At 41.7% G+C, this 140,893-nt stretch overlaps 1 protein-coding gene and 1 long non-coding RNA gene across 2 annotated transcripts; one reads left to right on the forward strand and one right to left on the reverse strand.

Moving 5' to 3' along the window:
- The first annotated feature begins 51,804 nt into the window (after positions 1-51,804).
- CUNH1orf87 (chromosome unknown C1orf87 homolog) lies at positions 51,805-121,509 on the forward strand. The gene is made up of 12 exons (XM_036257434.1): positions 51,805-51,911; positions 70,168-70,402; positions 78,388-78,396; positions 79,712-79,843; positions 80,393-80,656; positions 82,694-82,815; positions 86,748-86,913; positions 93,720-93,817; positions 106,739-106,803; positions 111,749-111,828; positions 114,850-115,057; positions 121,349-121,509. The coding sequence occupies exons 1-12, from the start codon at positions 51,805-51,807 to the stop codon at positions 121,507-121,509; spliced, it is 1,647 nt and encodes a 548-aa protein (XP_036113327.1).
- LOC118627199 lies at positions 98,832-118,880 on the reverse strand. The gene is made up of 3 exons (XR_004959021.1): positions 118,846-118,880; positions 101,368-101,478; positions 98,832-98,940 (listed from the first exon to the last, which is right to left on the reverse strand). It is a non-coding gene; the product is annotated as an uncharacterized LOC118627199 (long non-coding RNA).
- Positions 121,510-140,893: the final 19,384 nt, after the last annotated feature.

Raw genomic sequence — 140,893 nt, forward strand, 5'->3', positions numbered from 1 at the left:
TAAACTCATAATCGTAAGCCAATTGTCACACTTCCTTTGCTGTAAAATGGGTCCCTTGATCAGAGGCAATGTTGTGTTGGATCCACATCAATGGATAAGACTTTGTATAAGCTTTCAGATGGTGCTGATGGGATAGTCTCTATAAGAAGGGAAACCAAACCCGTATCTGGAGTGTCAATTCCACTAAAGATAAATCCTCCTCCAAAGTAGAAGGATTTTGATGTTGTTATCTACTACTAGGTGGCTGCCTGGTATCCCTGAGAAATTGCTCCTTGGTTTTGCTGCTGGCAGATTTGGATTTAGCAGTGGCGATTGTTAGATCAGCCTTGATGATGGGAAGCTTATGTTTTTGAACTCTTGCATAACCTATATATCTGCCACTGTGGCCTATCTATTAATTGCACAAGCACTGGGAAATTGCAGAAAGAATATGGCTGGCATTCTAAGCATTTTGTCCTCCTGCATTGGGTCTCTCTGGTGGCAGTGAATGTACAACATAGAAATCTGCACATTCTGACAACTATCCCCCCTGTTCTTCCTGATACACATTAAACAAATCCTGGACTTGCTTTGGCTTAAGGTTTTTGTTTTTTTGGTTTTTCCCCCAGAGATAGGCTTGTACTTTTCTGTCATGGCTGCTATACTGAGACCTAACTCTGATTAGCATCTAAGAGGAAATGAGGGATGGCAGGGGTGAGACTTGGGATAAAGGGAGTCATCTTATGAGGCACCTGCTTCAGGTGAAATGATAGCATGGTCTCCAGGGAAGAGGGAGTTATTTCCTCTGGAAAAGATGAAGATGCTGCTCTTACTGGTGAGAAAGATTCAAGATAATTGGGAGTTCAAGATTCTTGTTTACTCAAATATTACCATCCAAGTTCTCATGGTTCTACTCTTTTTCTATCTATCAGAGTCCTAACTTTGGCATAGCAGACTTACTGAGATTATGCATGCATCCCCTTTATAACTCAGACACCATCATATTCAGTTCCTGTGCCTGATTTTCATCACAGTTGTGTCCTAAGGTTTCAGGAGAAAAAAGTGACATTTAATGCTCTGATAGAAGCCTTCTGGTTTTCATCTTCTTCCTTAAGTTAAAATGGACTCTCCCTTGTATTTCTTTCTTTTTTTAACTAGATCTCCAGTGCTATCAAAAGCAGCCACCTCACTTTACAGTTGTTATAAATAAACAAAAAGCAAAACAAACAAACAAAAAATCTTGTTCCCATACCAACTAAACGCTACAACTTCTTGGTCTCCCAATGCCTTGCTTTCCAACTGAACTATCCCTTTATCCACAGGCAGGCAAAAACAAACAAAATAAATTCCAGTAATTGCAATGTATAGCATCTTACGACAATGCATAGCAATGCTTTAGACACATGGACAATTCCACCTTAAAATCTTGTTTTCTAGATTACTTCTGGTTTTAACCAAGTCTCTATAAAACAGAGCCTGAGGCAAGGACTGAAGTGATGATATTTATTAGAAGAAGAAAGCCTAGAGATATGAAGGTGAGAAAGAAAAGGAGAAATGAGGCAAGGAAATATGAGAAGCAATACAATGTATTTTGTCACACCGGTCACTTTTCTCGATAAGTCAAGAAGACTTACAGTGTCTTGTTGTCAGATGTGTTTGCTTGACCTGCAGGACTTCTTTGGAAGATTTACAGATCATTTCTTTTTTTTTTTTTTACCTTGGAGCAATCCCCAAAAAGATAAGTGAGGTGGAATTACCTGACTAGTTCCTTCTATCCCTCATCTGTCATTGCTCTTGGTTTGCTCCATTGCTCTAGGTCAACTTCTACAGCAAATATGAGCCGCGGGATCCTGTTTACAAAAATAGCCAACCTTGAGAATAACCATATTTGGAATCCATATAAATCAGTAAGAAATTATGAAATAAAACAGACAGATAAAGCTGACTCTTAACTACGGTATTCTAGGTTAATTACTATTAGATAGAGAGGATTGAGAAAGAAAGAGCCATGGGACCAGAAATCCACAGAGAATTCTTAGGAACTTTCTTCTGATTGACATAAAAGTTATGTTTAGATATTCATGATTATTTTTAAATCAATCAATAAAAAGTATAATGTATTTTATATAATTCTACTCCAAAAATAAATTTCTTCTTCTACCACAAATAGTTGGTATGCTTCAAGCCATAGAAAATTAAGCCTGAACTTTTACACTCATCATGGCCTAGAGTCCAGAGCATGGACCCATGGATGGTTCTCTGTGTTATGGCACAGTACTAGAAACAAACAAATAACTGGTGTGGGCTCAAAATAATTTTTAAAAGTACTAAAAAGGGAATTATTTTTCTTCCTCAAAATGTAGAACTGTCATTCTGTATGATAGATATTTGAGAAACTTTCAGATTATCCCCAAATACTTTCATAGGTTACTGATATTCAAGCCAAATTAGAAAGAGGATAACAACCTGCAGTAGAAGGGAGCTCACCAATTCCTGCAGAAGTATTCTTGTCACATTTAATCTATGTCAAGATGAAATATTTTTAGTATAAGTTGATTTTGTCAACACCAACCAACTGAAAATACATTCAGAGTGTTGACTGTTGAAACAATAAGGGGTCAGGGAAATTCTTAGAGAACTTCATGGGAAAGAAAATAACTCTGGCCAAAAAACAACAATAGAATAAACAAGATATTAACCATCAATGAAAGGAATTAAGTGCTTGAAACTCATCAACTTTTCCAAGTTTACTTTGGATACTTTGAGGAACTCTGGAAGAACTTATTTGCATATCTAATCTCGGTTGCCTGAGTGATTTGAAACATGTCTCTTAGGTGGACATATCAACTTAGTTTCATAAATGGGTTGGTCACTGTTAGCTCTCTTTGGGAATAGCCTTTCTGCTTTAGAATATTTCAAGAAGAAATAGGAACTATTCAATGCCTTGTGTCTTTCACACTCTGCCCCCTAGGTCCAATGGACCTTTAGCAAGTGCCCAATCTGAGATACAATCAAGGGGTTACTAAGGCACTTGTAAAAGAGTATCCATTTAGATTCAGTAATTAGTGCTTCTTAATCTTTTATTATCCTCACTATGGCTGACTGAATATGAATTTTTCACATATACAGTTACCCAGTGGTTTTTCTTTTTTTTCCCACAGACACTAATATATAAAACATAGACATGAAGGAGTCCCTCAGGAAGTTTAACTCTTCCTATATTGGTGGAAAATGCTTCCAAGTTGATGAAAGACCAACTTCTAGAGCCCTTTAGAACATTGTTTGAAGGAGAGAGCCTATGTAATATCAGATGTTGCAAATTCTCAGCTTATGTCTACAACAGAGTATGCTTTCAGTAAATGTTTTATCTTGCTGCTATTATCATCATCATCATCATCATCATCATCATCATCATCTTCAATAGCACTATTACTACTAGAGAACTGGCATTCTACTTGTTATAGTGCTTTTCCCCAGACTGCATCCTCACCAAAGTTCTACGGATTGAACTGAACACATATAATGTGTTACATATATCATCTGTTTCTCCTCCAGATCTACACTCCACCCTTCTGATCCAGGAGGCTGATCTGTATCAATATATAAATGGGTTAAACTTCTCTCTAACTTCCAATTGGGTTTAATCAGTGGGGAAAACCAATAGGATGTCAGAGGACAAGAGCAAAGTAAGGCTGAGTGGATATTGCCCCATTCCCTCGCCATAACCAAAGGTCTCATCTCCTAAGAGGCACTCCTTTTTAATCAGCTATCTCAGTCTTCAGATTAGTAACCACTGCCTCCCTTTGCCCATCAAGCTAGTGCTTTCCTGTTACTAACCAGAAAATACTACTCATCTTTGTGGTTTACCTGCACCCAGCCATAACTTGGCAAACAGTCCATTTATTAAACTTTCTTCAAATTATCCAGTTTAAGTATGGCATGCCTTTCCTGCCAGTATTCTGCCAATGTACATGGTCTCTAGACTATTAGCTCCATGAGGACAGGGATCTCTGTTTAGGGTTGTTCGGTGCTGTCTCCCGAGCCCCTAGTACATATCTGGCATGTATTAAGCACTTAAGAAATGTTTGTTGAATGAATGACTATTCTCTAAACAGGGTATTAGCACAGGGTATGAAGCCAAAGGCTTTTACAACTTTGGGGGCTCTTTTTAAGAAAAAGAATGTACAAAAATCTCAGGGTTGCAAAAATATGGGTCTCTATTGCTAAGATCCCTCCCAAGACCTTGAAGGAGTCCCATGCAAATATAGGGACCTGAAACTTAAGCTTCTCCAGCTTCAACCTGTCACTTCTTGAGTCCTAATTCAGAGTTTTAAGGAATCTGCTAGTTGCCTTCACAGAAAGGAGAAGAGAGCACCATGGTGTAATGCCAAATGCACAGACTTGGGAATCACATGCTTGGGGGTTCCAACTCCTCTGCTAATTGGTTATAAACTTGGATTGGGTACTTGGTGTACTTCATCTATTACAGAGACAATTACCAGAATTGACTATGTAAAGGTCCTGGCATATATTAGGTGCTTAGTAATTGTTCTGTTTTGGCATGGCAGCCTCCCTCCAGGCATTCCCTAGACCTGCTTCCTCCCTGTTATGATCAAATTGGATTTTCACCTGAGTCATCTGAGAGCCAGTCCAAGCAGTGACAACCTCAGGATGGGACCATGGCCCTATATACATCAAGTTCTAGAGTCAATATTTGCACAGCAAAAAGTTCAGCATGTAGCACAATTCGTCTGCAGCCAAGCATCCAGCCAAGCATCCAGCCCTATTTGCCAGAGATTCCTTTATGTCACCAGCCATAACTCAGCCAGACCTCTGAGGAGCCATTTAGATGCTCTAAGCAAATCTTTTCATTGCTTTCTCTGAGAAAAAAATGTCTCCCCATATTTCATTTTCTAAGTGATCCTTAAAGGCATGTCAGTGGCCTTCTACATAAACATTTTATTATAGAGTTGAGCGAGCCACATTTCAGAGTCTAGGTTATCTTTTTTCTAAATTCTATGTGCTCTGTTATTAATACTTTCCTCTTCCAGTTACTTGAATATGAATTACACCCATGCCTTTACTGAAACAATACCGAGTTTATGAAGATATGAATGATACTTGCTTTCTTCATCGTAGTTCTTTCAGAATAGAGCATAGTGCCTGGCATGTAATAGATATTCAATAAATATTTTTGAATTAGCAAATGAATGATTGAGTATACCATGCAGAATGGAATATCAGAGGATAACCTAGGAAATAGGAGTTATAAACTAAGAAATCAAATATGAGCAATATTTTTTACTATATATGTACAAGGGTTAAATACAATGTGAGGGACTGAGTTCTTCATGACAGGAGGTACTAAATTAGAAACTGGTGAACACCTGTTAAAAATCCTGTAGGGAAAAATATTGCATCAAATTGAAGATAGTAGTTGGTTACCTCTAATTTAATTCCAACTCTGGGAATATTTGATATAAATTAATACTGCCTCAGTGTTATATATTGGTTTCTGGCAATTTGGGAACCAAATTGACCTTGGAGATCATTCCAGTTCCAATACACTAGCTTTGGTATCTTGACTAAGTTAGCTTTTCTCATTTTCTGCATCTGTGGAGTGAGCATAATACTGACTTCCCAGGATTATTGTGGATTAAATAAGATATTCAATGTAAGAGCACTCAAGCTCCACTCTATGAATTGATTAACTGTTTAACAAATAGATTCCTCGTCTCTCCCACCCCTCAAATTTACGTTCTTAATAAAGGTAGAAGAGTTAAGAAATTCCTCATAAATGCAATGTTAGAAAGAATGGTAATGCAATTCAGAAGACCTGGTCTGTCAGTCTGTCACTGGCCTTAAACACCTCTGTGACTTTCAGCTAATTTATATACCACCTTTAGCCCCTGGTTCTTCAGTTATAACATGCAGGCCCTCGATTAGCTACTTCTTCCGATTCAAGTCCTGAAGTCTTTCTTCAGAAAGCTCGGGTTCATCTGCATTTTGAAACTTAGAACAATATTAGACAGGAAAACCCTCACTTCCTTGTTGATTTTTCTGACCATTACAGGTAGGACCCTAGCATGTGGCTAAATCTGACTCAGTTTCATAAGCATATTATTACTGCGCTTTGTGGAATAAAGCTTTGTTCCACAAATAAAGCTTTTGGGCTTTGTGAAATACAATAAACCATAACCAGCCCAGCGTGACTAGGTGCAGGCACCCCCTCCGAGGCACACCTCTTCCACAATAACTTCATTTCTCCCTAGAATGAGACTGAAGAATTAATATACTGCAGCTATTAGGATAATATTTCAATTTTTCAAAAGGAAATGTTCTTAACATAGGCCTGGTATCCCTCCTGCAGTTACAGAATAGGGTCTGTACCTTCTTCTATGAGCCCTCCCGGCGAAGCCCGGAATACTTATTCTCTGCTAGACGTGTTGTTTCATAACCATAGAGGGAAACATCATCTTAGCTTCCTGCCCAGAAACCAGACAGCGCCCTGGTGTGTCTTCCTGAAATCTGATTAGATCTTCAAATACAAAAAGTCTGATACCTTCCCATTATATTCTTCCTCCTCTGGGAATAATTTTCAAAAAATAATAATATGAATAATAAACCCTAACATTAAAGTGGGGTGAGCGATTCAGTGGCTATGAAGAGCTAGGGGTCAAGAAAAGACTCGTTTGCCTCTCACGGGGAAATTAAACCGCCCTCTCAGATTTTATTATAAAGGGAAGTCAAAGATTTCACTCAACTGTGAAGCCAAAAGATTGGATTGATAGGGCTGTTATCCTTGGTTACTTTTATAATGACTCAGTTTGGATGGGTTGATTTTAAGAAAAATTGATTTCAAAAATATGCCTCTGCCTCCATGTCTGTAGTTAAGTCACGGCCACCCTTCCTCCACCCCCACCCCCACCCTTCCTCCACCCCCACCCCCACCCTTCCTCCACCCCCAGCCCCACCCTTCCTCCACCCCCACCGCGCTAATGAGTAGCGTCCAGGTTCCAGATGATTTCAGGCTTCCATCGCAGATGCTCTGGCAGATTCTGGCTGTAAGCTTTGAAATGTTCATATCCAAAGGTTTCAATAAGAAGCACATGTTTCTACTACTTGCTCTAATTCCAGTAACTCAGAAGGTCTGCTTCACTGAGACTTTGCAAGAACTCACTATAGACTCAAGTTGCCCCAGCTCGAAAGATCCATTTGGATAGGACTGGAGCTTGAGTCCAGAAGGCACAGGAACACCGTGGACTAAGAGAAAGAGCAGAGGGAGGGCGTCCATAGATCCCACCCTCCAGAGAAGACTGCGGGAAACGGCTCCGTTGTCCAAGTCAGTGCTTGCGTGCACGCTGCGGCTGTTGCACACTGCTTCAACATCAGACCTGTATTTTAAGGCAGTCATTGCTAACTTTATTTTATAAGGAGGGCACTGAACCTTGGAAAGGTTACCTGACTTTCTTACGGTCAAAAACTTTCTTCAGAGTTGAAATTTGAACTCCTATGTCCTGCCTCACATTTCTGTTCTTTTCATCATTCCACAGTGGCTCCTTAATGCGGTTGAAATCCTGCTTCTGCTCTTTGGTAGCGGTCAAGCCATTTTACTCTCTCTCAGCCTTTCCTTTTCTATAAAATTTTGAGGGTGGACCAGAGCACCAAAGAGGAAGAATTCTCTGACTATCTGGCATGAAGAGAACTATTACTGAATCAAAGGAACAGCATTAAAAACCTTCTTTGACCAACATTATAACCACTAATTATTAAACTAGACTTGTAATCACTAAAATCTCATTTTCCAATGATTATGGCTGCCCATAGCTTTCAGGATAAAGTTCAAAGTTCTAACCTTAACCCACGGGCCCTTCCTTCATCACAGTTCGTTCTCTCTCCTTCATCCCCAGAAGCATGTCTGGCTCCGCAGCCTCCGCTCCAGCCCGTGATTACAATTTCCCCGACAGCTCGCACTCCTCCCCTGGGCTGCTTTCTTCCCTTTGTTCATTCTCAAATTCAAACATGTCTTCAAACTCCACGGTCTCCTCTTCTGGGAAGCCTCCCTTGACTCCAGATGAATTTAGAAGCCTCTCCTCCGTGTCCCCACACACACACCTTAACTACAGCAAATCTCCACAACAGCCAAGTGACTTACTTTCCTCCTTTACCAGATTCAGAACTTCCTAAGGACAGAGCTAGGTTGAATTTGTCTTATATCCTCATCATCTGTCACAGCAACTGAGGCATAAAAAAGTGATTAATAAATGATTTGGAATGAGTAAATGATTAAAACAAGAGCGATCAGAAGATGGCTAAAAAGACAAATAGAAAAATGATCTCCATTACTGAGAAGCCAAATTCTTTCAGCCAGAGTAGGATTTTATCTACCTGTACAACTTCACCTCTCTTTCCCTGCTGCCCCCCTCCACCTTCTCCCATCTTGTTATAGATTAAACCCGCTCATGAGTTAACATGTTCAAGTCTAGCCTACGCTCTCAGCTTTTACTGACAATTGCTATAAAATCTCATCCTAAAAACTTATTACTACTTCTTATGAATTGGGAAGTTCTTACAGAGTTTAGCCCTAGGGAAGCTTAATATGTGGGTATCCTTTCTCCTCTTTGACAATATAAACTATATAACCAAGTATAATTTCATTTTTACTTTAGATTCTAGGAACTTCAGAGTCAAATATCTTGTCCAACTATAGCAACTATAGAAATTCTCTAGTTTGCATATTTACTTTTTATTGTATTTTTTAGCCTCTACTATAATTCAACAACATTTATTGAGAGCTTATTGTATGTAGGAACGGTTCTGGGAGCTTGGTGTCTATCAATTAACAATATAAAATTAAAATTCTATCCTCATGAAACTTACCCCATTTAGGGGTATATAATTTTTATGTACATTATACAAATCAATTTAAAAATTAATGCAATACACATGATCTACAGTTGATGCTTATATTCATTAAATATCTGGCTGCTGCTTCTTTTATAATGCATTTTATTTAAATATATCTCTCATCTAAATTCTGTAAATGCTGACATTCACAGATTTGAAACCTATAAGAAAAACATAAAATGCTGATGGAATTAGCATCAACTCATTTCAGACATTCTTAAATAATGGTAATAGAAAGTTTATAGGCAGCCTCAGTAATCCCTAATCAGCATTTTCTAACACATTAGCAGTTGGTGTCTGGAGTCTGACATTTGCTGTGAATGAGGGTCTGACAGCTTTTGTTGTAAGTTTGGGCTTCTTTTGCCTAGTCATTTGCTCCCTGCTGTCTGGGGGGAAGAAACTTTACTTTCCAAGATGCCCTGCAAAGCGTCAATGTCAATCTCCCAACCCACCCCGAGAGCTCCCCGCTCCCCACCAACACCGACCTCCCTGACCTAGGGTGTCCTAGCTATGGCTGCGATGTGACTTGTGCTGTGGTTGTAAGGGCTTCTGAGAGGCACCGGTCAGTCTTCAGGGGTTTTTTTGCTTTACTTTGTTCTGTTTGTTTTACTCAGGACCTTATAAAGATAGTTGAAGGATCAGTTGAAAACTGACCCTACTTTATGGACTAAGCACATTATACAGTTTGTAATACGGCTAACAAAAGCTTAATTTACATTGTGTTGTACATACAATACAATGGGAACCTGATACTTATGTCCTAGTCAACTTCCGTAAAGGGTTAGGGAAAACCTTTAGGGCGGAATGTCTGCGGGAATGAGATCTACTGTGTCTATTCTTTCTCCCTGTCATTGAATAAACTTTTCTTCGGGACTTCACACCACTCTTCTCCCACACTACCTGCTCTGTCAGAGTATATACCCAGCGGAGTCCTGAGCTGAAAATGTATTTCTTACTGGGGAGAAAAACAGAAATCTATCAGAGTCCAACCCCACCTACCCCATCTCTGTTTAACTAGTTCACTCTCAATGCCACGTAGACTACACACAGAGCAATGCTATCTAATCGGCTTAATTCACCGAGAGACAATTTAATGAATTACTACTGGATATGCAAAATAGACAAAAAGTGACTATAAAATGTGGATAGCAACAATAATAAGGACTTGCACCTGATACAAGGTTGCCCCTGATTCTGTGATGGGAGGATACCCTGACTTGTCAACTCAAAGAGTTCACAGTTTGCTTTGTTTTTCACATATTAAAAAAAATGTGACTTTTGCACTACAGCGAAGCAAATAATAGCCTCTCTACTTCACCACCTATGTATCTGGCTCCATTTTCTTTTGATAAATATACCACATTCCTAACAACATTTTTTTTCCTTTCCTTTTAAGGAGTTTGTACGAAAATGTAGTCTCAAGCTACTGATACATGAAACATCAACAAATCTTAAATTCATTTTACTAGATAAAAGAAGCTGCTCCCCAAAGACTGTGTGAATCTATGAAAACAGGTGAAACTATAGGAATGTAGAACAAATCACTGGTTACCAAGATTATGGGGGGTAGGGGTGCTGGGCTTGCCTAGAAAGAAATTACATGAAAGAATTTTGGTGGAAAGAGAGAGATAATCTGTATGATGATATTAGGAGTATTTACATGACTTTATGTGTTTATAAAAACCCACAGGTTTAGTGCAGTCAGGAAATTATTTTCTTTTATGTAAAATAAAAAATAAATGTTAAAGTCTATGTAATTTGTTTGCATGATGGGATGAGAACTTCAGCTACATATTTAATAATCATGGATTTGCTACGCTACTTAAGATATATATTTATACCATCATTAGTATTAGCCTTTAGATTCATGATGTCCAAAGCAATACTAGAATTTAAATAACCTATAATCAAAGAAACATAGACTCTAAAGGTTGTAAAGGATTATGAATGTAATTCATCATTAGATGAACAGATTAACAAGAAAAAAAATAATCATTTCAATAGGTTTAGAAAAATTATTTGACGGTATCTGACATCCAATCCATCCAAGGGGAGAAAACCTTTCAGCACACAGGACATAGAAGGGACCTCCTCAATTTGATGATCCACATCTACAAAAAAATAGAAATAAAAATAAGGTTAAAATTATACTTAATAGTATAAGATAGAATGTTTTCTTGTTGTCAGTGTTTTCAAAAGATTGACTTGAGAAACAAGTCAAGGGACCAACCGCTTTGAGCCACTTCTCTTCAGTGTTTTACTGGGCATCCTCCCCAGGGGCACGAGGAAACCTAAGGGCATTATGCAGTGACGGATTATTTCATTATCTTGATTGTTGTAATATATATAAAAAATCTTTTCATGGATATTTGCCAAATTATACACTTCAAATATATGTGGGTTTTTGTATATCGGCTATACCTCAACGAAGTTTTTAGAAAGCGTGCAACTTCAGCACAGCGATTTGACCCACTGGTAACCAAAGCCTCCTCAGGGTCTCGGGCTCTCCGCTATCAGTCTGACAATGTTTTGCTTTAGAAGTAAACAGGATTCCAGAGAGTCAGTGGGTAGAGACAGGCCTGACATTGGAGAGGTGGCTAAATATTTTCTCCTGACAAAATATAGTTTAAAAAAACAGAAAACTTGGTCCCTGGGAGTCCAGACAAACTATGCATTCCTGTATCACTGAGAAGGGGGAAAGAAAAATATAAAAGACGATGGTTTTAGAATCATACAGATTTTGAATCAAATTCTGAATTCACCAATTCTTGGTTGGTTGATTTTGAAACCTTTATTACACTTTCTGAGCTTTGGGTCCTGTTCTGTCAAATGAGCACAGTGTTTTGTTTTGTTTTTTCTAAAGGGTGTTGTGAGGGCCGCTTCAGTGATTCTGTGTTAGGTAACAATTCTGTTGGGCATTCAATACACACTGGTCAAGTTCCCCTTCTTTTCTCCAAGGTTTTTTAAGTCTTCTCTGCTTTTTTTCCCTGAAGTGTCACAAATCATTATTTATTCAATTATTTATTAAGTACTTTCTCTAAATCACAGACAAATCAAGCATGATCTTTATCTAGAAAGAACTCACAGTGTGGTAGAGAAGACCAATGCTATATGGCCCTCCTACAACCAAAATAATTGCTATGAAGGATAGAACTGCACCAAGTAAAGTGACTAATTTTGCTTAGATGACTCAGGTAAGATTATTCAGAGAGGGGGCAAAACATAGACCTTAACAGATGGGTGAGAGTTACAAGGTTTATGTGGTTTTAAATGCGAAGGGAAAAGCACTTCAAATGGAGAAAACAAAAATCTATGCATTACATTTATAGGCATTACTAACAAAGTGTTTTTGTAGCTCGTACTTAATAATGTAATTCTAATCCACACACATGGAGGACAATGGCAGAGACTCCTACAGTCAGTGTTCCTCCTGCACAGCCGTCTGCCCGGAAATCCCACGGCCCACTCAGTGGGGCCTGACCACTGTATGTAGCCTTCATGTCCTCGATCTGCCCACGCTCTGGGAAAGTAACTACAAGAGGACCAGACTCACAGAAATCTAATCTTAGAAAAAGAGGCTGTCCCCCTCTGAAGAGAAGCTTCATGCCAAGTGTGTGTTTATCACAACATTAATACCATGTAAAGGCCTCTCCCTTCGTTGGCTGTAAGAAGCAGAGAAATTACAAGCCACTTGGGCATGTCATATGTGGAAATGAATACTGAATGTTATTTTTCCTGAACTATTTTTAGAGGAAATGAAACAAATTATTTGCCTCTAAGGAAATTGCCAAACACCTTAGAGAACTGTACCAAATAATCATACCACAAGCAGCAAATCCCAAACATCTAGAATCAGATATTTTGGAGTATACTGTAGAAACTATGAATTGAATAGATCAATGAAATACCCTTCTCCTAAGCTAGACAAGTTAATCTGACTTACAGTCACAGACAGCAGACTATTCCATTTGCTTTGCCATCCCTTTCATGAAGAGTGTTCTAATATGCTGACTTGACTTGAAGTTACCTAGATAGGAGAGGCATTCATGAAAATCTGCTAGTACCAACTTCTTGATTCCAAGACTTGTGCTCATTCCACTGCAATACGCTGCTTTTTGAAAGAATAAGCCCACCATTCTCCCCAACCCCCATCAAGCCTTTTAGAAGGGCTTTGAGTAAACAGAACCCAGGATGGTTAATTTTTGGTGGAAAAAAAGTGGGATTAGGAACAAGAGTCCGAGGATATCCAAGGATGGAAGGTCCTACCAAGAAGAAACTATAACTAGAAAGAGCTAAAAAGAAACAAAAAGAAAAGAAAACAATGTGCTTGGCACTGTGCTGAGTACTTAATCAAAGCCAAGGACAACCACTGATATCTCTATTATAAAGATAAATAAACTAGGGCTTTGCTTAGTAAAGTGTCTGGTCAAAGGATACTATTCATAAAGGGCAGAGTAGAGATTGGGATTTAAATAACTCTGATTCCAAAGCAAGTGCTCTTGACCACTCTACTATAAAAATGTAGGTCACTAAACTGTTTGTATAGTGTACTTTACAGAGTATACAGTGTGCACTACACAATGTACGGAGACTAGCCAAGATTGAGCTTTTAACCAGAGACCCCTCTTGTCCCCAAAGCCACAAAATCACTCTAACTTGCTCCACTCACCACTTGGACACCATCTTGAACGTGGAGTAGAGGAGGCATTTGGAACCCCTGAGCACTTAAACTGGGAGCAGCTATACAAGGCCAGGTGTTTCACCCCTGCAGCAACTGATACATTGTGATCAGTCAATTAAAGCTGAGTATTCTGCCTAAGCCCCCAGGGTTGCCACTTCTTGGAAGGATCAGGTCCATTATAGCAAATAAAGTAGCTACATTTTCTTTTATATCTGAACGCACTCATTAATACAAACCTCACTGTAATAAATATAGTGAAGTAAATGTAAAGGGAGCCATGTAATCCATGACCGAGAAACTTCAATTTATTTGCGGGATCAGGTAAAGCCAGGCGATGTTTGTGCTGAGATCAGAAGTAAGAGTGAACCAGGCAGCAGAGTTAAGGGAATATCCTAAACAAACTAGCAGCCCATGGAAAAGCCACCAGGGGTAGAATGAAGCAAAGGGAAATGTCTGAACAAGACCTTGTCACTATATTACAGCCACCTGTCACAGCCAAAGTGCTCTCTAGAAATTTGTTGCACTGCCCGGTCCGTGTAGCTCAGTGGTTGAGCATCGAGGTCACCGGTTCTATTCTGGGTCAGGGCACATGCCCAGGTTGTGGGCCCGATCCCCAGTGGGGGGCATGCAGGAGGTGGCTGATCGATGTTTCTATCTTTATTTCCCTCTCCCTTCTTCTCTCTCTAAAATCAATATAGAAAAAAATAATAAATAAAAGAAAGAAATGTGTTGCCTAAAAAGAAAAAGAAAACAGAATTGTCTCAACCTTTAGTCAGCCGATTGGTTAAAAGCATTCTCTGCCCAGTGTTCTTGCAGTCTTACAAAGTGACCTGATTTCTCTTCCCAATGCCAGCCAGCTCACTGTCCAGTACAGTCTGCTTGGCTGACTTTCCATCAGACCCTCATTCTGGTTATTTTAATGTCTCCACATAGCTGGGAGTCGCAAAGTTTCATTCGCGTCATGTCACTATGTCCTTCATTACTGCCGACATTAAAAGGCCATTTGGTGGGGATATTGCATATTGAAAAGGCCACGGTGCTATAGGAACATATTACTAAGACACGTGACTAATTAAAATCCTACACAAGCATTTACAAAGAATTTAACCTGTTCACGCTCTTCGTGGGTTGCAGTCTTTGTAACTCCCTTGAAAGAAGGCTTGAAGATTTTCATAAAGCCATCAGTATTGTATAATCATAATAAAAACCTTATTTAAACAGCACTTGGTAGTTTACAATATATTGTTAATTCATTCTTTTACTTGTCCCTCCCACCTTTATAAAGAGGACAGGACAGACTACCCTAAATTCTATTTTATACATGATCACACTGGGCCCAGCATTTTAAGTTCTGTGTCTATTTATTGCTAAAGAAAATCCACTACCAAAGCTTAAAACAAAAATGATGTAATTGTCTCTCACGATTCTGCAGTTAAGTATTTAAGCAGGGCGTCATTGTATGATTTTTTCTGTCCACACAGCACTGAGATCTCTCAGTGGTATTCACCTGGTAGATGGCTGGTTTAGAAAATAATGATGGCTTCCTCAGGTGTCTGGTACCTTGGCAGGTATAGTTGAAAGGCTGAACTCAGCTGGGAGTACTGTTTAACTTTATTGAGGAGTTGCTGACAAATACAATGATATATATGTAAAGGGTAAAATGGGATGATTTGATACACATATACATTGTGGAATGATTATCAAGATCAAGAGGACTTTTGACCATGGTGCCTACACACCATGCTTCTCTCATGCGATGGTCTCAGGTTAGTTCCAAAAGAGAATGAACAAGGCAGAAATGTCATGACATTTATAACCACGCTTTGAAAGTCACATAGTTACTTTCCCCAGATTCTCTTGGCAAAGCAATCAAGAGCTCACACAAACTCAAGGGGAGAAAGCACAGACTCCATCTCCAGTTGGGGAGAAAATGTCAAAGGGCCTGTGATGATGTTTCAAGGCTGCCATACGCTCACAGAAAATATTGAAACTGCAATTTACACCCACGACTTTGACTCCAAATCCTACTCCCTTGACTCACTGTCTAAGAAGCCACCAACACGCACACGCCTGCAGAGCTGGGCAGGTACATGAGGAGAGCGGCAGGCAGGGAACTGGGGCGGAAGGAAAGCAGGGACTCAGGGCTGGACCAAGAGCCCATTGCCAACTCTGTCCTGTAAATCTATCCTGAAAATCTAGACCTTTTTTTTTCTTATATGAAATGTCCCAATTTGTATTTATTAGTAAATAATTCAAAATTTGAATATACAGTCTGCAATCTCAACCCTATATCACACAAATTTGAATGTTTCTCTTTTATTTTTGTGTCTTGAGGTAATTACTTGTTTCCTTCAAAACAAGACTAGGTTACAAATTCAGGTTAGGAGTCAGTCAGCCTCAGTTTTCAATCCCAGCTTTGCCACTTGTTAACTCTGTGCCTGATGCTGAGTCGCTTGTGTTCTGTGAGCCTGTCCTTGTCCGTCATCGGAGGATAATAATAGTAGGACTTCTGGGAGAAACAACAATCAGAAAATGACACATAGTAGGTACTCAGTCAGTCTTTCTTACCATTATAGGGGGAAAACATCCTTCCACACTCTGACAGGGAACTGTGTGGAGAACTTTCACCAGGAGTCAAAAGAACGATGTTTTCTCCTGGGCTCCATTTCTGGAATAGTAACATCAGCCCCACCCACCTCAGTGCTCTGGGAGGAATCAACACAGCTCCATGTGGAAGAACTTCATAAACTGCTTCCAGTATTTAAGGCACAATTACAAAACCACCATGGGTCACCGGACATGCTCACCCTCAACTGGTCGTCAGAATCAGAAAAGCCCAGTGTGTATTCAGTCTAACAAATGTCACTTGTTAGAAGTGAATACACACTGTGGGTGAGCAATCAGGTAGGCTAGATGAAAGAGGCCCTACAAGTCTAGGTCCATGTCGGGCTGTGAATCAGAGTCCATGGAAACAGCCATGGTCTACACTGAAGTGGAAGGAACAGGAAGTACCATGGTGAGCACTGGGCTTAGAGTCAGGCCATGACTTAAACCACTGCGGGAATATTACTGAAATTCCCATGGATGCAATGAATAATAAATATAACCTCTCCTTGAAAGGGTTGATGTGAAGATGAACTGGACAGGCTCATGTGAATTATCTGAAAAATGTCTCATACATACGCTTATGTTCATTGAATCTGACTCTGAGCCATTTTAAAGTCAGGCAGAAGAATGAAGTTGTTTCCTCTTTAAAACTCAGAAAATACTCCCACCACAGGCACATGAATGCATCTAAAATTGGTGAAACCTGAGAAAGTTTAGTGGATTGTACTGTCAACGTCCTGGTTTGAATAGTGTACAAATTTATGCGAGATGTAACCACTGGAGAAAACTAGCTGAAAGGTACACAGTGGAACTCTCTGTGCATTTTCTGGTAAATTCCTGTGAAATTATCATCGTTTCAAAGTAAAAATAATAATAATAATAATAATAATCAGGGAAAACGGAAATGTAAATGAGAGAAAGAGAGATCGATCACTAGTAGAAAACAGGGCAAAGACTAGGAAGTTAGAGAAGAGAGGGGGCAGGAAATCCAGAGGTATGGGAAAAGGTTGGATGAAGCCTGGAGAGAAACAAACAGCTGTGGACCACTCGTCCTAAAGCCTCAAATCCGAGGCTGTTTTCTCTTTCAGCCTGCACACTTTTTGCCTGTTTAGTGTTCTGTTAAGAAAACTATCTCAAGGCTCGCCAGAGCAATGGCTGCAGATAGAAATAAGTAGATAGGAACAGGTGACTAGAAAGAGAGGGTGCACTGTGGAATGGAGGAGGAAACGAGGAAAAATAGTGGCCCCCAGAAAACATACCAAACGTGGATCACTTGCCATGCTGTGTGTGGGTTTACGTGTGTCCCAGAGCTTGTGAGGCAAAATTTTGAATGGCGCATTTGGCTTTCATGCAGATTGGTGATCGTGTTCTTGTTTATCCTCTCCACGGAAAGGTTAATTGTGTTAGTGACTGTGGTTGGGAAACAATTCTTGGAAAACGCTTTGGTAACAACAGGTTGGCAGTGTATGGAAACCATCTGCTTCCCACAAATGTTAAGGTAAACTCTCAAACTTGTGGGGTTAGCAATTACAGATTGTATAGTAGCTTAGTGGCGGGAAGTACATGCTGTGTTGACGTAGACTTTCTGGATCTTCTGACACCCCGCTGAAAAGGAACACCGTGTTATAAGAAGGATGGTCTTGGGCATATCAAAACTTAGAGTAAGTCATCTTTGTTTGCACGTATGAAGGCTAACAGAACGAGAACATCACACAAGGGAATATAGTATTTATACTGAATGTCTCCTAAGTAAATTAAGCCTCTCTGGTTTGCTCTTGCCTTGACCCTCTAATGGGAATAGGATCATAGATGGAAGATTTGTTTCTTATAAAAATATTCAGTTTATTCTACAAAGGAACATAAAATGCTGCTCCTCTGACCCCGTGGCGTGAGCTGCTCTCGAGGGCTGCAATTGTGGTTGCTCCAGCTGCTTTGTCACGAAGCAGTCTGTCCCCCAACTCTTCTGACAACAGAGCATCTGGGCTCCCACCTCCACTCTGGAGGAGAGAAATAGAAATGGCTAATGTGCTCCCAACTTAACAAACACTGTCAGGGCTGTTAATCCATCACTCTACGGGTACTTCTCAAAGGGACAGATTCTTGTGAAAATCATTCAGCTGAAGCTGGGAGAGAACATTTTAAGTAGAGTGGAATTCAAAATTATGAATGGCAGTGGGGAGTGGACACAAATCATATTTGCTAATGGAAGTGAAAAATCTAATTGGTCCCTAGTGGTTTCAGCTTGAATAGCAACACCTTATAATGCTGAGGCCCTAGGTGGCTTATGTCCATTCCTTATTGAGGAATGGCCACATAAATGTACCAACTAAAGTTGTAGGTTATCGTGGGTCAATAGGTGATTAACACTCTGCACACAGCATTCTCATCCTGACTGGCCATTTGTGATGCTTCAGCTAAGGTTTGGAAAAGCAAGGAGAAATAGTGTTATCTACCTCAGTTTGTATATGTGAACAACTTATAGGGATAGTTACAAAAAAAAGAAATTTACAAGCCAGGCAGAAGACTTCGGGGCATTTAAAGGGCACAGACTCTGAGAGAAGGTGGTGGTGGGGATTAACCAAAGAACTTATGTATGTGTATACATAACCCATGGGCACAGACAATGGTGCGGCGAAGGCAGGGCATGGCGGGGTGGGAGCAGGATTGAGGGGGTGAATGGGAGAAAAAAGGGGGACATCAAAATACTTTCAACAATAAAGATACATTTTAAAAGAAACTAGAAAAATAAAAATAAAAGGGCACAGCCCTGGCCTGTTTGACTCAGAGGTTGGAGCATTGGCCCACGGATCAAAGAATCACGGGTTCGATTCCAGTCAAGGGGGCCTACCTTGGCTGCGGTTCGTCCCCGGCCCTAGTCAGGGTCTTGTGGGAGGCGACCAGTCCATGTGTCTCTCTCACATCGATGCTTCTCTCTCTCTCTCTCTCTCTCTCTCTCTCTCTCTCTCTCTGTCTTCATCTCCCTCTCCCTCTCCCTTTCCCTCTCTGTCTGAAAATAAATGGAAAAATATCCTTGGGTAAGGATTTAAATAAAAGGGCACAGAATATGGAATCAAAAATATTTGTTTGAATAGAGACTCTGCCACTAAATATTTGACCTTGTGCTGCAGATTCTGCCACTAAATATTTGACCTTGTGCTGGGTATTTAAACTTTCTAAGTCACAGAATTCTCATAATCAAAACTGATTGGGTAACTGAGATATGCCTCTCATAGGATCGCTGGATGTGACGGACAGCTGTCTCTCCCTGTGACAGATAGCTATTATTCCCTTCTTTCTTGTTAATCAGGTCCCTATCTGCTTAGGCATTTATGCTCAGGGAAAGGACCACTCCCCAAGCCTCAGTGGTTTATCTTGACCAGTATAAGTCACATGTGGCTCTTCCATTGCCGCTGACATAATCTGGTTTAGGTATAGACATGTGACAAAATTCTGGCCAAAGGGACCTAGGAGGAGAAGAAGGCCTGGAGGAAATGAATTATTTAACCAACCCCATCAAGACAAACTTCACTCTCCTACCTGAGGATAGTGTTAGCTACACGAGACACCTGCGGCTGCCGCAGCCATGTGAGGACCGTGAGAACAAAGCCAAGAGTATTTCAGAGATCGGTGACAGAGCGAGTTCATGAATCACCAGCCAAACAACCACCTTATCTCTGGAGCTTCTCATTACGTAAAATGATAAACTTACTGTGTTTCAGCTACTTTTTTTACTTGCAGAAGCCAAAGGAATCCTGCCTAGTACAATAAAAGAATCAAACAAGTGCTGCCTCTGAAGGGTTACACTCTGATAGGGGATGAACCAGAGGCAAATGGAACTTACAAAGTTGCAACCCAGCTTCAAGTCATGTGTCTCAGATGGTATTAACATGACTGATCCTCTAGTTACCATCTTCAACATAAACTCACTCTGGAGGAAATGACCTCACTGAGAGCTTCTATAAGTTCCTATGTCTGGCATTCAATTAAACAGGCCAGGACTAAGATCAAAACACAGACGATAGAAACAGAACCAGAGGTGATCTACTTTGGGGAGTTATCAGGCATGAACTCTAAAAAAACCGTTAGTAACAGGTTTAGAAAAATAGATGACAAGATGAAGAACGTACTCAGAAAACTGGAACCTATGAAAAAATGAAATTAAATTCTAGAACTAAAAAATATAATAATCCGAATTAAGAATTTAACATGGGTATAATGGTGAACCAGGAGTTAGGTCGATAGAAACTAAGTTAACACAAGGAGAGCTAAAGTAGACAGGCATTTTAGAAAACATCATGAGACATATGAGAGATGATTAAAAATCTAACGTATATATCATTGGAATCACATAAAGGGAGAATACAGAGAAATAGTCCAAGGCAATACAGGTTTGCCCCACTGTCTGAAAGTAGAGCATTCCTATAAAACATTTGTAAGCTGCAATGGTGTAAATTGAAAAAAATTACCATTAATTTATGTGGAAAATTTTTTAGTGTTTCCAGACCCAAAAGAAACCTACTAAATCATACCAAATAACATATAAAACCTGAAATAGCACTAACATATGGTAAAAGCAGGAATGCACAAAATAAATCAAGATAAAACATAGATGTTCACAGACACAGTTCAAAGCTCTGACGGCCTGATGCTGAGATGCTCACTGTAGCTCCCTGGGAAGAGCTTGGCAGGCCATGCTCACTGCGCGGGGTAGGGCTGCCTCTGCAATAGCTCACAGCAAAAAGAACGCTGGAAGGCTGTGTTCACTGTCTGCCTGTTTGTGGTGAGAGAAAAAATATTCTTGGGGTTTCTTTCTGTTAGCGAAAACAGGTACTAATTCATTTTGTAAAAATGAACTGATTCAACACAAAATTTCAAAAAGTGGGGGATACTTGTATTTGAAAGCTGATGGCTGAAAATGATCACAAATCAACAGAAGACATGAAGTCACAGATAAAAGCAGAATATATACCAAGAAAACCACACAATATCATCATAAAACTGCAAAACAAAAAACAAAAACAAACCTTTTTTAAAAGCAGCCAGAGGAAACATTTACCTTCAAAGGAGCAATAGTAAGATTTAATGGCTGACTTTTCAGAAGAAACTTTAGAAGCTATAAAACTATAAAAATGTGATTTAGAGGGCTTAAAGGAAATACCTATCAATTTCTAAAACTAAAACCAATGAAAATATATCTAATTGAAATGTGTTTAAGTCCTACAAAAAGAAAACATATATGTTTATTACAGTTTTGTTATTAATAGCCAATAATGAAAAACAACCCAATATATAAAATTAAATGAACATTAAGTAAAAGGCAAAATAAATCTATAGTCATTGCTGGAAATATTAACATGCCTCTCTCAATAACTGATATATACACTAACAAAGCTATCAGTAAGATAAAAGATCTAAAAAACACAAATGAAACTCTAGAACTAATTGATAGATATAGAATTATAGGTGAAAGCAATAGTAACAGAACACACATTGTTTTCGAGTATACGCAGAACATTTATCAAAATTGACCATATGCTAGACCATAAAGCAAGTCTCAACAACTTGCAAATAATTAAAGTCATATAGAATATGCCCTATGAACACAGTGCTTTACAGCTATAAATCAATAACGAAAAAATAAATAGGAAATCCCTAAATCTAAAGATTATGCAAATTATTGCCAAATGGCCCTTAAATCAAAAACTAAATGCCAGTGGAAATCAGAAAATATTTTTACTAAATTATAATGAAAACATAACATATCAAAACCTTCAGAATGCTACTGATGAAATGGCTTAGAAGATCATGTGTAGCCTTAAATACATATATTAGAAAAGAAATTTTTAAAGGCCAAAATCCAAGATTTTAAATTATCTACTCAAAAAAGTAAAGAGAAGAAAATTTTAAAAATAAATACATAGAGAACATGAATGAAGGAAAAGTGATTATTTGAACAGCAAAATGAATAAATGCCTAGCAAGCCTTGTGGGGGAGGGGAGAAAGAAAGGGGGGAGGGGAAGAGACAGAGAGAGAATGAGAATGAATCTGAGATATATATATACACACACATACACACACACACACAAACACACACACACACGCATATACACACAAAACATATTACAACATATTCTACATATTTTTTAAAAACAAAAAAAATTATGCCCTGGTCAGTTTGGCTCAGCAGATAGGACATCGGCCCGCAGACCAATGAGCTGCAGGTTCAACTCTGGTCGAGAGCAAGTACCTCGGTTCCAGTTCATCCTGGGCCTTGGTCAGGTTGTGTGGGAGGCAACCAGTCGATGTGGCTCTATCACATCAATGTTTCTCTCTGCCTCTCTCTCTCTCTCTCTCTCTCTCTCTCTCCTTCCCTCCCACTCTATCTGATGATAAATAGAAAAATATCCTCGGGTGAGGAATAAAAGAAAAATGAGATAATACTATATGACTAATTTCATGACCATAATTTTAAATTTTAAATGAAATTGCCAAATTTCCAAAATAAAATAAAACTTGGCTAACCTGACATAAGAATAAGTAGAAAACCTGAAAGATCTATTGCTATTCAAAAACTTAAGTCTTCAATTAAAAAACATTCCACCAAATGTAGAAGTCTCCTCTAAGCTCAGACAGCCTTACTGGTTAATTCTTCCATTATTTAAGGAGAAAATATCCTCAATCATGTGCAAATTTTTCCAAATAACAGGAAAGTAGAACTACCGTTAGGAGACAAGCATAACATTGACTCAACAACCTGGCAAGGATTTTACAAAAAAAGGAAAATGTCAGAGAAATCTTTCTCAAGAACCTGCAAAAATCCTAGACATATTATTAACACCGCCAATCCAGTATTATATAAAAATAATAGTAGCCAAGGCCAAATAAGGTTGATTGCAAATATAAAAATGTCTTGTTTGTTTAGCTTTCAAAATTCAAAACATGTAATTTAGCACAAATGGAATAAACAACAAAGTAATATAATAATCTCAATAGATGAAAGTATTTGATAAAATCTAATACCCTTTTCTCTAAAAATTCCTAGCCAACTTGAAATAGAGTAAACTTGGTAATTGAATAAATACTATCTTTTAAAAAATTACATCAAATATTATACTTAATGAAATATTGAATACTTTCTCCTAGAAATTGGGAATGACACAATAATGTCTGCTACTAGCATTTCTTTTCAACACTTGTGCTGAGTACTTGGCTGGTATAGCAAAGGAAGAAAAAAATTAAAAGTAATGATAACTGGAATGGAAAAAGCTAAAATGCCTTTATTCAATGAAGATATGACTATATGCAATTTAATCTAAAAAAATATAACTAGGATTAATAAGTACAATTGGAAAAGTTAAGATAAAAGTTGTATTTTTATAAAACAATTATATAGAATATAATATTTTAAAAATAGTAACATTCACAATAGCATCAAAGATATAAAATACTTAGGGAAAATTAACAAAAGATATACAAAACACAACTTTGAGACATTACTAGGAAAAATGAAAGAAAACCAAAATTAATGGAGGTATATAGTGTGTTCATATATTGGAAAACTCATACTGGAAAAATGTCAATTTCCTCCAAAATGATTTCGTGGGATAGTATTGATTTAATACTATCATATTCAGTGTCTCTAGTAGGATTAGTTAGTATTGTTTTTGTAAAAACTGACCAGTTGTTTATAAAATTCATGTGAAAACGTAAAAGGCTAGGAATAGCCAAGACAATAGTGAAAGGTTTACCTATAAGCTATCAAGAACTGTTTAAATCTAGAATAAGATATTATAGTACTGGTTCACAGGTAGACAAATCTATCAATAGAAGACGAGAAAGGGCCTAAAAATAAACACATACATACATGGTTACTTGAATTTGACAGATTTTTTCAGCAGTACAATCAGGAAATAATGGACTTTGTAATAAATTATACTGGGTCAACTGAAAATTATTATGGAAAAAATGAATCTTGGTCCCTTCCTAACAACAAACATAAACTAATCCCTAATGAAATGTAGATGGAAATGTGAAAAGTAGAACATTAAAGCTCCTAGAAAAAAAAAGAAAAGAAAATATCTCTATGACCTTAGGGTAAGCAAATATTTATTAAACAGAGTACAAAATCACCAATATAAAAAAAAATGTTATAAATCAGACTATATAAAAATTAAGAACTTTTATATGCCGAAGATAGCATTTAGAGAGTGAAAAGTCAAATCACAGAATAGGAGAATATATCTGCCATACATATACACAGCAGAAAATTCATATCCAGAATTTAAAAAAACAAAAACAAAAAACCTTACAAATCAAGAAGAAAAAGAAAAACTGAACAGGCATTTCACAATAGAAGATATCCAAATGGCCAATAGCATATGAAAAGGTATTCAGCATTATTAGGCATTAGAGAAATGCCAATTGAAATATAAATAATATCACTACATACCCAATAGGATGGGTTTATCAACAAAAGTCCACTGTCATGAATTCAATACCAACAGGAGTCCTGTTATGGGATATAATAAAAGAGGAGAGTATTCTAGTGAACAGTTTGCAAACTGAGGACAAACAACCTTCAGAGGAAACCAAAAGTACACTCCTCCAAGACAAAGGGAAGGCCTGCTTATACAGACAAAGTGCCTGCCCTGTCCCTGATTGGTCCATTTCTATACAAATGAAGAATACAAATTTGCACAGTTTGATTGGTCCACATAGCACTGTCCTGATTGGTTGGAATCACACATCCTAATTGGTCATTATTGAGCTACCCTACTTGGTCAGTGAAGAGGCAAATGAGGATAGAGCTCCACAACTCCTACTGGACACAGATGGTCCCGGCCCATGGGTTGAAATGTAAATCCAGGAACTCCTCTGTAAGGCTCAGCTCAGACGGCAGGGATGCAGCGCAGGAGGCCTGGCAGCCCATCTGGGGCTTTTCCCTGTAATGCAGGATGATAAAAGGTCTCTGTAAAGCAATAGTTGCTAGATTCTGATTATAAATTCGGGCCTAGTTAACCACAATTAGTCCTTTTTCACAAGTATATTCCTTCCCAGGGACAACAGTATAAATAAAATGTCTGACAATACCAATTGCTGGTGAGTATGTGGAGCTACCGGCATGCTCATTCTCTGCTGGTGGGAGAACAAACTGAACTATTCTGGAAAACCTGTAGTCAATATCTAATAAAGCTAAAGATTCACACTCTATGAACTAGCAATTTGGTTCCTAGGTATATAGCCAACAGAAATATAGCATCCCCAAACTGGAAACTCAAGTGTCTATTAATAGGAGAATGAATAAAAACAAATACCATACAGCAACAAGAAAACTAACTTGTTACATTCAACAATGTGGATGAATCTCACACACATAACTGAGAGAAATAACCCATACATAAAAGAGAATATAATAAATGATTCGATTTCATAAAGTTCAAAAACAGGCAAAACTAATCTCAGATGTTGGAAATCAGAACAGTAGTTACCTTTGATTAAGAAGAGAAACCAGAGGATATTTGGGGTACAGGAAGTGTTCTTTACCTTGATCTCAGTGTTGACTACATGGGAGCATGTACTTGGCAAAAATTAATTGATCACTTGTGATTTATGCATTTTTCTGAATGTATTAGGTAAATAAAATGAAATAAATACACATGGATATTGATATATTTTATAAAAGGAAAAATTTGTAAAAGCAAAATGAATGCACATGAGAGCTCTATACAAATAAGTTCTGATTACCCAGTTGTAGAAACATGGTCAATGATCAAGAGATGTTTGATAGCCCTGGCTGGTTTGGCTCAGCAGGTAAAGCATAGGCCTGCCAACCAAAGGGTCATGGGTTTGATACCCAGTCAAAGGCATGTAGCTGGGTTGCAAGTTAAATCCCCAGCCCTGGTCGGGGAGCTGTGCTGGAGGCAGCCAATGAGAGGTTGGCCTCTCTCTCTCACACACATACACATTAATGTTTCTCTCTCTCTCTCTCTCCTTCCATCCCTTCCACTCTATCTAAAAAAAAAAATCAATGGAAAATATTCTTAGGTGAGGATCAAAAAAAAAAAGAGAGATGTTTGATAAAGACCAATAGAAAGTAAGAAAGAAATATACAAGTGCTCTGGAAGCCAACTGTATCCCTTCCATCACGCAGAATGCCCTCCATATGCTCACCCTGGACTCGGACTGATCTGACACGGAGAGCATTAAGACCACGCTGAAAATCCTCCTACGTCACATCTTCATGCTTTAGGCACCTCTTTCGTGGAGGTGGTGCTCAGACTTGCACTTGCCTCATTAACTCTTTGTCATTTCATTTCCTACCCTTCTGAAAATCTCATTAATGCCATGTTTGTTTTTCACCTACTGAGTGACTTCAAGGCCTCATCTCAATTAATCCTCATTGCGCACCTTTGGGGTAGCTTATGGGATTCCCATTTTGCAGAGGAGGAGAGTGAAGGTCAGAACTATGAAGGAGTGTATTCAAGGTCATACAAATATTAAGGAACAAAACCAGGATCTATCAGATACTAGGGACCTGTCTTTCCTTTCTACGTACTGCCTATGTAAGGCCCACACAGTCATAGCTGGTATGGACAGCAAAAAGCTTTGAAAAAGAGGAAGGAATGGGAAAAACTAAATAGCAGACAGAAACACAAAACCTTTAATGATGTGGGGCTAAGTGAAGGGCCAATCCTGCGGATTTCAGTCGCCTCTAAAACATTAGTAATTGAATTGCATTTAGTTACTCTGGTTCGTTTTACAATTACTCAAGTAGACTTAATATGCATTCATTCGTCAGACCTTTAGATAACATTGGATGCCAGGTGCTGGGCTAAGAACTGGAAACTCAGATGGGATGATTATTACTATGACAGCATGCTTCCTCCCCTTGTGGACCTTACCCTGTAACTGGAAAGATAAACAATTAAATTAGCAATATGGTAAAGTATCTGTTAGGACAGGGGAAACTATAACCAAGGCCATCAAGCAGAAAGTAAAATCATGACTAGAGTTCTGTTGTCAAGAAGGCATGAAAGTATAAAAATTTTATATTTAAGTCAAGATATTAATATTAAGAGCCCCAAGTAAGTTTGGGGCTCTTATATGTATGTTCCTTGATAACTAGAAAAAATATTTATCATTTTTGGAAGATGCAAAATAAAGAAAAGATTATTGAATATGATTATCTGACTTTGTTCTATAGTAAAAATCAGCTCATTAGCATGTCTGGTTCCACCTTCTGTATCTAGCAGGGAATTGGGGAAAGAGCGAGGTCCTTGGAAACTCAAACACTGAGTATAAATATCAAATATGTCACTAATTTTCCTAGTTCTTTATTTTATTTCTATTAGAAAAAGCCACTCAAGAATACTGAGCACAAGGTTGTGAGAACCAAGGAAGACAACATATGAATATAAACACACTTTGTTACGTGTTATTAATCAGACCCTTTTGGTTGCAAGTGGCAAAAATATAATTTAATTTATCTTTAAAATTCTATTTCTTGAAAAGTGGATCTATAGAAAACCTGCACACAGATGTTTATAGCAGCTTCATTTATAATTGCTAAAACCTAGAAGCAACCAAGATGTCCTTCAGTAGGTGAATGGATTACTAAACCATAGTACATCCAGGCAATAAAATATTATTCAGCTCTAAAAAGAAAGAAGCTATTAAGCCATGAAAACCATGGAGGAAACTTAAATGCATATTGCTAAGTGAAGGAAGCCAATCTGAAAAGGCCACATACTATATGATTCTAACTATATGACATTCTGGAAAAGGCAAAACTACAAAGACAGAAAAAGTTCAGGGGTTGCCATAGATGGGGGAGAGGCGCAGGTGAATAGTTGGAGCACAGAGGACTTATGTGGCTGTGAAAACACTCTCAAAGGTACCACAATGGTGGATGCATGTTTTTATTCATTTGTCCAAACCCACCGAACATACAATGCTGAGAGTAACTGTGATGTGAACTATGGACTTTGGGTGATTATGATGTGTCAGTGTAGATGGTATCAGTTGTAACCAAAGTGCCAATCTGGTGGGTGATTCTGGGGGAGGCTGTGCATATGTGAGAACAGGAGGATATGAGAAATCTCTGTACTTTCCTCAACTTTTTTTGTGGATTTAAAACTGCTCTTTTAAAATATGACCTTTTTTTTTTTTTTTTTTTAAATGATATTTACTGACTCCAGTGACTAGAAAGGATGGGGTGAATCTCACCTCACACTGCCGGACCCTGGGGCTTAAATGATACAGTCGGAATACTTTCCATTTCCTGCCTTTGGTACTCTGTTGGTTTCATTATTTTTAACTGTAAAACAGTCTTCTTTAGCCTTTTTACCTTATCCTTATTGACAACCCTACAAAAGTCTCTCTGTCCACTTTTGTATATACAAATCCCAGGGATTCTGATTTGCAAGACTTTCATCCCTTGAGTTGATTAATGGGACTAAAGAAAGAAAATTATTGTGATTGACGAGTCCTGGTCACACTTTTACCCTGTGATGACATGGAAGGGTACATAGGATTAGCAACCTTATCAGATGTTCTGGGGGAGGGGCAATTCTCCAAAGAAGAAAGATAGAAGAAAGCATGCCGGAGAGTCCAGCCTACACAATCCACTACGCAGTGTACCTAAGACCTGTGGATTTCTACAGACACCTCACAGTACTCTAGCCGTGCGATCTAAGCCTAGATACGTCACTTTTTCAATTTCCACATCTACAAAGTAAGGTACCCAATAGGGTTATTTGTAAGCAGTAAATGAAATAATAAACACAAGATGCTTTGTACCCTGAACATAGAATTGCTCTGCAGATGGTGACCATCAGTAATAACATTAATCCCCATCTCAAAGGCATGATAACAAAGGCCCAGAAAGGTTGTGACTTGCCCTTGGCCACATTGGTTGAACATTCCGGTGACAAGATCACAAGTACAAGAGCCTGGAGCCCTGCAGTCATCCTTTGCACGCTGGGAATTATACAAATGCTCTATCAAGGATGACATCTGGTCCTGGGGGAGAAAAGCCTCACTTTCAGCTGTGCTTAAGGCCAGTCGTATAATAATCGTAATGTCTTGTGCTGCATGGTGCTTTTAGTTTTCAAAGTGTTTCCCATCAATTACATCATTTTACTTTTAAATATCCCTGTGAGTCAGGGAAGACATTATCACCATTAGTTGTTGTTCTTATTGATTTTTTTTTAATGCTCTGCTTGTTATAGAGCAAATACAGCCATTCCATTTTTAAACTGTTTGTGATATATTTTTTCATGAATCCCAGTGCTTCGCTTTCTCTGACTTAATTGTTGTCTCCAAATTGAAAATGGGCAATTTCCTTGACAAATGCACAGTAGGAAGAGAATTGCTGAGGAGGGGGGAGAGCTGGAAAAGCATTTTCCTACACACAAATGGATCGCAGAATCCGTGATTCCCAGTCCTCAACTTCTGCAGAAGTTCCAGTCAGGAGGACCAAGGGATCTGTGAACTAGTTACCACCACAAGTTAGCAGCTGTTCACGCGGGTCCCGGGCAGTTGCCAAATGAGTGCATTTCTCAATGTAAATAAAACCAGTGGGAAGTCTGGGCCTCATAAAATCTTAAAATCTGCCAAATTACTCCAGCTACATGAAAACGAGTCCTTATCTTTTTCCTTATTATACAGAGCAGATAGTCTAATACAGAAAAGAGAGTTCTCATGTAAATAAAGGTCAGGAGTCCCAGATTCTGCCACTCAGATCTGCCACTGAATAGCGGCCTGATGTTAGGAAATTGACCAAGGGTTGCTCCTTCTGGGGAAAATACCTAGTGAAAGTTCCTGGGACACTCATCAAAGGGCCACACACTCCTCCTCAACAGAATGTAGCCAGGTGAAAACAGTCAGAAGTTTCTAGACAGAACCAAGAGCATGTATGCATTAGCTTTGAGAAAGATGCTGAAAGACCTTCCTTAGGGCAGAGTCTGTAGGGACTGATTGGCCAGAGACAAGATCCTTATCAAACAATCTAAGATAAGCAGATACCATATGAGAGAGGTTGATCTTTCCAGGGAATTTCACTCTTTTTCCTAAAATCATCAGTGTGCACATCTGCAAAAACAAAGCACGAAGAGGCTTAGCTGCTCAATCTGTTTTGGTAGCCAAAAATTCTTGAATGGGTCTCTCAAGGTAAAAATTCACAGCCCATCCAATGCCTTATGGGAAATCTGATGTCACAGTCCGGCTAAATCACTCACTAGTCACATGTCTTTGAGCAAATCAGTCAACACTTAGGCCTCAGTTTCCCCACGGTTAAATGTTGACAGTCACATACCAACTCAGTCTTCTTTTCAACATGCCACATACGACCAACACTTTCATGAAAGGAGAGTTTTGATGTCACCTCCTGCCCTAATTTTATGCATTTATCATAAAGCCTGATCTTATTATCAGCCAGTTACCACTTATAGAAAAAAAATGGAAACATCCCTGCATAGTAAGACTCTTATGGGAATGGGAAGGGAATTGTAACTCACATAATAATCAAGTAGCAAAATCATTTAGCTGCTGGTTCACTCCAGCCTGGGCTGTGCTTTGCATGAGAAATGAGCTCATCTTCGAATGTAGCAGATTCTGCTTGTTTGGGTAGTGCTTCTAATCGAGGCATATATATTTTCCCTCAATCACAGGAAAACAAATTGTCAGTGGCATATTGCTTTGATATTTCAACCATTTGCTGAATTTCCAGCCCTCCAAAATGTCTTAAATACAAGCATGAAGCATGAATAGGCCAAACTAGAGAACCCAGTATTTATGAGCCTATTCGAACCTTGTAAAGATTTGATCAGCAAATATGCCAATTGATACATCATAATGTTTTACAACTGCAGTTGTCTTGGTCTATAAAACGTCCTATAATTCTGAAGGGATTTCTGCTTTCCCTGCCGACATTTCTGTTTTACTGCCACCTAGTGATGTACGTTAGAACTGGCAGTTTTTCTTCTGGAGTTGGGGAGGGGGGCAGAAGAAATATTTTAAAGTGTAAGGCACAAACTAATGATTCTGATAGGCATCTTTCTCTCCTGCCTCACTCATCTCACCTTCCCCATCCATATAACCCCCTCTACACACACACACACACACAAACACACACACACACACACACACGCATACACACACACACACACACACACATCCAGCCAGAATCTAGTATGGATGATGCCCCATGGGTCCCAGATCGTTTTATGCTCAAGAGCCTTGATATTTAGTATCTACCAGAATATTAACAACGTTGATACTTTTACCCCCATTTTGATTCCTCTTTCAAAAATCACTCGCAGTTGGAATGCAATACAGAGAAGCGTCTATTCTTCTGACAACAGAGATCCAGAAATTGGTGATGCCGAGGAGCCAGGATTGGTTCCTCGGGATAATACTGAGCTGACCTCGGCAGACTCGTTGCCCTGGACAAGTGCACTTGGGCGTCAAGTGGAGCTCCTTTCTAGGACAGTCCTAGGTGCACGGAGTGAAGGAGCATGAGGAAGTCCCAGTTACAGTGCACTGAGCGCGTGAAGAGGAAGTTTCCATTCTACAGAGGCTCTCTGGACTCCCACAGAAATACTGGTTCTAAGGCTGAACAGTAATTTTGAGTCCCACTATATCAATGCTTTTCAACATAAGGAAGTAGCATCCCCAGAATAAGCATTTGAAATAGATGAGGGATGTATATTTTGAGTGCCACAGTAAGTGGAATGCACTCCTGGAATCCAGTGCTCAGGGGTTAGGGTGCTACATGTCCTCCAATCATCTGGAGTGTCTTGCACAATGAAAAATGCTCCCTCCAGAATGCCAATAGGGTCCACACAGAAAAACATAGCATTCACTTAAGCAGTGGGATAATTTTGCATTCCTTCTTGTATTCTTGATATTTTCTAAACTTCATGTCAGACCCCAGATTAGAATTTATGGATCTGATAATAAAGTCACAGACTCCCATAAATTTCAAAGGATCCCAGTGGGTATTCCATGCATTCTCACCAACATACCAACGCAGTACTTTGGTTGGTTTTCTTTTCTCTTTCCCTTGAGGATATGGTAACTGGCCAGGAAGCCACTTAAAGATAACACAGTCTTGCCACAGTCACAGATGAGGGTGCCCTCCAGGAGGATGCTGATTGCTGGCCAAGGATGCTGTGGTCCAGAAGCACTCAGAGCATCACACCCTCCAGAGACTCTGCAGAGCTGCATTCTGATGCTCATGGTGCTCAGACAAAGTGCAGGGAATACCCTCTCTTTTCTCTGTGGGTTACATTTTGTCACCTGCTCACCAACAAGTGCTGCTTGTGTCTGTGTGTATCAGAATCTCCTGACATCATCTCCTTTATCATCTACTTCTAGTCTCATACAGACTTGCGTAGTGGGTGGGACACCTAAATTTCAGACAAACACTATAATGTCCATTTTATTTCACGCTCAGTCCAAGACACCCACATGGAAACATTTTATTATTTTTCTTTAGCAAATCCTTTCCACCCCTGGAAAAACCCTCATGCAATCCCACTACTGAGGCCTTACCAGTTCCGTTCATCAGATACTTCTAAATCCCAGTTTAGACTCAGTCTGGAATACCCCCTTCCACTACATATGCACTGAATCAGTGCCCTTACATATGTTGATTATAGATAGATGACAGATAGATATGATAGAATATCACATGTAAAAGATTTGACACAAACCAGGCTTTCAATTAATTTTAGCCATTATCATGAATACATTTTTGACCATTCTGTTATCAATGTCATTTTTTTTTTATCCTCACCCGAGGACATTTTTGCATTTACTCTTCAGATAGAGCAGGAGGGAGAGAGGGAGAAAGAGAGAGAGAGAAACATCAATGTGAGAGAAACACATCGACTGGTAGCCACCCACATGACTCCAACCGGGGCGGGGACAAACCGCAACCGAGGTACATGCCCTTATTGGGAACCAAACTCAGGTCTCTCTGGACTGCAGGCCAACACTCTAACCACTGAACAAACTGGCCAGGGCATCAACGTCATTTTTAAAATGAAGAAACTGAGTCTCAAAAGTCACTGAGCAATTGGTTCATAGAGTTAGGAACGTATCTCTCTCTCTCTCTGACTTCAAAGATCAGGCACTTTAATTAATTAAACCATACTAGCTCTACATTCCACTCTCTATAAAAAAAGGGATTTGGAGACCAGCTAACATGTTACTCTCACAGAAAGGCGACTGTGTGTATACACTTTACGGAGGTTTTCTCTCTCCTCACATTCTGGCCAGGAGATGTTGTTCCTTTGGAAGCTGTGGTCTGTGATCTTTAGACAGTACCTTGCAGCTGAAGTTAAGAAAGGTGTCAGCTGTCTGTCAGCAGAGACCGCATCACGTGTAATGTGCACCAATTTAAGCTACTCTGGAGATAACAACAGGCAGATTACAGAAATAAGTGGATCTATTTCTTTCATTATGTGCTGTGGGTGCATGAACCATAAACAATATTTCCTTCATCTGAAAGTGGTAAATGCAATGATGGGAAAGTTTCCATTAATAGTATATTAGAAATCTTACGTATTTTGTTTGTAAATTCAATCTTGCTCTACATCATAGTGATTTTTCTGCAAATGTAGGTGTGGTAGATATCACTAGGTCTCATCAGTATCCACTCTCTCTCTCTTCCCAGGATAACAGAGACCATACTTCTCAGCCCCCCTTTTCATTAGGTAGAGCCAGGTCACTCGTCTGGCCAATGGGCTAGTAGCAGAAACAGCGCAAGTGTGACTGCTAGAACAAAGAACCAAGTTTGAGGAGATTAATCCCCCAGAACTTTCTTCTCTTGCAAGAGCCATCATGGAAGCATGTGTTGAAATGGAGGTGCCATAGAAGCCACAGAGACCAGATGCTGAAGCAACAAATAGAAGATAATTGTCCAGGAGACCAGTCTAGATCGACAGCACAGTTTGATGAATGAAAATACACTTTCGTGCCCTGGCCAGTTTGGCTCAGCGGTTAGAGCATCAGCCTTCAGATTGGAGAGTCCCGGGTTTGGTTCCCACGAAGGGCATGTACCTCAGTTGCAGTTTGTCCCCAGCTCTGGTTGGGGTCCTGTGGGTGGCAACCATTCGATGTGTCTCACTCATGTTGATGTTTCTCTCTCTCTCTCCCTCCCGCCCTATCTGAAGATAAATGAAAAAAAAAAAAAAAAAAAAGAAAGAAAATACACTTTCATTTCCTTTTTTTATTATAATTAATTTTATTTTCTTACAGATGTTTCTCCTTTACCCCCCACACTGACACGCTCCTCCCCATGCCACCCCCACCCTGGCCCCCAGCATTGTTGCCCATGTCCATTGGTTATGTATAGATGCATATAAATTCTTTGGTTTATCTCTTCTCTCCACTCCGGCCCATTCTTCTGAGGTTTGTCAGTCTGTACCCTACTTCTATGTCTCTGGGTCTATTTTGTTCATCACCTTATTTTATTCATTATATTATACAAATAAGTGAGATCATGTGATAATTGTTTTCCTCTGATTGGCTTATTTCACTTAGCATAATACTCTCCAGGTACCTTCCTGACATCTCAAAGGATAAGAGATCTTTCTTTCTTACAGCTGCATAGTACTCCATTGTGTATATGTACCACTGCTTTTTTATCCACTCATCTACTGATGGACACTTGGCCTGTTTCCAGATCTTAGCAATTGTAAATAGTGCTGCTCTGAACATAGGGGTACATATATTCTTTCTGATTGGTCTTTCAGGCTTCTTAGAATATATTCCTAGAAGTGGGATCACTGGGTCAAATGGCACTTCAATTTTTAATTTTTTGAGGTAACACCATACTGCTTTTCATAGCGGCTGCACCAGTCTGCATTCCCACCAGCAGTGTACTAGAGTCCCCTTTTCTCCACACCCTCACCAACACTTGTTTGAAGATTTGCTGATGGCAGCCATTCTGGCAGATGTGAGGTGATACCTCATTGTTGTTTTAATTTGCATCTCTCTGATGATTAGTGACTTTGAGCATTTTTTCATATGTCTCTTAGCCATTTGTATGTCCTGTTTGGAGGGATGTCTCTTTAGGTCCTCTCCCCACTTTTTTAATTGGGTTCTTTGTCTTCCTTTTGCTGAGTTGTATGAGTATTTTGCAAATTCATGTAGTGGGTTCCCTTTCCATTTTGATGGTTCTTTTTCTGTGCAGAAGCTTTTTAGTTTGATGTGGTCCCATGTATTCATTTTTTCCTTTGTTTCTCTTGCCTTAGGTGTTGTATCAGTGAAAATTCTGCTGCATGTGATGTCTGAAATTTTGTTGCCTTCATTTTCTTCTAGGATTTTTATGGATTCATGAGTCACATTTAAGTCTTTTATCCATTTTGAGTTTATTCTTGTATATGGTGTAAGTTGGTGGTCTAGCTTCATTTTTTTTGCATGCAGATGCCCAATTTTCCCAACACCATTTATTAAGAGGCTGTCTTTACTCCATTGTATGCTCTTTCCACCTTTGTCAAATATTAATTGAGTATAATGTCTTGGGTCAATTTTTGGGTTCTCTATTCTGTTCCATTGATCTATATGCCTGCTCTAGTGCCAGTACCAGGCTGTTTTGATTACAATGGCTTTGTAGTATAACCTAATATCCAGTGTTGTGATCCCTCCAACTTTGTTCTTTTTCAAGATTGCTGTGGCTATTCGGGTTCTTTTTTGGTTCCATATAAAACTTTTGGAGTATTTGTTCTAGTTCTATGAAATATGTCATTGGTATTTTAATGGGGATTGCATCAAATCTATAGATTGCTTTGGGTAGTATAGACATTTTAATGATGTTAATATTTCCAATCCATGAACAAGGTATATGCTTCCACATTTTTATATCTTCCTCTACTTCTTTTTTCAATGACCTGTAGTTTTCGGTGAAGAGGTCCTTTACTTCTTTAGTTAAGTTTATTCATAATTATCTTAGTTTTTTAGCTGCATTGGGAAATGGGATTTTTTTTTAGTTTCTCTTTCTGTGAGTTTATTTATTGGTGTATGAGAATGCTGTCAATTTCTTGATGTTAATTTTGTATCCTGCTACATTACTAATTCATTTATTAGCTCTAGTAGATTTTTGATGGAGTCTTTAAAGTTTTCCGTGTACAATATCATGTCATCCGCAAATAATGACAGTTTCACTTCCTCCTTTCTAATTTGGATTCCTTTTATTTTTCCTTCTTATCTAATTTCTGTGGCTAAGACTTCTAGTACTATGTTAAATAAGAGCGGTGAGAGTGGGCAACCCTGTCTGGTTCCTGTTCTTACGGAAAGGCTTTTAGTTTTTGCCCATTGAGTATGATGTTGGTTGTAGGTTTTTTGTATATGGCCTTTATTATGTCAAGATATGATCCCTCTATTCCCAAATTGCTAAGCATTTTTATCAGAAATGGGTGCTAGATTTTGTCAAATGGTTTTTCAGTGTCTATTGATATGATCATATGGTTTTTATCTTTCATTTTGTTTATGTGGTGTATCACATTTATTGATTTGCAAATATTGTACCAGCCTTGCATCCTTGAGATGAATCCCAATTGGTCATGGTGAGTAATTTTTTTGATGTATTGCTGGATCCGATTTGTTAATATTTTGTTAAAGATTTTTGGCATCTGTGTTCATCAGGGATATTGGCCTGTAGTTTTCTTTCGTTGTAATGTCTTTATCTGTTTTTTAAATTAGAATTATGCTGGCCTCATGAAATGAGTTGGAAGTCTTCCTTCTTCTTAGATTATTTTGGAATAGTTTGAGGAGAATGGGTATTAGATCTCTGAATGTTCGGTAAAATTCCCCCGTGAAGCTGTCTGGGCCTGGGCTTTTGTTTGCCGAGAGGTTCTTCATTACATCTTCAATTTCCTTAGTTGTTATTGGTCTGTTCAAGTTTCCCATCTCTTCACAGTTCAGTTTTGGGAGACTGTGTGTTTCCAGAAATTTGTCCATTAGGCCTAGATTGTCCAATTTGTTGGTGGGTAATTGTTCATAGTATTTTTTAATGATCCTTTGTAGTTCTGTGGTGTCAGTTTTACTTCTCCTCTTTTGTTTCTGATTTCATTTATTTAAGTCTTCTATTTTTGTTTCTTGGTGAGTCTGGCTAAGGGTCCATCAATCTTGTATATTTTTTCAAAGAACCAGCTCTTTGTTTCATTGATCTTTTGAATTGTTTTTAGTTTCTATGTTGCTTATTTCTGCTCTGACCCTTACTATTTCTTTCCTTCTACTTGCTCTGGGTTTTTCTTTTTGTTTACTTTCTAGTTCTTTAAGTTGTAGGGTTAGAAAGTTAATTAGAAAATTTTCTTGTTTCTTGAGGTAGGCCTGTAGTGCTATGAACTTCCCTCTCAGGATTCCTTTCACTGCGTCTCATAGATTTTGTGTTGTTTATGTTCAATTTCATTGGTTTCCGGGAAGTTTTTATTTCTTCCTTGGTCTCCTTGGTAACCCATTTATTGTTTAATAACATGATATTCAGCCTCTATGTGTTTGAATGTTTTTGCGTGTTTTTGTTGCACGTGATTTCTAGTTTCATGCCATTGTGATCTGAGAAGATGCTTGATATGATTTCAATCTTCTTGAACTTGTAGAGACTTAGTTTGTTTCCTAACATGTGGTCTGTCTTTGAGAATGTCCCATGTGCACTTGAGAAGAATGTAAATTCTACACTTTTGGGGTGTAACTCTCTGTCGATATCTATCAAATCCATTTGCTCTAGTACATCATTTAGAGTCTCTGTTTCCTTGCTAATTTTGTCTAGAGGATCTATCCAGTGATGTCAGCGGGGTGTTGAAGTCCCCTGCTACGATTGTATGGCTGTTGATTTCTCCTTTGAAGCTCTCCAGATATTTTTTTAATGTATTTTGGTGCTCCTATGTTGGGTGCATATATGTTTACCGAGGTAATATCCTCCTGTTGGATAGATTCTTTCAATATTATGTAGTGACCTTCTTTGTCTCTATTTATGGCCTTTATTTTGAAATCTATTTTATGAGATATGAATATTACTATACCAGCTTTTTTTCCCTTTCTCTTTGCTTGGAAAATATTTTCCATCCCTTTACTTTCAACCTATGTGAGTCTTTTGTTGTGAGGTGGGTCTCTTGTAAACAACATACATATAAATCATGCTTTCTTTTTTTTTTTTTTTTTTTTTTCCCCACATCTTTATTGTTGGATGTAAAATGTATTACAGATGTTCCACATTTTTCCCCCATTGACCCCCTCCTCCCCACTCCCGCCCCCCTCCCACCTTTTCCCAAACTATTGTCCGTGTCCATTGATTATGCATATACATAAGTTCTTTGGTTTATTTCTTCCCACCCCCCCAACCCCTTTCCCTTTGAGGTTTGTCAGTCTAGCAATGAATTTGTGCTTCTTAATCCCTTCACCTTTTTCATCCATTCCCCCAACCCCTTTCCCAACTGGCAACCAACAAAATGTTCTCTGTATCTATGAGAATGTTCCTGTTCTTCCTGTTCATTTTGTTTGTAGATTCCATTGTTGATAGATATGTATTCATTGCCATTTTGTTTGTTCATACATTTTATCTTTTTCTTTAAAAAGACCCTTCATCATTTCATATAATAACGGTTTGGTAGTGATGAACTCCTTTAACTTTTTCTTGTCTGGGAAAGTCTTTATATGGCCATCGATTCTAAATGACAGCTTTGCAGGATAGAGTAATTTTGGTTGTAGGTTCTTGGTTTTCATCACTCTGAATATTTCTTGCCACTCCCTTCTGGCCTGCAAAGTTTCTTTTGAGAAATCAGCTGACAGCCTTATGGGAACTCCCTTGTAGGTAACTAGCTGCCTTTCTCTTGCTGCTTTTAAGATTCTCTCTTTGTCTTGAACCTTTTGCATTTTGATGATGATGTGTCTTGGTGTGGGCCTCTTGGGGTTCATCTTGTTTGGGACTCTCTGTGCTTCCTGGACTTGTATGTCTGTTTCCTTCACCAAGTTAGGAAAGTTTTCTGCCATTATTGTTTCAAACAGGTTTTCGATTTCTTGTTCTCTCTCTTCTCCTTCCGGCACCCCCAAGATGCGAATGTTGGCGCGCTTGAAGTTGTCCCAGAGGCTCCTTACACTATCCTCATTTTTTTGGATTCTTTTTTCTTTTTGCTGTTCTGCTTGGGCGTTTTTTGCTTCCTTATATTCCAAATTGATGGTTTGCTCCTTGGATTTACGTACTCTATTATTGAAGCTATGTAAATTATTCTTTATTTCAGTTAAAGCCTCCTTCGTTTCTAACTGTGCAGCGATCATTTCTGACTGGTACTTTTTTATGCTCTTGAGGCCCTCACTGAGTTCATTGAGCATCCTTATAAGCAGTATTTTGAACTCAGCATCTGTTAGGTTGCTTATCTCCATTTCGCTTAGTTCTTTTCTTGGGGTTTTGTTCTGTTCTTTCATTTGGGACCTGTTTCTTTTTATCCTCATTTTGGCTGCCTCCCTGTGTTTGTTTCTGTGTATTACTTAATGAGAGGTATGGGGCTCGCTTAGACCTGATGCTGCTCGTTTGAAATAATTTAGGAAAAACCTGAAGCAGGATCCAAGACAGGCCAATCCTATGGTTAAGCAAGTAGCAACAGCTTGGGTGGGCTTGAAAGTTGTGTGGGGCGGGGCGGGGCGGGGCCTCAGGGAGTCAGCGGGGCGGGGCTACCAGTGTGAGCCAGGTTGCTGGAGTCCCAGATATGGCGACTGTCTGCCGCCCCAAGGAAGGGCTCACCAAAGGAACAAAGGCCTCTTACAGCACGTTTGTCCCCGAGAAAGCCCCCTCTCCAGCCCTCGCTCCAGTGCCAAACAGCTCAGTTCTTCCCTGTATTTCTCTGGTTAAATCATGCTTTCTTATCCATTCAGCTACTCTGTGTCTTTTGTTTGGAGCATTTCATTCATTTACATTTAAGGTTATTATTGATATGTACTTATTTATTGACATTTTTGTTCATTATGGTTATGTTTCTCTTCCTTTTTCTTCTGGTTACAGCAGTCCTTTTAACAGTTCTTGCAGTGCTGGTTTGGTGTTAATATATTCCCTAAGCCCCTTTTTGTCTGCGAAGCTCTTTATTTCACCTTCTATTTTGAATGATAGTTTTGCTGGATAGAATTGTCTTGGGTTCAGATCCTTACTTTTCATTGCCTTGATTACTTCATGCCATTCCCTTCTTGCCTGTAGTGTTTCTGTTGAAAAGTCATCTGATAGCCTTTTGGGGGTTCCTTTGCAGGTAACTTGTTACTTATCTCTCGCTGCCTTTAGGATTCTCTCTTTGTCTTTAATTTTTGACGTTTTAATTTTTATGTGTCTTGGTGTGGGCCTCTTTGGGTTCTTCTTACTTAGGCCTCTCTGTGCTTCTTGAACTTGAATGCCTTCTTCCTTCACCAAGTTAGGAAAGTTTTCTGTCACTATTTCTTCAAATATATTCTCTAACCCTTGCTCATTGTCTTCTTCTTCTTCTGGCACTCCTATGATGTGGATGTTGTTATGTTTTATATTGTCCCAGTTATCTAGGCTGTCTTCCTGTTTTTTAATTGTTTTTTCTTTTGGGTTTTCTGTTTGGGTGATATTTTTCTAATCTGTCTTCTAATTCACTGATCTGGTCCTTGGCTTCTCTACTCTGCTGGTTATTCCTTCCAATGTGTTCTTTATTTCTGCTATGTCATTCTTCATTTACAATTGGATGGTTTTCAATATTTCTATATCTTTACTCATGCTATTTAGCTTCCTCATGATTATTACTTTGAACTCTCCCTCTGATATCTTGCTTAATTCTGTGTCATTTATTTCTTCTCCTGCAGAATTATCTTGTTCTTTCATTTGGGATTTGTTTCTTTATTTCACCATTTTGGATGTCTCAGTGGATTTTGGAGACTGCCAAATTTTCCCTGTGGGTGTTGATGTCCTGCTGGTTTGGATGAGTGTGGGAGGACCCATGTTTAACACCACTGTCAAGTCTTACTTTCCTGGGTAGATTTACAAGCTTAGGAAAGCTTCAGTTACCCTTTAGCTTTTTGCCTGAGGCTATTAGTGTCAGTTACTTCATGAGCATCGATTTATAGCTCTTAGTTGAATGGAAAATCCCTCAGGCATAAGTGGATTTTCAGAGGGTGGGGCATTTGCTTGCTATCAGACTCAATGTTAATGAACCTTAATTTCCATTTCTCTGGACTGGCCTAGTAGTGTTGAATTCCTGCGAGAGGAGCCATTGCTTCTCCCAGGGCTTTGGGAAGGGGCTCTTTGAGTAATATGGCTACTGTCCTGTGAGGGAGTGATTCAGCACAAAAACTCCTGGTGTGGTGTCTTCCTGTCCACTTCTCTTCTGAGCCAGGAGCCCCAGACTGTCTCCACAAAGTCCCAGTCCAGTCTTCCCTCCCTCTGCTGAAGCCCAAGGTGAGTGGCTGTAGCTGATTTGGTCCTTTTTGAAAACCCCACTTTATCAGTTGGAAGCACACTCAGCTAATACAGCTCTCTGCTGCTATCCATTGGCTCCCAGCCCACCCTCAGGCACCTCCACAGCTCCTACCAGACTCAATTTGGTGTACTCTGTCCCTGGTTGTACAGGTTCTCTCCAGCTGCTTTTCAGTTGATTTTTCCCCAATGATTTGTCTTTATTTTAGTTGTAATTCCAGTTTGGTCCTGGGAGACGGTCTGTGTACCTTGCATTCACTCTGCGGCCATTTTCCACCCCACCTACTTTTGTTTTCTTTTACCACTGATATTTAGGTGTTGCCTCTTACCACAGCATCACTTGGACTCTCCTCATTAATGCCGTGGGTGAGGTAATTTCACCATACTGTAAAAGAGCATACACAACTCTCTCAAAAATAATATATGCATTGAATCTGATACCCAAGGCTGTCTGCAATCTGGTCCAAAGCTACCTTCTCAATTTTGCCTTCCACCATTCTGTAAATGAAACTAGATACTATTCCTTAACCACATCTCACAATTTATTGCTGCTTTCTTTTTTACTTCTAATGTGTTATTCCCTCTGTATAGCATATTGTCTCTTCCTTTTTCACATGTCAAATTTCTACCTATTTTTCAAAGGCCCACTATATACTAACTCATTCATGAAATCTTCCCTAATCCAATTATTCTGAAATAATTTTTCTTTTCTTCAAGCTTGTACATTTAGTTCTTGTTAATTATTTTTACTTTATATCCTTTATTAAAGTTATTTATGAGCATTTCTTTCTCTCACCTATTGGTAGTCTTGAAAGGGACATTTAAATCTGACTCATCATTTTATCCTCAGCAGCTCAACCTGGTGCCTTAAAATTATGCTCTATAAATATTTAATAGATATAGATATGTCTGTGATATTAATATAGTAAATTTTATTATAAAATTAATTTAGACCCTTGGGGTTGCTACCAAGAAGCATTCTTCTCTCATTTACTTTCTTACTGCCCTCCCCCCTAAAGGGAGCCTTATCCTAACCAAGCCATGTGTAGTAGTGGGTGGGGATACTAGACACTGAGAAGTCTTACATATGCATGCAGTCCCTCTTCTAGGCCATGAAGCACTATTAGACATGGAGCAGGCTCCATTCTTTTCCTAGAAGCATCAAGGAACCAAGGAGTTTATGACATTGGATTTGGTAGCTGGTAGTAAGAAGACTGGAACTGGGAGGAGAGTAGCAACAGCAGCATTGATATTTATTGACAATGTAGGGTGTCCCAGGACCTTGATATTTATTGACAATGTAGGGTGTCCCAGGACCTACGCAAAGTGTTTTGTGTATTTTTTATCTCTTGTTCTCCCCAAGAACAGCAGGGAGATTGTATCTAAAATCGTGGATGGTACGTATATTCTGAAACCACATTGCATGCATTTAAATCGCAGCCCTACCACTAACTGTGTGATCTAGGACCAGGTATTTAACTGCCCTCTGCCTCAGTTTCCTTAATTGAGAATAATGCTCCTCACTTCATAGAATAATGAGGATGATAAATGTGTTGATAAGTATAAAATACTTAGAAGAGGGCCCCCACGTGATAAGTACATAATAGATATTGCTTTTAAAAATAGGGGGTTGATGTGGTTATTACTATCCTCCCTTTATAGATTAGGATACTGAGACCCAAGGACATGCTAGTAATGAGTGGCACAGTTGAGATTTGAACCCAAGTCATCTGGCCTCAGAGTCAATGTTCTTAATTCTTCTACCATGTAGCCTCTTTGAGGCCCTCAGAATCACTGAGAAAGAATGTTACAAATAAAATCCATTCTCCACCAGGCTGGGTAGAGGGATAGTTAGACAAGATAATTTGTGAGGTTCCTTTCTACCTTGAGATTTTGTGATTTATAGATGATGAAACCTAAAAGCAAGTAAGGTTACTAACAATCCAGGGATACAGGGCAGAGATGAGTAGAAGGGTCTCTCTTTGGTTTACAACTTCTATTCTGAAGTGGCTCTCTAGAACCTTTTATTACAGCCACATTAATATACTATAGAGGTTAAAATCATATACTCCAAGGAGAAAATGCAATGCTTTAGACTCAGACAGATGTGAATTTGAATCATTGCTCTACCATTTCTTCTCTGTAAGACCTTGGGCAAGTTATCCAACCTCCTATGAAATGAACCTCTAGTGGTTCCCTTCAACTTTCTGGGTTCTGTCCTTCCCCATAGCTAAGGGGGTTTGTACAAATCTAGTTTTTATATGATTCTCCAATTATCTTTCTTCTCCCAGTGCAACAACACATTGGTGCAGATTTTTCCTAACCCAAGCTAAGCCGAACATAATTTTTTCTTAGTAAATAAGACTAATGAATTATGGGTTTACTACTCTCTTAAATGAAATGATATAAACTCATGAACTGTGATGGGTGACTTTCTTTCCCATAGTCTGGAGAGTCAGAAGACACCAATGTGTATCAGAGAACAGAACAAAAGAAGACTGATTCACAAAGAGCAGCAGAGACAAGGGTTAGTAAAAGAAAATTCTCCATATCCCTGCCTGTCCCAGAGGCCTGGGCTCATATCTACACTTGGGTTACATGAGAAATGCCCCTTTTGCTAGAGTTAGCTTTGGTGGAGTTTATGCTATTTACCACCAAGGGTCCTGTCTAATCCAACAGTCTGAGGTCAGATGTCTCGTCAGTAAAACAAAAAAAATAATCTCTCTCTTATAGGATTATTATTGAAATTGAATAAAATCCTGCACCCAAGAACTGGCACATAGTAAACCTTAAATAAATAGTAGATGCTATCCTTTGTTAAACTGTGTTTACTTATCATAATTCCTAATTACTATTATTATACTGTCACAAATTATCCAACATGTTTGTCTTCTTTTATGTATGTAACATATATTGATGATATTTCATGCTATTTACTAGCACTTTGCTTAGAATTGGCTGTATGATAAATAAGACAAAGTATTTCTTATCGATGGGAGCAACTGAGCCGGGGAGAAAGATATTAAACCAGTGATTATAATTGAGAGGGGTAGGTGTTAAGACTGCTAGTTTAATGAAGAGAGAAGACCACCTGCCTAGGCACACTGAGAGCAGACAGCTTTATGGAGTTGGTCACATTTGACCTTGTAAGTTAGAAACAGGGCCCAGCCGGTGTGGCTCCGTGGCGAATTCAGAGAGGTTGCTGGTTCGAATCCCAGTCAGGGCACATGCCCAGGTTGTGGGCCCAATCCCCAGTGAGGGGCGTGCAGGAGGCGGCCAATCGATGTTCTCTCTCATCGATGCTTCCATCTCTCTCTCTCCCTCTCCCTTCCTCTCTCCCCAGTCAATAAAGAAAAACAAATTTTTAAAAAAGGAAGTTAGACACAGGGCTGAGGAAGACATTTCAAGCAAAAACAGCAGCCTTTTCAAAGGCCTGATGGCTAGAACTCCGTAGAAGATTTAGGAGACTGCAGGTAGCTTGGAGCAGGGTCCAATGGGGGTGGGGGGTGGGGTGGAAAATGAGATTGCAGAAGTGAGCAAGAGCTGAACCAAGGAGGCAGAATAAAGAACATGGGTATGATCCTAAGGAGGTAAGGCCGATGGCAACAAACCCTTACCATAGTCCAAACACTATTCTAAACACGTTAACTCATTTTATCCTTACAGGATAGCAGGAATTGGTATTATCCCAAAGAAATAAGGTTCCCGAAAGGCAAAGCAGTTCGCCTGAATACAGCAGGATCTGTTATAAGTTGCAATATGTCTCAGTCAGGTTGGCTGCTATAAAAGAAAATAAAAATTTTAAAACATGAATTAAGTGCTTTAAACAACAGTTTTTCTCACAGTTCTGAAGTCTGGGAAGTCCAAGATCAGGTGCTGGCCAACTGAGTTCCGGGAGGGAGCCCGCTCCCTAGTTTCCTCGCTGTATCTTTACAGGGTGGTGAGAGAACGCTCTGGCCCCTTCATTTCAACGTATGAATGGCGAGGGGGTTCCCCAAGCATTCAGGGGATAGCAAACTGTGCTCCTCAAAATCCATATGTTGACGTCCTAACCCTCCATATCTGAGAAGGTGACCTTTTACGGAAATAAGGTAAATGCAGGTGTAATTAGTTAAGATGAGGTCATACTGGAGTAGAGGGTGCCCCTAATGCAATGTGACTTGTGTCCTTACAAAGAAAGAAAATTTAACACAGACCCGCACACGGGGAGAACGCTATATGAGCATGAAGGCAGAGATCTACAAGCCAAGAAATGCCAAAAATGGTCAGTGAATCACCAGAAGCAAGGACACAGGCATGGAACAGAGTCTCCCTCACAATCTCCCAAAGGCACCAACCCTAGTGACACCTTCTCAGACCTCTAGCCTCCAAACTGTGAAACAATAAATGTCTGTTGTTTAATCCACTCCCTTCGCAGTACTTTGCCACGACAACCCTAGTAAACTAAATATAGGTCCCAAATCGGCCTATCTAATCAGTATGCTACGCAGTCCAGGTTTTCCAGAGCTGTGATAGCATTTTAAAGAGGAAAGAAACTTGCTCTATTTACATTCTCTTCTAAAATCAGCCTGCCCTTGTTTATCTTTTTACCTGAAGTCCTCCATTAGTTATAAAGCTCATTGGCTTGGGACCTGTATGTTTCCTGGGGAACGTAATGCCCCATATTCTTTTCAGTACAGCTCAGTTTAATGTCAGTATTTGTCCCTTCTCTTTTTGGACAGGGACTTTACTGCAAAATGTCTCATTTTTATAGCTCTATGATTAAACTGTTCAAAAGAACAGTGCTTTATTGCTTCCTGTTTATAAACTCATTCTACTTTGACTTATATCTGCAAAAAAACAAAACACTGGAGTCATTTTTTTCTTTCTCTCTTCCTTACTCAGTCCGATGGTAAATGTAAAACCATGAAGTTTTAGGAGAGGGCATTCTTTGGTCCCCTTATTACAGCTATTCATCTTTCTTTGGGGAAAAAAAGAGAGAGCTTACTCTATTGGATGAAGATGTTTCTCTGGAATCTTTCTCTGGTGACTCGTAATCTAAAGCTGGTGAATTCAAGGAAGGCAGTTTTAAGCACAGTATTTCATCCTATGGAGACATTTATTGCACAGTTTTTTGTTTTTCCTTGTTTAATATAAACCACTGGAGAGATGCTTACTGGTTATATCGTTTCATAAAGCAAAGTATGAAGAAGAAAATCCAAGATAAGAAATGGCCACTCCTCCGTAAGAATCCTGTCACAGAATTTGCATCCTCTCAGGAATTTAGAGCCTTAAAACAATCCCACTACCGTTAATAGTAGTAATATTAACAACAACAACAACAACAACAACGGTGGTTAGCCAACATCCACAGAAGGAGGTGTGAACCTGTGGCTGTAAAGATCACTTCGACAGTCGGACACACCTGGATTTCCACTGCAGCTCTGACTCCTCTGACTAACGCTCCTTTCAGAAAATCAGTTATGGCCTCAGGCTCCTCATCTCTAAAATGGGGGTATCCATTTCCTTATTTCATAAAGTTCTTGGGAAGGTTAAATGCGATATGGAATGAAAAGCTCTCAGCGCCATGCCTGGCACAAAATAAATATTCACTAAAAGTTTGCTGCTATTTTTATAAACATGACACAATTTATTGGAAGTCTATTGTGTCGGGGGCTCTAAGAATGTTATCTCTAATCCTGATAGCAATCTTCAGGATAATTATTGTTTGTTTCCACCTTCAAGATAAAAGAGTTAAATTGCTTTTTCAAAGTCACTTGGCTAGGAAATAGCAAAGCAAATTCCCTTGGGTCTGAAAAAACATCAAATTTCATCTGAATACCTCCAAACTGATGGAAAGCTCCCTTCAATGTCATGTTTCAAGTTGGCACTTATAGAACTTTAAGTCGAGATAAAAATCAAAGGATAGTCTTGAGTAGTAGAATATCCGATTGATCAAAATCAATTTATTCCTTCAAGCTTTATCACAGAATCTGCAGTGAAACTTCAAATGCCATTTAACTAATTGTGCCCCATATATACATCGTAGCAACATGAAATTTAAGAGTCTCTGTATTCATCAGGACTCTTTGGGTATAAATAAATGAAGCCCATCTCAAAGTAACTTAAGTGATAGAAAAATTTATTCCTCCTCTGTCTGAGAATTCTCAAATCTAGCTTCAAGCATAGTTGGATCCAAGCTCTTTGCTCTCCTCTCTTTTGCCACATGGGCTCCATTTTCAGCTCTGACCTGGCTTCCTCTTCTTCTACTGAATAAAAGACAATATGTGTTGATATAGATATCTGCCAACAGCCTCAATATTTCACTGTTGAGTAACACCAACAGATAGATGACTTCTTTTTCCTTCAATATATGTACACCAGTCATCGATAAGAACTTTGGCCTACTTACAGCACACAGTGTGATCAGTTCTATCTAGAAGTGGATCCTGCCCTGGCCGGTTTGGCTCAGCGGACCAAGGAGTCTTGGGTTCGGTTCCCGCTAAGGGCATGTACCTCGGTTGCAGTTTGTCCCCGGCCCACTTGGGGTCGTGTGGGTGACAACCACTCGATGTGTCTCTCACACATCAATATTTCTCTCTCTCTCTTCCTTCCTCTCTCCCTCCCGTTCTATCTGAAGATAAATGCAAAAAAAAAAAAAGAAAAGAAAAGAAACGGATCCTTCAATAGTATTGCATTAATTTCCTATAGCTGCCATGATAAATTATCACAAAGTTGGTGGTTTACAACAACACAAATTTATTCTCTTAGAGTTTTGGAGCTCAGATGCCCCAAGTGAGCTTCAGTGGGCTCAAGTCAAGGGGTGAGCAGGGTCTGGTTCCTTCTGGAGGCTCCAGAGGAAAACCCACGTCCTTGCTTCTTCCAGCTTCTGGAGCCCACCTGCATTGCGAGGCTCAGGACCTCACCCGTAAATGCTCCAACCTCTTACTTCCATGGCGACATCTCCTACTTCCTCTTCTGTGGTCCAATCTCTCTGTGCCTCCCTCTCTTCTAAGAATATTTGTGATTATATTTAGGACCCATTTGGATAATCCAGGATAATCTCCCCATCTCAAGATAATTAACTTAATCACATCTGCAAAATCCCTTTTCCACAGAAGGTAACATTAACAGGTTCCAGGGATTAGGAAGTGGCGCTCCGGGGCACTGTCATTCAGCCTAGCACATGCCACATGCATAGCCCAAGAAGATCTGAAAACCGATACAAACAAATAGTCGTAATTTCAGGCAAAGAAAGACATATTTACAAAGACATATGATACAAAGAATGGAGAAGTGATTTTCAGCTTCTGGGATCTGGCTTGGCCTCTTGACCGATAATTGTACTGACATTGCTCATGTGCCAGGCATTGCTCTAAATGCCTCACTCATAGCCCTGGCCAGTCTGGCTCAGCGGTTGGAGCGTCGGCCTGTGGTCTGGAGAGACTTGGGTTCGGCTCCTGCTAAGGGCACGTACCTCAGTTGCGGTTTCTCCCCGGCCTTGATTGGGTGGTACAGGAGGCACCCACTCCATGTGTCCCTTTCACGTCGATGTTTCTCTCTCTCGCTCGCTCTCTCTCTCTCCCTCCCTTCCTTCCTCCCTCCCTCCCTCCTTCCCTCTCTATCTAAATAAAAAATGGAAAAATGTCCTCGGGTAAAAAAATAATAAAATAAAATAAATGCCTTACTTATATAACTCAGTCAGGCTCCACAAAGTAGGCATCCACATTTTATAGAAGAGGAAACTAAGCTACAAAGATATTAAGTGATTTGCCCAAGATCACACTGAACTCTCAGAGCTAGAAGTTGAACCCAAGGTGCACAATGTTGTCCATATGAGGTGGGGGGCGGGGGGACAAAAAAATGAAGGGGATTAAGAGGTACACATTTCCAGGTATAAAATAAATAAGGGGTGTATAGCAAACCTGGGAGAAGTAGTGGGAGATCAAGCTAGAGATCAAGGTTGAGGTCAGGGCACAGAAGACTTTGAAACCATGGACAACCTCCATGGCTGGTGGGAGCCCCCTGAGACACTGAACTAGAGGAAGGTACTATCAGAGTTGAGCCTTGTGAAGACTGAGCTGGTGACAATGTGAAGTCTGGGCTGAAGGAGCAGGAAGGGAGCTGGCCCCTCTTCCCTGCCGCCATGGCATTTTGTATGTCATAGAATGTGTCTGTGTGTCTTGCCCACTCCAGAGAGCACCCCAAAGGGGAGTTGATTGTATCATGCATCTCTGGTTGCAGGTGCCAGTAGATAAAACAGTAAACCACAGAACACAGTACAGCTAGGGAACAGGAGGCAGCTGGGGCTGCTGCTGTCGATGGAAAAAATAACATCATTTTGGAATCAATTTAAAGTGCCTTAACCCACATTTGCTGAAATCTTTAGCGCAGTAAAAAGTACCTGGGTATTTGTAATGTAGGGCTATATTGCCTCTGTGGGCCTTGATGGGATCCTGGGAAATTTCTCAACACCCCAAGACTTGTTTTCTTAATCTTTAAAATAGAAATAAAATGACTTTATTGGAAATTGTTAACTTATATGGTAGTGGTTATCTGGTTCAAGTGAGAGATCTGACATATCCATACAACTCAAAATTATGTCTTTGCATTCTCAATTCCAACACTAACTTAACTTTGTCTATGTTATTGTTTTTCTCCGTTTCAGAGATAAGGAAACTAAATCTCAGGGAAAGTGGGGATTTATTCAAAGCCCGGATTTGAACCCACAAGTGTGAGATTTCCAACTACGTGCAAATAGCATAAAGGGAAATGAAGCCTAAGGGAAAGAGAGGGACAAATGTGACCCCCACAAGTGAGCTACATTGGCCTCAAGGAACTTGCTCCCAGAGTGTTGAAGAAGCCCCCAAACACGGATTTGAAAACACTTAAACCTGTTAGCAGCCAGACGCCCGGCACCTATGGAGGAGGACGCCTGCCTCCCCCAGGAACTAGAAACTTGGTCCCCGCCCAGCAACAGCCCTCAGCGTCCTTAGCGACCTGGGCAGGGGCAGCCTCAGCCTGTGAGCCAGGCTCTGTGATTGGCCAGACTCCTCCCCAGTCCGGCTCGGCCTGCTTCCCCTCCTCAGCGTGGGGTTCCTAGAGAAAGCACCTCCCGCGCACCCCTGAGGTGCCTGGGTGGGGACACGCAGCCTAAGCGGTAAGGACACCCCCTCTGTTCTCTCCTGGGAAAGGGCTCAGGACTGACTCACAGATGGTGGGAAGAGAGGGGACCCCACAATAATAAATTCTGTTCCTTAAAGTTTCCAGAGGGCTTCAAAGGTTGCAGGGCCCGCTGGCTGGGGCTACCGTGTTTTAGAGCGGTCCTAGTGCGTGCTGACCACTCACCAAGTGAAGCTGAGGGCTTGGGAAGAATGCTGGGCTAGCTCTCAGACCCCAGGACGTGTAACAGATATGCTCTCACTCTCGGTGAGACCTGGGTCAAATAGCACACCCTCTCTGGGCCTCAGTTTTCCAGTGTGTAATGTATACATTTGAATTAGAATGATTTCTAAAAGACTTTCAATCTCTGAGAGGCTCTGAAAGCAATAGTCAGCCTAGGGCCAGGTTTACAGAACTTAGTTCCCCTTGGCATCAGACCTGTTTAAACACCCAGGGCTTATCCATGCAGGATCTCAAAGTCAGATTCATTGGCTTGTTGCAAAAGCAGATCAGCAAGAACAACAACAAAAACTTCCCTTTCCTAGGTATGGAGCTTCTTCAGGTGCATTATCTCATTAGGTTCACCCTGAGTACCTAGAATAGAACTGGAATTATCCAGGTTTTATAAAAGGGGAAACAGCATCAGAGCTACATATAAGATCTTCATGTGTCCTCCTAAAGTCCTGGTTACTACCCTAACCTCACAAGAATGCCATCTGATGATATCAGGAAGGTAGATTCACCAAATGGCTCAGTGGACCAACTGTGTAGACCTCAGGTTGGAGTCTCAACTCTGCTAATTACTGGTTATGTGATATTTGAGTTAGTTGCAAGACTACATTATGCCTGTTCCCTCAACCATAAAACAAGAATGAAAATAGTAATTAAGAGTATTTTAGTCATGTCTTTATTGGGAGTGTTAAGTGAGATAATAGAGTGAAAGCATTTGATCCACTATGCTGATTATTGTTATTATTGGCAAGGATGCTACAGTTGTCTACTGGAAAGTCAAGAGGGGATATTTACTTATTTTACATCCCCAAGGACTTGAGGGGTTTTGAGAAGAAGCATGTCTTCAGCGTGGAAGCCTCCCCGTGGATCAGATGCAATGCCTGAGACCGTGGTGAAAATCATCGGAAGCAAACACTTTCAGTACCTCATGGAGAAGCCCAAGATGTAAGTTTACTGCTTGAAAAATATCTGTTTTGCCTGGATGATAATGAAATCTGGAGGGTTTTTTAATCTTGAAATTTGCATTTTAACAATGGCATTCATGGAAAATTAAGTCATTAAGAAGTAACAGTAAAAGTAAGATAGTGTTGATAACTTCTATGCACACCATTTTCCTGGTATTTTTCATCTTTATAATTCCCCATATTCCTTAATTAGTTGAGCTGATTTTTTAAATAGATGGGAAATATAAGCATTGAGACATTTATAAATATTAATGGAGTACTGCTGCTTCTCTTCATCAGGTTTGTAATCTACCACGTGTAGTAATTTGGGGTGGGGGAGTAAGTGGGGAAAGTCATTCGTCAATATGCTATGAATTAAAGGAGTCAGATTAATAATAAATTATCAATTGTAAGATTTTCACGTATCCTTTTTCTTATTCCATACTCCTCCACACAGGGGCTTCTCAGCATAACTAAGAGGTCTTTTTTCCCTTCCAAGGTCATCACAGTCGCATTTAAGGGAGTACACTCATGTATCTCTAAAATTAACTAGATGTTTGGTACAGAACACTGTGACTAACTCTTCCTTCCAGAGTTGTAGTGGTTCACAAGAGAAAAGGAAGGTACTAGACTTGCCTTTCATTTTAGAGTCATTCCATAAACAGTAGCTGGTCAAGAATAGCCTTTCTCTCCTAAGGTGATTTCCATAGTTCTTTCCCCTGTATCTACACACCAAATAGACAAACAGAAAAAAGATCTGTCACTCAACATAGGTGCGGAAAGCGGTGGATAACAAATATGGCTATCATCAGAATCACCTGGAGAGTCCTTAAAAATAAAGATTCGGGGTCCAACCCAAGATCTAATGAATCAGAATCTCTGAAGATGGACCCTTATTATAGAGTATGGGCTTAGAAGGGACCATCAGGCCCGCTGTAATGGAGCATAGGCTTCAGAAGGGACCATCAGGACCACTTTATGAAGTACAGGCTTTAGAAGGGCAAATTGGTTACCTCCCCACCATCAGCATTGTCAGCCCCAAGAGATTCCAAAGTGAGTGCTATAATCGGTTAGTCACGCCTGCCATAGCACAGGAAGTGAGCTTTGCAGCAAGTCAGTGGGATCCCTGCAGAGATGAGAGTGAATCTTGGCTCTGTGCCCTCCTGGCCTTTTGACATTGAAAAAGTTAATTAATATATCTGGCCTCAGACTCTGCATCTATCAAGTGGGGGAAAAACACATCTATGTAGCAGGATTGTTGTGAGGAGCCAGTGAGAAAAATATGCAAAACACATTTTCAGCACCTAATAGTATATTCAACATGCTTAATAAATGGTTCTGCTATTATTATTGAAACAAATCTTTCCATGACTACAAGACATTTGTTTTGTAGGTGAGGAAACTGATGCACTATGACCATTGTAAGATCTCCTGTCAAATGCTATTGTCAAGAAAACTAAGATCAGTTTGCACGCCCTGCTGAGTTCTCCAACCCAGAAAGCAACGTCACTACTCTACTAATTCCATTCCTCTCTGAGGTTGTTTGTTTAGCAACTTTTATCCCAAACCCCTTCCTTTTTCCAGGAGCCTAATATATTCCTAAATGGGTGAGGAGGGAAAGGATATTTGCCCTTTAAATAGGGGAAAATGCCCTTTGTCTTATAAGAAGCTGCTTTTTATTTTTCCTGTTTATTCTTTAAACTCAGAATCCAGGAAATAAAAGAGTACATTAAATCAGTTACATTAATTGTGAAATAAAAGACATAGTTCTGTTTTATGTATGACAATGAAAAAAACAGTTGTTTTCTACATTAAGACAGGTATTTTTGTTTGTTTTCTATGGGTTTGTGTTACTGTTGCTGGAATAATGTAGGGTAATGCTTTGCTAAAATATGCCTGTGTGGTTCAATAGCATAATAATTCTCCAGAGCCTTCTGGTTGCTGAGGTAGGGACAGACCCACTACTGTCCTTCCTGCATGTCCCAAAATCTGTCCTCAAAGCATTTTAGTTATGCCACGTCTATACCTTTCGGTAGGGGGCCCAAGAGGGTGTTGTCTTTGGGTTGAATCAGTTGATCTTATTAGTAAAAATCCACGTAAGCGTCTGGCTGGTGTGCCTCAGTGGTTGAGCTTCGACCCATGCACCAGGAGGACAATAGTTTGATTTCCAGTCAGGACATATGTCCAAGTTGTGGGCCCGATCCCCAGTGAGGGGCATACTGCAGATGGCCAGCTGATGTTCTCTCACATTGATGTCTCTCTCTCTCTCTCTCTCTCTGATCAATAACGGGGGAAAAAATCTACATAAGAAATAAAAGTAAAAAGCGAGAAAAGAAAGAAGTCTCTAAAAGGACAATCTCCCTGGCTGGTGTGGCTCAGTAGTGGAGTGTCGACCCATGCACCCAGAGATCACCGGTTCCATTCCCAGTCAGGGCACATGCCCAGGTTGTGGCCCGATCCCCAGTGGGGGGCATGCAGGAGGCGGCCAATCGATGTTCTCTCTTATCGGTGTTTCTATCTCTCTCTCCCTCTCCCTTCCTCTCTCTCTTAAAAAAAGAAAGAAAGTAAAAAAGAATAAAAGGGAAATCTGAATTTAAAAGAAAAATCAAATTAATAATGGATGAAAATACAGAAATCTTCCCATTTAACCACATTTAGTTCGGATTTCCTATAAGATATGTGGAGATGATTGAATAGTATGTTACACCTGAAAGTTATATATAAGTCAGTGTCATTTACTCGGGATGCTGTATTATAGTACCACAAACAGGGTGGCTTGGGCCAATAGAAATGTCTTGTCTCACAGTTTTGGAGATTGGAAGTCTGAAATGAAGGTGTTGCTCCCTCTGGAGGTGCCCAGTAAGAATTTATCTGTTTCAGGCCTCTGTCCTTGCTTCTGGTATTTCCTTGGTTTTTAGCAGCAGAACTCTGATCGTCACATGGCATATGTGGCTTGTGTATCTGTGTACACATTTCATCTTTTTATAAGGACAGCAGTCAGTTGGATTAGGGGCCCATTCTACTCTAGCATGACACCATCTTAACTAATTACATCAGTAATCACCCTGTTCCCAAATAAAGTCCCATTCTGAAGGTGCTGGGAGTTAGGACTACAACATACAAATTTTGGAGAGTACACAATCACGCCACAACAACCAGTCTTTAATTTTACAGATGAGATGAGACAACTGAGGCCTTGCTGGGCTTAAAGTGAGGCTAGTTATTAAGAACTAAGGCTGGCCCTGGCCAGTTTGGCTCAGCGGTTGAGCGTCAGCCTGCGGACCAGAGAGTCCAGGGTTCGGTTCCCGCTAGGGGCATGTACTACAAAAAAAAAAAAAAAGAACTAAGGCTGGAATTAAGAAAGGAAAGTATTCAATACCTACTTACCTGTTTTTCACAAAGCAGACTGACCTGTAGGCTTCAAGGAGCGAACCCCGTCGGCACCATCCTCGTTTCCCTGCTAGCTCACTGCGCCAGCATCCCAGCGCTGCTCCCGACTCTCCTCTTACTTTCTAGTCTACTCTCTAAAGCCTTGCTCATCAAAGTGTAGCCCATGGACCACCTCAACCAACCTCACCTGGCACCTTGTTAAATACAGAGTCTCAGACCCTTCAACAGATATATTGAGTCAGAATCTGCATTTTAGTCAATTCCCAGGTGACCCCTACACAGCATTACAGTGAAGCTGAATTCTCAAGTACTGCCAGTATCATCTTTCTAAAATGCAATTCGAATCAGGTGTCATCGCCACCAGCCCCAGATTCACCTGCCCCCTCCCCTGTAGACTCCAATAACCCCCTTAGGGATTATGACACGCTATGACTACTTCCTGTGCATTTCTGTCTCCCTCTTTTAACTGTTAACTCCATGTGCACAACTGTACCCTCAGTACTGAGTACAAAGTCTTGTATATAGTAAAAGCCTAATAAACAAATTAGAGCACACTGAACATCAAGTAAAGAAAATATCTAGAAAGACAATACTTAGTTGTTTAAAATTCAAGTGTAAAGACCCATGCTGCTAAAATTGCATGCAGATGCTGTTGAACCCTGATACACAATCTTTGATAACTCGTCAAGAAGGAGATATGCCAGGTAACAGGAGAAGAATATTCTCATTTTCTAAAAGGCAATAAAAGTAAGTAATAAAACCATAGAACTTAAGGCTTGCAGACAATCCCTAGCAAAACTGCAGACCAAAGAATTAAATATATTAGTTGTGAAAACAAAACACAAAGTGATGGTCACTAAGGGGTGGTACTTGTTGACTAAAAGTAGATTGTGTCAAACTGGTCCCATTCCCTTTATTGATGAGGTTACTGCTGTCCAAATGAAGAGAATGATGAAGACATAGTATTTGTTCATCTCAGTGAGTCATTAGGCACACCCCTATCACAAAGACTTGAAACGAGGCAGATAATTCTGGACTGGATAGTATTAAGATAGGTGGTGGTGATCGAACAGTTGGTGTAAAGACTACATGTTGGAGTTAAGGAGGTGGAGAGGATTTCTGTGTGACCTTGTTCTTGGTCAGCATTCTTTAATCCACACCTGAAGAGAGACAGACAAATCACTTCAGTAAACACGTAGGAGGTCGTAGAAGGCTGGGAAGCCTTGTTAGGAAAAGAGCTAAAATGATCAAATCAACAGATATATGCGAAGTCTGTCTTTAGTTAAGGGTACATGTAAATGATTATAGGGAATAAATAGTTGTTTTACTTGATGCGAAATATTAGAAAATACATATATTGATCTCTTCTCCCAGTTCCTGGCATGAAGCTCCTCAAACCCTTGCAATTTCCTGAGATAAGAGTACTAGGGGCATTTTTGTTGTGGTGCTAATATTTTGACCCTGGTTCCTGATGCAGAGCTCCTAAGTCCCTTGGAATGTCCTGGGTGATGGGATGTTTTGTTTTAAAGAGGATACTCTCATCCTGGCCGGTTTGGCTCAGCGGTTAGAGCGTCGGCCTGCGGTCCAGAGAGACCTGGGTTCGGTTCCCGCTAAGGGCGCGTGTCTTGGTTGCAGTTTGTCCCCGGCCCTGGTTGGTTGTGCGGGTGGCGGCCACTCGGTGTGTCCCTTTCACGTCGATATTTCTCTCTCTCTCTCTCTTCCTCTCTCTCCCTCCCACTCTATCTGAACAAAAAAATAAAAATAAAAAAATAAAGAGAATACTCTCAGTGGGTCCCTAGAGAGCTTTAGGCTGGTCACCAAAAAGACCAGGCCATGATTAAACGCTTTGAGCCTTCAGCCCCATCCCCCATCCTCCCAGAAGGGGAGATGGGCTGGAGACTGACTGTTCCTGAGTTCTAGCCTTCTAAAATAAACCATTGATCTGGTAAGTAAATGGTTTTCCTGAGTTCTATGAGCCACTCCAGCGAATTAATCAAACTAGAGGAGGGGGTTAGGGGGACCCTAATTTATAGGCCATCTGTCAGAACACAGGTAACCACCTGGGCCTGGGACTGATACCTGAAGGAGGCAGGGCAGTCTTGCAGGACTGAGTCCTGAACCTGTGGGATCTGCAGAACTCCATGGAGGTGGTGTCAGAGCTGAATTGAATTATAGGACACCTAGCGCGTGTGGGAGAATTGTTCGGTGTGACCAGAAGTGTGTGCTAGTAATAGAGAGTAGAGGGTAAAATGGAGTGTTTCCCCTTTACACTTGTGTCTGAGCTCGTCGCGAGTGGCATGGGTCCAGACAGACGGGTGTGGGACGCCCACTGTGTTCAGAACTGGACTTGTCACCTGTGGGATTGTGTGCTTCATTCTGGATGTCACATTTTAGGAGGGACCCTGGCACACTGAAGGTGTGGACACTAAAGGTGTGGCATTACAGACAATTCAGGGTGTGAAATGTGGCCTAGGGGAACATATATAGAATCTGGGGATTGAGTTGTTAACCAAAAGATGAATTGGGTTCATTTCACGAAACTCCTGTGAGTAGAGATAATTCTAGTGAACAAAATTGGCCTCTGTAGTTCCTTCCAATGCCAAGAACCAATGACCCAAAGCACTTCATTCCATAGTTACATTGCTGTTGGGATAGCCTCGTTAAGCACAAGGGAAGCTGACTGCAAGGTTTTATGGAAAAAGTAGCAAATATGTGTGAAAATGTACACTCGCATTTATAGCCAAGAAATATAAAGTTCTTATAGTTTCCCACGTGACTCTCCTAGAGCCGTATCTTATCATTTTTAATCCCTCAAAGCCCTTCCTATAAATGCATTATTTTTTTGCTTTCTTGAACTTTTTTTAAGTGTTAACATTAACAGCTATAGAAATTAAAGCATATATGGAATTCATCGACATTCTTTCCACAAACATTAACTTAGCACTTACGGATGCCAAGCCGTGGGCATACAGTGGTGTACCTAAAGTTCTAGTGATGAGACACACACAACCAACAGAGAAACAGTGACCATTCGAGTGAGGATAGTGCAATGAGCAAAAATAAGGGAGGATCATAAAGGTGCATCAGATCTCAAAAGGTGTTCTCAGAAGACCCTGCTGTGTAAGTGACTTTTGAACTGAGACTATGTAGAGGTAAGAGCCAGAATTGTCATGAGAGATGTCCTTGGCTAACTAGCAGTGAGCTGGCTAAGACTGGCCCAACTTTATCCCAGTGGGCATGGCTCACTAGATTTCAACTCTCCATAAAACAAGTAGTTTCTTTCTCTCCTACCCCAGAAGAGACTGCAAGGTCTATAGGCCCGAGATATTAGACATCTGTCTTTCCTAGCAACTGCTACAAACAGCACCTAAGTCAACCACCTGGAACCCAAGCAGATTTTTGTGTTTTTTTTGCACAAGGCTGCATTTTGCTTGCTTTATAAAAAGCGGGATAATGTCTCTTTCTGGGAGCATAGTGTCCAGAGATCAGGACACCCATGTAGCTGCTGCGTTCCTGCCCATGAGGTCCAGCCTGTACAAATGACACCAGAGGTGTTCACCATCCTCATGACTCCATGGATCTTCGCAGAGAGTAAACCATGCAAATATCTGAGAAAAGAGAATTCTGGGCTGAGGGAACAGACAGAAGAAAGTGTCTTGGCGTGTTTAGGGAGGAGCCAGGGAGCCAGTGTTGGGGGCACAGTAAACAGGGCCAAGGGCATAGGAAAGGAAGTCAGGTCGCAGGTCATGTGGGCCATGGTAGGAACTTTGGATTTGTTCTGTGCAGAATGGAATGTTCTTTATAGAATTGAGGGCACTGGAGGACACAGTAGAATTTATGCTTTTCAAAGGATTTTTCTGGTGCTGTGTGGAGGCTAAACTGGAAAAGGCATGATTAAAAAGAGAGAACCCATTTAAGGAATCATTATGGAAATCCAGTCAGGAGATGGTAGCATGACCAATTATAGCCCCTACATAAAACCTGGATAAATTTTGTGATTTAAAAATTCAAGTCCTGTACTTATTTATGTTTTTAAAGAAATAACTGATTATAATGCCTTATTTTTGTTTATTGCTTTATTTGATATATAATCTGTAGAATATCTTAATATCCATGAACTCAATCTTTCCTTAAAATAGAATGATATCAGAGTACACATTATTATCTCCATTTTCACAAGTTCAAAGTAATGAAGTAATATGCTAAAATCATATTTCTATTATGCCCTTTCCATTGCATTAAGATCTTTCTTCATTAATTCTCCTACAATATTATTATTATTATTATTATTATTATTATTATTATTCTAGGCACTGTAAGGAGCATTAAAAACATGAATACTGCTCTGGACCTATGCCTCTAGCATAACACATAGGCATAAAGTTTTAAGAAAGAGAAGATAACATTATATGAATGAATGAATGAATGAATGAATGAATGCCAAATCAATGTTATAAAAACTTTACGGTGCCCATAAATCCTAAATATTGAGAATTTTAAGTAAGAGTTGTTACTTTACCATTTGAAATTCTGTGTTTCAAAAATTATAATGAAAATAAAAGGTGAAAACCGGACACTTTGACAACGTGTATGACAATTTAAAAATCATCTTAATATATAAAGAGCTCTTTCAAATCAATAGGAAAAAAAAGATAAGTAACTCAGTTTTAAAATGTTCCAAAGGTCTAGACAGGCAAATCACAAAAGAAGAAATAAGAATGAATACTAGATAAAGGTGCTCAACCTGAGTAGTAACAAAAGACATTTAAACAGCAATGAGATATTTTTTACCAATCAAACATGAAGTGTTTTTATAATGGAAATATTTGGGGTTGACAAGTGTTTAGAAAAAAGAATACTCATATGCTACTTGTTTTTAAGTACACTTATCAAAAGACTTAAAAGTGCATATACTTTGGCATAAAAATCTTCATATATAGCCCTGGCCGGTTCAGCTCAGTGGTTAGAGTGTCGGCCTGTGGTCCAGAGAGACCCGGGTTCAGTTCCCTCTAAGGGCGCGTACCTCGGTTGCAGTTTGTCTCCGGCCCTGGTTGGTCGTGCGGGTGGCAGCCATTCGATGTGTCCCTTTCACATCAATGTTTCTCTCTCCCTCTCTCTCTCTGTCTCTCTCTCTCTCTCTCTCCTACTCTATCTGAACAAAAAAATGGAAAAATGTCCTCGGGTGAGGATAAAAAAAAAATATCTCCATATATAAATCAATTATAAATGGATGTCATGGTTTGGATTCAAATTTTTACACAAGAATGTATCATAAGTCTGGGTTCAGGAGGATACTGATTACATAACTCAAGTTAAGTTGATTCAAGGAGGGTTTGGTCACAAGAGTAAAAGAATTGTAAGGCGTAGGCAGGAACCATGGGCAAGCAGCTAGCTGCAAAGTTGTTACCAACCCCAGGTCTGCAGAAATGAGGAGAGAAATACTATTGAGAAGGGAGCATTCTGTAGCTCAGGCCACCTTGAGTAAAGCAGTGACCTTCGGGAAAGAGACACACATAACTTGAGGAAACCTTGCAGGGACAAAGCCGTCTCCTTTCCTAGGCTACCCATTGGCCAAAACCAGCCAGAATCAGAGGACATGAGAGCTAATCAGTTTATCAGTGACACACAAGTCAGCTTTCTACGGTAGAGAAGGAGGTAAGAAGCTAACAGCAAAGAACAAATTCAGCAGAGCAGCAATACCTAAATTGGTGAAAGTTGGGGAACAATCAAGATGCAACAGTATAAAACTAGTTAAACTCTTGCATATGCATAACAACAAAATGTTATTTAGACATTTAAGATGTTTTTGAGCCAGTGTGGTTCAGTGGATTAAGCATCATCCAGTGGACTGAGAGGTCTCAATTCAATTCCAGGTCAGGGCATATGCCCAGGTTGTGGGCTCGATCCCCAGTAAGGGGCATGCAGGAGACAGCTGTTGGATGTTTCTCTCACATCATTGTTTCTATCTCTCTCTTCCTCTCTCTAAAAACATACTTTTTAATTAAATTGATTGGGGTGATATTGGTTAATAAAAGTATATAGTTTTCAAGTGTACAATTTTGTAACACATCATCTGTATATTGCACTGTGTGTTTACCACCCCAAGTCAAATCTCTTTTATTTAATTGTTGAAAGTATTAAAGATGTCCCCTTTTTTCCCCATTGACCTCCTCCTTCTTAAAAAAAAAAAATAGAACTTCAAACTAAAATGTTCTTGTAGAGATATATATCTCACTATATTATTGACTGAATTTTTTTTCTAAAGACTAGAAAACTGTATAATTCTAGTTTGGTTTGAAAGCAAAGACAAACGTTAAGTTCCAGTGTATGTATGTGCGATATTTCTATAAAGGAATAATAGACCTTGCAACATTTAGTTTAACAATTGACAATTTTGAGAAAGAACAACTTTGTATTTGTAAAGTACACTTTTTTAGGACTTGATTTTTTAGAGCAGTTGCACATTTACAACAAAATTAAGGGTAAGGTACAGAGACACTACATATATGCCTTCCCCCCACGTATGCGTAGCCCTCCCATTTATCAACACCCCCCACCAGAATGGTACATTTGTTAAAACTGGTGAACCTAGACTGACACAACACAATCACCCAAAGTCTGTAATTGACCTTAGGCTTTACTCTTGGTGGTGTACGTTCATTGGGTTTGGACAAATGTGGCCATCATTATGGTGTCATACAGAGTAGTTTCACTGCCCTAAGAATCCTGTGCTCCCTCTATTCATCCCTCTCCTCCTTCCTTGTAGTACACTCTTGAAGTCCATGATCTCTTTACCTGCCTTTGATTTAGTTCAACCTAGTTAAAGAAAATAACATCGCAAAAATGACAGCTCTCCATTTCCCTAGACCATGAGTGTGTATCCAGGGGGTGGTGGCAAGGAGGGAGGAGAACTGTTTACGGTGCATCCCCTCACAGTATGGACAGACACCTGGCTCAGAAATGGTGCCTCAAAGCACTGAGAGAATTGGTGAAGAGGGCCAGGCAGTTGTACAATCATTTTGCTTAGCCTCGCGAACGCAAAACAGAGCAGAATGCCAAAGCAGAGGACATAGAACTTCAAGCTGATAAAGGTTGGCTCAAAGATTGAAAAGCAGCACAGTCTGCAAAGTTCCTGGGTATAATCTATCTGAAGACATAGTGATGATGCTTTGTTGTTGAGGTTTTTCTTGGTAAAATTAAGGATTTGGAAGAATTGTGCTATATCACATCATATTTTTAATCTTAAATACGCTGCTTTGTTTTTATTTTTTAAGTGGGTGATGTCTAGAACTGGTATTTACTGTTATGAGTCAGACAGATTACATTAAATATCTATTTAAATAGATATTTTTATACTCTTTTTATCTATTTAAATAGATTTTCCTGCCCTGGCCAGTTTGTCTTAGCGGTTAGAGTGTCGGCCTGCGGTCCAGAGAGACCCGGGTTCGGTTCCCGCTAAGGGCATGTACCTCGATTGCAGTTTGTCCCTGGCCCTGGTTGGGTTGTGTGGGTGGCAGCCACTCGATGTGTCCCTTTCACGTCGCTGTTTCCCTCTCTCTCTCTTCCTCTCTCTCCCTCCCACTCTGAACAAAAAATGGAAAAATGTCCTCAGGTGAGAATAAAAAATAATAATAATAATAATAAATAGATTTTCCTTAGTTCCTATGTACTATACAACTTTGATTTTTTTAACTTTAGTTTTGTCTATCAATAAAGAAAGTTTGGGGGATCCAAAGGAAGGAGCATACTTTCTGTGCCTTTGTGATGGGGAGGTTTTGATAAAGGAGACAGCACTGTAACTTATGATTAATGTAAAATTACCATCTGTCAAGGGCTGACTGAGCACCAGGCTCAAAGCTAACTTTGTATACGTTTTACCTTGATAAGTATTATTTTCCTAATCTCACAGAAAAGAGACTGAAACAGAGAAGTAATTTGCCAAAAGTCACACAACTTATATTTAGGGCTAGGATACAAAATTAGTATTTATTCTGCCTGAAATTATGGGTAAATTTTGCACAATTTCAGTAAAAAAATTCTCCCTTTTTCTTCTTTATGCTGTTATTCCTCAAACTTTAGTGTACATAGGAATCATCTGAGATGTTTGCCAAGAATACAGATTTTCCTGTCCTGTTTACTTCCAATTTAATCATTTCAGAATTTTCCAAGTATCTGTTTTATTATCCAGGACCCTGCATGATTATGACCCACCCCAGTGGTCTGAGGTTCAATTGTTAGATTGACTATGATTTTTCTCCAAGAACAACCCCTTCACCCCAAGTGGAATGTTTTTCCATCTTTTATTTTCTCCTTCAACTGCTATTTTATGCTTTATTCCTTCATGGAGTTATTTTCTTCCCCTTTAAGCAGATTTGGTTTGAAACTCCCTCTGTGGTCCCATATCTCTTTTTACATACTTTATTTTTTCAATTATCCATTTTTATAAATTTTAAAACAACAGTCTGAAGACAACGAGTGGATTGGATGCCCACTACAACCTCGACTAAGAAGGCAGTAATGGGTAGCTCAAAGACAAGTCAGAGAGAAAACATCCACGACGTAAACAGATCTAATGGTGTAGAACTGGATATAAGGGAGGAAAGGTCACAGAAGAGTAGTGTTGCTAAGATAACATTTTCTGTGAGTTAAAAGTATACTGTACCAAAGAATAACTGCTGATTGAACTGGTTGCTAATTTTGCAGACAAAATGAACTTAGCTTGAGAAATTATTTTTATTCTGTGAAATAGTGTAGTGCAAATGCCATTTAAAATACATTGTTTTCATTGATGTCAGAATTTGACTCAATAGTATTAAAAAAAAAAAAAAATGGAGCCCTGGCTGGTTTGGCTCAGCGGTTCAAGCATCAGCCTGCAGACCAGAGAGACCATGTTCAGTTCCCGCTAAGGGCACGTACCTTGGTTGCAGTTTGTCCCCCGCCTGGTTGGGGTTGTGCAGGTGGCAACCAATCAATGTGTCTCTCTCACATCAATGTTTCTTTCTCTCTCTTCTTCCCTCTCTCCCTCCTGCTCTATCTGAAGATAAATGCAAAAAAATGTCCTTGGGTGAGGATAAAAAATTTTTAAAAAGAAATGGAATATTTAGGGAATAACTTTGAAAATGCATTGAATTCCTTGTCCATGGGAAGGTTACAAACCAAAGCTGAATGATAGCCACTTAGGGGTTCTGTAGAGGGACTTTTGGTCTAGGAGAGAAGATACCTTTATAGAAGGTATTTTTAATTAATATTTTATTTAATTTTTTTTCCTTTATTGATTTTTAGAGAGAGGAAGTGAGAAGGAGAGAGAGATAAAAACATCAATGAGAGAGAACATCGATTGGCCACTTCCTGCATGCCCCCCACTGGGTATCAGGCCCACAACCTGGGCATGTGTCCTGACTGGGAATCGAACCAGCGACCTCTTGGTGCATGATGAGTCAATGCTCAACCACTGAGCCACACCAGCCGGACTTAATATTTTAAAAGAGAAGCAAAATCCTATTGTTGAAAACAGACCATCGTAAATGAGGGGTGTAGAATTGAGGAGTAATGTAGAGGAAGGAGCTGGGCATGAGTCCTAGACCTGTACTTACCAGCAAGGTGACCTTGGGCAGTTAATCTCTGTGATCATCTGTTTCCTTATCTGTACAGTGGTGATAATAATAGCTACTTTTCAGGATTATTAGTAAAAAAATAATCTACATAAAAAGAATTTATGTAGCCCTGGCCGGTTTGGTTCAGTGGTTAGAGTGTTGGCCTGTGGTCCGGGGAGACCTGGGTTTGGTTCCCACTAAGGGCATGTACCTCGGTTGCAGTTTGTCTCCGGCCCTGGTTGGGTCATGCAGGTGGCAGCCACTCGATGTGTACCTTTCACGTCGATGTTTTAAAAATATTACAAAAAGAATTTATGTAAATTTACATGTGATAGTTACCACATAAGCATTTAAAATGTCAGCTTGGATAATTATAATGACGAAGAAATAAATGATTCGGGCATAGGTTTGGGAGTTAAAGTACTTTAAAGTTCTTTCTGCAGAATAAATGTCTGTGATAATAATACACAGTATGGCTTCGTGGAACTAAAGAGAGAAGAAACCTCCTCCACTTCGATACAATACCATCCATTCGCCACGTTAGCATAGGCTTCGAGTTACAGCTTCCCCGTGGAGCTGGGTGAGATGTTCAGATACACTCCCTCCCAAGTCCCAGTTTATTTTTTATTTTGTTGTTGTCTTTTTAAGAAAGGAAAAGTCTGGTTGTGTTAATTACCTGTTATTACTTCCAAATAAGAACATGCTTTCATTTACTGAAATTAGATCCCCATTCACTGCCTTGGCACACCCTGGGCCGTCTTCTCCAGAGGGTGTGGGCCTGTTAGATAGTGCGCAGTTGGAAATCGGTGGCATTGAGTGGCTGCCAAGGCTGGCAGACCTTTAAGATGGCATCTGGTGACCTTTTTGCAGAGCCCCTCGGGTCCTCCGTTTGAGATTTGATGTTCTCGGCAGGGGTGTAATCCAAATCAAATGTGAGATCTGGTGGGCTGGAGTTATGGGGCGGGGGGAGGTAATGGGGGATCTCTGCTTTGCTGTGGGCAGGGGATGCTTCTAGCTGTCTTTGTCCTGCTTCCTTCTAACCCCGAGGCTCTGACTATAGCAGAGAGGGGCACGAACAGGCGGGCTTGCAGGAAGAGCCCAGCATGAGAGAGGAAACAACTGGGCAGTTTTCTCCACATTGTTTATCAACCAGCAATACAGTAATCCTCCCTAATTGCTGTAGTTCCCAGATGACATGAAACTTCACTGTCCCCGAGAGCAGCAGTTGAGGTCAGTACATAGGAGGAAGCTGGCTGTGTGTGCTTCCAAGATACTACTGATGGCATTTTTTTTTATTCTACTGAAATGGCAGATTTCTATTTTCAGTACTGCAGGTAGATAACACACAAGCAGAGCAGAAAGAACTGTGAGTTTGTGAACAGCATAACAACCACTGTGTGTTGACGAAATGTTTGTGCTAACAGCGGACACATGCTGTTTCTCAGCTGGGGAGTCATTTTCATGATTATTTTAAACTGCTATGTATGTTCTTTAAAAAAAAAAAATGCATCTTTTACTTTGAACAGATTTAACAGGTTATTTTTGGTTTTTACATCTACTGTGGCTATTTTCACAGGCAGATATATTTCACATTTCTCGGGCAATTCTGTCCTGGGACTGTCCACAAAATGATTTTGAAGGTGATTAAAGCAAAGATGATTTATCCCCTGACCTCAGCTAAAAGAGCTAACTCTCTGCCCCTGTGCCCAGTTTTGCCTTTAAAATCTGCATTACCTACTTTGGTTGCCTGCTTCTCTAGTTCTGCTCCTTACATAATCCCAAACTTCTGCGGATCCTCTCCAGACTCTTCTATGGGCAGTAGGAACTTAGGTGCAACCAGGTGGACTTAGGTTTAAATTCTGGCTCCACTACTGAAAAGCCATGTAGAATTGGACAAATCAAATAAATGTTCTGACTCTTAATTCCCTCATTTTAAAATGAGATTAACATGAGCACCTAGCTGTAGGGTCAATTTGAAGACTAAATAAACTGGTAAGTGGCTCCAGTGTGACTGTAATGTGGTTAAATGCTCAGAAACATCATTATTTTTGCAACCATTGAAAACCATAGTTATTTCTCACTAAGTTATTTTTGTGGTAGAATTGGTGTATATAGATTATATATATGTGTCAGTTGTACAACATTATCATTTGATATTTGTATACAACTACAGAGCGTTCACCACTGTAAGTCTGGTAACCATCCACCTCTATACATCTGGTCCCCTATTCCCCTCCCCTTAACCTGTTCCCCTGTTATAACCACCAGTTAATTCTTTGTATCTATGAGTTTGTTTTTGTTTTGTTTTGTTTTTGAGATCCCACATATAAGTGAAATTATATGGTATTTGTCTTTTTCCATCTGACTTGTTTTGGTTATTTCTCTTATGAACTTCAAATAGGATGTATTCTTTTTTTTTTTTTTTTTTTTATCCTCACCCGAGGACATTTTTCCATTTTTTGTTCAGGTAGAGTGGGAGAGAGAGAGAGAGAAACATCGATGTGAAGGGACACATCGAGTGGTTGCCACCCGCACAACCGACCAGGGCCTGGGACAAACTGCAACCGAGGTACGTGCCCCCAGCGGGAACCGAACCCGGGTCTCTCAGGACCGCAGGCCGACACTCTAACCGCTGAGCCAAACCGGCCAGGGCTGTATTCTTTATATAAATGTAATATTGTTTCTTTAAATACTTTATAGAAATATACCTATATGCATATACATAAAAATGAATCTCATAAGTATTCTGTCATTGACTTTTCATAAATATGATACATCTATGCAACAAACATCCAGATCAAAAAACAAAATAGTACCGATATCCCACAAGCACCCCCAGAACTCCTTTCTGGGCTCCACAAACCTCCGAAAGGTAACCACTATCTAAAATCTATCTATCTAACTTCTAGAAGCAAGTTATAACAGTTAACTTTATCATTCATGTTATTTTGGGACAACCAAATGAAATTAAGTTTCTTAAAGTCAGGGACCATGTTACATGTCTTCTCTCGCTGTAAGAACTATTTGTTAAATGCACATTTTTCTTCTATATTCCCATCTTGCTCTGTTGTTGTTCAACTGCACCTGTGTGGCAAGGCCCCCGCCCTGAGTGTACCCCTGTCCTCTCTGCCTCTCCACAAGGACCGCTGGCCATTCTGGAGGAGGGTATTCACCCTCTGACACCACGACATCGTGTCCAGCCTCCCCTGGCCACTCACTTTTGCCCAGCCAACCTTTCTTCCTCTTCTGATAAGCTATCTTCTACTCTCATAGCACCTATTTCAAGCCGTCTACCCTTAACCAGACTCCCTAGACCCAGCGCCTCCTGTCACCAATTGTACAAATGAATTTGCCTACTCTGTCACCTAGCTCCCTACTACCCAACATTGCGGTTTCATTTCTGCCCCTGATCTCTCAGTGACACCCCATTGCACTTTGTGGGAGTTCATCTTATTTTATCAACGATATCCTCTCCTTTTCTCTGGCTCAGATGGCTCTTCACCATTGGTCTTTAAATGTGTTCAAGTCCCTACTATCTTTTAGTGGGATAATAACAAGGCCCTATCTGAAACCCACATCCCACCTGTCTCTCCCCTCTTGCAACCAAGCGTCTTCATAGAGGACTTGATACTTCTTGCCTTCAGTTTCTTGTCCTCACTTGTTTCTCAACCCACTGCAGACTGGCATCCACCCTCATTCTCTCACTGAAGCGCTTTCATGGAGATTCCTGGTGATGTCCTTATGGCTTAATGCAGAGGACACTTTTCAGAGCTTACCTTTCTCGGGGTACCCGACACTGCTGCCCCTGCCCTCTCACCTCACTGCTGCCGAGACCCACGCTCCTGCTTCCCCACTGCCTCACTGAGAATTTCTTCTGAATTTCCTTTTAGGGCTCCTCTTTCCACTATTAAATGGAGGTGTTCCTCGGAGTTCTTTCTTGGGCCTTCTTTCTTTCTCATGATGCCAGAACCAAGAGGATCACTGTAAAAATATACATACGTTCAAACCATTGCCTATGGTCTGGTTCTACTCAAATCAACAAATAGTGGGGCAATTGTGTTATGCTCAGAGAGCATGACATGCTTTAAAATAGATTCTTTCTACTGTGTTAATAACAACATCTAGAATTTATAGAATCTCTTCTAGACATAACTATTTTGAAATTTGTTTTTCCTGATTATAAAACAATATTTTCTCCTATAGAAAATTTAGAATAGTTTTATGAGATACAATGTGATATAATATGTGATACAGTGTAATGGAATATATACTGAGTTTTACTACCCAGAGACACTTATTGTTTACTTCTAGCATATGTCCTTCTAGATATACCGTGTGCACATACATACACACACACATTACATACATGCTTTGTACATAGTTGAGATTATATTTTTCACTTATTTGTATAACTGGGCATTTCTGTGTCATTAAAATTATTCCTAACTATTTTAATGGCTCTATACATTTTATCATATAAACACAGAATAAAATATTAAACATATTCACCTATTACTAAATATTTAGAGTTAATTTTCTTCTGCATTTTCATAATACACAATCTTAAAAATGTATTAGGTTAAAAAGTATGACTCTTTAATACATTTTGTCTAGTCACCTACTATATTAACTATATCTATTTATGTAGCCATTCTCATTGTGTTTTTTAATTTTCTATATTTAAAATTGTGCCTTGTACTTGTTTTGACTTATAAATCTTTAATAATTAAAGAAGGTGGAATACTTTTAAAATTTTGTTTGTTATTTGCATTTCTTTGAATCATTCCTATAGGGTTTCTGGTTTCCTTTTCTCTTTCCTCTGTCATATTAAACTTAAATGGAGGACTCATGAGAGAAAAGAAGCCCCAAGGTGAGATATGAGGAGGGACAGAGCAAGATCGGAGCTGGCGAACTGCCTGACTTTCTTCCTTTTCTAGTTACAAGCACTACAAATACCTTGTAGATGAGTGAGCAAGATAGTGTGATCATCTGCAGGGTTCGTTTGTGGCATTGCCATTATGGTAGGAGTTTGGAGCAGGTGGATAAATTATCTTTATGAGTGTGAGGAAGAGGGTCAGCGAAAATAAAGCCCAAGGGAATAATAGCACGGCCTCTCTATGGTAAATGATCCATAGACAAATAGCCAGCATCGACTTTTCATTCCACTTGCTGGGTTACCACTGTTCACACCAACAAACACCTTCTGTTTCTGTGCCAGCCTAGTGCATGCGAATCTGCCCTGTGAGTAACAGCAGGCAACACCTTTCTTCACAGCAACGAGAATGAGAACGTGAAGGCGGAAACTCAAAGGGTGTTCCAGAAATCTGCGACTGGTAATACAAGGCAGATGAGTAGAGACTCCCCAGCTCCTAGTAATCCCACTGATGATCAGACTGATCACGACCCAGATGATGGGCAAGAGAGCAAGCACCCAGAGAACAATCAGAAACCAGAGGACAACCAGAAGCTCCTACCAGGAGTACTCGGCAGCAGACTTCTGGATGGTCAAGTGAGTGACAAATGCCTGAACTTGTCTCGGCCATTGGATAGTCAGGAAAATTCAGTTAGAATAGAAACACAGATTCACACTAACACATGTGTACTAATGGCAATTAGTGTGTTTTGCATAAGATAGAATTAGAATGAATTTTTTCAATCTGAAAATGACTTTTGAGGTCACTGTGTATACAGCATCTTTGCTCACCACCAGTGGAGTTGGTCGACCTACTCTGTCTGTGGCTCATTAAACAATGGGCATACAGTGATAATTATCACTATACATGCAAATTTGGGGTAGGTTAGAGGGGTGGGGTTATCTGTCTTCTTTAACATTACAGGGAGAGATCTTTTACTTTCAAAATCCAGTGCAACCATATCTAGATATCAAAAAAATTATCAGCCCAAAACTATCTGGATAGAAATCTGTATCACTGAACTCTGTTAAGAGTCAGCCAAACAATCCACAACAAACTAACTTGATAATGATGAATCTAAATGATTAGTAATTGGTAATTAAGAAACGAGAATAGCAACAATTGAAAACTGGAATCAAATCAAGACAAAACTAACAATTCATTGATAACAAAGTGCCATGCCCCAAAACGGCTGAAATGGCAATTAAACAGGTTCGTAGGAGTTTTGCAGCCCTGCCAAGCTGCACACACAGCCAGATATTTTAGTAGACTTCTGACAGTCTGCAGTACACTCTAACTATTTTTAGTTTATAATTTTAATAGCCCCTATTAAATTACTCAGATGCAAACTAGTTTTTAGTTGTATGAGAAAATAAAAGCCTATGGATTTGTGACTTTGTGTTCATCAGAACTGAAAAAAAAATGTAATTCACGGTAGTTAACATCCACCAATGGACCTCAGGCCATACTCTGAAACGTCTACTTGAATGAGGAGGTCCAGAAATAAAAGTGTCTTGTCAAAAATGTCAGTGGCACAGCCTACACGTGAACTCTGGCTTCCTAGTCCCTAGTTAATGTGCTCTTTTGGCTTTCTTATAATAAGTCCTTGGATTTAGGACTTGGTTGGAGCAGAACATAATGCATCTGAAATAATCCATTAGAAACTTCTAAAGACCTCTGCGTTTTTACCTAATTTTGACTCTGGCATTAATATATTTGTTGTTGTTGCTGCTACCCAAGGATGACCTCGGTAAGGATATTATAGTTATAAAACACTTTTTTATTGCCCGATTGCTTCCAGGTAAATTTTAACTTGGAGTTGACCTGTGAGGATGCTTCTATCGCTATGGTATAGGTGATGAAACTGAGACTCAGAAAAGGTCAAGTGGCTCATAAATGTGCAGATGTTTACCCAGGTTTTCTTCTCTTCTTAAATTTTGTATTGATCTTCCTAATTATAAAATATTACATACTCATGTAGAAATTTTGGAAAGTAGGAAAATATAATTGAGAAGAAAATAAGACTCAACTGAAGAAAAACAGCGGTATATTTCTTTCTCTTCCTTCCTCCTTGCATAGATATGGAATGAGGATCATGGAGTATGTACTCTTTGTTATCATCCTGTTTGATTCACTTCATAGCAAGAATTCTGCTCCAGCTTCAGAAAATTCATCCTAAGCATCATCTTGAATGGCTCAATGAGTCATTCTCAAAACTAGCATTTAAACAGCATTTACTGTGCCAGGAGCTATTCTACGCTCTTTACGTATATTAACTAACTTATCTACTGTCAAGCACCCAGTGGGTAGAAACACATTACCTTCAGTTCATGGGTGAAGGAACTGAGCAACAGAGAGCTCAGGTGCCTTCCAGATGATGAGACTGAGAAGTGGCTGAGCCACAGTTGAAGCCCAGGTCCTAGGTCCTTAATCACCAAACTGTATTCATTGCTTTATACTAGGGATAGATCATGGCTCATTTAACTAATTCCTTATTATTGGCATTTAACTCATTTCTAGTTTTTTTCTTATAAATGGGAAGTTCCTTCCTGACACACCCCTCCCCCACTGAGCTGCCCATTCCTGAAACAGACTCTGCATCCACCATTATAATGGGCAGCGTGTTCATTGGGTAGCCTGTTCGGGGACCTCCATAATCTGGACTCTTTGCTAGTTCTTGCCAAAGGGAGATGAGGTGCCCCCCCCCACACACACACACACAAAAGAAAAACTCAACAAGGTTTCTCATGGGAGGCTCAGTGGGGCTAACACTCAGCCACCAAACACAGCAAGGCCTCGTGGGAGGTGTGGGCCTAATTGGTTCTGTCTGCCGAGTGTGTGGCGCTGGCCCGCCAGATGGCAGCCACAGTTGCCTGGTACAGAGACCCTCATTACCGCCTTGACAAGTGGTAGATGGAATCGTGCCTCAGTGAAAAAAACAAACCAATCCGAACCCCTTCTAGATCCTCATCGCTCACACCTAGATGAAAATAAGCTTTCCTGCGTGGTATGTAGCAGGCAATCTGGACGGGCTGAATCTGCTCCAAAAGAGAAGTTGCTGATAAAGACAGAGATAACGTGGGTGAGGATGGGCAAGTGTGAAACTCTTTTCTAAATTACAGATCCACTTTAGAGAGTATCATTAAAAGGAAGTCGGGAAAGCAGAAAATGTTAAGTGAATCCATCATTTCATGTATGTGAGAACAGGAAAATCTCTCAGAGATCAACGAGGACAAACCTTCATTTCACGAATGAAGAATGTGAGGCCTGGAGAGCGTCATGATTAGTTCAAGGTCTCACCAGTGAAGAGCCTGGCTCTTCTCACCACCAATCCTAGGATCTGTCTGTCTCCAAATTCTGCTCCTTGTGTGTCTGTGAAAATGTATATGTTTACATTATTTCTCAGAATCATCAGCTCTGCCTTCTCGCAGAAAATAAAAAAGAATGTGTGACTAGCAACAAACTCAGTAGCACGTTTCAAAAATAAAATTAGAGTGTGCTTTTTGTATCTGGCAGCAAGTAAATGAAAGTGTTAGTCTTTCATTTTAATAATTATCACAGCTGATTGGCGGTGTGCTTTTTTTTCAAACCCCTTGTGTGTGTTTTATCTTGCCTGTTCTGTACAATAGCCCTGTGAGGTAGGTAGAGGCACAGGGCAATATTCTCATTTAACAGATGAATAGAGGTCAATGTCAAGGACATGTCCACTTAGTTGTGCATTGGCGGCTCAGACTCCACATGTTCAGAGCAGAACCTTCTTGTTGTGGTCTTTCTCACAGAACGGTCTCCCAGCTCTCCCAGTTGCACCAGCAGGAAATCTGGGCATGCTTTCCTCCTCTCTCCCCCCAACTCTGATATCTAGCTAATCACTGAGCCCTTTAAATTCTACCTCCTTATGTCTCTCATAACCGTCCTCTTGCTTATGTTTCCTCTGCCATCATCCTAGTCGGACCACTGCTAAACCTCAGCAGGGAGACTTTAACTATCTTCAAATCGGCTTTCCTTTTCTGTGCTTCCCTCACTGTATTGGTCAGCTGTTATAATACTTCTGTGTAACAGATTACCCCAACACTCCGTGGTTTATAATTATAATAATTTATGCTCACGTCTGCAGATGTGAGCTAACACAGCATTTACTTATTTCCCTTGGACATCCTAGGCTTGGCTCTAGACCACAAAGTTGGTTCAGGTCTGTTCTGTTTCCTTAGTAGTATGAAGTAGTAGGCTCTTCAAGGCAAGTTCTTCTCATGGTAGTGGAAACATTTCAAGTGGAAAAACTCAACCACAAGTACATTTTAAGTCTTTGCTTGTGTCATATCCACTAATCTCCCATTGGCCAAAGCAAGCCACATGGCAAAGCATAACACTAATGGGGCAAGAATATAAATATAAAGTATAAATATAAATATATAAAACCTCTTTTAGGAGCCACTTCAAAACCACAGATGAAGTATAACCCCTACTTAAAACATTTAAAACCAGCTTAATTCTCACTTTTTTAGTATAAAATTCAAACTCCTTGACTTACCATTTTAACTCAACTTTGTCTACTCTCTACTTCTCTCCCATCCCTACCTTTCATTAAACCGAACTTTGGTTTCCCAAATAGAATTCTGTTTTCTTTTATCTCCTATATTTTCCTCATACTATTCCTTTTGTGTGAAATTCTCTTCCCTCTGTCTTTATTTAACCCTAATTACACTGGGATCTTGACTTAGATATCAGCTCTATCAAGAAGCATCACTGTCTGATCACCAAGACTGAGGTATGTGCCTGTCCTAATGTACTTCTAAATCAGTCTGTGCATAACCCTACAGTGATATCATCATACTATTAAAATAGTTGTTTACTTGTCCATCTTTTTTGATGAGTCTGTAAATCCCCTGAGAATAACATTTTGACTTGTTTATTGTTGTTTCCAAAACTCTCTGTCTATGTAGTAATCCAAAGCCAACACCTTCTTAATGGAGAAATGCTAGAGGCTTTCACATCAGAGTCTGGAAGAAGTGAATGAACGTAATATTTCCACTGGATCTTAATATTATTTTGGAGATATTAGCCAATGTACTTAAACAAGAGAAAGCAATTACAAGCATAATTAGAAGAGAAAAACTGTTTTCAGATAAGTTTATACACATAAAATCTCAAAATAGCTAATGAAGAAACTACTAAAACAGCAAGATAATTTGACAAAACAGAGTTATAACATCAATATACACACATCAATGGACTTCATATATATAAACAAAAACTGGCTAGAAGATAAAATGCAGGACACCATTTATAACAACAAATAAATGAATAACTAAATTGACTAAATAAATAAAACGCCAAGACATAAACTTAAGAAATGTCCAAACCTTTATGAGAAAAAAATATAAAACACTCTTGAAAGACACAAGAGTATATTTGAATAATGGAAAGGCATGCTGTGTTCTTGTAGAGGAAAAAGTTAACGTCATCAATCTCTATCAAAATCCAATAACTTTTTGGCAAAAATATAAGAATCCATCCTAAAATTCATATGGAACTTCAAGGATCACTGAAGATCCTAAACAATCCTGAAAAAGAAGAACAAAGTTGGAGAACTTATACTTTCTGATTTCAAAACTAACTATAAAGGTACAATCACCAAAACAGTATGGTACTGGCATAAAGACAGACATATAGACCAATGGGACAGAATAGGGAGTCCAAAATTCAATCCTCCATAAATGGCCAAATGATTTTTTTATGAGGGTACCAAGATGATTCAAAGACGAAAAGATGGTCATTTCAGCAAATAGTACTGGGAAAACTGAATGGCGACATGTGAAAGTATGCAGTTAGACCCTTACCTAACACCATGTACAAAAATTAACTCAAAATGGATCCATGACTTAAATATAAGATCTAAAACTATAAAACTCTCTGAAGAAAAAATAAGGCAAAATCTTTACATTGGGTCTGGCAATGATTTATTAGATGTGACTCCAAAAGCACAGGAACCAAAATACAAAATTGACAAATTGGATTTTATAAAACTTTTTTAAAATGTGTTTTCATTGATTTTTTTTTTTTTCAGAGATAGAAATATTGATGCAAGAGAGAAACATTGATCAGCTGCCTCCTGCATGCCCCCTACTGGGGATCGAGCCCACAATCCAGACATGTGCCCTGACCAGGAATCAAACCGGGACCTCTCAGTCCATGGGATGATGCACAATCCACTGGGCCACACCAGCCGGACTTTATAAAACTTTTTAAACATTGTGCATTAAAAGACATTATCACCAGAGGGGAAAAGCCCCCTACAGAATGGTAGGAAATCATATATCCAATAAGAGATTAATATCCAGAATATACAGAGAACTCCAAAAACTCAACACCAAGAAAACAAACAACTGTATTAAAATACGAGCAAAGGACTTGCATAGACATTTCTCCAAAGAAGATAAACAAATGGCTAATAAGCATGTGAAAAGATATTCAACATAATTAATCATTAGGAAAATGTTACTCAAAACTATAATGAGATAACCCCTTATGCCCATTAGAACAGAGTTATTATCAAAAAGAAGAAAACAAACTAAAAAACAGAAATAACAAATGTTAGCGAGGGTGTGAAGAAAATCTGTTGGCAGGAATGTAAAATGGTTATAGCCATTGTGGAAAACAGTTTGGTAGTTTCTCAAAATTAAAAATAGAACTACCATATGATACCACTATTCCACTTCTGGGTATAGAGTCAAAAGAATTGAAAGAAGGATTTCAAGGAGACATTTGTACAACTATGTTCATAGCAGCATTATTCACAGTAACTAGAATGAGGAAGCAACCCAAATGTCCATCCACAGATGAATGGAAAAACAAAATGCATATGTTTACAATGGAATAATATTCATTGTAAAAGCAATAGGACATTTGAAATATGCATTTGATGTCGTCTCTGCAAATTTTCATGACTTCTACACTATAACTATTTTTAAATAGTTTTATTTATAAGCAGTCTTTAAAAAAACATACACACACACACCACACAAACGTGTTTACACTTCCAACGCTTGCAAGTTCCAACACCCCAAGAAGAGTTACTGAATCTGTGTTACATTTTCATGCTTCATTTGTACCAGTTCTTTTAGGGAAACATCATAAAAGCAGCATTGCTCAGGAGTCATTTCAGGCTATAGTGTCATCCCCAGGCAGTATTTTGTGATTCAAAGCAAAGCAAATGAGAGAAACCTGTAGCATCAGAGATTTTATAGGTACTCCGGCAATTCCTGAAGTCAAAAACATGATTCCTGATGAGAATTTCCCATTTTATTTTCATTGACACTATGGGAACATGCTTTGCTTTTGAAAAATGACGGCCAGGATGATTTATATCAGTGAAGGGACAAATCTGAAACACTGCGTGCACTTGGCCTGAACTCATCAACATTCTGACATTGTGTTTCTCTGTTTGTTCTTCGAATTTGATGCTTTTTTGCTGGGAGTCAGCAAAACATAAGACAGTCTTGGCCCACACAGAGTTTACAGTCTAATGGAGGGGGACACAGTACACAAAATAACAAATAAATGTGTAATTTTAAAATTTACAGAATATTTAAAATACAACACATTCTTCATACCAGTCCTGAGGGAAAATATATATATTTCCCCTCTCATAGAAGAGGTCATAAAATTCAGTCGATGCTGTCCAGGCGAAAAGGTTTTGAGGGCAAGAATTACACCTGCCTTGTTCACCTGAATAAAGTGCTGAAAATAAAGGTAATAAATTTCGGTGTTTAAGTGAGAGGAAAGGGGGCTAAAGAACACCTTGACCCCGCTGGAATGGTGAAGTATTGATAAATATTTCTTTAGGATACTGAAATGTAGAAGTGCATTGAATTCTCAGACGGAAAAATCGATGTGGCTGAAAATCAAAACATTTTATATTACAAGTAATTTTCAAAGACACGTGCTCTTGGACCAGTACGTCGGAAATACCGATGCAACTATTTTACAGAACGACACTGCCCTGCGGACTGGATGTGGAACCTCCCTAAGGCAGTGGCGAAGGGCAGGGCTCGAGTCTTCTCTGCACGCTTTCCTGGGGAGCCAACCCTGGACCTTTGTGACTTGCCCTGCGCTCCGCAATCCCTCTCTCTGGGAAGCGCTTGTGCGCGCCTATGCAATTTCCAATGTTCCGTTTCCCTTTCCCTGTGCTCCTCCTCCTTCCCCTTCCTCCCCACTCAGCCTGTTCAGATCTACATCTAACTCCCCTTTCAAGCCTAGACTCAAGAGTCATCGCGTCCAGGCCTGGCCAGGCTAGGTGGCCCGAGGACTGCCCTGACGGGGCCCTCGCGCCGTGTGTTGCTGTCCCGGTTGCCCCCGAGCCTCTCATGACCGCAGCTCTGGGAGGGCAGGGGCCACACCTGTTCATGCCCCTCAGGGCCTCTCACAGTGCCTGGCCCAGACGAGGCACGCCATCAATATTTCCTAAGTGAAGGAATAAAGTTACTTCATTTCTGCAAACCTCAGCTTTCCAAGTATAAACGGGAGCTATGGTATCTACCTCATAGGGTTGTAGTAAGGATTAAATTGAATGACATACACAAAGCACCCCTCGGTGCCTGTACAGAGTGTGTGCCCAAGAAATGTTTTCCTTTCTGCCCGTTCTAGAACTCTCTGCCACTCCTGCTCACTCTGCCCACTCTAGAGAGCCTCTGGACTTCTCTTTGAACTGCTTCTTGACAATAATGCATCTGTAGGTTGCCATCCATGCTGATAGGTTATTCAGACACTCCGTTTTCAGTGAGTCCTTCTGATAACGTCTCCTTTCAGTTACCTGATATTAAAAATAGCCACGCACCTTGATTTGTACCTGCGATTTTATTTTAAGCAGGTATGGCAAGGTGAGAGACAACTGCCTTAGAAAGAAGAGTTTATTTTTTACCTTTTCCTCAAAGGGGGCATACCACACCACTCAGGGCCACACAGGGAAGCCACAGGTCCACCAGGAGGCAGGAGTGAGGGGACAGCACAGGCCACAGCCTTTACTGGCGTTTCCAAAGAAAGGTAAGGCCGGGTTAACAGATTAGGACTAGCTAACTAAAATAATCCCAGGGGACTTGGGTATAGGTCCCTAGTTGCCTAGTATCTGGACTTGGGTTGATTTCAGGCAGGGGAAGTACTACTGGCTTTGGGTGTGAGGTTAGATGAAGGAGGTGGGTGGGGACATGGACTCGGGCCAGGTAGGTCTGGTAGGAGCCCTGTGTCAGCAGACAGTTGTTTCCTGCCTCTGGGAATTGTTAGGCCTGGGGGGGCAGTCTCCTCCAGCCGCCCAGGCCCTCCAAGATGTAAACTATCATAAAATACAGAAAATAAAAAACATGATGAATACACCATACTCCACAGCAACAGGGAATGGGATTTTATCATTGACCCTTGTTCCATCATTTATTCTACTGTAACCTTTAATAACATCACTCTTGGGATGTAATAGTCTGGGCTTTTAATCTCTTCTAGTCCATTCCTGACAAAGCTCTCAATGGCCTTTGCTGACCTTCCTGAATCTGCTAATTAAAAGAGCCTAAGGCTACCTTTATCTGTAATAAGAACCCTAATTTGCCTATAAATACCTTATGTTCTACCTAATTTTTCTTTGTGCAGACATCCTTCTTACACAAATGAAACAGTATCTAATTGTTAGTGTATTTGTCAAACACTTGTTAGTCATATAAGGCTGAAATTGATGTTGAGGCAAACTTTCTTCTTTGGGGACTCAATGAGCCAATGACCACATGGGCTAAAGTCATTTGGAACTGGGAATATGTTTTAAGGAATCAGTTGGCTCACTTACATTCTCTCTTCTTTGCTCTTTCTCTTCCCCTCTCCCCTTCTGAGATTTTACTACCATTTCTTTGTTTCCTTAAAATCCCAAGCAGGCAAATGTTTACTGCAGCTCTGTACCGACTGGAGACCAGTCCCTGTCCTATATCCATGGCCTCCCCAGGAGAAAACGTCGAGACTGGCCCTTGGAGCAGATGGCAAGGGGAGGCTCTCACCAGCCTGAGGTGTGTATATTGAGAGTTGGTGAGTTGGTTTCTATTGTGGTTGAAGGAGTATTATTTGCTGACTGTATATTCGGATGTGGAACAGAGAAGAAGATGGAGGATGGACTGGTGGACACCAGACCCCACGTGTCTAATTGGCTTTTCAGGAAGCTTTTCTGGGGAGTTCACAAATGCCCCAGCTGAACCTCTCACCTTCCACCCTCCTCCTCCCAAATCCAGTGGGTTTCTAAGATATGCTAGTCCAAATCTTCATATAATCACAAAGTTATTTTGTAAAAGACAGATGATATACTTTAAGGAGCCTTCTAACAGAGTATGTACTCTGAAGTGATTTGCTTTTACTCTGAATGAGAAGGTCCTGAGGCACTGTAAATTAATCAATACAGGCAGGTGGAACACTAACCTCCAAGTATTACTAAGTCGTCCTGTTCTAGACTAGGCCTGAAAGTGGATGCTGGGACACCAGCCCTACTAGGCTTCTGCTTCCTGGCATGGGCCATTAGCCACTTTGTTTCAGAGTCCTGTTCATGGTTGTTGTTGTTGATTCAGGATATCGGCCAGAGGCCAAGTGGAATGACAAAGGAAGACACTTTTCTTCTTGCCCTGGTCAGAAGAGAACTCAAGTCCCACCCTTTGAGGTCTGGCCTATTAGACAAGCTGCAAAAAGAGCTGAAAATCCTGGATCCTGTCTCTTCTGGATTCCTTCTTCAGCCTCAGCTGAGCCGCCTGCTCCTGAAGCATGAAGTCCCTCTGCAGTTACCAACAGTCCAGATCCTCTGCCAGAGGTTTTGCAGGAGTGGCTCTCTCGAACTGGTATGGCCACCTCACAGTCTGGAGTGAGAATTCCTTTCATGTGTTTTACTTGAACCCATCAGAGTAAAAGAATTAAAAGGCTAGTTTCTTTCTTGAAAAACAACCTTTACTACTGACCTGTAAGATACAAAGCTTATTTATATTCATATGTGGAAATCTCTAGTCAGACGAGGCCAGAATAGAAAACAGATTTAGGTCTCTTAGTCCTGTTTAATTTCCTGTTTAATTTTCTTTAAAGGGCTTCCCGATCCCAACTTTCATTGTCTACTTCTAACACTATTGGGATAGTTATAGATTCAAGATCATGGGTGCACTTAAGTCAGTTTGCATACAGTCTGTAAACGCCCAGGTAAGAATGGAGAAAATGACTAAGACGTCCGGCAGTGGGAGGTGTCTTTGAAATATAATTCACCATCAATTTGCTGATTAGGAAACTGAGACCCAGAGGGGATAAGGAACTTGCTCAGGGCACCCAGAGAATTAATGGCAGACTAGGGCTAACATAAAGGTTTCCCAGTGTAAGGGCAGGGTTCCTTCTCTGCTTGCACTGCCCAACCTCACACTTGAAAGAGTATACAAAACAGGGTCCAGTGTCACCACATTCAGGGGACGAGAGATAAATGCCCTAACATAAGAAGAAGTAAGAGCAATGAGAACATCATTAGTGAGTATGTGTTGATAGAAAACCAGGCCAAAACCAACCTCATAGGGATAGTCTGGGGATTTAGTAATATAATAAATTACCTGGTATCACACTTAGCAATTTGTAGGTACACAAAGGAAAGATCTCTCTCCTGCCCATCCTTAACCTGCAAAAATGAAATTAGTGGTATACTTATGAGAAGTATTTAGCAATACAATGTCAACTTATTAGTACAACCTCCATGAATCTTTAGTTCAATCAAATTTACTGGTCTGAAACCTAGTTTATATCAAGGACCCTATCTAGGTCCTCCCCCCACCCCCAATGCCTCCACTGCCCTGGACCTGTCTGCCCACCACAGTCCCTAGGATGCCATCCAGCCCGGCACTGGAAATGGATAACATTCCTTCAGTCCTTCACCTATGTAAAAAAAAAAAAAAAAGGCTTTGAAAATTTTTCACTTAGCTAAGAAATTATGGCCTTATCCTCAAATAATCTGAACATATCTGCTGAATATATCATATAAGCATATGATTTATATAATACATATATAAAAGAGAGAGAAAGAGAGAGGCTGGAGGCTAGGTTACAAATAGTAACAAATAGTCCCCAAATCTCAGTTGCTTAAAACAACAAAAGCTTATTTTTCGTTCACGTTACATTTCTGTAATGAGTTATCCACAGGCTCTCCTCAGTACTGTCATGATCTTGCTCTAAAACCCAGGCTGATGCCCTGGCCAGTTTGGCTCAGCTGTTAGAGCGTCCACCTGCGGTCCAGAGAGACCCGGGTTCGGTTCCCACTAAGGGCATGTACCTCGGTTGCAGTTTGTCCCTGGCCCTGGTTGGTCGTGTGGGTGGCAGCCACTCGATGTGTCCCTTTCGCATCGATGTTTCTCTCTCTCTCTTCCTCTCTCTCCCTCCCACTCTATCTGTACAAAAAATGGAAAAATGTCCTCAGGTGAGGATAAAAAAAAAAAATGTTTAAAAATAAATAAATAAATAAATAAAACCCAGGCTGATGAAGCAGACATTCTGGAATATTCGGGGACATACGTACGGCAGAGGGAGAAAAGAGAGCTCTGGAAGGTCTCGTGTCAGTAGACTAATCCTCGAGCCAGAAGTAGCCCTGTCCCTTCTGCTTATAACTCATTGGCCAGAACTGGTCACGTGGCCCCACCCAATTGCAGGGCAACCAGGAAGTACAATTTCACCATCTGTGCAGGAGGGAGAAAAATAGGGATATTTGGTAAAAGAGCAGTAATTTTTATTATATTTTTAAAGCTGCTTTGAACACTTTTCATGGTAAAAGACTTCAAACACGTTTTATTTCAGCAGGTCTCTTTTCCGTACGTGTAAATTAAATGAGGATGTCCTGTCTTCTATTTAATTTTAAGGTGAACTATGAAAAGCTTCTCTGTTTTTTAAAAGTGGCAGCTTCAGATGATCCACAGCAAAGCAGAAGAGCTGTGGACAGCAGCCCGGAGGAAGCTCAGGGTGGGAACCATCACAGCGAAAGGTACTGTCTCCCTTTCTGTGGGCGTGTTATTCCCAGGCTGGAGCTGGCGGGGCTCCTGGGGGCCACTCCCTCCGAAAGCTCACCTGATGCAGAAACACTGCCGTTCACCAACACTCAGCTATGGTTACGGTTTTCTCTCTCTGCGCTGTGCACAGGTCAGCACAGGAAATCATCTGCAACACTCGATGTTTCCTAACATCAAGAGTATGTGTTTATGAGGTTGCTGTGTAAAAATGAAAAGCCCCTTATGAAATAAGAAATTATTATGGCTCTGGCTGGGTGCCTTAGTTGATTAGAGCATCATCCCATACACCAATAGGGTGTGGGTTTAATCCCTGGTCAGGGTACATACCTAGGTTGTGCGTTTGATCCCAGCCAGCACATGTACAGGAGGCAACTAATCAATGTATCTCTCTCAAATCAGTTCTTCTCTCTACCTTCCTCTGTCTCTAGAAATTAATAAAAACATATCCTACAGTGAGGAGATGAATAGAATAGAATAGAATAGAATAGAATAGAATAGAATAGAATAGAATAGAATAGAATAGAATGAAAGAAATGATTGTGTCCTGGTGCAGAAATCATCTGGAGTATGATTCCAGAAATATGTTCACTCAGTGAACTCCCGGCTACAGGTACTAGTACAGACAAGTTTAAGGTACAGAAATCAATAATCCCTTCATATAATCTCAAGGGAAAGAAATGATTAAAAGTAAAAATTGGATGTGAGACTGTCATTAGAGATGCACAGTCAAGCACGATAGGCTCTGCGTTCTCCAAGAAAAATGACGAAGGGCAGTGTTAGGAGCATAAGCCCATTGCCAGAACCCCGGGCTCAATCTGTCAGTCTGCGGCCCTGGAACCTCGGGCTAGTCACGAACCCTCCCTGCACTACCGTTCTCCAACTGCGAAATGAGAATAGTCATAGACTCCATTTAACTTCAGAGATGTGCAACAGTGACTGAGTCAATTAATGCAAAGCTCTTACAGACAGTCCTGGCACACAGTAAGTGCTATATAAGTGTTTGTTTCCATTTTTCAACTCTCCTTGCAGAAGACTCTTTTCAATTACAAATAATGTGACATAAGGACTAAGAGCCACGGGATAGGAATTCACTTCTTTACTGTAAGAAAAAGGTAGGGTTTTCTGTACAAATGTCCCTGGGCCAAGTGTTAGAGTTAATTCCCCTCCACACTCTGCCCTTTTGACTCTAATACTTCATTCAACAAACATTCATTGGGTACCAACTTCACACTTTGCTGGGCACGAGAGATCCAGAGGCTGGCAAGGCCCAGTCACTCCATCAAAGTCTCACCGTCCAAACAAATACCACTCTGGGAGAAAATGACCTACTGAGAGCCACGAAGCCCTATAAACTTTTAATAATCAGCAACCACACTTCATATAATACAGATTGTGAGATTTTGGCCCTGAAAGGTAATAGACAATGTACCCGAAAACATGGCCACTCATAGGCAGATATGGATTTTATGAGTCCTAGACAGGAAGCCTCTCCCGAGCCCTAGACTAGATTATGTCTCGTTACTACATGGTCCCATAGACGTTTCCCTTCATAACAGACATTGCATTTGTACCTACTTGGTTGACATTTGAGGTTAGGAATGGAGTGTGTCCTGGCCAACTCAGTGTCTAGCACAGTTCTAGCATACTTCTTGGTACATGGGAGATGCCAAATAAATACTTGTTGACTGTAACTGGCACCTCCCATTATCCAAAAATCTTGGACCACTTCACGTATAGGGACATCTAGATATCTACCCTATAAAAATGGTGTATAGAGAGATCATTTTGAACTCATCACAGAAGGTGCTGCTTTACACAAACCAGACAGTGTGTGTGTAGAAGTGGAGAACTAATGGCCTGAATGAACCCAGGCTCTGTGTTAGTTAATGTGCTGCTCAGGAAAATGCCCTCTTGTGTTCTGTCAGGTAGAGCCTTGAATGAGGAAGCTCTGTGATGTTTTAAAAGCCTCCAGCATCACTCATGAGAACAGGAGTAGAAATAACTTATCACCTACACTGGACCAGATGAAAACTCCTGCAGTAGGTTTCCTAAGACACCCCACCAGCTGCAGTAAATGGGTTCCATTCAACACTTGCCCATTCAGTACCCAATGTGCAGAGGGAGGCCAGAGCCTCATGACTTCCTACTCCCAGAAACTGGCATTGCAAGAAAAGAAAAGTAGAAAAACTCTGATTCAAATCTGGGAAAGATAGATACATCTGATTGGCCAGGCCTGAGTCATGTGCCTTAAGCAGCAGAGAGAGGCTGGTAAAGCAAACAGTTGGCATTTCCCTCTCTTAGAGTGACAGGCAGACTCCTGAGCTGGGGAACTCCCTGAACAAGGGAAATGGGGTGCAGAGCTAGGTGACCAACACGAAGACAATCAGCTACTTCTCCTTGCCTGTACCAAACTTTTGGAAAATATTAGCTATTATTAAAGAATTCCAAATGGCATAGTTCAGTGTCAAAGTCCAAGAGTAACAGAGCAAGAAGAAGATACAATGTGACCTTTAGGAGAGTTAAATCCATCTAAAAATAATCCATTGCAGGTCCTGCCCAGCATCTCCTAGAAATAGTGAGAAGCAAAGAGACTCCGCCCACATCCCACGGAGCAATCTACTAGGGAAATCAGACATGAAACGCTGACTAAAAAAATAAAAATGAGACTATAACTTGAGGGAGACTTAGCAAGGACAAGAACAAGGAACTATAAAAGAGTGTTTCAAGCAAGGGGTGCTGGAGCATCTTGAGGGTCTATTGTGTGTATCAGTTCCCAGCTCCTCATTCAGTGACATCGTATTGGTAGCTTGAAATCAGCCACGTGGGAGTGTCCACACCATGAAAACCAGTCATGCTCCAAATTAGGGCTTTATCTCGAAGAGCTGGTTGGTAAAGATTTGCCAGCACACCACCGAATGTAAAGTAATTTACACGAATAGGGGTTGGGGGGGTGTCAGAAATTGTCCCTCTAGGAGAGTGGCACTTAAGCTGAGAACATGGAAATTAGGAAAAGCTTCACTGTGAAGAAAGTAGCTTGGCCAAATCTGGAAGGACACATACTTCTGAATGTTAAAAAAGTAAACAGCTCAAACCAGTTTCAAAAAATAAATGACTCTGATACTTTATCACTCTGGTGTTTTTCATCTGTTCTGTAAAATAACAGAAGTCATTTTGAGCATAGTCCTGTGCACCAAGATGTCGTGAATTCAATTCCCAGTCAGGGCACATGCCGGGGTTGCAGGCTCGATCCCAGTAAGGGGCTTGCAGGAGGCAGCCGATCGATGTTTCTCTTTCATAGATGTTTCTCTCTCTCTACACTCCTTTCCTCTCTCTCTCAAAACATTAGTGGAAACATTTTTTTTTAAATCAGTTTGATAAACCATCTGCATGCCATCTGGTAAATACATAATTACTCCCAAACTTTCCTGGGTTTTCTAGTTACAAATAGCAGAATCCAGGATAATTCACCTGGTTCAAGGTTTCCTCCTATACAGGTTCCCTGGTTACAGGGATCTACCAGGATCTGCTTTGCTTTTGCTCGTGGCAATGTATAGTTTGGAAATTTTATTTTCTGGGCTTTAAAAAAAAGTAATATCAAGCTGCTAAAGTAAACTACTATGGACATTTCTCATTTTTTTCTCTCAATCGGGCAAAAAGAGAGAATTTGATCCATATTCTAGTGGAATTGCTTGGTTCCTCCAGGAGAAGGGACTGTAATGCTCACTAGAATGGAACATATTTGAGTTAAGCTGTGAAATCACCACATGCAGTCCCACTACCAGGTTACCCAGATTTGGAAGGTGGGTCTTTGGCTCCCCCGTGTGTGACACAGGTGAGAGATAGTATGAAAACACACAGTGGCTTTGCGCGAATATGTTTTCAGACTTTCCCCTGCCCCTCCAAGCAGTACTGCCCCTCGAGATGCGCACGCGCAGTCAGAAGTGAACCGGAGCCTGGTGGAGATCTTAAAGATGGCACTGAGGGCAACCAACGGCAGGCTCAACCTGGAGAGGCTCAATCTGAGTTTTCAAAAAGAAGACCGCGCGTTCTCAGGCTTCCTGCCCCCACCCAAGGTAACCAGCATTAGAGTCCAGATTTGTTTATACCTAAAAGTTCACCCCGGAGCATTGGATCTGCGTAAGAAGGCAGTTATGATCTGTGTTCTGCATGTAGATTATATGACACAGTTTTTTGTTCTCTACGCCAGAAAGGAGAGAAATAAAATAGGCAAGGAATTGTGAAATGTGCCGCGTTGGTCCAGGGGTTACTTATATTAAGCTGTGTTTTATGTTAACGATATAGAAATGTGACAGTACCCAAATAATATTTCACAGTGGAAAACAAGTGTCTTGCCAAGGCCCAATGTTCATCTGTCACACCCTCCACCAGCGTCCATGAGGTCAGCCTGCGCATCCCATTCCTTAGGAACATCGCATTGCAGGGACGGGTGTGGTTTATTTCTGATGGAGATGAGTGAGCTCTTTTTGGAGCATTAATTAACAGTGCAGATGTGTTTCATGGGAGAAACCCAGAACCATAAACTCCAGTCATGAGGCTACCTAGGATACAGGCAAAATAAGTACCACGAACACTGCAGTTCCATCAACAGCACCTTGTCACCCCAAGCTTTCCTGAGTTCTCACGAAGCGCCAAGTACTGTGCTAAATGCTTTACTTACATCATCTCATCTAACACTTACAAGATGACTACAAAATCTAAGCAGTGGTTATAATTGCCATTTTATACACTTTAAAAACTGAGCCTCAGAGAGGCCCGTTGAGTCACCCAAGGGCCTCAGCTAGCAAGTGGCAGAGGCAGGATTCAAAGCCCAGACACAAGCTGGAAATGAAGAGCTCGATTCGGAGCTCCATTGGGCAGAAGATATCTGCAAGATCCCGTTGAGCTGAGGACACAAAGTCAGAATTTCAGAGGAGTAGAAGGAATTTAAAATTACGGTGGCGGGAGTGCAGAGGGGGGACAGGTGTGAGTCCCATTGGAAAGACTGAAAAATACCTTTCATGTGGTAAATAGGGTTAGAATTCAGAGTCAGAGAATTTAAAAGAACACGGGATATTTACTAAGGAAGCAAGGATACAATATGCTGAAAGTGGGATCTTATTCTGCCACAGAAGCAGCTTTCTCTGTGTTTTTATTTATATAGTCAACTAAGCATGCAGAAGGCAAAGCTCATGATTGTGTGTGTGTGTGTGTGTGTGTGTGTGTATTACACAGGCAAGCATGTTTTACTAGAAAGAGAGAGAGAACACTACAGGCGATGCCACACATTCTAAATAGGCTTTTTATGTTCAGGAGTAGACCAGTAGGAACAGAGTAAGCAGCACCAATTCTTTGTCATTAGAAACTGCATTACACCATCAGTGAAGCTCTGATGTTCTCAGATGACACGCATAGAATACAACATAAATGACTTGAAAATCAAAGGGAATTTGCTTAAACTCTTTGAGTCTCAGATTTTTCATCTGGAAAAACTGGGTTCCAAATAGCTGCCTCCTGTCTGTTGTTAAACAAGATAAGTATGTGAAGGCACTTAGCACACTGTGTGATATCTGAGCAGGGGCTAGCAGAGCAGGCCTTGAACTTCTCCACCCCTCCACAGCTGGCCCTGAAAGCTTAAATTTGTGGTTCTTATCCAAGGAAATGGGACACATTTTCCTTAAAGCTGGTCTGCCTCTCGTGAGCCATCTGGCATCTCTTAAGACATCTGGAACTCACTCAAAGTATATTACAGTTCTGGGAGGCATGGAAGATACAATTCTGTTTCCCCAGAATGTGAGACAAATTGAAGCCCAAGGGACACTGGATATGGAAAGCAGCGATTCCCGCCCAGCATCCTTGCTCCTGGACACACGACTTCAGAGTGGTCTGGGAAGGGCCACCTGAATTAGAAGGGGTTTTCTTTTGACCAGAACTAAATCTCTTTGGGGTGTAGAGCCGAGAATCCCAGAGCTTCGTAAGTTTCTCATAACATCTATGCTCCGGTGCTAGACAGGGTGGGGGGCTGAGGCATATCCTCACAGCCAGCATTTCAGAGGCTTCACAAATGATCTATTGCCCCTGAGAGAAATAATTGGATTCTTGAAGGATAAACATGGGTCTTGCCACTCAAATCAATGGAATTTTGACCACTGTCAAAGAGCAATATGAAAACAGCGAATATCTGTCCTCTTCATTCTGTGGACTGACTCATGCTGTTCCTCTCACACGTCTTTGATGCAGTGATGGCTGCCGGAGGGCCTGCTGAGGCAGCCTGGGTCCGGGTACATTAATGAACCACCCTGACCATTATCCAAGTAGCTTCAGCAGGCCTGTAGAACCCAAGGAGCTCCCAAGCATGCAGGCTCAGTTTAAACCATTATACATAATCTATATTCTTCATCTCTCAAACTCATTCTCTTTCCGCTCTGCATCCCAAACTACTTCCAGACCTTCCTCCCAGGAGGAGTTCGCCAGAACACAGGTGGCTGTTCTTCTAATTACTCTGCTTCATTTTCATGCAAATTCCTCATTATCATCAGCAGGGAGTCCCATTTCTGAGGGTCCCCGGGGTTTGTGAATGGGAAGTGTGTTCTAGTGGCAAGACTCCAGCTATGACAGTAGTTTACCTAGTGACCAGGACTGTGAGACAGTCTTCTGCAGTTTGTCAGCTCCTCTTTGGTATGGTTGCTTCTCTATCAGAACACTGTGCCCTAAAATTATACAGTTATTTTTAATAACTTCAAATCCTTCCCTTCTTCCTGTTCAGCAGCCCTCATTCAGATCAATGTGGTGTGTTAAATCTGTTCTTGCATTCAACATGTTATTCCTTCAATGTGTTCCGGGAACTGTGATAAGGCTAAGGACAAGAGACTATTACAATTTCCGGAGCTCAGGGGAAAGATGACATTTCTAAATAGGTTGTCACAATTCTGTATAACAAATGTAGTGATGGCAGTAACTTTGGACTCAGAGAAAAATCACCAACCTAGCCTAGCCTAGAAACTCTCCGTAGGAGAAGATGCAAATACGGAATCTTAGAGGATAGATGAATTTGACAAAGAGCTGGGAGAAGGAGCAGAGGAAGGAGTCGAAAAGGTATTCTAGGTAGAAGGAACAGTGAGAAGTGGCACTGAAATGAGAGAGCGCGTGGCTAATTCAGGGAACTGGAAGTCAGGTGCAGAGGCAGAACACAGCGAAGAACACAGTGAAGGCACAGCAACTGGGCATGATGGGAGATGCTGCTCAGGTGATGTTAGAACGGGAAGTAGGAGCTAATTTATGAAGTTCCTCAGGAGTGTAAATTTTATCCTGAAGGCACAGAGGAACCATCAAAGGATATTAAACAAGTGAATGATATGCTCAAATGTGGAATTTGTACGAAGCATTGTAATAGAATATGGAGAATTAGAGGCAGAGACCCTTTAGAAGACTGGCCCAGTAATTCAAGTGAGAAATTATGAGGGTTTAAACCAAGGTAGTAACAGGAGGGATGGAGATATTAAGGAAGTACAAAAGTCGGTCTGGAAGACTAATTGGATGTGGACTCTGAATTAGGAAGAATCAAACAGGACTCCTGGGACTTTGGTCACTTGGTAGCCGGTGATACCATTCTCTGAGAAAGGAAACAGAAAAGTTTGAAGGGATATAGGAAGGGAGGATGAGTTCAGTTTTGAACATGTTGATCGAGGTGGAAAGAGTAAAACTAAATCATGATTTAAGAATCTCCAAAACAGAGCCATGGGAGTGGTGAGGGCTCCTAAGGACATAATGAAAAGTGATCCGGGAAGGACAGGGACGGCACTCATGGCTGAGGAACAGGTAGACGGAAAGATGCCAACCAAAGAGATGGAAAATAATCAAAAGACGTGGGAGGGGTCGAGAAGCCAAGAGATCAGCCATGCTGTGTGCTGCGAGGAGACCGTCTATAATTAGGACTGAAAAGTGTTCATTAAACGGGAAGCCGTGGAGCTTACTAGTGACTTGGTGAACACAGTGTAAGTATAGTGATGGGGTAAATGCAAATGAAGCCGTAAGTGGGAAGAGAGGAAGTTGAGACAGCATCTGTGCACCGCTCTTTCAAGGAGCGTTTTGGGGAAATGAATATTTATTGCACATATCATTTTCTAAATAACAGAGATCATTTATTTACATTAGATTTTTTTAAATCCCTTATTAAACAGAAGAAACGTCACATAACACTCTCTTATTGAACAAGGGTCATCACTATACCATCCATGCTTTAGAGGATTTTAGTAATAATCCTGAATAACACTAGCTTGCCAGGATTTTCTGGTGGATATTTTTATTACTCCTCTACAGCTGTCAGCCATCAGTTCCCTGCAGCTATCAATCAATCTGCTTCGAGGAACTGTGATGCACGAGTTCTAATCTGCTGCTCGTTTTAGCCTTGAGCAAAACCCAATATTGCCAGAAGTAAATAAACTGGTTTTTAGAAAAACCTTTTAATATTGATGTTTAAAAATAGATCATCAGTTGGAGGTGTGGCCAGTGTGGCTCAGTTGGTTGGAGTGTTGTCCCGAACAACAGAAGGTGGCGGGTTCAATTCCCAGTCAGGGCACATGCTCAGGTTGTGTGTACCCAGCTAAGGCACATGCAGGAAGCAACCGATCAATGTTTCTCTTTCACACCGCTGCGTCTCTCTTCCTCTCTCTCTCTCAAAAATAAAATAAAATACATTAATATGCTCTAATCATAACAATAAATCAATTCTTATTTATGGAGTAAAGTGGAATAATGTGACTAATTTCTACCTCTCGAAATTAATTTTTTGTTAACCTCTGACCATGCACACTCCACTCTTCAGTGTTTTCAACTCATTCATTCACTTCCTCATGCATCTATATATTAATTTACTCAGTAATTATGGATCTTTTATTGTTTAACAGTGTGCTAGGCAGTGGTGATAGGAACACGAATGACACGCGGTTCCACCAGTCGGTAAGCACTGTCTTGCAGAGAAGCTCTAATGAACAGATAATGAATGACTGCCCAGCACAGACGGGGCATGGAATATATGGTGGATAAGATGCCAAAACACACGCAGTGTCTAAGAAGCACCATGCTCTTTCTCACGCACTATTTACAATGCTTTTCTCCTACCTGAAATTCCCCCCAACGCTTTATTCTCCTGACAAACTTAGTCATTTTTTCATGTTTCAAATGGATCCTTTATTTCCTGTTACGCTTCCCTGACACAACTCCTCTACCCCTAGTAAGTAATACTTGCAAGTTTCAAACCCAGATTTGTTCGTTTTCTTCCATACAGACAAGTGAAAATGACCTTTTTGTTTCCATTTCAAAGTCTAGGTTTTATTATTATTCAGATATGGCCAGACCAACAGATCAAGAGATGGTTGTCATTGGAAAAATAATATGTTATTCATAGTTCCCGAGAGGAGGGGGCATGGCACACCACACAGGCCCAGGGGGAAGCACCAGGGTCTAGCAGGAGGCAGAGAGGATCAGAGGAGCCTTCATTGTGGAGTGGGCAAGCCCGGGTAGGCAGGTGTAGGATGGCCCTGGGGCATAGGGTCTGTTCTCATTTACCTGGTACTCGGCCCTGGGGTGACAGGGACAGGGAAACAGTGGCCCAAGTGTGAAAGCCCCAATAAAGGAAGTGGTTGGTTTGCACATGAAAGGCACACTGTGTAGCCAGCCCTTTAATATATCTAGGAATTGGCTAGCCCTGGGAGGAGCAATCTCCAAAGTCAGCAAAGCCCCATGATGTTAAAAAATCAGATCAGAATATAAAGACACGCTTAATGCAGTTATTATACTGAAACTGCTTTCAAAATAATAATATTTAGACCAAACACTAAATTCGACATTTCTCTGTTCTTTATTCTTTGTCCCTTCCTTCTTTCTATTCTCTCTCCCTTCCTCTCTCCCTCTTTCTTATTCTTTCTCTTCCTGCTTCTTTTCCCTTCCTTTCCTCTTCTTTTTCTTCTTTCTTCTTCCCTCCCTTTCTTCTTTTCTTCATTCAATAGATATTAACCCAATGTCTACTAAAAGCCGGGCACTATTCTAACCGTTTATTTTTCATGTAATCTTCACAGAATCCTAGGAAGTAGGAACACTGGCTTCTTTAGTAGATGAAGTAACTGGGCAGAGCAAGGTTGAGTAACTTCCCGAGGTCACACAGATAACAGGCAGCAGACTGGGTGTTCGGAATAAGTCCTGTTTTATTCCAAAGACTATATGCTTAAACATGATGCTAACCATACAACATATGCTCTCACACCCCTAAAAGTCTGACATGTTTGAATCTAAGTATCACCCACCCACCAACTTGAGAGCCGGGCTGGCTCGTCAGCTGGACGCAGAAGATACTGAACACACAGGAACCGTAGTGCGCTGCGTTCATTCATCCAGCAAGTGATGTTTGGAGCCTCTGTTCCAGACTAAGTTCCATGTGGCATTGAAAAAGTCACTTACCTTCTCTACATCTCGTTCCCTCCCATGTACGATGTAGGCAGTAATATCAACTATACTACTGCAACAAGCTTGTTTTGTAAATCAAAGTAGATGTACTAAAAACATTTTTCAATTTACCTATATAATAAGTGTATGTAATTTCTAGGCCTTGACCACCAAGTCCATGGCTGACAAGAATATAAGGTCAGAACTTTAAAGTTCAGTGACTTCTGGGTGATGAACTATGCCTCTCTGTCAACCAAGTAGAAAGGTGCTGCTGTCGAGCATTCTACTGGACAGTTTTGTCTTGAACAATATCCTGATGGTACAAATTGCTCTAGGGTATTAATTCTTTGTCAAAATCGTATAGGAATTATATAGAGAACTGTGGGAGGGAAATTCAAATTTTAATTTTATCACAGTGACAAAAATTCTTTCTGATTTGCAGGTCAGGGCTGTATGTGGGAAACACGGATTATATTTGACTCTGAGTCTTCTGGAAACATTGCTTAGCCACCAAGACTTGGCTCACCAGAATGAAATAAAGTAAGTTGATTTTTAATTCATAGAGTCCTCTGAAAAGATCCCAAACACAGATCTAGCTTTAAACTAGAAGTTTTATGTGTGAAACAATCAATTCCATCACCTAAAGACAGAGTTGAGAAACGTTTGCTTATATTAAGACCAAACGCTTTACTTAGCCATAAAAGTGCAAGAGCAGTGAACTTCCGTTTCCAGTGATTACAGACAATCAACAATCAGATTTACCATTCTACCTTAAACAACTAAAAGACAGGACAAACGATATGAAGCATTGATTTTCAGATGCTGGACAATGGGCAGCACAGAGCAGTGATTCTTGCGAGAGAGAAAACGAGGTAAGCTCAGCTTATCTATAAGAAGTCCAGCATTCTCCTTGAGCTAAAGGGATGGAGTGGGGAGTTCAGGAAGGCCAAGAATGTACAGTGCAGCCCTGGCCAGTTTGGCTCAGCGATTAGAGCGTTGGCCTGCGGTCCAGAGAGACCCAGGTTCGGTTCCCGCTAAGGGCACGTACCTCGGTTGCAGTTTGTCCTCGGCCCTGGATGGGTTGTGCAGGTGGCCACCACTCGATGTGTCCCTTTCACGTCGATGTCTCTCTCTCTCTCTCTCTCTTCCTCTCTCTCCCTCCCACTCTATCTGAACAAAAAATGGAAAAGTGTCCTCGGGTGAGGATTAAAAAAAAAAAAAAGTAGAATGTACAGTGCAGAGTAGCAGAGAGAAGAGATCCCCAGAGAGTTCTTTTTGGAGTTTTCCAAAGAGTTGCCCTAGAGTCTTTACGTGAATACTAGCCAACGTACGCATTTGAGGAAACTATCCAAGTCCAGAGAAACAAAAACCAAAAGAAAGAGGTGGGAAAATGCTGAGATCTCACACAGGGTTGGGAATAGTTCCGATTTTCACAAATCAGAGAGGAACACAGGTGGCACTGAATAGCGTCCCTGAAAGGGCATCGTGCTGTAGTGAGGCCAAATTGCCCTAGACAAATTAATACATTTTAAAAGCCCTAATAAAGCTTAAAATGATCATACTGTTTCCAACTTAATTGCGTCCAAGAATAAAGCCCTAAAACTTCTGAAGGAATAAAAATATATCAAAAATATAAAATTCACAGTTTCTGGCCTTTCTACAAAAACTAGCAGGCATGAAAAGAAGATGGAAACGTATAATCTACCATTAGAAGAAGAAAAAACAATTAATAGAAGCAAACTCATAAACAGATGATAGAAATAGTAGATAAGGGCATGAAAAGAGCGATGACAAACATACTTCACATGCTCATCAAAGCATGAGCATAATGAGAGATGTGGAGGATAGAGAGAGAGAGAGAGCCAAAACCAATAACCCCAGTCTAATAATATACTTTTAAATAACCTATGGTCAAAGAATAAATCACAGAGAGAATGATAAAATATGTTTTACTGGATTAAAATGAAAACACAACAGACCAGCAATCCTTGGCTTTTCTCTTTTCCACATTTCATATCTAATTCATCAGCAATCCATTAATAAATCAACTCTGTGTTCAGAATATACCCAGAACCTGGTTGCTTCTCACCTTTATTGTTACTTCACTACACCCCATCCAAGCTACCATTATCTTCCTCCTGTGTTACTATAATAGCCTTCGAACTAAACTCTCTTCTCCCCTGTCCCTAGTTTATCCTCAATACAGCAGCTAGAGTGGCCTATCAAAACCTAAAACGGTTCGTGTCATTGCTTTGCTCATAATACTGAAAGAGTAGCTTACTTCGCCCTGGCCGGTTTGGCTCAGCGGTTAGAGCGTTGGCCTGCGGTCCGGAGAGACCGGGGTTCGGTTCCCGCTAAGGGCATGTACCTCGCTTGCAGTTTGTCCCCGGCCCTGGTTGGTTGTGCGGGTGGCAGCCACTCGATGTGTCCCTTTCATGTCGATGTTTCTCTCTCTCTCTCTGTTCCTCTCTCTCCCTCCCACTCTACCTGAACAAAAAATGGAAAAATGTCCTCGAGTGAGGATAAAAAAAAAAGAGTATCTTACTTTACTCAGAGGTTTAAAAAAAAAAATCCAAGTCCTTATCAACTCTTCTATGTGATCCATTCCCCTGTCACTTCTCTGGCTCCATCCAACTTTCTTTGCTCCTCGTTTCAGCCATACTGTCCTCCTTGTCTTCCTCCAACACACCAGGCACATATCTACCTTAGCACCTACCCTCCAAATGTTTCCTCTGCCTACAATGCTCTTTCCCCAGACATCTTCATGCTCACTCCCCTTTCCAAGTTTTTGCTCCAATGTCACCTTATCAGTGAGGCCGACACTAACCACCCTATTTAAAGCTGTAGTTCCCACTCACTCTTACCCTTAACCTGCTTTCCTTTTGCACTTATCAACATCTATACACTTATCAACTTCTAATGTGTTAGGTAATTTGCTGATGTGTGATGTTTAGTTTTGTTATCTGTGGATTTCCGGTAGATGATAAACTATAGTGTCATAGGGCAGGCAGGATCTTTGTTTTACTCATTGATCTATCCCAAGGGTCTAAAGTAGTGTCTGTCACATAGTAGGTATTCAACAAATATGGAATTGAACTGAACTAGAAAAAGAATAGTGTCAAGATACTCTTAAGAATATAGATACAAATTGAAGATGGCTTTCCAGGCCGGTGTGGCTCAGTGGATTGAGCATCCAATGGACTGAGAGGTCCTGGTTTAATTCCTGGTCAGGGCACATGCCCAGGTTGCAGACTCCATCTCCAGTAGGGGGCGTGCAGGAGGTGGCCAATGGACGTATCTCTCTCACATCGATGTTTCTCTCTCTCTCTCCCTTCCTCTCTCTCTAAAAAAGTAAAAACATTAAAAAAAAAAACTTTTAAATTGAAGATGGTCTTCTCTCACCACTTCATCCAAAGCAGGCCCCTTGATAATACATTTCCTGGCACTTATCCCTGTTTGTAATTACAGATTTATTTGTGTGATTTGTTAGTTTAACGTCTAGATAGTGATCTCCACGCTGGCAAAAAAACATGACTGTTTCCTTCACATTTTATTGTCAACATCCTGTAGGCTGGTATCTAGCACATGGTAAGCACACAGTAAAATATTGATTCATTGATTTACTTAACAAACCTTTATCGCATGCCTCCGGTACACCAATCACTATTCTAGTCACTGGAAATATAGACCTGAATAAAACAAAGCTTCTTCCCTCATGAAGCTTATATTCTAAAGGGGAAGAAGAACAAGCTGGAAGGTGTGACGTATCACATGGTGATAAGAGCAATACAGAAAAACAAAGAAGGGTAAAAAGGTTAAGGGAAGCACCAGTTGATAAATAAATGATGAGAGAAGTTTGAGCTTAGTCAATGCATTTCTGCCAGACCAGCTTTGGACATGGCAGTTTCTCTTCTCTGAAACTTTGGGGGGTGGGTGTGTGAAGGCAGAAGGAGGTGGTTACACAGCAAAAGCAGAGACGTGAACTAAGAGCCGAGTAGAAAACCAATCAACTAAAATGAGGAGGCCCCAAAAGGCAACAATACAAAGGGAGGAAATGCAAGTATCAAAGCTCACATTATACCTGGTATATAGTATACTCGGTTAAAAGTTGGTGTTCAGAACCAAGATACAAAGACTCAGAGATATGAGAATACGAGTGAATGAGGAGCAAATGAGGTTAGGCCACTTATAATTATATCAGTATTTTCACATCCTCCGTTTAATGTGCCTATCAGAGAAGCACACTGATTTCTTTATTCACCTGTCTTTGACCTTTGGATGTTCAAGGACATCAAAACCATGAAACAACTGAAGAATTGCATGTATAAGTGATAAACCTGTTTCATCCCTAAACAGTCATTGGCTAAAGCTTCTTCTGGTGAATGAAATCCATTCCGTTAAGGGCTTTGTATGCAAACCTATATCCTTAAGAGATTAAAGATGCAATTTAGACGCACATTTCAGGAGCTGAATGCACGAATCATTATTTTAGTACATATTGTCCATTAATCTGCTGTTCAATTGGGAACCCATTTGGAATGTGGCTGCTTCCTAATTAGCAGGATTCTAGTGCTGAGCTGCTTCCTGATTAAATGTCCTTTAGAATCAATAAAACATCAGGAGGGATTATGGTGATGTGGGATTAGCCCCATCTAACCAAATAAAATAAATTGTGTTCTCTTCTTAAACTGTCACGTTGCAAGAGCTGATGAGAGGAGCAATTTCGTAAATGCTGTTGCAAAGTTGTTGCTTTTTGTGTGTGTTTTCTTGTAACATTGAAATTTTATTTTTTGCAATTTGCCTACCAATTAGCAGAGACGTTACTGAATGACTGCCAGGGTAAGGCGATTTTGAGAAAGACTTGATTGCGATTTCAAATCTCTGCTCTGAACCACCCTGATGTAAAATGAGTTCAGGTTGTGTTGGATGGAAATTATTATCCCTGTTCTTGGCCAGGAACATGTAAGTCAGAATTAGCATTTAATGTTTCTGTGTGACTTTGCAATAAATGGTAATTAAGGAGGGCAGAGAGAGAGAACAGGAGGCAAACTAATACTCTAAAATTGTATTGGCAAAATTAAACGCTTCAAGCCCAGTTTAAAACACAGGCACACAAGCCCAATTGTGTTGGGTTGGGGATAAATAATGAAGCTGCTATGGACGCTTCATAAATAGAGTGGAGCAACAGACACAGCCACAAGTAGACTTACCATACACTTCTGGCCCATTATTAAGAGTGCAATTAGGTTGAAAAGGACTGGTTTGATAATCCCAGGAACAACCAGAGGGTTTTAAGAGATAAAGGAAACATGAGGTGTCTGATTCAGCAATTGCTTTTTAATGAGAGTAGAAAATTGTTATGCGGCGAGCTATTAGAGATGTGAGTTTGGATCTACCCATTGATTCGGTCTTGGAAACTGGACCTGGTTTTTAAGAGCTCATTAATTCCAGTCTTCTCTTCCAGAAGCCCATAATTCATATGGGGTAAATAGAACAATAATAATAAATGTATTGTTGTTATTAATAGCCATGTATACAGTGCTTACCATAGTCCAGACAATGTTCTAAGTACTTTATAAATATTGACTCTTTTCTTCTCTGCAAGCACCCCCATGAGGTCGGTACTGTTGTTTTTCAGATGATGAAACTGAAGCACAGAGGAGCTAAAATAAATTGTAACTGATAAATTAATTCATCAATAGGCTAAATCAAATGCAGTCTCTCTAGCTTCGGGGTCTTGGCTCTTAATACACTATACTGACTCTCCTACAAGTCCTGTGACGCTCAGAAGTTTCCAGGACGGTGGCTAGGCACAGAGGCCTTGGGCAAACTGCCTGAGGTCCGGGGCTGGCTCCATTTGATACGGAACACAGTACCAGAACCAGGAGCTGAGCATCTCCTGCCCTCTCCTCTGGGACCCAGGACAGGTGTAGGATACAGATACAAAGGCAGGGAGGCTTTTAAGTTCCAGGAGCAAATATGATCCAAAGAAAACCAGGGCTTGCAAGTAACCTCTTCTCACCGCTTGAGACTCCCACTATCCCTTTGCCCCACCCGTGCAGAAAGGCAGAGAAGCTCCAGAGTCACCTGGGCCGAGAGGGAAATCCTAACTCAGAAGTGCTCTGGCTTTGGAAAATTGGGCAAGTAAATAATTTATCTTAATCTTTATTTTCCATCTGCCAAATGGAAAAAGAACCTTTTTGTCTGAATTGGAGTTTATTGCCTGTGTATCAGGGAAGGGCTCTGCTTCTCAGAGTTAATATGCAAGACAATAAGAATGTAACTTAGCTACATGACCAAAAAGGTGGAAGCCAAGGAAGATAGTACAGTTCCATGAGCACCCAGCAGGTGACTCGAATAACCTCCTGAGCTGAAGGTGTGAGACTGATGCAAGCCCTGGCCTGTGTGCTCTGTGGTCAGAGCATTGGCCCACAGACCAGCTTTGATTCCCAGTCAAGGGCACGTACCCGGGTTGCAGGTTTGATCCCTGGCCCTGGTCAGGGTGTGTGCGGGAAGCAACAAATGGATGTCTCTCTCTCGCATCAATGTTCTCTCTCTCTCCCCCCCCCCTCCCAGCCCCCCAGTCTCTCTAAAAAAATCAATGGAAAAAATATCCTCAGGTAAGGATCAACAACAACAACAAAAAACATTGATGCAAGGCACCTAACATGTCCCGGACATGGTGCTAGATGCTTTATGTGGGTTATCTCTTTCCATACTCCCAACAGCCCCAGGAGTTATATTTTTCATACCCACTTCACAGATTAGAAAACTGAGGTTCAGAGATTTTAAATAAATTATTTCAAAAGTTGGATGTCTTTGAATCTGTGTTCCTGTTACGGGCTGAACTATATCCCCACCCCCTCCTGATTCATATTTAAAACCATTACCCCAAGGACCCCTTATACTATGACTATATTTGAAGATAAGGCCTTTAAAGAGGTGAATAGGTTAAAATGAGTTCATGAGGGCAGGCCCTAATCCAATCTGCCTGGTGTGCTTATAAGAAGAGGAAATACGAACCCCTAGAAAAAAGATCATGTGAAGATCATGTGAAGACACAGCAAGAAGGCTGCCATCTGTAAGCCTTCAGAAGAAGCCAAACCTGCTGACACCTTGATCTTGAACTCCTAGTCTCCAGACCGTGAGAAAATACATTTCTGTTGTTTAAGCCACCCAGTCTGTGGCACACTGTTATGGTGGCCTGAGGAAACTAGACAGCCCCTACAGGCTAACAGTGTCCACAGTCTCCTTCCTCTCTGCCTCCTCCTTCTAGGTACGGGGTACTCTCTCAGCTGGCATAGAAGATTACAACCCCAAAGGGGTGGCTAGAATGATTCAGTTCTTCAAATCACGGGAGTTAACCTTGAGTCTAGCAACCTGAACAGACTTCTCTTCAGCACTGTCCGCAGTGTGTCTCAGCTGAGCTCAGTGGGACTGGTAGGAACTAGCCAGATGAGAGGTGGGGAAGAGTCCTTCAGAGAGAAAAGGAGCAGCATGTACTGAGACAAAAAAGCAAGCAAAAGCATAGCAAATTTGGGGAAAAAAGGTAATAGACTGGGGACGTAAGCACCTGAACACCTTTGATTGGATTAGGGCCTGCCCTCATGAACTCATTTTAACCTAAGCCTGTATGAAACACCGAGAAAAATGCCACCTGTAATTAATTTCATCATGATTTCAAGGGTGTTTCTATGAAATAGCTCGCATTTTGTATGTTTGGCTTTTGTTTTGTCTTGCTTCTATACATAAGATATTTTGTATGTAATGTCATCTGCTTCATGACCCCTGATTAAAACTCTGGTGAACAAATGAAGAGACAAAATATGACACCAGTAGCAAAACTAATAGTGCCAGAATCTACCACCCATAAATAAAGGGAAGCTGGGAAAATCAGAGTTGGTTCCCCGAGCTTTACCCTGCCTACCCAAAAGAAGTGCAGAAGACAATGTAGTTTGTGCCTTCACCACACCCTCCCCTTGACTGGGAGGCCCCAAGTCTTAACCAACCAGAGAATAACACAGGTGCTGCTGGAGCACTATTCCCGCCTCCTCCTCCCCCCACCCAAGGACACACAAATATACACTTACCTGCTAACAACAGGTCACTGCCACCAATCTAATTAGAACGGGAGCTCCAAGTGCAGGGTTTGTAAACAGGAAAAACTTTATTCAGGTAAACAGTTTGCAAACCAGAGAGGCCTGGAAAGGAAAAAGGTAATTCTCAGGGTGGTAAAGGGAAGGCCTGCTTATATAAAGTTTCCGCCCCTTCCCTCCCTGATTGGTCCATTTCTATGCAAATGAAAAATCTAAATTTGCACATTCTGATCGGTCCAAATAGCACCATCCTGACTAGTCTGAATCACACATCTGATTAGTATTATGGAGCTGCTCTGATTGGTCAGTAAAGATGCAAATGAGGCTGTAACTGTACATTGTTGTTGGACTGGGCAGGTCTCAGCCTATTGGTTGAAAGACGATTCCAGGAACTCCCTTAGAAGGAAGGGCTCAGCCAGCAGGAACACAGCAGGAGAGGCTGCAGCTCAGTCTGTGGCTTTTTCCCTAAAGTGCAGTGTGTGTGAGAGGCCTCTGTCAGCAATGGCTGCTAGACTCTGGTTATTAATTTGAGCCCAACTAACCACAAGGAGTATTTGGCAGGTTCGTTCTTTTTTTAAAATATTTTTTCTTCGTTGATTTTTAGAGAGAGAGGAAGGGTGAGGGAGAGAGAGAGAGAGAAACATCCATGAGAGAGAACATCGACTGGCTGCCTCCCACATGCCCCCCACTGGGGATGGGGCCCACACCCTGGGCATGTGTCCTGACCGGGAATCCAACCGGTGACCTCTGGGTGCATGGGTTGACACTCAGCCACTGAGCCACACCAGCTGGCAGGTTATTTCTATTCGTGGTCACCACCACACATTGCTTTTGGTGCCTATGCAGAGATACAAACTCCCAGGAAGGCGGGAAAGGACAACACTGGCTATGATGCTTGTATGTGGGGAAGCAAAATTCCTGAAAATACAGTTGTGTGGATGGGCAATTGTATATGCTGAGTACGCTGGTTATGGTATGCTACATCAATTTAGCGTCTGCTATTCAGCAGGTGAGGTAAGAAGGTCCCACCTCTGAGTATTTCAGCTGAGGGGCACCAGGCATCCAAGCACTGGTGGCCTTGCCACCTGCCCTTAACCACGGGATTAAATGAGCAGCGGGCGGGCCAAGGAAGGTCTGCACAACCCTTCCGTAGTGTTGTGCTGACTGGGGGCAGTTCCTCATCTGACCTGAAGAAAGAGAAAACCCAACATATAAAGCAGAATTAAAAAAAAAAAAACCATGAACATAAAGAGGGGATCACAACCTGCAAACTCCAAATAACAACAAACTTTTGAGAATCACTTACTCTAGAAACTAGAAAACATTTAGAAAACCAGCTATGTTCTCTATAGGATGAAAGAAGCCATGACCTCTATTGAAATGAATTGGAAAGTAATAAGCGTAATTAGATTAAAAGGCTATAAAAATAAAATTTGAAAAGCCTAAAAAGTGAATAGAAAATTTTAGAAAAAACCTTGGGGACTCTGGGTAGTTTTGAGCAAATAGAACTTCTGTAGCAGAATTAAGAAGTAACCAGGAGTGTAACTATGTGTGGTGGGAGATGTTAGATTCCCTGTGTTTGTCATTTCACAATATGTACATATGTTGAATTATTTTGTTCTACACCTGAAACCAATGTAATCTTATATAAATAATGTAACAAGAAATCTGAATACTGCTAGAGATTTAAGGATATGATGGCATTTATGTTAAATGTTTACATCAGCAGCCCTGGCCCGTTTGGCTCAGCGGTTAGAGCATCGGCCTGCGGTCAGAGAGACCCGGGTTCGGTTCCCGCTAAGGGCATGTACCTCGGTTGCAGTTTGTCCCTAGCCCTGGTTGGTCGTGCAGGTGGCAGCCACTCGATGTGTCCCTTTCACGTCGATGTTTCTCTCTCTCTCTCTTCCTCTCTCTCCCTCCCACTCTATCTGTGCAAAAAATGGAAAAAATAAAAATAAAAATAAATGTTTACATCAGCAAACATTTTGTATAAAGGGACAGATAGTAAATGTTTTAGGCTTAGTAGGTCTGCAGTCTGTTGCAACTACTCAGTTATGTGATTGTAGCCTGAACGCAGTCATAAACAACACATAAATAATGGCTGTGGCTGTGTTTCAATAAAATATTATTTACCAAAAAAAAAAGAAAAAGAGGTAATCAGGACTCAATAAAAAAGCAAAATTAACACTAAAAAAAATCTAATACATAATGTGAATTTTGAGAGGTTCCCACAAAATCTGAATAGAGAAGAAAATAAAAGATAGCAGATGTAAAAGAATAAGATTAGAAATTGAACCCCAAAAGTCTTGGTATTGTAGAATAATAAAATGGAAATATTGGACAAGATGTGAAAGCAAAAGTTACAAGTGAAGAAACTTTGCAGAGATGGGGAAAAAATATATTGTCTGTGTACAGATTAAAAGGATTCACTATGCTCTAAATTAAATTAGGAAAAAATGTATCCATGTCAATCCCGGCAAAACGTTTGCATAACAAAGACAAAGAAAAGTATTTAAGGCTCCAGGTCAGAAACAAAATAAAACTAAACCAAAGCAAATAAATAAAAAACAAACAAACAAACCAATTAATAATAAATGAGCAAAAATCAGACTGACCTCAAACTTCTGCAATAATAAATGTCAAAAGATAGTGGAGCTGTGTTCATGGAAGTCCAAGGAGGAAAAAAATGTAAGTAAGGCAATGTTATATTACGTTCATGTGTAAGGCCGCATAGTGCAGTGGTCAAGGGCACAGGAGTGGGAGTCAGACAGCCAGCGTTTAAATCCTGACTGCTCCATTGATCCCTGTCCTTGGGCAAGTGATTTACAGGTCCCATAAAGTGGTTGTTCTAATTAAATGAGAAATGCCTATAAAGTACTCAGAAAGCTCACTGAAGGCCATTTTAACTTAATAAATTTAATGAAGTTAGAATTTGAACTCAGATCTGTCTGAATTTAGGATCAGGCTCACAGATCTTGTCCTCCAGTCCTGATTTCTTAGACTTGATATTGGGAGTTTGGCACCTGCTTCTCTGATGAGAATTATAGTGCCTGTTATGGCAACCAGAGCCCGTTCTCACATTTAAGTTGTCAATGGCCTTTGGAAGGTCCTAAGGTCAAATAAAGGATATGGAAGATTTTAATTTGGGTGATGGGCACACAATGCAATGTACAAATGATGTATCATAGAATTGTACATTTGAAACCTATATAATTTTTATTAACCAGTGTCACCCTAATAAATTCAATTTTAAAATTTTACATGGGAAGAAAGAAAACATTTTACTGGAAGGATCTTAAGAATTGTATTGGTCATATGAGTCCTATACATCATTTAAATCAGGTAATGTCCAAATTCAAAACTTAGAAAAATCCCCCCCCCCCCCCCCCCCCCCCCCCCCCGTCTCCTTCCCCTACTAACAGCACATAATCAAGAAGGGGCAGCAGAGTTTCCAGTGCCACTGGGTCCGGAGGCCTCATCGCACATTCGGTAACTCCTAACAGTTCTGAAGAATGAATGCTACGCAGTGTGAAAATATCAGTGGATCTGGGTTTTTATTGTCACACTGTTGTTTCTCAACAGCTCAGAAGATGCTCTAGGCATAAGCTTGGCTCTCCTAAGAGCGCCTGGAAATAAACTGCAGCAAGTGTAGAAGACAGGAGCTACTTCTGTTGCAGTTCATTTCCGCATCCGCGCTGATAGCAGATCCTTGAGAGTGCTACTTCACCTTCCCTGCCTGGCCTTCAGCGGCTGATGCAGTCATCAGCTTCTCTGGCTTGTGGTTCCACTATTCATGTGCCCAAAAATGAATGAAGCTCTGGAGGCCATATTTTCTATACAGATCTAAGGACTTTGCCGATTTGTGATATCATGTCCAGGAAAAGTTTAATGCAATATAAGCAAAACTAGTTATACATCTAATGAATTATTTTTATTTAAAGAGAATAAAATCACATGACACTAGAACTCTTCTAGAAAACCGAGGACATATATCTCACACCTTGCTCTTTATTTTTGCTTAACTTGCAATGGGCAAGAAGGAGATAAAAATTCTTGTCAGTTGCAATTTGGTTGCTAGCAACAGAGACTGCCTTTGGCTAACATTAGCGAAATACATACTTTGAAAGGATATGGAGTAGCCCACAAAATTAGGGAAAAAATAAAACTTCAGGAAGTACCAAACCAAAAATTATGAGAGATAAAGAGACAGAGAAGAGGGGGAGGTGAAAACAGAATGTGAGAGATTAGACAAGGTGGTCACAACACTGTCAGGGGAGGGGTATGGGACCTCACTTGTGGTCTATTACCCCAGAGAAAAATATATTTATATATAAATGGAGGATGGATGAATGGATGCTGGGTAAGCAAATATATATGATTTTTCACAACCAAAGCATTCCTTATGATCCCCTGATTGTCACATGCAGATAGATGTATTGCTCAATGCAATTTCTGCTTGGGGACTTCACTGAATATTGTCTATTTGCACTCAGCAGTGCTTCTGCTCCCTCCTATGTTCTTTTCTGTGTTGCAATACTTCCCATACTTGGGAGGGCTAAAAACATTTTCAAACTCTCTTGACACCGAGGTTCTGGAATTGATTTGAGCTCCATCAGAGAGATGCAACTGCCTGAGATTTGACAGACAGAAGGAAGTAGGAAGAGGGACAGAGATACGTTAAGTATTTATTTTCCTGTAATAGTGGGAACCCCAGGCCCTGACAGGCATCAGTTTTCCAGCGGCCGAAATGCAGTTTGTACTGCCCGATCACCAACCTGGGGTGGATTTAAGTTCCACCCTTATCAGGGGGACCTCAACATGAGCCCAAATTTCCTGCAGTCCCCTGGTTCTAGATGATCTACGGAGGCCTGACCCCGATCCTAGCAGCAGACATCAACCTCCATTCCACTGGCCCTTGCAGTCGTTTGTGGGCACCGGATTCCTTATATTAAAGCCTTTTCTCGTGGAGATACTTAAAGGAGCTTCTGTTTCCTGCATTACACCCTGAATAATGAGGTATCAGAAAGCACCTTCAAGCCCGACAAGAGTGGCCTAGTTGGTTGGGTGTCATCCTGTGCACCAAACGGTTGCCAGTCAGGGCACATACCTAGGTTGAGGGTTTGCTCCCCAGTCAGGGAGCTTACAGAGGCAACCCATAGGTGTTTCTCACACCGATGTTTTCTCTCTGTGTCTCCCTCCCATTCTCCCTCCCTCCCTCCCTCCCTCTCTCTAGGCATGTCCTTGGGTGAGGATTGAAAATTTTTAAAGCTCCTTCAAAATTATCCATGTAAACTTTGAGCTTTATTGCACATTCTTCTAGGCCAATGATATCAATCACTGATATTTTGTCTCCTTTTTTGCACAGATGGCAGAATTTTGTTGAGTTGTTGAGCAGAGCTTCCTCTGACTCGTCATTTGATTTGCCTACAGGTGAGTTCACCAATATGGATCCTCCAGGGACCTCTATTTCCCAGAGCTATTGTTGTCTCTAATGCTTAGCTCCAGCTGTGTGCTTGTTGGGTTTGATCTTATTGCTCCCAGAAATGTAAATGGTTCACCAGTGCAGAAAAAATAAGAGTGAGGATTACCTTAATGACTATTCTTTTAGGCCAGTTGAATCATAAAATGCATAAGTCTCTAGTTTTTATTACATCGTGAAGCATTCTCTAGTGATAGCCCTTTACAGGGAATGCGGCACAGCACACTTACAGAAGTTGGTACTGTTTATTGAAACTTGAATCGCACAGTCCCTAGATGTAGGAATCCCACCGCTGGGCACCTATCTGACTGATAGTGCACCAAAAACACCCTCCAAGATTTATAAATATGTTTATTGCAGCATTTTTTAATGCTTTAATAAATGGAAGCAATATAAAGATTCTTCAGAGACCATATACTTAAATTATAGTATGTCCATAGTTCCATAAAACTATGCAACTGTAATAACATGGCCTGATACGGGAAGATTTCCAAGACATGTTATTAAGTGCAATTATAAGGATGAATTGGGCAAAATATTTAGCAATTGGCAAGTTTTAAATATGACAGGTGAAAAAGTAGGCATTGATATTAATCTGCCGCTGCAATTTCTCTATTTACTATATCCATCAGCCATGTACTGATGACCTTTCGATCAAAACACAAGGTACTGAGAGTTTGGGGGTGGGGAAGCATGTCGGTTTGTATTCCAGCAGAAAAACAGAAACCTTACTGGGTGTGTCAAACAGGGAGCTCACAGCGGGAAAGTAGGGGGTTGGTTATATGAATATTGGAAGCTGAGAGAGCAGAAAGAGAATGGGGAGTGTAGTCATTTCCCTAGGACAGCTGTAACCAATTACCACAAACTGGGTGGCTTAGATAATGGGAACGTGTCCTCCCATACTCCAGAAGTCTGAAAGCAGTCATGTCAGCAGTGGCCTGGTCCTTCCTCGCCTCTTCCAGGTTTGGGGGCCCCCAGGCACTCCTTGGCTTGTGTCTGCATAACTCCAAACCCTGCCTCTTGTCTTCACGTGGCTTTCCCCCTTCTGTGTCTCTATTTCTAAACTCTTCTCTCTTGTTTCTTGTGAAGACACCACTCTTGATTGCGTGTAAGACTCAGCCTAGACTTCAGCACTTTGAGACCGAGCCCTGGGACGGGGACGCAGTGGTCTCATAAAGCAAAAGGCAGCTCGATCACGAGGAGAAGGCAAGGATGCTGGGAAGGCGAAAGTATAAAGTCAACTCCGGTCACACGCGTGGCCCAGGAGGCCTTGAGTTGTGTAACTACTTAGGCCATCTCTCCCCCCTTTGACCCTGGGCCAGCTGGGCTCCCTGCCGGGTCGCGCCCGCTCCAGTGCCCGGGCCCTCGTTGGGACCTCGGCCTGGCCGCAGCTTCCCTCTGGAATGCTTTCCCCAGACATTCCAGCCCTTCCCTCTCGTTTCTTCTCTCACGGCACTATTTGTGTGTCACTTCAGAGTGGCCCCGGGCAAATTCCCGGTCAAAAATAGCAACTGCCAGTACCTGCCACGCCCATAACCCGCTTCAGGTGCATTCCCAGCATTTATCACTACTGGACGTTATCGCGCGTATCTGTTCGTTTGCCCACCACCAGAATGCACACCCGTGAGAAGATCGTGTCTTGTTCATTGTTGTATCGTGGTGCCTAGCACAGTGCCCGGCGTCTAGTAAGCACTTAGCAATTGTCTGTTGAAGAAATGAATGAGTTTGAATCCCACACCTCCCCCCACCTCCGTTGTCATAAGCAGGTAACTAAAACGTTCATTGCCTTGGTTCCCTCATCTGTCAAATGGAGACAGTTTCTGCCTCACGGGGTTCTTCTTTAGATAAGTAGGAAAACGTGTGGGAAGTGTCCGGCACAGATGGATATTTGACGTGCACTGATTACCCTGTCCCGAAAATGTCGTTCTGTAGATCCAGTGAGGCTGGAAGCCATTGTTTAAAGCAGTTGCTACCTATCCTGGCCTTACTTTAGAACTACCTAGGGAATCCGCAGAGGCCCTGAGCTGGGTTCTCACCCCGAGAGATTCTGATTTAATTGGTCAGGTGGGATGCCTTGGAATCGGTCCTTTTCAAAGCTCCCAGGTATGAGCCTATTAGCAGCCAGGACTGAAGACCGTGATTTCAAGTCATTAGTTGGGGGCCAAAGTGGGGTTTGGGGAGACAGGCGTACTGGCTGTGTAACGACCAGAAGCCATGGGAAGCCCTGTAAAACCTGACCCTTCCGACACCTGGAAATCTCTAGAAGCCAGCTTGGCTTATTTCCTCCAGGACAAATCTTCAACTGGCAGACTAGACAGATGGTTATTATTTATCCTTCCTGCCGTGTTAGAAAGAAAAAAATAGCTCTGCCTTGGGGTTTCTCAAATGATTTTTACATGTGCAAATCATTACCTTTTTATATGCTTATAGGTATTAGGAGGGAGCCTGGGAAGCTTAAAAAAGACCAGGAAGACTGGCCTGTATTTCCTCCTAATGGAACTTTTAGAAGTGCAGACAGCAAGGAGAAACAGAATTAGGACAAGGCTAGGTTCTAGGTGTTATTCTAAAAGGGACAGAGCATTTGAGCATTGCCCAGAAAAATGCCTGGCACATCACAGTTAATGTTAAGTCCTCTTCCCCGGCAAAATAGATTTGCTCAAGGTCATAAAATTATAGCACAACAACAAATAATAAATCCTGTATTGAGCATCTGCCCTGTGTTTAAGGCAATTTTTTTTAAATCTCCACATTACTGCAAATTGCTGGTATCCTTCCCTTTCCACAAATGACAAAATTAAAATCTGAAATCTTATAAAGGGAAGAATTAGCATGCAAGTCTGACACCAAAATTTATCCTTCTGCCCTTATGCTATATATTGTCCTAGAATCCCTTTAACTCTCCAATTCTATGATTCAGAGTAATTGGACCCTTTTTTCATTTAAAGGAAACAGAGAGCTTTCCTTCACATTCTGGGTGAAATAACCAGGGGCCACTGCTGCTAGGTGATGGGGTGTTCCCATGACAACTTAAATTTTCAGCAGATTAGGTTAGATCTGCCTGGAAGGGGCTGCCCTAACTGGCTGTCATCATGAGCCTTGTTAAGCATCAATAAGTTTTACTCTGTGTAGCATCTGAGTTAGGGATGGGAAGATAAAGACATACAGAGCAAATTCCTTCTCTTCTAGGGCCTGAAAAGGCACTGGAGAACCAGAACTATATATTTAGTGATTTTATTTACCAAACTCCAAATTAAGGCACATGATTCTGCAGTTAGGCAACAAGCGTGCATTGAGTCCTTCTAATGCTGGTTGCTGGGGCTTCGGAGATGATGATGAAATCCCATGGTTTTCTTCATCAAGAAACTGAGGAAGAAGATTCATAATGGCTCACAGGTGCAGTGTTAAAAGTCTAACAAGAGGCTTTTTAATATGATAGGTGGTTTTATTTGTATAAACATCCTTACGTAGGTAACTCTATTAGTTACCACTTCGTGAGAACTTGCTATGCTCCAGGTATTTGCTTTACCTTTTCTAGTTCACTTAACTTTCACAGTAACCTATAGGCAGCATTAACCCCATTTTACAGAAGTGGAAATTGAGACACAAAGAGGGCAAATAACTCGCTCAAGATCATGCAGCCAGTAGAGAAAGGAGTCAGAACTAGAACCCAAGGCTTCAGAGCCGCCCCCTCTTACCCCCCTCCCACACCACTATGGGACACTGCCGCCCTCTACCTCTTGTTTAAAATGTACCGAGTGACCCATTTTTATTGAAAATAGTGAAACCCAACTCAGAAGCAATATGTATTTCTTACTGGCATATTTGAGTCATGCATTCAATGTTGAAGCTGAAGCACCCAGAAACCTGGGCTGCGTGGTCATGGTGTCGATTTGTAAAACAAATGAGTCGCCAGTCTGATGGAAGGCTCGGAGTGATGAATGAGTGATTCCCACAATAAGCAGCGGTTCTCAACCTGTGGGTCGCGACCCCTTTGGGGGTCGGACAGCCCTTTCACAGGGGTGGCCTAAGACATAACAGTAGCAAAATTACAGTTATGAAGTAGCAACGAAAATAATTTTATGGTTGGGGGGGGTCACCACAAGGAGGAACTGTATTAAAGGGTCGGGGTGTTAGGAAGGTTGAGAACCACTGCCTTAGAGGATTTTAGCGGCTTCCTGCACTGTAAAGAAATTCCCTCTATCCGTGACGGCAGCCAACTGAGCAAGTGTACCTGGACAGGAGAACCTCTGGGTTAAGGATGCTGTTCAAGTCGTCCTGCACAGGACCTCTGACCATTGAAAGGAGCAAGGAAGGGAGAAGACAGAGGTTTTACCTGAACCTTCAGGCACACACCTGTGTGGAGAGAGGGACAGAGCGCCTACTTCTGTATTAAGAGACAGGACCACTGTAAGAGGTCCCTTCCCACACCCCCGACTGCAGAAGGCCCCCTGATTCAGGGCGGTTCTACGGCTACGGCCTGTGCTCATCTGGAACTCTCTGCCCCGTGTGTACTCCCCCATCACCTTCGCCTGCGAACGCCTACTCATCCTTCAGGTCCCCAGTTTAAGTGTCACTTCCTCCAAGAAGCCTTCTTTGATCCTCTACCACTCTCACACATACCCCAAAATAAGTGTAAATATTTCCCAGTCTCCTTCGCTGTGTTTATGATAGTTTGTAATGCGATGATCATTGTGAGAATTATTTAGCATCTGCCTCCTCGTGGAGAGCGCCGTCAGGACAGGAACCCGATCTTTCTCATCCACTGCTGAACCCTCCACCTAACACCGTGCCAGCCATATTGCAGAGCCTCAACGTCCTCTTCGCCCGGGGGGATGTGTGTATGTATTAAAATGAAGAGGCCAAACTAAACCCTTCCACTTTTTATTTCTTGTCCAGGGAAGAAAGGAAAGGAAACCTATGCCGTTTCAGCGCAGGCTGGAGTTCCTGAGAGGTCTCAAGGCAAGACCGACCATATGGTATGCACCTGGCGCACGGAGCTCTGGGAAGGGCTCGCCCGTCCTTCACCTTCCAGTCTCTGATGCTGGGCGGGGCCCTGGTGGGGCCCCCCTTCTGGGTTTTTAATTTTCAGCCAGTGCCTTGATGTCAGACTGTCTTTGACTTTGCGAGTCCTCCAGCAGAGAAGGGAAGCGGAACTCCTGGAGTGAGGGCTGGTCCCTGTCCTAGCTGGTCTGCACACAGAGACCTCACCACCACTTGGTGACAGGCATGCCATCGGCCCCAAGTTGTGTGTGTACAGGTGTCCTTCCAAAGCCTGTGACCAATCCACCAGCTGCCATCAAAATGAAGGGTGGTTAGGAGACCTATTCTAACATCTTCAGTCTAGCTTCCAGAAACTGAGAGTGACCTTTTCACCAGACGTCACATTTGTAAAATATAATGGGTTCTTTCTTTGCTTTAAAAAAAAAAAAAAAAACAATCTGGCAAGCAGTTAAAATCTGTTTTAATATTCCCAGCACTTAGCCAGGAGAAGATGCAGACAGAACTGAAAACCAGCCTGAGTTTTTCTGTTGTTGTTTTTCAAATGCCCAGATTAGAACATAATTCATCTTAAGATGACGGGAGGCCTCTTCGAGCTCTTCACACTCGGAAATATTTTAGAAAAATAGTATCCATTTTGGCAAGCCGCTTGCCACGCAAGAAGCAACCGCACATGCTTTTCTCCTTGAGCGTTAAGTCTGTTATGAATAAGATTATCAAAAAATATACTTTGCTCTTTTATTTTACCTCTTGTTGGAGGATTTTGCTGCATCTCTGCGATAACTGAGTCTTCTCGCATTCCTGTATAAACAGCACGCATCGTCCGCTTTTCAGAAAGGCAAATTGAAGCAGAGGTTTTAAAGTAACTTTCCTGTTGCCTGGAGAAAAGCATTCACTCAGTCACTTATTCATTCGGCAAACATGTCTTAAGAAGCATGTGCCAGCCACGAACCAAACCTTGAAGACACATAAACGACTAGGTCAGGCCCAGTCTCCAGATCTCTGGCAGAGGAGACAGGTATTCTAACGACTGTTACAACAGCCTGTAGTAGGTGCTGAGCTGGATAAAAGGCTGCAAAGAATCGCCCCCCACCCAGCGGCCAGGGAAGGCTTCTTACAAGAAGTGAAATATGACTTGGGTCTTCAAGGATGAGTAGGAGGAGTCCAACCAATCAATGCACAGGTAGCAAAAGGGAAGAGCGGAAGGAATAAAAGAGCCTTATTTTTTTCTGGCTCTATGTGGCTGGAGAAAAAGGATATGGAGGACTGCAAGAGGTTAAGCAGGAACAAGAACTTGAATGATCTTATGTGCCAAACAAGGAATTTGGACTTCATTTGGCTACCATGGGGCCAGAACAGTATAAGGTGTGTGAGTGAGTGAGTGAGTGAGTGAGTGAGTGAGTGAGTGAGTTCAGCTTAATTCTGTTCCATATAAATTTCTCCTTTACCTTTCTTTAGTGGTCAAACAGAATGTTGAACTATCTGAAGAAATATAAAGTTAATTAAAATTAGTTTCTCACATCCAGGGATCTCTTTGAACTCTCTAAACATCCACCGAATTGTTTGCAAATGTGCATTTACCTGGGTAGATTATCTAAAGCTCCCTTCAGATTTCTACAGTGGCCCATATCTTTACTCGATATTCTTTATGACACTTTCAGCTTTTCCTAAAATTGATTTTAAAGAAGTGGAATTTTTTATATTAATCTTTTAAAATGTATTGGTCATCCATATGGGTACAACTTCATATGTCATTCTATTATTTCAAACAAAACAATTCACACCCCTAGCAGCAGCTTAGTCTGTGTTTGTAAACAAGCTCAAAACTTGGCTTCTCATTGCAATTACCATTCTTTAGAGCTATGAGATTTTTTTTCAGAGCTTAAATGCAAGAAATTTGAGACAAAGATAGAAAATTGAAAAAACTCAGGTATTTGAAAGTTGGGGGAAGCACAAATGTTATACAAAAGTTAGAGGCATAATGCTATGGCAAATTAGTTAAGATCATCTAGGTTGCCATTAAGAGAACCAACTTCACCAACATAATTTATTGAACAGATAGAGAAGCATATTATGCTACCTGAAGTTAGAGATTTAGCGATGAACTAAAATTGGGTCCTTGAACATCATCTTAACTTCCTATATCTTTTCTATCCTCTCTGCTTGCAGCTTCATCTATCTATCCATCTATCTATCATCTATCATCTATCTATCAATATCTTTCTCAGACCAGCCTTTGCTCATTTTCAGCACGCACAATGGAAAAGGCCCTCAACCCATAGCCTGCTGTCTCTACCTGGTAGACAACAGAACATCTTGTATGGCCTGCTGGGACTTGTCTATTTATTCTAAAAATAAAAAATCTCTATTTTATACTGAACATGGGGTTACAATACCAAGATCAACTAGACACAACCTCTGCACCCTTGTTCTAGTGCTGTGTCTACCATTCACTTCCACTCGCTGGGCCTCAGCTTCCTTTGTGACATGAATAGGACAGACAGACCTAGAGGTGCTCTATGGTCTGCTATACTGAGCCCACTAGCGTACGGTAACATCACTATTGTTTTAATCACTCTTTGTCAAAAAGCTCACATTCGTGATCCAGAGGTTTACCCACCAAGAAGTTATAAGCATTTCCTGAAGCCCGTGCCCTATGGATGCCACTAATATGAAACAGAATAGAACACCATGAAAAGGCTCAGCCAGTTACAAAAACTTTGCTTTGTGAAAATCGGAGATGTAAACTGAATATAAGAAATGATTTTACCCTTCTCCCTTAAAAAAAAAAAAACACTCAACATAGTAGTTTATATCCAACAAGACTTGGCAGCCATGGTCCCATGGCACTGAGGATTTGAAACTCGTCCTCCTAGCCTTACAAAGCCAGACCTTGCAATAAATCTTACTAGTTGTGTGGCCTCATCTTTGGCCAAAAGACTGGAGGCGCTCTGGGCAGTGAATGTGTTGCCAGTGAGATGCTTGTGTTGTTTTGGCAGAAATCTCCAGAGGAGGAGCTGCAGCCAGAAAACCTTCCTGCTGAGACTTCAGCCCCCAAAGATCCCCCGAGCTCTCTGATGATCCGGCCAGTCTCACAGCCTTTTGTGAGTCCAGCGATGAAGCATAAGTCTGAAGAATGTGAGACATGGATCGACAGGTTCAGGAAGCTCGAAAATGCCCTCTACCTGTGTGATCTGAGTAATACAGGTGACATGTGTGAAGCTTACCGCTAATACACCTTGCTCTTTGTGTTCTAGTCTGCAAGTGGATGCATTTTCTTTCACATCTTAACAAATACCATTTGTATATCAACCATGTGCTGAGCACAATCAAGAAATACAAAGATGAATCAGATATGAATGAATCCCCCACCAGGTTCCTTACAGTTTCTTCATGTCTCTGATCTTTCCTCCACTCTACTACCTGAGTTTAACCCACAATCCAATCTCTCCCTTAATTGAACTACTGCAGGATGCCTGCTAACAGGCTGAGCTCCAAACTTCTTAGCAAAGCGAGCTCTAGCCCCTGTCCACCTGACGAGTCTCTCCTCCTTTAATTGTTATTCTTTCTGCATAATGAATCCCTTGCCTTCCTCAGACTTGCCTTGCTTTCTCCTGGGGCTGGCCTTCTCTAACCCTATGACTTCCATCTGAGCTGTTTGCCTTTTCCTACCTACCCCACCCCCCTGACAGCTCCCAATGTTGTCCACCTGTCTAATTAATGCCTAAACGTCTTCTATGTTGGAACTCAAGCTTTATTTCTCTGAGACTTCCTTGATTTCTCCTAGACAGATCTAAGAAGTTCTTTATCTGGCCTCTCAGAGTTCTTTAACATCCATTATCATATTTGGTATATTGTATTTTTATTTTATCTAAGGGCTTAGTAGTATCTCACCGGTAGACTACATTCCTTTTATATCCCCAGCACCTTGCAGAATTCTGTTTAACATATTTTTGAGGCAACAAATAAATGCATGAATGTACATAAATAACTAAATCCAAGATGGAAGGTAGTAAATGCCATTAGAGCATGCTATGTGGGCATTCAGAGAAAGAATTCCTGCCTAGTAAGGTGATCGGGGAATGGATCATAATGTGAAATGGATCATTACGATAAAATGCAATTTGTATACAGAGGAATGAAATGGAAGGCCCTTTCTGGCAAAGGTACAAATTGGCCAAGCAGTGTTATGTGTAAACTCAACGCAAGGAGTTTGGTTTGGATAGAATATACGGACTATTAAGAAGAATATTAATTGAATGTCAACTGTAAATTTAACATTATAATTAATAATTTTAAAATCATAATAAAAATATTAAATGATAAAGGTGGAGATATGGGATGGGACCAGATCTAGGAAGCTCTTCGATGCTGGACCAGAGAATTTGGACTTAATTCAAAGACAGTGAGCAGTACTGACAGTTCCTAAGCAGGGGAGTGTATGATCAAGTTGTATTTCCGAAAGATCCTTGATGGCTGTGAATGAACAAGGAGACAATGAAAGGAGGCAAAAAAGAAAGGACGCCATTGCAATGTCCAAGGGAGAGAGAATGAATTCCAGAATTCAGAGACTTGGGGAATGGACAGGAGGGAGCTTACACAAAAGCTTGTGGACTGAAACTGTTGTATTTAATCATACACTGTGGTTCACGAAGAGTTTGTGTCCTACATATTGAATCTAACAACACTGAACTCAGAGAAATGGAGAGCAGAACCGTGGTTGCTAAAGAAAATGGGGAGATGTTGGTCAAAGGGTACAAGCTTCCAGTTATGAGATGAATTAAGTCCCGAGGATCTGAGATGCAGTAAGGTGAATAGGTAACAATACTGAGTTGTGTACTGGAAAACTGTATGAGAGAAGAGCTTTCCTGCTCTCACCGTATGATCACAACAACGAAATGGTAATGACGTGAAGTGAAGGAGGCTTTACTTACCTAATGGTGGTAAACATTTAGCAATAGGCACATGTATCAAATCACCACATTTTACACTTTAAACACACACAATACTATCTTTCAAAAAAACTAGAAGTGATTAATTTTTTAAGGAGACTTTGTATACACATTAGTACTCTCTAGAAGTAATTATACAACAAGAGCAATGCCTGGCTTTTCATTCTCTCTGTGTGTTTTTCTTTTTGCTTCATTTCGTTTTGAATTTTCAAAGCAAATTAAATATAGACCACATGAAGTATGACTACCCTACACTATCCAAGGATTTTTAATAAGTATACCAAAGTGAGGGACAGATAAATATTTCAAATGAAAATGTATTTAGCTGAATTAGAAATTCATTTATTAAACATCTCTTCTGGTCCCAGCACTGTGTGCCAGAGGCCTGACCAGGAGAGAAATGAGAAAGAACGAGACTGGGTCTCTGGCCTCAAAGAGATTTTCGGTAAGAAGGTAAGACACAGAGACTAGCCATAGGTTTATACCAATCTATTTTTTTTTTTAAAGACAGCATATAGTAAAGTGTTACAATTGAAGAGACAAATCAGAGTTAGAGCCCAAAGCAAAGAGAGCTAGAAAGAAGCTCATGTGTGATGTGAGCTGGGGCACTCAGAGAGGGCTTCCTACAAAAGAGCGCTCGAGAGTTGCCAGAGGAGAGGTAGACTTTGGATCACCGGGGAGGGCATTTCAAGTTTGAAACTACCTTCTGCAAAGATTAGAATGTGGGAATGAGTTTGAGGGGGAAGAGAGTGAACAGGCCAGAACTGGAGGTTCATGTTGGTTGGCTAGTGAGGTTAAGACACTAGAGAATCCTGAGGGCTCGGGTGGGACTTCATTCTCCACCCGGTGATCACCAAAGGTTCGCCCAGAGGAGAACACGAGAGAAGCTGAGACAGATCATTTAGGGAAGATGCTGGAGAACAGGGGATAGAAAAGTTATTAAATAATCATGAGTCTAGGTATTCAGACCGGGGCTGTGAGAGTGGTGAGGAGGCTACAAACAAACATGAAACAAAATAAAACAAAAAGCTGAGTAGAAATAACAGACATTTTTAAAGGGACAGATGCTGATTTACAATGATGGATGACAGATCATAAACTTAGTTGCTAAGAGACTCCCCAAAGACAGGACCTTTCTCATACTTCTGAACGGTTCTGAGGAAAAGCGGGGTTTTGTTGACATTGGAGGCAGATTCCAGCAGATCTGAAATGCCTTTCTCATGGCCTCTTCACTATTTATGCCTGTTTTCTCTGTTTCTATGAAATTCATTATTTCCTTAACAGCCAAGGAATGTGTCAACCAGATCTGGGAACATCTGTAACTATCTTTAATTAGGAAAGAGGATTAACTGAAGTCATTTTGTGGGTTTACGAACCACAATATTTAGCAGACCACCACAGCCCCGTTCTAGACACTGAGCAGATGATACCTACTTTGCCCATGGATGAATCACTGTTCTTTATTATGTGCAAGGAAATATGTAGGCCAGGGTGTTCTTCATCCAGGATGAAGGCAGACCATCCATCATCAAATTAGCATTTCTGGGAACCTACTTTGTGCTTATTCTCTAATGGGGTTGTCAAGAAAATATCCTTGAGGAGAAGTAATAAGAAATGACCAAATAACTGGCCCTGTTTTTTTCTAAAGAAAGAAGAGTGGTTGAGATAAATGTTTGGATGAATGTAGATTTGGAATTTTCCCAGTGAACTGAAGACTAGATAAAAAGTGTTTTCGAGTTCAAGGTGGCAGAATGCAACCAGAGCCCTCAAGGGCGTTCTCTGGGTGGCTCTGGCCTCTACATGCACTATGTCACTGACTCCTCGAGTAGGAAGTGGAACCATAATTCAAACCCAGATCTATTGGACTTCCCACTATACCAGCCTCCCACAACATACCAGAAAGAGCATGGGGTCTCACTTGTTGCTTTGCTTGTTTTTACCAAAAGACCTGTTCGAGTCCAGCCATTACCAATGTCTGAGTCCTCACATTCTCTGAGCCTGGTTCCTCGTCTGTACAAGGGGACCGATCATAATCAAACATACCTCCCAGACTTGAGAAAGGGTCACATGAGAGCTGAAAGGTATTTGCGAACTTTAAAATGAAGAGGATGTTAAAGAGCTTCTTCTTATTGTTCCTTTCCTTGTGATTCCGGTGGGAGAAGGATGAGCTCGCTCTCCGTCACGAAGACGGATTGTAATGGTTATTTTATGCAGCTGTCCTGGGCAGCCCCTGATGACAGCAAATGAGACAGATACAAATCCTAGTCAGTGGGCTTTTGTTTGACAGCGCTGATCCCTACCAATGGTAAAGCTTAGAAAATAGTAGAAAATCCCCTCGCCCCCACACACCCACACACCAGTGGTAATTCCTAAATGTGTTCTTTAACATTACTTTAAATTTTTAATTAAAATATAAGCTGAAGTATATATATATTTGAATAATACCTTCTTATTAAAATATATTCTTGTGTTTTAAATGATGTTGATGTTATCATTTTTATAGTAACCCTATAATAATGCCTGCATTAATGAGTGCTTACTAGTTGTGGGAAATTTGCTCAGCACTTACTATTTTATCGATTTTTATACAATTTCATTATCCCTACTTTAAAGTCGAAAAAAACGAGGCTCAAAAGATTAAAGTAATTTTCCCAGGCAGACACTTACTCCAAAGGCAGAGCATGAGAAAGGGTCCCAAGGGACCATTCCAGGCCAGACCGACAGCAGCCTCCCAACCCAGAGATCTGCAGAGATGCACTTGGCCAACATCGAAGACAGATTTCTGCAGAGGAAAGGACCACAGTCTAATAGAAGAGACAGACAATCAACGAATCTGAATAGAATAGAAACAAACTGGGAAAGGATGGGGTGGGATATAGAAGAGGCCTGGACAGGACAGGATAGAAGGGAAAGCAGTAAGTCACATAAGGACCACCTGTCGATAGCCCACTGTCAACACCCATTAGAGGGGAGTTCGGAGGGAAGCATCTTGCTCAAGTCCTTGCATATTCAAACATGAACAGTACTTGGCTACTTAAACAAAGATGACAGGTACCCACTAGACCTAACTCTCGTGGACTGGCAGTGGCTTTCAATAAATCCAGGGGACTGCCTCTGGATTCTATGAGAAAGAATTTTATAATAGTTATTACAGTCTGCACAAGCACAGTGGAGCAACGTGCTAGGAATGCATCGTTCATCCCTATGAAAGATATTTAAAATCTTCTCATTGACCCTGGTACCATAGAACTGCCCAGTCAAAGAACACATCTACTAACCAATACGAACCTGACTAGAAACAGTCTCTTTCCCCTAATTCCATAATCTAGTGGAGTGATTTAATGCATGGACCCAAGCAACTTTGGGCAAGTGACTTACCATCTTCATGTCTCAGTTACTCGCTCTGTAAAATGGGTTCTCATGAGGATTGATTGAATTATTATCAGTAAAATGCTTACAGGTTGCCTGAAACATAATGGATTTTATATATGGGCTATTATTGTTGTTGAACTTTAGTTAATTTTTTGCATCTCTTTTTGCTCCAGCTGGTTGGGGACCTTCCTGAGGTAATAGACCCCTTGTTCTAAATCCTCTGTATTCCCTAGCGCAGTATCTGACACATGTAAGTTCACAATTAGGGGCATATGAATGAGTCGTTGGTCTTGGCTAATGCCATGTTCTACACTTAAACTCTTTGCAACTATTGAGATCTGCCTAACCTTTCCGTGAAAAACATATCCGCAAAACAACATGTGGGTACCAGAGTAAATCCTATGATGATAAACACCGCCATCTCTGTTAGACAGATTCAGACTGTGAGCCACAAGAAGTTACGTGGCCCTGGCCAGGTGTCCCAGCTGGTTACAGCAGCATCCCATACATCAAAGGGCTGCAGGTTCGATTCCCGGTCGGGGCACATAGCTAGGTTAGGGGTTCTATCCCTGGACAGGGCACATATGAGAGGCAACCAGTTGATGTTTCTCTCCCCTCTCTCTCTCTCTTCCCCTCCCACGCTCCCTCCCATCCTCTCTCTCTCAACAAAAACATATCCTTGGGTGAGACTTAAAAAAAGAAAAGTTACATGATTTACCTGTGATTATACGGGAAGCTGGAGGGAGTCACAGTACATACGTTTCCAGAAATGCATAAAAATGCGCTTTTTAAATCCTGTATGTTTAGGAATATGTTTGAATACATCACAGATACAATAAAGGAGAGCAATTAAAAACTGTTTTTAGTAGACACCCCACCTGTTTCAAAACTTGGCTTTTCAAGTTTGATGACCACAAAGAACAATCTATTTATGGATTTTATTGGACCCCCACCTCCCCTCCCCAGTCACCCTCAAAACCCTCCTGACATCTGTGATGCCTACCTAGACTAGAATATCTTTTTAGGGTGTCACTTGACTTTTAAGAAGATTAAAGTTTCAAAATATTAGCATTTCATGTTTACTCCGACGTCATTCAAACTAATACATTTTTTATTCCTTTTTGTTTTCTCTGTCCTCTTTTAAAAACTTCCCACCAACCCCCCCTCATCACAGGAGTCCTGGAGAAGGAACGAGCCAGGCGCCTCATTCACAACTACAACCTCATTTACAACCTGTCCCTGAGCCCTCGGAAAATAGACCAGGCCTTGAAGAGATTTCGTTCGGGAGGAAATACGCTCTTAGAACCAGCGCTCCAGTACTTAAAGGAGCTGTGATAACAGGCCCATATTGTGAAAGCAGATGTTTCCTTCATCTCCCTCGTTACCCAGACACGTGTCTACCCCCAGCCTGAGCACGGTGGTGGGCGGCCCCATCAGCTGGAGGCCGGCGCTGCCGACGCAGATGACTTGGACTTGGACTTGGTTTCTGGTTGTGATGCTCGCTCACAAGCAGCTCAGCGTGGTCCGAGGAAACCAGGTTTTCTCTTCAGAGGTGGCAAGAACCCAGTTTCTTAAAATCCCTTCTATTCTAATAAAGCTTATTGTGAATATTACATATTTTTTCTACATTGCTCATCAAACTGTTTCTACAAACCCTGCAATTCTGAAGAGTAAAAAACAAGCTAGATGTTGTCAGTTTCCCCCACCCCCAAATGCCTATCATATAATAGACCCAAACACTTCATTGCTGGATGAGTAAGTCAGTCCTTCCTCTGGTCACTATTCTGAGAAAGATGTCCACATTATAGGAAAAATAGAAGTATTAACAATATCGTATCTTAATTCTGAGAAGTAGAATTACAGGTGAGGTTTTTCTGAACAAGCCCAATATTTACTTTCTCTAGTACGAAACTAGATAATGTTACACTGTCTCTAGGGATGTTTTCCCAGAGTACTAGATAGAAGTTTTGAGGAGGGACTCCTGGGACAAAGGATTCTAGAAATAGGTAGCATTTTCTTTACTTCTTTTGGCAGAAAAATCAAGCTAAATTTTCCAGCAGTTTTCATAGTTCTTTTATCTTTAACACCTTCCACCCCAACTTGGCACCTCCCGCGCAACACACACTTAAACATGCATCAGCTCACAGAGGTGGCATGAACTCATGGATGAGCACTAGTCCCGGACTTCAAGTACAGATGTGTTCCCAGTACCATCACTGTGCTGAGGGACCTGGATCCTGGTTTTCTCTTCTGTATGGGAGACAGCGTGAAGGAGTTGAGGTCAAGGGAAAAAGCAAACAGAAAGCTCTCTGAGCATCCTCTTTTACCAATTTTATGTAGTAGGGTGTCTCACAAAACCTTTTGAACAAAACTTAAGAACAAAATAATTTGGACTCACTAACGTAAATGATCTCTGAAGGCCCTCTGGTCTAAACTACTGTAGTTTTTATAATACTTGAGTATTATAACACATGCCTCTTGAGGCAGACGGACCACCTCCTAACATTCTAGAACTCTTGGACTTGCTAACTGCCTTTTAGATCAGAGAAGCCAACAGATGTGACTTTCTCATGCTAAAAAAAAAAAAAAAAAAAATTAGGAAAATTAGAACATTAGATCAAAAAATTCAATAGGCATAGAGCAACTACTATGTGCCAGGAACTTGACATATTTTGCTTCCTACAACTCTGACAACTCAATAAGTCAGTTTTTACAGCTCCATTTCACAGAAGAGAAAAACAGAGGCTCAGGGAAGTGAAATGTAAGAAGGCTGCTGGGATGTGCCTATTGATAATTATTCACACATATAGGGCGTTTTGGAAAGCACTGGTCACGTGACACCTACAAATGTCCTGGTCTACCTTACATCTCTGTGGGGAAGTGGACTGGAAAATGAATTGAGATAAACTATGGCCCTGAACATGAAGTTGGGGTTATCAGACTAAATCATAAGGTCCTGAAGGGCAATGATCATATACCTTGCTCAATTCTTTTTTTTTTTTTTTTTTTTATCCTCACCCGAGGATTTTTTTTTTTTTTTTTTCCATTTTTTGTACAGATAGAGTGGGAGGGAGAGAGAGGAAGGGAGAGAGAGAGAGAGAGAAACATCGACGTGAAGGGACACATCGAGTGGCTGCCACCCACACGACCAACCAGGGCCGGGGACAAACTGCAACCGAAGTACGTGCCCTTAGCGGGAACCGAACCCGGGTCTCTCCAGACCGCAGGCCGACGCTCTAACCGCTGAGCCAAACTGGCCAGGGCCCTTGCTCAATTCTTTATGTCCAGCATCTAGTACAGCTCCCTATAGATGAGACGTTCAACACCCACCAAGTTAAACAACTGGAGGGGACTCCATTGACATAGCATGAAAGGTGTCCCCAGAGCTATGTGACTACAGGTTGTGCATACCCTCTGCTTCTATAATGCTCAATAGGTGAATACTTCTGTATGTGGGGTAGCCATGGCCGAATCCAGATCTGGCCCCCCACCCACCCACACAGCAACAAAGAGTAGAAAAAGAATAGGCTATAAAACTAGCCAAAATCCAGCTCTGGCAATTAGTAGGTGGTAGTCTTGGCAAATTGTTGGATCTCCCTGAACTTCAGTTTTTCCATCTGTAAAATGGGAGTAATCCTATCTTTACAGAGGAGTGTTATAAACCCTGAAAGCCATGTCATTTGGACAATTCCTTGCATGTAGTGGAGATGGACCTTCCTTATGTTCCTTTCCTTGGCTATTGAGCAACAGGAAGAATGAACAACAGTCTGTGTGAGATGACATATAGAGGTAAGGTTTCTGCTACAACAAAAATAAATTTTGAGATATATCTGCCTTCTGTAGCCAAGTGATCATTGCTCTTAGATTATCTCCTGTCTAGATTTTCCACTACTTTACCCAAGATATCTGTGTGTATGTGTAAGACGTGCACATTGTAGAAGTACATACTCATTAGTTGTTCTCTGAGTAAACATTAAAAGAACCAAAATTCAACAAGTCATAGAGAAAAGCGTAGATATCACGTTGACAATGTAGAGGTTAAATCAACAAACCAAACCACTGGACACAAACAGGAACATGCTATGAGGTCATCACACTTCAGAATATTGTTATGACCTCTGTGCAAGGAGTTCTGCATGGTTTGCTTATGAAAAAAAAATCTGTTACCTCTCTCTCTCCTTCTTCTCAGATCAGTGGTGTTTGCCTACTCCTCATGGCTGTGTCACTGGAAACTTTTAATGAACAGTCAGTAGAGAGTGTCTGGTGTCTGTGTTCTTGACCAACTTTCTCTAGCCCAACTTTTCCAGCCCAGCCAGTGTGGCTCAGTGGATTGAGCGTCACCCCATGGACTGAGAGGTTTCTGTTTGAGTCCCGGAAACTGATCGATGTTTCTCCCTCACATTGATGTTTCTATCTCTCCCTTCCTCTCACTCTCAAAAAAAATATCAATAAAAAGATATTTTAAAAAACAACAATAACAAACTTTCCAAATGAGTGCCTGTGTGCAGTGGATGGGTTAACTTCCCGTAGGGCCTGGAGAGATACGGTGTCACCTGCATCTTTCCCAGCTTTTGCAAAGCCTCAGCCTCTGAAGAAAGAACTGAAGACAGAGGCTGGTTCTCACCAGCTGGGCAGACTTTCCCAGGAGTGTGATGCTGAGCCCCTCACTGCCTACCATACAGAATCCTTCACATTGAAGGAGATCATGCTTGCAAATCGCCTAGCACTAATCCCGGCACATAGACATGCTCCGTAGGGAAAACTGGCTTAGCACCATATTCTTAAACAGCAGTTTGATTCACCCTATTCAATGGGCCGAATCATTAACTGCCTTTTCCAGGTACAGACACCTTCCAAGCCGACAGTTGGCTCACTGACAGTGGGACTGTGGAGGGCAGAAACCATGTGCTCCGTATTCCTCCTCCTCAGTCCCTCACCTGCACTTACTCTTCACTGTAACCCAGCGAGGCTGGTATTACCATGCCCATTGTCCAGATGAGAAACTGAGGCTCAAGTGGTAAATGTACTTGCCTGAGGACTTAAGCTCATGGGTGACTAAGCCAGTACACATTTCAAGTTCAACAGAGCTCTCCAGGTCCCAGTGAAAGCAACCCCCAGAATTCTCTTGGGTATGTATGGTCTAGCTCCCTCGCAAGTCTCGAGATCACTCCAAGCCAGGACCAGGGTCTTGCTCATTTTTGTCCCCAGCACAGAGCCCAGATTCACCAGCAAGTGGGCACCTAGAAAACGTCTGTTGGATGGAGCTCTTACACAGACATTTTGAAAACTCAACAGCTTTTACCCTCTTCTGGTTCCCCCGGCCCCATGGCAGCCTTCTGGGGACCAGGATAAAGAGGGTTTTCAGGACGCTCGGCGTGATCTGTTCACACACGCAAAAGCACAACTGGACAGATCACGCCGTCCAAAGGTTTGCTAAGTGCTCACTGACTCTTCTAAGGCATTTCCCAAGATTATTAAGAGAAACAATGACAGGGTTTGATATTCTAATTGAGATCAGAAATTGGACAGCTTTGGAGCTGGTCAGAGAACTGTGAAGCCCGGGAAACAAACGCTCGCCTTTCTTCTCTCCCTCTCCTCGCTCCCCTCTCGTTAGAGCCTTTCAGCCACCGTGCCAACACTCCTTAGCAACAAAGGCGGGGTTCCCAGAGCCGGGGTGTGCCTCAGGAATGCCAGCCGTTCCCCTCATTAGCATGCAGGGCCCCTCATCTGCCTGCACAGTTGGTGGAGGGACTGTGCAAAAGGCAACGTGGCTTGGGGGAGGCCCGGCGCAGCGAGGCTCGTGGGGAAGGGAAACCTCCACAAAGAGTTTCCAAACAAAAGGATCAATATTATCTGTGGAGCCATCAGCCTGCCTGGGGCACAATATGGCTCTGGCGTGGCCGCATGCTCTCTCCCCAAGTTCTGTGGAAGGCTTGGTTGGGGCTCCCCAGACACATGTTGGCCCTGAATGCCAATGCGTTGAAAGGTTTCCCTCCCGCGACCCTCTCTCCTGCCCAGGCTCTCCTCAGACTCAGTTTACCCGGGCTGGACAATGGGTGGAGTCTAACGGGCAGGGGGAATGTCTGGGGAAGGGGTGTCGACAGAGGGTAGGCGGTCAGATGGTAGAACAATTGGGAACAGACGGCTCTGCTGGGAATGGGTTCCGGAATAATTCACAAGCAGATTGAGCTCCGACAGAGACTGATCTGATGGAAAGCAATTGGCACCTTGTCCCAAGCCCTTGCTCAAAACACACACCCCGCCTTCCCACACAGTCCTCGACAGTGCCATGAGGGGACTGCTACTCTGGTTCTGTCTCACAGGAATGACAAACCGGTGATCAGTGGGCCAGTCCCTGGAAGATTCCAACCAGCAAAGCTATTTCTCAACACTCGGATGAAACCAACCCTAAGCAGCGTTGCTTCCAGCCTTCCTGTGTTTGACCACATTCAGAGACGTGGGCCTCTCTGCTCGGCGTCATTTTCCTCTCTAGACAGCTCCAGCTCCCATTTGTTCTGCTATAATTGGTCTCTCTTTTAATCCACTCTCTACCCTCCCTTGTGGCCAAAGAGAATGAAGAGTTTGATCAAGAACTGCAACAATGACTGTACTAACCCTGGACCTTCTAGGCATCAGGGATAGAAGAAAGAGGAAAGAAAGAGAGGAAGGAGGGGAGGGAGGGGGGAGGGGGGAAGGGGGAGGGAGGGAGGGAGGGAGGGAGGGAGGGAGGAAGGAAGGAAGGAAGGAAGGAAGGAAGGAAGGAAGGAAGGAAGGAAGGAAGGAAGGAAAGGGAGGTTGGAAGGGGACATACAGAAGGAAAGAAAGAAAGGAATGAAGAGAAAGATGAAGAGGAGAGAGTGGGGGAAAACTTTCCTCTAGAACTGACTTGAGTTGGGAAGGGGCTCAGAAAAGGGGAGAAAATGGGGAAATAGATGTGCAATCGAGTTTGCTAGGACTGCTGTAACTGTGTGCCTTGAAATGAGTAGCTTAAGCAATGAAATGTTTTGCCTCAGCTCTGGAGGTTAGAAGTCCAAAATCAAGGCACCTCAATGGCTGGTCTCCTGGACTGAGGAGAATCTGTTCCGTGCCTCTCCTCCAGCTTCATCCGGTTTGCAGCTTGGTATTCTTTGGCTTGCACATGCATCACCTTGTTCTCTGCCTTCATCTCTGCATGGCATTCTCCTGTGTGCACATCTGCTTGTGTCCAACTTCCCCCCTTTTTATAAGGACACCAGTCATATTAACTTCGAGCCTACCATAACGACCTCATTTTAGTTTGCTTACCTCCGTAAAGACCCGAGTGCCTGATAAGACCACATTCTGAGGTACTGGGGGGTAGGGCTTCAACATACCTTTTCTGTGGGGATACAATTTAGCCCGCAATAGCAAGTACTTAAAAAACTGTCTGTGTGTGATAAGTATGTGTTCTCAGATTTTCCCTGGGAATAAAGAAAACACAACGAGGAGTAAATGCCTTTACCTGAGTGGATTAGTGAGAGCGTCCTGGAGAAGACAGACCACTGTGCTCACCCTGGGATGCAGAGATAGATGGTTTCAGGTAAAGGAAGAGAAATGGTGTTTCCAGGAAAGAGCATATGCAAGCCACGTCTAATCTCCTTTCCACTTCACAGTTTTTCAAGATTTGCTACACACACACACACACACACACACAGCCCTAGGTTGTATAGACTCTTTCCTTACCTCCACAAGCCAGGATTTTAGGATCCTTTTCCTCATCACGGGTGCTGTCCTCCAGAGACTGCTGAACTCAGGACTCAGGGGCGCTGATAGCAGCCCCAGGTGAGCAGGACATTACCTCTGACCTTCGCAAGACTGGAAATCCAGCCCCTGGTTCAATGATGAGTTACTGCCGACAACTGAAGGTGGGACTCCCCCTTAAAATTGGTGGGTAACCCCACAGGACCTTACAGGGCCTTAACCCCAAAGGATGGGAGTTCCGGGTTCCCTCTATGATATATTATATTGTTTTCAAAACAACTATTGTCCGCCCTGGCCAGTTTGGCTCAGCGGTTAGAGCGTCGGCCTGCGGTTTGGAGAGACCCGGGTTCGGTTCCCGCTAAGGGCACGTACTTCGGTTGCAGTTTGTCCCCGGCTCTGGTTGGTCGTGCGGGTGGCAGCCACTCGATGTGTCCCTTCACGTCGATGTTTCTCTCTCTCTCTCCCTTCCTCTCTCTCCCTCCCACTCTATCTGTACAAAAAATGGAAAAATATCCTTGGGTGAGGATAAAAAAAAAAACAACTATTGTCCACAAATGTGTCTTCTCCCTAGGGGATGCTTCCTGACCTCTTTGATATCAGGCTTGGCCTGTGACTTTTGACTCCACTCCCAGTGAGAGAATTGTCAACACCATCCTATCAACTCCGATCACTTACTTGGGTCATTAAAGTTGGGTGGAAGAAACATGTCCCTCTTAACAATAGCTTTGAAAGATACTGTGCGGTTCTTCCATGTTCTCTTTTTCTTCAACCACAAGCCAGCAATCTCTCAGAGAGCCGCCCAGGACCTGGAGTAAAGGCAACATGGAACATACTCGAAATCAACATCATGGACACACACACACACACCTGGGGCACAAACAAAAACTAAGCCACTAAGAATTTGTGATTGTCTGTTACCATGGCAAAACTTGGCTAAGCTCACTGCTACACCCTGGCAAATAAGAGAAAAGGGAAATAATTCCCAATAATGATGTGAGATTGCATATCCAGACTCTTCTGGTTTTCTCTTTCCAGTTCAGTCATGGAGCCTCTCTTTCCCAGTGGCAGAGATACCTCGCTGTCCACCAGAATTGCATTCCCTGTTTCATGCTGCGGAGTTCAAAGGGGGAAAAGCCATCTGGCAGAGATGACATTTTCCAGCACCCCTTATATTTAGACACAGCTTTGCGACTAGTTATCACCAGTGAAATAAAACTGAAGTCAGATATGTTACTTTGTAACCAGATATTTTACAGCAGCTGGGTCTTCTCTACTCTGTCCCTCCACCGTGCTCTTGATGCCGAAAACCATTCTTCTTTACTTACTTTTTAAACCCATCGGTCTGCATTTCCCAGAATGTGTTCACTGGAACACCAAGACCAGGGGGTGGCCCTGCAGACAGGTGTTCCTTATTCAAGAAAACTGGGGACGCACCACAGGCTGTATCTCCTCCCTTGGTGAGTCAATGCCCAGTGAACATACAAGGAAAACAAAACAAAAACCTCTTTTACCCTTGCTTACATCAAACTTATCTGAGCAAAGTACTTTTATTTCCAAGTAACATTTTGACATCCTTCAGAACCAGTGTTCTAGGCAAGACACTTTAAGAAAGTGTGTCTTCAGTGAAATTCCAACACCTAAGTCATACAAACCAGCTACCATAGTTATTTGGCAAATGCACAAAAAGCATATACCAGGTCCCAAGCCCTCTGCCACCAAAGCATCGGGGTTCTGAATAGGGCCTGGCCTATGGAGGGTATCAAATAAAAATGTTTGTATAAATGGAAAAAGTGTCACAAGCTGCATAATGACTAAATGGCTGCCCGTTGCCCACTGAATGAGACTAACTGCAGCTTGGCTAATTACTGGCTAGAAATAACCATCTCAGTGCCCCCTTGATCGCACCGCTGCCCATCGCTCCTGCCTCCTGTGCCTCTACTTCCCCATCTTCACTTCAGTCACACGGACTCCTCACTGCTTCCTACAGACATCTGCATGTTTGTGACTTTGTTTGGCCTCTGCACATGCAGTTTTCTCTTCTTGCAATCCCCTTTTTACTAACTTTTAACTTTTGAATTCCTTTCCTTTCTGCAAGATCAAAATTGTATGTGCCTCACTTAGTAACCCAAACCCTGACCAACACCCTCCATTTTTAACTTCATATGAGTGTGTCTCTAAATACACAGCCCGCCCCAAACGAGCCACCACAACCTCAGATCCTCCCACAGGACCGACCTGGGTTAACGCTGCCTACGCCTTGCTCCGCGCGGCACCACCTGCCCTCATAGTCAGCGCGTGGGAGGAAGCGTGAGGGAGCAGAGAGGCAGGTAGGAGGGGTTTTCTGCTCCTCTCTGGGTCTACGAGTGGGGGAGGAATGGGAATTATAAGGAGATCCATTTTGGTTCATCCTGAGAAAAGACACACTTCACACCCACAACTGATGAACACTGAAGTGGATTGCTCCATCAAGTTGGTAGTTTTCTGTCCTCAGAAGCACTCGGGGTGGATGAAAGTCTGCCAGAGACGAGCAAGAGGAGTGGTTACTCCCATGTAGGGAATACTACGGGTGCCACAAAGTTAGGAGGCACCTGCGAGGTTGCCATGTCCTGGCCACCTTCTCTCAGTGGCAGTAAAAGAAGGTACCGCCACCCCTAGATTGGATTGGTCTCCTCTGTTATTTTGTAACAATCACATCTGCAATCACACCACTGTCTTCAGTTGACTTGAGGTCCCCCGGGCTCTGGTCAGACGCCTGCTGTTTCTCAGGCAGACCTGGAGCAAAGTCCTGTGCACAGCGGGAGCTCCTGGAGCCGGAGATCCACTCTACATCCTGCTTCTAAAGGAGCCTGGGCGGCTCGTTATTCCCCCGCCTCCTGAAGGAATCCCTTCTCTCCAGGTCAGCTGCAGTGCACTGCCCAGAGCTGTGTCCCTGCCTGCCCACTGTCCTCAGAACGACACACGAGAACAGGCCAGGGCTGGGGCGAGGAGCGCGGTGATCACTTTGCAGACGAGGATGCCGAGGCGCAGAGAAGTTGTGACTCTGCTGAGGTACAGCAGAGTTGGAGATCGCGATGAAGACCTGCCTTCCCTCAGCACAGTCTTCAGTGGCCCTCCCTTGCCAGGCGTGCCTGTCCTGCTCCATCTTGGCTTATTACCCGGCTGCCAGGAGCAGGTCTGCCCCGCTCAGAGAGGCGGTCTGGCAGGGTACAAGGAACTGTGTTCCCACACACCAGTGAGGCTTGGGGTTTGTTTCCTGCTGCCTTGTGCCAAGGCTCGGTGAACCCAAGGGAAGGGGAAGAGAATGCTCCCTTCAACACAGGTCTGGGCCAGGTTTTGTGATCTTATATATCACTCAGGGCAGCCCTCAGAGGTGGGAATTGCAAATGAAGAGCTGAGACTCAGAGGCTCAGCAAAAGAGTGGAAGGTAGAGGCATGATTTAAACATGGCCCTTCCGCCCTGGCCGGTTTGGCTCAGTGGTTGGAGCATTGGCCTGCGGTACAGAGAGACCCGGGTTCGGTTCCCGCTAAGGGCACGTACCTTGGTTGCAGTTTGTCCCCGGCCCTGGTTGGTCGTGTGGGTGGCAGCCACTCGATGTGTCCCTTTCACATCGATGTTTCTCTCTTTCTCTCTCTTCCTCTCTCTCCCTCCCACTCTATCTGAACAAAAAAATGGGTTGGCTGCAGAAGCCAGTAAAGGCCTGGATTGCTTCTTTCTGGAGCTTCTAATTACCCCGAGTCTCTTGTGTCTAGGGAGGGCAGAGAGGAGCATAGCCCCACATAGTTCTCTTTTTTTTAATTTTTCATTTGAAAGTATTCACTGAGTACCTACTGTGGCCAGGCCTCAGTAAATAGTTTGGGTGAATTTTGTAAGATTATTTTCCAAACTCCCTAGATAAAGGTCTTGTCCAAATATCACTGAATAAGTTGGACTTCCTTCCAGTACTGACCCCTGTCTGGAATTGAGTGGTTGGTAGCTTCCTTCCCTGGAGAAGCTCAGGGCAGAAAATGCACGTCCACTCCCAGCTACCTCTCTCCCAGCTCAAACTTCCTCCCTCTGAGGAGGCCACTCAGCCAACACCATGATTGCCCTGAGCCCTCTCTGGGATCCTGGTGAGACATTAGTGACTTATTCCTATAGGAATGATGTATTTGTTTTCTGAGGCCATCACGAATACCACAGACACACCATATGGATGCTATAGCAGAAAACACTTGCCATTCGTAACCATCCGATCATTCACTCACTCATCAGTTTAACAAACATAAACACCCCACTGTGCTTGGAGCTGTGCTGGGCACCCAGCACCCAGAGATGAGTAAGGCAGGGCTCAGATCAGGTAGAGAAGGCAGATGCTGAAGCTACCGAGTACAACAGGTGTAACGGCTCCGTGAGAGGGAAGTCGGAGGACTCGGCCAGCACAGGGCACACAGCTCAGCCCAGTGACGGGAGCATCACTGTGGTCAGGAACGACTTCCTAGAATATTTACAACTGAGCTAAGCCTGGCAGAGGAGGAGGAGCAGTTGGTCAAATGGGGCTGGGAGTGGGGTACTTGGGCGGCAGGGCTGCGTTTTTCAGGTAGATGGAGCAAGATGAGCAAAGCCCCTGAGACATGAACGTAGTCTTTGGTCTGGGTACAGGGAACTATGGTTACATGCACCTGAAGCATGATGTGAAGGTGAAGGACGCTGGAGAAGGTAGGGTCGGATCTTGGAGACTCTTGATGCCCTGCTGAGACTCCATGCAGGGGACAGAGGGCTGTGCTGTGATTAGATGAATAGTTCGATTGCTGAGGGCCATTTGGGGAAAAGCACCAAGATGCAAGAATGGAGACAGAAAAAACCTCTTACAGACTATTGTATGACTTGGGTAAGTCACTTAATATCATGGAATTTTAGATTCTTCATCTATAAAACAAGCTGTGCAGAATCATTGAGGGCTGCATATCAGGCATGGAAAGCCCTACACACCGTGGGCAACACTAAACAGTTCTTCTAAGATGGTAGCTAGGAATTTTGTAATGTTGTGTCCTGTAATAACCTGATCACAAAGACAAAGGACCTTGCAACGAGAACAGCCTTTCTTGGGAAGGGCGTGAGGGATAATGCCGTCAGCAGAACAGCTTCCAGGGAGTCATTGACACTGATGCACACACACGAGTAAATAATTTATGTGTTTGGACCATTTTTTAAAAGCCCTATTATTATTCCTACTCCCTGCCTCACAGTGACGCTGGTAGGCACAGTGCATTAGTTAATTTCATGGCCCTGTTGTGAATCTTACAATATTTCATCCTCCTAATTCAAAATATGCATTCCAAGTGGCTCCAACTTCACAAATAAATAATTCCTGTTGGAAAATGGAGTTTTTCCATCTGCCCAGCCCATTTTCCATCTGTTCCTACGAGCTCATGGTGGGATGGAGCTGGGTCTTGAGGCCCCGTTGATTAGTCTTGATTTAGGAAGGAATGACTTTCTCCCAGATGGATTGCGCATTAGTGATAAAGATTAGTTTCCACTGTTATTAGTTACCATGTTAGAAGACAGTTTTAGAGATCTGGAAGAGGATCAAAAAGCACACGCTAGATAGAAAGAAGGAGAGAAAAGTCACACCGACTCTGCTCCCACCAAGCATGTGACATCCTTCCCAGCACTGTACCATCGCAACAACCCAGAAGGTAGCCATGGTTACGTCCATCTGACAGGTGAGGGAACTGAGGGTCAGAGTGGCTTAAAATCTTGCCTAAGATCACATAATTTGTAAATACTGAAGCTAAGACTGATTCCAAAACTCAGACTCTGTCCACAATCCCAGAGATTCCAATGAACACTGTGCTCTTTGAATGAAAAGCACGTCGCCAAAGAATTGTGACATTTTTCTTTCAATAACCCTGTCATACTTCATAGAAGAGTACCCATGCAATAAAGGTCACCTGTTTGTAGGTCCTTAGACCATACCAGAGAGAACAGTGGACTATGAGTTAGGAAACTTGGACTTGATTTTGGATTCCCAACTTATTATCTTAACAGCAAGGACAGATCTCTGAATCATCTGAGCCTTGGTCTCCTCAACTGGAAAGTCACCTCTATGTTATGTTGCCTCTTTAGTAAATCTCATAAGGTCTGGAAATCTCTTAAGGTCTCATAAGAAGCATGTAAGAATATAGAAGGGAGTACACTTTGTCAGTGGTATAGGTCTCTGGAAATATTAGAAGACGTTTTCCTTTCTGTGCCTGCTTGTAACAATAGGCTTGCCTGCAATAAGATAAAAGTTTGTGCAAAGGTATAAATCTCTGCAATGCTTCATTCATTGAGAAAGTCTGGCTACGATGGATGGATGGATGGATGGATGGATGGATGGATGGATTAGCTGAACTGAATGGTTTGCTTGGTGATGTAGTTAATTCCCTTCATCATGGACCATAAGCAAACACTCCATAGGCTGACACCAGTCTGGGACCCAAATGTTGAGTCTTGACATCTAGATTATCTTGATGAAAGCAGATGGTGAAAGCATTGATGTCTCAGTTCACTACTTATGAGCTTTGTGTGACCTTGATCAAGTTATTTCATCTCTTTGTGCCTCAATTTCCTTTTCCATAAAATGAAGGTAACATACCAAATTCATATGGTGGTTGTAGAGATGAAATGAGAATACATTTGACTGTGTAAAACAGTGCCTGGGACATAGCCAGTGGGGGTGGGGGGGAATGGTGCTTATTCTTATTATCATCATAACCGTCATCATCAATCTAAAGCATCTGTTCTTCTGATCTACCATAGTGTGTGCATTTGCACCCGTAGAGGTTTTATCTTGGTTGTCACAACTCAAAACGGCTGTGGTGCTACTGGCACCTAGTGAGCTGAGGCCAGGGGTGCTGCTGGACATTCTATAATTAACAAGACAGTTCCCCACACAAGGAATTATCCAACCCAACATGTTAACAGAATCTTGCCTTAGAGTCATTCCTTTGGGTTGATCTGCCATCAGATCAAGATTCAATAACAGATTTGGAGTTTTACCTAAGCTTGTTTCTTAAAATGTCAGCCCTAAAGACCTTTGATACTGTATGGTCCAAATATCTATGTTACTAAACATAAACCTCGGAGGAGCAAGGACTTGCCTTCTCCCTGTCCAGTGAGGAAACTGTATTTTGGTTTCTGCTGTCTTTCAGCCCTGCCTCCTGAAAGCATACTGCTGCAGATTGAATAGAGACACAGTGTCAAGGTCACCAGGCTACCAAATGAAAGTGCTAAAATTGCATCCATGTGTTCAGGTCCAGTGGCTGAGAGTCTCAAGTAGGGGAGAAGCCAGTGTCGCCCAAGCACCTGCAACTCAGCGGCTCTTCCGTCTCTTGGCCCCCACAGAACCTGGCACAGGAGAGGGAGGTCCAGGAAATGGTGTAGGAGTGGAAGGCACTGGACTTGGAGTCAGACTTTGGACTGAGTCCCGATTACCTACACTTTCTCTGTGTTATTAGCTCATCATATGAAGCCCAAGTTATTAGCACTGAAAGTGTCTTAAGAGCACTTCAGGACTAAATTTGTGAAATTTAATTTCAATCTCAATCTTTCTCTCTCTCTGCCTCAGATTTTCTAATAAAATAGCGGTAATAAAATGTACTTACCCCATAGACTGTGTGCAAGATCTAATGGAATCAAAAGTGGGGATATCATCAGCAAGGCGTTTTCCTAATGATGGTTAAGAGTGCAAACAATTATTAGCTGTTTGACCTTGGGGAAGTTACTTCACGTCTCTGTGCCTCAGTTTTCTCATTGGCAAAATGAGCATAGTAATATTATTCCTTGTCTTACACTGCTGCTGGAAGAGTTTAATGAGTTAATAAACATAAAGCACTTAGAACAGTGCCTGGCTCATAGCAAGGTTTAAGCAGAGTGTAAGCTAATATTATATCTAACCAGCCTTTGTCCTTTTAGTTCTTCCTAGTGAAGTCTAAGAGCCAACCAAATGTAATTTTACTAAGTCAATCATGGAACGTGACCACAGCCAACAAGAAGCAGCCAAGTTTCTTCCAAGCTCCATGACAGTCACCTTCTTGCCAAATCGCTTTCAAGATTAGGAGACAACAGCTCCCTCTGCTGCCTAGAATTGAAACAGCACCGTCCTCCCCCCTTGACAGCTTCATTAATATTCTGTCCTTTCTGCCCTACCAATCTTGCCTCTTGAAAATGCGCTTCCCAGACTGATGAAATTGCTTCTATGTACTAATATCATCAGCAAAGCATTTTCCTAAGCAGCTGACTCATGACTTTTTTTCAATCAAAATGAACAATCCTTCTAGGCTCTAGTTAGAATTTGAATAGCTTCCTGTTCTCCAGTTCCCATTAGGAAGCAACACTCTGGAGCCTCAGTAACTGAAGAGGGCATTCTCTTCCCGGGGAAGGAGGCAGCGAAATTGGAGCATTGTAACAAACTGTTCCCATCCAGCAATCACTTTGTAATAGGACTGTTTTCAGGTAAATTCATTCATCTTGTGGAACAGATGGCAAAAACAAAACAAAACAAAACAAAACTTTAAAATAGAGCCCTGTCTGCATTTCTGACTCCCATCAGAAACACCATTCCAGATTCAGAGGTGAGCAAACAGGCTTTTTACCCAGATGGGTCCCATGGCCAGAGTAAAATAGGACAGGGTGTTCCTGTTACCTCAGAAAGCAAGCTGGTGTTCTTTGAGCACCTACTGTGTTAGACGTTTTTAAGTGCTAGCTCTCCAATCCTCACACAGGCTTGTGAGCTAAAACTTACCATACCCGATAACAGATTCAGGAACCGGGGCTCCTAGAGGTTCAGGAACATGGGCCTGAGGCTGTATGACTGATGTGTGCTAGAGCCAAGGATCTGAGCTTTCTCCACTGTATCACACTGTCTCCCGGAGACTCTGAGTCATTCTGAGAAAACTGACCAGCAAGCTGGTGAGATAACAGCAAAAGTGATCAGGGAAGAGGAGCCTTCCACGTGTGGTTTGGAGAAAAGGGGTTCCCCTATTCTTCTATTCATAGAAAGCTTCTAAATTTTCTCCAGGATAGACCCCCAGGTGTCCTGAGATGCCTGAAATATGAAAAACCTTCAAAGTGATGGCATCTACTGGAAAATTCCACCAAACATTTAAAGAAGAAATAACATCAATTCTACACAAACTCTTCCAGAACACAGAAGAGGAATCTCAGTTCATTCTTGAGATTATCCAAACACCAAAACCAAAGATGTTACAAGCAAACAAATTCACAGACCCTCATGAAAATAAACTCAAAATCCTTAACAAGATACTAGCAAATCAAATCTAACAGTATATTGAACGTATAACACCAAGTGAGGTTTCTCCTGGGAATGCAAGGCTGGTTCAACAATCAAAAACCAATCAAAGCAATTCACCATATCAACAGACTAAAGAAGAAAGACCACATGATCCCCTGAACAGACATAGAAAATGATGGAGTCCCACCCTGGTGTTCTCCAGATGAGAAGCTTGAAAATACATTCCCAGTGTCACAAGGTACTAACAAATCTGGATTGAGACTCCAGACCTCAGAGCTGTCATGTCATGCTGGGAGCCAGCGTCCTGGTAGTGTAGACAACAGTAACCCTGAGACTTCACAGTGCTCACTGACTAGCTGAAGTGCAGGGGGGGGGGGGAGACCAGGCTCTCTCTAGCCCATGCCACACTGTGAAGTCCCCGAAGTTCACATTCATAAGCACCAAATCAAGGGGGTACTGGGTTGGTGGGAGGGACTGTGTATCCCCTGGAACTTTCCACAGAGATAGAAATGACAACTGTCGTAAATGTGATATTTTTAAAAATCCACTTTATAAGTTGAGAAATATGAGTCACAGTTACATTTCTTTTGAAACAGATTTTTTTTAAATCATGAATTTTCATTAAGATAGAGAAAAAGGCTCTGAGCACTTCGGCAGAACTGAAGTGACAGGGACCCCTCGGTTCCACCATTCCTCCCAGCTCAGTGACCTCACAAACGTTCCCGTCAATACCCTTCATCAAACCACTCGGTAAGAAAATGTCTTATTCTTCTTCAGTCATTTCATATCGTGGTCACAGTCACAAAACGGGTCGTTTCTTTACTATGAGTTGTGATTATTTGAAAACAATGTCAAACCAATGTGTCTCCTTTTCCTCCAGGCACATTTTCAGTTGCTCTTTCCCTGGGAAACCCTCTGCCATTGCCCTCTCCAAAACACACGCACACACATGTGAGTACACACACACACACAGGTGAACACGCACACACAGCTCTCCCTTCTCGGCCTCTTTCGCCCCCTGGTGGAGAACCGTGAACACAAAACAGTGTCGCCAGGGCAACGCCCATCTGCAAACCAGCCTCAGCCCGCATCTTCCACGTGGAGCAGAAACTGATGAGGCTGCATTTCCTCTCCTGCTGGCCCTGTTAAATGGACTCACATTGTTTTTGAACTTTACAGTTTACAAAGTACTTAAAATGTAATGCTCCCAATGATCTAATCACCCCATTTGCAGACAGGGCAGTGGCGCTCAGCAGGGAGGGTGAGTTTCCTCCACTCTCCCCACTCCCCCATACGACAGGAGCTGTGGGCTGGCACCACCCTGCTGGGCCAGTCTGATGGCACCTGCTTCGAGGAGAACACAGTCTCCTTGGTGGCATCAGGAAAATATATAGTGACTTAATAATAGCCACCGTTTAATAAGTTCTTAATGTGTTCCATGCACTGGGTTATTTTTTCTTTAGTATCTTTTTTCATCCACAGAGCTACCCAGTCGAGTAAACGTGATGCTCCCCATTTCAATCTCGGGGGTCAGAGGTCACTTAACATGTCCACAGTTGCACATAAGTAAGTGGCAGACTCAGGGCATGAACTGGGGCCTAAGGACAAAGCCTGGGCTCTCCACCTCATGTGGCTGCGTCTCAGAACGTCAAGGGTCTCAGAAGAAACACCAACAGCGTGTCGTAGGATGAAGTGTGCAGTGTGTCAGGGAAGGGCTATGGTTGAGAGGCGGTCACATCTGCTTGGGGAGGAACATCAGAGGAGGTTATGTGGCAGCCAAGAGCTGTCTTGATTGATGAACAAAATTTGCAAAGGCAGAGAGGAGAGAGGGACACCGGTCTCTAGGCAATGTCGCGAACAGAGCTCAGAAGTGAAGATTATGCCATTGTGGTTGGAGGAAGGCACAGCCCCCTGGCCAGTTGTGAGGTGTTATACAAGAAATGTGACTCATGCTAAAGGACGGACATTTTATTCCATGTAATTTTGATATAGATCATGGTCAAAATTATGCCTGTAAATATCATGGCTTCTGCACCCAAGAAATTCGCCTTTTATTGGGAAGACAAATAAGCAATTGCAACACAACAGTGAATTCTATGCGAGGGTAGGCATGGTGTGCTCCTGCCAACTCGGACCTCACCAGGCGTGCTGGGGACTGAGGTCCCGCAGAGACCGGAGGACGTGTGGGCATCACCCACCCGGCGAACGATGGTTCTGGATGGAGGCCTCAGCTGGTGCGAGGACCCAGACCAGAGACATCCGTGGCTTGTTTGGGAGGCTGCAGGTGCGCAGCATGGCAGAAGAGGGGAGAGCAGGTGGGAATTGATAACGTGTGAGGCCAGGGGGCTTCAAGGGGTCAGCTCCTGATGAGGCCCTGTGCTGTGTTAGAGAGAGGATGTGGTAAGGTGCCCTGGCCCGGCGCTGGCATGGGCTGGCTTCCCACTGCAGTCAGCAAATCAATTACGCCCTCCACCGACTTGCGCCTTGTGTATTTAGAATGCAAGGAGCTAGCCTGCCAAACATCTGCTCTCGCTATTAAGCATGCCATGGTAACCATTGCACTCCCGTGCGTCAGCGCCACCAGGATTGGTAATAATCACAAGTGTCAAAAACGAGAAAGAATGGAGAAAGAAAGCTGTGCAAAGCCAGCGGCAAGATGGTCGGGCTGGCGGCTCCACTCTGGGGCCCCGCCAGCTGCACCTTCTGCTGCCCCTGTTGGGGGCAGGGGAATTGATGCGGCGCCGGCCTCCTCTTGCCCCTTCTGTGATCCCTGTCCCTGGATTATTCATCCCCTGCTTCGACCCACCCTGGAAAGTGTGCTCTGCCTCTGCCAGAACAGCATATGTGCCCTGCGCCATTGTGTGTGACAGAGAAACCCGCCACCAGCGCGCCAGCCCCGGGCCCTCTGGGGGAAGACCCCACGTGGGCACAGGCAGGCAGCATGGTGTCCTGGCAGGAGTGCGGCTTGGAGACAGAGAGACCTGGCTTAGGATTTCCGCATCCGACTTCACAGGCTGAGGCGCTGGGCAAACCTCTTACCCTCTCTGGACCCCGCTGGCCTCTGTTGTAAGATCGGAGTAGACATGCCCACCCCAGAGGCTTGGGGCTCAGAGATAATGGGGGGACAGGCAGGATGCCTCTCACAGGATGAGCCTTCAAGGTCCCTTCCTACAATAATACACTTTTAACTGAACTCTCAAACACAGGCGGGCACTATGCTGAGCACTCGATTCAAGTGCTTGACTGCACAACAACCTGTACTGTTGGTATGGTTATCCCCCTTCTACAGGTGAGAGGAGAGGCCAGGAAAGGGGATGTGACCTGTCCGAGCCACAGAGCTGGTGAGGGCAGGTCCGAGGGTGAAGCCTGGGCTCCTCCACAGCCCACACTCCTGCTGCTACACTGCACCGCCTGCCACAGGCACCAAATTCTACCTGTGTCAAGATGAAATCTCTGTCTCGATAAATATTATTTATAGGTCTGTTGCTAGAGACACACAAAATAAGCCTAGTCTCTCTTCCAAACAAAAGCCCTTCATAAATGCAGAGACGGTTCCCATCACCCGCTAATCCTCTTTACTCCAGACTGAAAGGTCCCGAGCCTTCAGCCAGTTCTCATGCAGCCTGGTCACCTTCTGCAGGACACCCTCCAAGCTGGTCAGTGCTTGTCTCCAAGGCAACCGGCCCCTGGAGCTGCTGGGTGCCCAGGTGGAGCTTACGTCCTCC

This window comes from Molossus molossus, unplaced genomic scaffold (assembly GCF_014108415.1).
Source record: "Molossus molossus isolate mMolMol1 unplaced genomic scaffold, mMolMol1.p scaffold_m16_p_12, whole genome shotgun sequence".
Classification (NCBI taxonomy): Eukaryota; Metazoa; Chordata; class Mammalia; order Chiroptera; family Molossidae; genus Molossus; species Molossus molossus.

Bases quoted from the DNA above. Each gene is read 5' to 3' on its own strand.
- CUNH1orf87 (XM_036257434.1), top strand. From the start codon at position 51,805: ATGTCTTCAGCGTGGAAGCCTCCCCGTGGATCAGATGCAATGCCTGAG. The intron at 79,844-80,392 runs GTGTGTATATTG...TTGTTGATTCAG, and splicing joins GAGGCTCTCACCAGCCTGAG to GATATCGGCCAGAGGCCAAG. The intron at 82,816-86,747 runs GTACTGTCTCCC...CCCTCCAAGCAG, and splicing joins GGGAACCATCACAGCGAAAG to TACTGCCCCTCGAGATGCGC.